The following is a 121,746-nucleotide window of genomic DNA, read 5'->3' as shown; positions in this document are numbered from 1 at the left end:
CCAGTTCATTCTAAGAACTCATCTCCTACACATGAACACTGTCTGATATTTAATCTCCAGATCTGAGAAATCTGTTAGTACAGCAGGCATAACCTTAGAAGAAAGCTCAAAAAACTTCCTTGAAGAAAAAAAAAAGTTCTATGAAGTTAGAGATATTCTCTAAAGTTACATTAATGAAATATAAAATGAAACTAAGTGATTTGATGAGCCCCCTAACAAGATTTCTTTTTTTTTTTTTTTCAGGGCCACACCTGCTACCTGTGGCATATGGAAGTTCCCAGGCTAGGGGTCAAATCAAAGCTGCAGCTACTGGCCTAGGCTGCAGCCACAGCAATACCAGATCCGAGCAGATGCAACCTATGCCAACAGCTTGCAGCAACAGTGGATCCTTAACTTACTGAGCAAGGCCAGGGATTGAACCCATATCCTCATGGACACTAGTCAGGTTCTTAACCTGCTGAGCCACAAAGGGAACTCCTGTCTCTGTTATTTCTTGAATGATGGTTAAATAATAAATTTCAGACATAACAATTTATAAAATATAATTAGGAGTACAAATCATATATCATGTTACACATCTGTGCCATAAATTTGTGTCAACATGTTAGGTGATGTTTAATTTTTATTTAGTGGTTGCACAGAAAAATTGAAAAACATAATAAAATGCATTTTTTAATTTAAAGCATTCATTCAGGCAGTAGTTATTACAATTTAAGCAATTTAAGTTACATGTGGAAAGTTCCCCCATGTTACTCTCATTCATACAATGTGCCTTCCTAATACATGTGTTTGAGATCCAAATTAGATTGTAACCATATTTTTCTTTTTCTTTTTTTTTTCAGGTATTAATGTTTCATTTTTTTATAATGATTTTTATTTTTTCCATTTTAGCTGGGTAACCATGTTTTTCTATTTGATTCCTGGCACCCAGATCAATTCCTCGCATAGCAAGCAATCAATAAACGTTAATGATTGTTGTTTAAAACAAGGGGAGAAGTATGGTGGAAAAGGTCTTGTGTAAATTAGACACTGAGACCTAACCCATTGCCTCCCTCTGCGTGTAGAAGTAAGTTTTCCAAGAATTTCTGAGTCTATAGGTCTTTCACATGATTTCTAGCCTAGCATCAGAGTTACCTGTGCATATTGCTTGCATGCTAACTCTCTGGTGTCACTGATTCTGCCTAAAGTGTTTGCCTTCTTCATGTCTTAGATGGACTCCCTAAACTAAACACTTATAGGACTTGGACATAAATTGAGATCACTCTGGATCCAATGGTCATTCATTGTAAAGACAGACATCACTGAAGAAACAATTGAGATGATCCTGTCCTAATGGTAAGATCTCATCACTGTCCTACCTATGTTCCTTTCATTCTTATTAGATAAACATGACAGAATATAACTATAGATTTAGGTTGGATCAGTTCCAGCAATAAAAGCTGATTCTAAGGTATGTGTGTAAAGTATATAATACCTTCCTAAGTTATATTAAATAGTAAAATCTTGTTAACTTCGTGTTGAGCTACCTCCTAGACTAAGAGAAGTTACTTTTCCTCAGAAGGGTGACCATTAGCACACTGAACTCTGCTAATTTTCACAACATAACCAGACCATTACCAAAGATAATGAAGAACTACTGGATGAGGAAATATCCGGAGTGGAAGGGTGATTCTTGACCTCCTGAAATCCAGCTGCTACATTAAGGGAGGGTAACCGTTTGGCTTGCTTAACCTGCAGCCACAGGCACTCTAAAGCTTTACCCTGCCTCCTCCATAATAGGATTGAAATTTACATAGGACATTCCATTTATCCTTCATGGTAGTCTGATGGCTCTGGATTTACACAAGGAACCACACACCATCTTAAAATGCTACTTTAAACAGGACTCTTGGCTGCAGTCAAATTAGTTTCAGTAACATGGAGAGGAATGTATTGACTTGTGTGATGGGAGAGCAGAGGGACAGAGAACATGATATTCAGCATAGGTCATAAGGGGTCATGCCACTGCCTCCCCCACCTCTCAATACTGTTTTTCTTTCTGTGTTAGCTCCATTGCCTCTTAAAGCACTATAGGCATCCTTTACAAAGCAGTGGAGAAGAGCCTCACATTCCAGCATTGTAACAGGAGGCTCAGGGCAGGGCCAGCTGCCTGTTTAACTTTAATGTAATGATTGCCTTGGTTGGAATCACTCTCACATTATTCAAATAATCATTATTGTCTTAAAACACACAATGTAGGGCCAAGTGCCTCTTCCTGTGATCAGAAGAGTAGAATTCTGTTCATTGATACCCCCAGTAGAACCACACAGAGTAGATGTGGATGGTTCCTCTCTATGCAAGGGATGCCAACCAACTAAATACAACATATTATACGTTCACTTCAAATATCTATATCAAAGCCAAAACTTGATAGAAATAGCTAGAGTCACTGCCCACATCCATCTTTTTTTTACTTCATCCTGGCCACGTTAGCTTCCTTGCTGTTCCTTAAACTAGCCACACACACTCCTGCTTCTGAGCCTTTTTGCTTCCACCAAAATACTTCCCCCAGATAATCACATGCTTATTCCCTCACTTCCTTCACATTCATGTTCAAATGTCACCTTCTCAGTGGAGATCACACTAAAACACAAACACACAGAGACACCACTCACTTCCCTATCTAGCTTTAGCTTTTTCCTAAGCATTTATCATTATCTAATAGACCCTGTGTTTTAGTTATTGCACTGCCTCAAGACCATAACATGAGAACATAAACATTTTTCTGTTTCATTTATTCACTCTTCTATCTCCAGTTCTTAGTACATGCCTAGCATGAATATTTGATGAATGAACAAATGATGGACTTGAGCAGGGGTGCCTCACTCCTCTCAGTGTGAGATAATGTACACTACAGTATTGTATGGGAAGGAGTACACAACAGAACAGTACATAAACACAGGCTTCATTTTTCGACCTCCCTGGGTTACCAGTTTAGTACGTCCTCATGTCAGTGCTGTGGAACTAGACCAAGGATGGGTTTTCCACAGTTTTCTGGGAGGAGTGCTAAGATGCCCTTAGATCAATTCAAGCCCCATCTCACATCGTTGTTATATCTGTGCAATCTGCATAACTAAGTTGCTGCTTTGTTTCCTAATGCAAATTCTCTTTCCCCATTAGGACTTAAATACTATTCTGAATCACATCCCTGACACCCTGCCTAGTCAAAAGGCTTGATCCTGACTCCCGTTCCAAAGCCATTGGCTAGGGTATACTACTCCACCCAGACAGACCACCTGGAACATAGATGCTGCCCACAATCAGAGTAAGGATATTGCCAAAAAAACAGAGTACCACTGCAACCAGACTGGACCCCCTTTTATACTGATTGGGCCTCATTTATTTTCCTAAACTTTGACAATTCCCTGAGTATCCTATGATTCCCATTGCAGTTCCACAGCTGCATTTCCCCTAAGCCAATTACTCCCATTTCTAGCTTTTCCCCTCTGACTTGTAGGCCTCATGTGGGACTAAAAAATGAGTACTGTGATGCCTATTAAGCCCTGAACACCTCCAAAACACCTGTAAGAATTGGCAAAGGTCCTTTACACTCAGGTTTATTTCCACACCTGGGACCAAAAGGTTTAGAAATGAAATGGCACATATGAAATGCTCTTTCAAAGTTCAGAGTTGTCTACAAACATACCCACATACACTTTCAGTGAAGAAAAGATGAATTATTTCATAAATATTGTTGAGGCAACTGGCTAATTATTTGGAAACAAATATAGGGGAATTCCTGGCAGATTCTTTTCATTAAAACAAATTCCAATTGTATTAAATATTTAATGTTATTGTAAAAAATTAAATTACTAGAAGAAAAAATTGGTTAATTTGTTTATAATCTTAGAAAAATTTTCTAAACAAAACAAAGCTTAGAACACATAAAAGACTTCAGTTTGGCCACCAACAAATTAAAAATCGATACAATCAAAAGTACTATTAAAGTCAAAAGTTAACAAGTTGGGATAAATATTTTAAAAACATGACAGATAAGAGGTCAATGTTCTAAATAACTGGTTACTACAGGTCAATTTTCAAAAGTGATTATAACCTAATAAAAAACATGATGCTTACAAAAAATAAATACAAATGGCCAAATAAAATGTCAAAATGTTTATCCACTTTAATAATCTGGAGAGTATGAATTAAAACAAAATAATTAAAAAATTTTTTTCATCTATGATGGCAAGATTATACTTAATACTCTACTTTTATAATGCCTGTTTTAGTGCTGTAATACTTCATTAATAGGAGTAATTTGTTGTATTTTCTTTAATGATAATTTTTCTACAGAAATATGAAAAATAGAAGCACACATACCTTATGTACCTGTCAAGTCCTCTCCTTGGAATTTATCAGACTTCCACAAGTGTGCAAAGATATCTATTCATAAGTGCTCATTGTAGCACTGTTTGTAATAACAAAACCTAATTAGTGATCAATAAGACACTGGAGGAATATATGAAATAATATGCCTCCATTAAAAACAATCATGTAGGTCGGTATGTACAGATGTATAAATATTTACAAGAATATTGTTAAAATTTTTTTTCTTTTTTTTTTTTTTTTGTCTTTCTGCTATTTCTTGGGCCACTCCCACGGCATATGGAGGTTCCCAGGCTAGGGGTCGAATCAGAGCTGTAGCCCCCTGCCTACGCCAGAGCCACAGCAACGAAGGATCCGAGCCGCGTCTGCAACCTACACCACAGCCCACGGCAACGCCGAATCGTTAACCCACTGAGCAAGGGCAGGGAGCGAACCCGCAACCTCATGGTTCCTAGTTGGATTCGTTAACCACTGCGCCACGACGGGAACTCCTGTTAAAAATTTTTTAAAGGCTATATAGAACAGTCCTTTGAACTAAATGCATTCATAGTTATACATATCCAAAATGTCTGGACATTTACAACAAAGTGTTCTCTTAAGGAAGAATGAGATTAGGGGTTGGAGGAAAGCCTCAAAGCCTAATGCAAAGATCAGTTTTAAAAATTAGCCAGCAAGCAGTAGGTCAGGCTACTCTCAAAGTCCTTGAGTTCTGTTCACTAACTTTTGTGTGACATTACTTCAAGAATTTCCCTGAAGAGTCACTGAAAAACCTGGGGAATCGCTCAAGAGACCCTGAGTTCATAATGCTATGCTGTTTGCTACTAAGGTTGTAGAAAACCCATTGTCTTTAAGCAAGAATATCTTTCAGATATTTATTTTATCATGATCCCTGTATTCCCCACTCTGGCACTGATCAATTTGAATTGTTTTGGGAAGAAACTTTTGAAATAAGATGCCATTACGTAATTTCAATGAAAGAACTCTGGAACACCTGTGCAAACTGTTTTTGCTTTTATTCTGTAAGAAATCTCTAAAACTTAATGACATTTCCTGCAGCTACAGAGATGGTTGAAATGAAATATAACAAGATGCTTTTTCAACTACATTTCTCACCATCTCTTTTCTCATTTTTACGAAACTGTTTTCTTGTGATTTGTACATCAACGTCAACGATCTGTGAGACAACCAGAAACTGAAGAGTAAACCCGCCTAAAATCCACCAGAACTTCACACGTTTTCTTCTTCACTTGAGCCTCAAGGGTCACACAGCCAAATAAGCTTTTTCACCTCTAAAAACCGTTGAACAGCCTTCCCACAGCGGCATACAGGGCAAAGGCACAGCTGTCAGCGTTAGAGTGTGAAAGGAAGCCACCGAGTTTCCCTCTGCTGGGCAACTTCTGCCTCCCACTCCCAGTACTCGAAGAGCGGAGACTACAATTCCCAGAAAGCGTAGCGGGAGCCGAGTTACGCATGCGCATCCTACATTCTGCGAAAGAGGCAGGGGCGGGGCTTCTGAGAAAGGAAAATGGCAACACGCCGGTTGTGGCCTGGGGTGGGCCGGCTGTTTACTATAGGGACTATGCTGGGGCGAGGAAGACGAGCTTACAGCGCGTCCCTGGCCTTTGCAGAGGTTCTACGGCTGCCAAGCAATCAACGCACGAAGCTCGTGTTCCCGCTGCAAGAACTCCAACGGTTTCTCGTCCCGGGCTCGAACCCAGACCTTCACCTGAAGATCTTCGACCCAACTCTGGACGACATCGCGAGGGCTGAGAGCATCTTCACGGCATCCGCCCGGAACCGCATCGATTACGTCAGCTCCGCTGTGCGTCTCGACCACGCCCCGGACCTCCGCTGCCCTGAGGTGAGCGGGGGGAGCCCCCGCAGGTCCTGGAGTTTCGGCAGAAATTTTGCTGTCACTCCCTGTCTTGTCACCAAATAAGAGATTCTCTAGCTTTGTTTAGATGCATATCATTATTATAACTAAATAAGCAAATATAGTTTTAATTACTTTGACAGGGAATATAGAAGACTTTAAAAGGCATTCAGGAGTTCCCATCATGGCTCAATGGTTAACGAATCCCACTAGGAACCCTGAGGTCATGGGTTCGATCCCTGACCTCGCTCAGTGGGTTAAGGATCTGGCGTTGCTATGATCTGTGGTGTAGGTCGCAGAGGTGGCTCGCATCCCCCATTGCTGTGGCTCTGGCGTAGGCCAGCGGCTTTAGCTCTGATTAGACTCCTAGCCTGGGAACATACATATGCCGCGAGTGCGGCCCTGGAAAAGGTCAAAAAATAAATAAAAGGCATTCAAAAAATTGCCTGACCATGTCTTTTTTTCTGTTTAATTGAAGTAGAGAAAACATGCTGAGACAGACAAAATGTTTCACAAACGAAGTGATCCTTATCAATAGGTAGTTTTCTCCCAATCTGAATTTCCTATGTACAAAAAATGTTATATATAGATAGTAGTAATCTAAGATTTTTTTAAAACAACTTTATTAAAATTCAGTGATTGTGCATTTTATGAATGTCCTGCAGCTTAATATTTTATTCTCTCTGTTAAAAGAAGGCTCAGACCACCTTTCATATTTGTGCTGTTTAACATCACGCTGAAACTTTCCTGCTAATATATTTAGAACTGCTGTAATAATTTAGGAATATGGTAATCACTTAGTGATTTTTAGATGGCATCGTTTTCAATTTAAGCTTCTAAATTACTGGACTTTTTGTGTAATTTGGTTTTTTAAGTTGTTTTATTATCTGTATATTATCATTGGATTTAATCTGGGAGAGCATTTGAAATTTATGCAGGAACCAAATGAATTCATTTTGAAGGGACTGACCTCGGTATGCAAAATATATACCATCGCTGTCTCCTGCATGCTAAATGCTGCCCAAACCTGTTGATAACAAAAATGCCCTTAGAATTTCTTAAACAACCCCCCAGGGGGCGGTACCGTTCTCATTTAAAAGCACTGATTGGAATTGGTAAGTACCCTCTTCAATACTGTATTAAAAATCAGAGCCATGTGCATTAATGGTTAGTATTAAGAATATTTTGTTACTTCTTACACTCTTAAGGACAAAGGAGAAAAGCGTAATTAGAACAAGAAAGGTCAAAAAAAAAAAAAAAAAGGAATAATTACAATGGTGTTTTGGTAAACTCTGAAAGTTTGGATGGAAATGGGGTTCCAAACAAGGGTATACCATAGAACCGGTTTTGTTGAAATGCATCAGGGTTTTAACTTCAAAAAGCTTTGTAAATATGGAATGTTTAGTAAATATTGCAGATATTCTTGAGTAGCATAGTGTAATTAAAAGCACAGGTTCTGGATATAGATATCCTGAGTTCAGATTCCAGCTTCTTCATTTTCTGGGTGTATAATTTTGGGCCAGTTATTTAACCTCTTTCTCCCTCTAGTTTTATCACGGTAAAATGAAGATAATAATATTCTCTACCTCATAGAGATATTTTAAAAATTAGATAAGCAATATATGTTAAGTGCTTAACATAGTGCTTGCCACATTTTATTTGATAGTAGCTGTATGTTAGAATTTGGGTTTTACTAACCATAGCCATTTTTTATGGGTTAGCAAGACTGAATAGTATTAACAGATTTTTGCTGCTAATGCAACATACATATAACATATATGTATAATATATATAAAATAAACTAATAGTTATCTTCTTTTTTTATATAAGGTGTGTTTTATAGGTAGAAGCAATGTTGGAAAATCGTCTCTAATAAAGGCTTTATTTTCATTTGCTCCAGAGGTTGAGGTTAGAGTCTCCAAAAAACCGGTATGTTAAAATTTAAAATATATCTGAACTATCTCTGAATTGACTAATTTGAATAATAAATGTTGGAGGGTGTACAAGACAACATAATTGTTAAATTCCTAGAAAAATTATTTCTTTCAAATACATACTAATATATGACATTATTTCTTTCAAATACATACTAATATATGTATTTTTCTGAAGAAAATGGAATGTGTCTAGATGTGTTTTAGTGGTCTTGCCTGTATCTTGAGGAAATCTTTCTTGGTCCAAAAAGTTGTTCTATAGTTATTGTATATTTGCTTCTATGAAAATGATCATCTCGTTCATTGATTTTAGAGGAAACAGCTTTAAAGAGTTATTTTTTCCTCCTATAATCTTTTTTTTATAGTGATTTCTATTTTTTCCATTATAGCTGATTTACAGTGTTCTGTCAATTTTCTGCTGCATGACAAGGTGACCCAATCACACATACATGTATACATTCTTTTTTTTCACATTATCATGCTCCATCACAAGTGACCAGACATAGTTCCCAGTGCTATACAGCAGGACTCATTGCTTATCCATCCCAAAGGCTATAGTTTGTATCTATTAACTCCAAATTCCCAGTCCCTCCTACTCCCTCCCCTCTTGGCAACCATAAGTCTGTTCTCCATGTCTATGATTTTCTTTTCTGTGGAAAGGTTCATTTGTGCCCTATATTAGATTCCAGATATAAGTGACATCATATGGTATTTGTCTTTCTCTTTCTGACTTACTTCACTCAGTATGAAAGTCTCTAGTTGCATCCATGTTGCTGCAAATGGCATTATTTCGTTCTTTTTTATGGCTGAGTAGTATTCTGTTGTGTACACACACACAACACACACCACTTCTTAATCCAGTCATCTGTCAGTGGACATTTGGGTTGTTTCCATGTCTTGGCTATTGTGAATAGAACTGCAGTGAACATGCAGGTGCATGTGTCTTTTTCAAGGAAAGTTTTGTCCAGGTATATGGCCAAGAGTGGGATTGCTGGGTCATATGGTAGTTTTATGGATAGTCTTCTAAGGTACCTCCATACTATTTTCCATAGGGATTGTACCAATTTACATTCCCACCAAGAGTGCAGGAGGGTTCCCTTTTCTCCACACCCCTTACAGCATTTGTTATTTGTGGACTTATTAATGATGGCCATTTTGACTGGTGTGAGGTGGTACCTCATAATAGTTTTGATTTGCATTTTTCTAATAATCAGTGATGTCGAGCATTTTTTCATGTGCTTGTTGACCATCTGCATATCTTCTTTGGAGAAATGTCTCTTAAGGTCTTTTGCCTATTTTTCCGTTGGGTTTTTGGCTTTTTTGCTGTTGAGTTATATAAGTTGCTTGTATATCCCAGAGATTAAGCCCTTGTCATTTGAAACTATTTTCTCACATTCTGTAACTTGTCTTTTTGGTTTCTTTTTGGTTTCCTTTGCTATGCAAAGGCTCGTCAGTTTGATTAGGTCCCATTGGTTTATTTTTGCTTTTATTTCTGATGCTTTGGGAGACTGACCTGAGAAAACATTTGTAAGATTGATGTCAGAGAATGTTTTGTCTATGTTCTCTTCCAGGAGTTTGATGGTGCCTTGTCTTACATTTAAGTCTTTAAGCCATTTTGAGTTTGTTTTTGTGCGTGGTGTGAGGCTGTGTTCCAGTTTCATTGATTTACATGTGGCTGTCCAGGTTTCCCAGCAATTCTTGCTGAAAAGACTGTCTTTTTCCCATTTTATATTCTTGCCTCCTTTGTCAAAGATTAATTGACCAAAGGTATCTGGGTTTATTTCTGGGTTCTCCATTCTGTTCCATTGGTCTGTCTGTCTGTTTTGGTACCAGTACCACACCACTGTCTTGATGACTGTGGCTTTGTAATATTGCCTGATGTCTGGGAGAGTGAAGCATCCTGCTTGGTTTTTGTTCCTCAGAATTGCTTTGGCAATTCTGGGTGTTTTGTGTTTCCATATAAATTTTTGGATTGTTTGTCCTAGTTCTGTGAAAAATGTCATGGGTAACTTGATAGGGATTGCATTGAATCTGTAGATTGTTTTGGGTAGTATGGCCATGTTTACAATATTAATTTTTCCAACCCAGGAGCCTGAAATATCTTTCCATTTCTTTGCATCCTCTTTAATTTCCTTGATTAATGTGTTATAGTTCTCAGCATATGTCTTTTGTCTCCTTTGTCAGGTATAATCTTTTATACCTTGTTGACTCATATATGTTCACCAGTCAAGCACTTCCCAATTTACCCAGGGCTGAATTATGTGCCTATTATCCCAGTCAATCTGCTGTAGTAGCTTTCTTTCATTTCTTTATTTCCTCTACTTCCTTCTCTACAGTGCATACTCTAATATTTAAGATATTGTCTCCTCAACACTCACCCCAGTTCACCTCACCTTATTATCTGTCCTTAGCAAAACACTCCCACCAACAGTGTTTGCTGCCCCCATTTCCTTGGGTTGGAACCCTTCCCTGAGACTTCACTGGACTTATCTTGTTCCCCACTTATCTTATGATTCCCTGGTAACATCCCTGATGATCGTAGTCATTTGTTAACCCTCCTTTGCTTACTCCCTCCTGCCCTGCCTCACCAATAACCCAGCTAAACTCTGACTTCTGGGTAGAGTTGTTCCCTTTCTGCTCTGAGAGGACAATGGAAGAAATGTATTTTATTTATTTATTTATTTTTTGCATTTTAGGGCCGCACCCATGGCCTACAGAGGTTCCCAGGCTAGGGGCTGAATCAGAGCTACAGCTGCCAGCCTACACCAGAGCCATAACAACGCAGGATCCGAGCTGCATCTGTGAGCTACACTGCAGCTCACAGCAACACCAGATCCTTAACCCACTGAGCGAGGCCATGGATCAAACCCTCAACCTCATGGTTCCTAGTTGGATTCATTTCCGCTGTGCCATGACAGGAACTTCAAGAAATGTATTCCTGACATCCCTGATCTGTAATTCTAAAATTATTTTCCTATAGGTAGACTCATAAGCTGACTGGGCACCTAAACATCATTTTTAAAATCTTTCCTCTGAAAATATTTGTTCTAAGTTCTGAAAAATTGACTTCTAAAAGTATTTGTCTTAATCTTTCCCTTTCTGATTAATAAATGTCCATGGACACAAAACCACAGGAATAAACCACTTTTTATCATCTTTGCGTCAGTTTTATTGCATAAATATTTTGCAGTTGTATATGCTTTAAAAGATGGCTTAATGAAAGCAGTAAACTCATCTAATAAAACATGCATGAGTTCCCTTGTGACTCAGAGCATTAAGGAACTGGTGTTGTCACTGCTGTGGCTCACATTGCTGCCACTGGCACAGATTTGATCCCTGACCTGTAAACTTCCCCATGCCTTGGGTGAGGCCAGAAAAAAAAAAGAAACAAAAAGAAAATAAAAACAGAAAAGAACCATGCAAAACATCTTGATTTTGGGGAAGCAAAAGTCTAGGCATAATAAACTATCAGGCTTTGCATCTAGGTTTTATGAAAATTTATATGACCAACAGTAACCATTTAATTTAACCTATCTGTGCCATAATTTATTTCTCTTTAAAATGGAGATATATTTTCACAGAGAATGTTAACTAATACAGTCATACTATTTTGTTGTTGTTGTTGTTAGGGTTACACCGCGGCAGATGGAAGTTCCCAGGCTAGGAGTCCAGTCAGAGCTGCAGCTGCTGGCCTACACCACAGCCACAGCAACACTAGATTCGAGCTGCATCTTTGACCTACACCATAGCTTATGGCAATGCTGGATCCTTGATCCACTGAGTGAGGCCAGGGATCAAACCCGCGTCCTGGTCAGATTCATTACTACTGAGCCACGACAGGAACTCCAACAATTATGCTATTTAGAATAGAATTTTCACTGAGAGGTTACTAACGAAATAAGAAAAACTCAAAAATATTTTGTCTACATATTTATAATAGGGAATGTAAAGTCATTAAGTCATATAGATTCTCTTTAAAAAATGAATTGGAGGAAGTGGTGTCATCTAAGCTTATCTCCAGTCACTTCCCTTCTATCTTCTTTTCCTGTATCCTCATCAGTGTAGGTAGGATGATACACAGAATAATTTTATGCTTTTAATAAAATTTTAATTTAATTTTTAAATTATTGATTAAATAGAAAATATTTTGAGTCATGAAGTATATAAAGCACATCTCTTAAGAAAGCTTTTATTTTTCCATTTACTTTATCAGGGGCACACCAAGAAGATGAATTTTTTCAAAGTTGGAAGATATTTTACACTGGTGGATATGCCAGGTTATGGCTATAGAGCACCTGAAGATTTTGTCGACATGGTAGAAGACTATCTAAAAGAACGGAGGAAGTAAGAAAAGCTTTTCCTTATAGTTATATTTAACCCCCAAACATGTTTTCATGAAGAGGACATTCAACATATGAACACTTCAGTTTTATCAAATAAATTTTATTTTCCACTTTATTTTCATAATGTTCTGCAGTACAGTATTTGAGAGCAAAATATATGCTGCTTGCTTAGTTTTCTCCTATAAATTAGCTTAAACTTAAATTCAAATGTTTCCCTAAATTGAGACTATAATGGTACCTCATCACAGTTTATTAATTTTTTTTTAATGTATATTTTTAGGGCCGCACCCAAGGCATATGGAGGTTCCCAGGCTAGGGTTCCAATCGGAGCTGTAGCCACCGGCCTACACCACAGTCACAGCAATGCCAGATCCGAGCTGTGTCTGTGACCTACACCTCAGCTCATGGCAACGGATCCTTAACCCACTGAGCAAAGCCACGGATCTAACCCACATCCTCATGGATGCCAGTCAGGTTCGCTGACTGCTGAGCCATGACGGGAACTCCAGTTAATTTTTTTATACTAAATTCTTAGCTGGCTATTTTTGAAAATGAAAATTGTTGGTTAATATGGTATTTACCAGATTTAAATAAACTTCATTAAATTCTGATCATTCTTGAAGTTCCCACTGTAGCTCAGTGGAAACAAATCTGACTAGTAACCATGAGGTTGTGGATTCAACCCCTGGCCTCATTCAGTTGGCCAGGGATCTGGCATTGCCATGAGCTGTGGTGTAGGTTGCAAATGCAGCTCAGAACCTGAATTGCTATGGCTGTGGCATAGGCCATCAGCTGTAGCTCCGATTCAACCCCTAGCCTGTGAGCCTCCATATGATGCAGGTGTGGTCCTAAAAAGCCAAATAAATAAATAAATAAATTCTGATCATTCTTAAAATAATTCTGACATTACAGTCTCTGTAAATGTGACCTTTTTTGACTCCATAGGTAGTCAAGTAGCAGTTCTGTGTTTGAAGCATTGCACAATATATAGAACAATTAATGTTAAACTTTTGAAGTGTAAAAGTGTTTACTAGTATTTGCTTGTTGTAGCTTTACATAGAAACTAATATAAAATATTTACACAGGAAAATACAAAACAAATGTGTCTGGTTTCCATTAGCTGTTAGTCTTAAAGTAACATTTGAAAACTTAGGCATTTTTATGGTAACTTACAGTTAATTGGGTTCCTTTTTCTTTCTCCCACTAGAGTTCACGCTCTTAAAGGAGGAGGCTTATTCATCTTTGCATCCAGTTCTAGGCAGAATGTCTTATGTTCAATACATGTTATTGAAATAAGTTTATATTCAGCGATTTAGTTATTGAACATACACAGTATTGAGACCTATTAGACTGTAAGATGGACTTCCTAGTAAATTAAGAATTCCTTTTGTACAAAAAATCTTTAATTTTGAATTGATAATTATTCAAAGGAAAGTTTCTTAGTGTAGTGAGGGTTGGAGGAAGAAATGAATAGTGTATTTTATATTCTGTTAATCTTCATTTCTGCTTTCTTGTAGTTTGATGAGAACATTTTTGTTAGTGGATAGTGTTGTTGGAATTCAAAAAACAGACAATATTGCCATAGAGATGTGTGAAGAATTTGCATTACCTTATGTGGTAAGTATTTCTTTTGAATCATGGTCGCAATTAGAAATACCAGTTCCCTGTGTGTGCATGTGTATGCGTGCTCGCATGCATCTTTTTAATGAATGAGTAGGTCTTGGCTCCTCAAGAGATAAAGGAACACCAGAGTTCCCTTTGTGGCTCAGCAGTAACGAACCCGACTAGTATCCATGAGGATGCATCTTGGATCCCTGGCCCCACTCAATGGGTTAAGGATCTGGTGTAGCTTCCGTGTAGTTCACAGATGGAGCTCGGATCTCACATGGCTGTGGCTGTGGTGTACACCGCTGGCAGCAGCAGCTCCAATTTGACCCCTAGCCTGTGAACTTGCATATGCCAAGAGTGCAACCCTAAAAAGGGAAAAAAAAGAAAGATAATGTATTACCTTTTGAATAATCCTTTTAGTTATCATCCATTAAAGTTAGAACAGGCTCTGTGGTACTTTTATTCTCTTTTCCTTTTACTAGGCTTAAGTTTTCAAAATTATAGTTAGAGTTTTTCTAGACTGTTCATTTAGTTTAGAAAACTAAGTGTTTTCTTTGTTTTGGGGGATTTTTTTTTTTTTTTTTTTTTTTTGCTTTTTAGGGCCACACCTGCACTATATGGAGGTTCCTAGGCTCGAGCTCGAATTGGAGCTACAACTGCCGGCTTGTACCACAGCCACAGCAACACAGGATCTGAGACACGTCTGCGACCTACACCACAGCTCACAACAACACCAGATCCTCAACCCATTGTGTGAGGCCAGGGATCAAACCTGCAACCTCATGGTTCCTAGTTGGATTTGTTTCCCCTGAGCTGGGATGGGAACTCCTGGGATTTTTTTTTTAATTATAGTTGATTTACAATGTTCTGTCAATTTCTGCTGTACAGCAAAGTGACCAAGTGATACATACATATATATGTGTGTGTGTGTATACATACATACATACACACACACACACACACACATTCTTTTTCTCACAATACCCTCCATTATGTTCCATCACAAGTGACTAGATTTAGTTCCCTGTGCTATACAGCAGGATCTCATTATATATGGAATTTTTTAATAGCATTAGAAATGTTTGCTAAAACATGTTAATAGCTCTTTAACAGCAGCTTGACAGATAGTACTTATCAGAATGTAAATAAAACTGCAAAAGAAAATTTTCCCAAACTGATTTGGAATTTAAGGACATCTCTTCCAACACACATAATAAGTAGGATGTTTATATTCTTAAAGAAATAAAGTTTCTTATGAGAATATCTTATTAGTGTTCTATTGTTTGCCCTAGAATAAAAAAGAAATTAGTAGGTTGGTATCCACATTTATTTTGCTTTGTCAGTTTTCCAGATAAAATGGTAGTCTTAAAGTTCCTCTGTAAGGCAAAGACCCACTGACCATAATTTGGTTTCAAAAGAAAACCACTAAAATGTAACAGTGGAGTTTAATGCAAATCTAACCATGTTACCAATCAGAAATTTTTTTGTTATCTTGAGGTTATGGACTTCTTGGGATTTGCAAAAGCCCTGTGAAACATTAGAGATAACTTATGGTCACAAGGAGCCAAAGAATTGTTAAACATAGTCTACATGTTAAAAAATATACCAAAATATTGCTGAACTGGTTTTATTAAGTATTCCTAATTTGGGATCATAGATAATGCTTTGTGAAATCATGTATTTTCCTCAGTTTTAACTTAAAGGAAATACTACTTTTTGTCTTTGGCAAAGAGGTTGTTATAGAGGATTTGTGTTTCCTTTTATTTTTTTATTTTTTATTTTTTTGGCCTTGCCTATAGCATGCAGAAGTTCCCAGGCCAGGGTTCAAAATCACCCCTCACCCCAAAAAAATGGAGTTCCCATCATGGCTTAGCGAACACGAATCTGACTTGCATCCATGAGGATGCAAGTTCAATTTCTGGCCTCAGTGGGTTAAGGATCCAGCATTGCTGTGAGCTGTGGTGTAGGTCAAAGACGCAGCTCAGATCTGGCGTTGCTGTTGCTGTGGCTGTGGCCAGCAGCTACAGCTCCAATTCTACACCTACCTTGGGAACCTCCATGTGCCACGAGTGTGGACCTAAAAAAGACAGAAAAAAAAAAAGGACACAGCAGTGACAACACCAGATCCTTAACCCACTGAGCCACCAGAGAACTCCATGTCTCCTTTTAAATATCAGCATATTTGCCTTTATGAAGAAAGACTTCCACTTTCTGCTTCTCACTCCTTCTGCCATTAATGTTTTTATATTGAGGTATAGTTGATTGAAATTTAATTGTATAGAAATTTCCTAGGAAAACCTGTGATAGATACATCAAGGTTTTACTTTTCAATTGATTTTATAATCACCCATGCCTTGACCATCCTCTAATATGTTATTGTCTTTGAGTAAGTTATTCAAAGTGGTTATTTACTTTAAAAATTCTAGCTTACTTGGAATATAAATATATGTAACTTATAACTATAGTGTATATAGGTAGTGGGTACAGCCAACAAATAGCCTGATTTCTAATTTCTCCAGAACCATTTTGTAGGTCAAAAACAGTTGGCAGTTTTATATGGATCAACTTAATGTACTCATATATAGCGATCATATGAAACATTTGGCATATAGCAATTGGCTCCAAGTTCCTTTTCATTGGTCTTGAATCCAAGATATTATGGCCCTGTGTAGTTAAAGCTCCGGAAACAGCAAACACATAGTATGTGCTTTATATTTGCATGTATTAACTCTTTTAATTGTTGTACTAAGTCCTTAAGAAGTATTGCTTTTATTTTATGGATGAGGAAACGAGTACAGAGAGATTAAGAAACTTGCATGAGGAGTTCCCATTGTGGCTCAGCAGGTTAAGAACCCGACATAGTGTCCATGAGGATGCGGGTTTGATCCCTGGCCTTGCTCAGTGGGTTAAAGGGATCCCATGTTGCTGCAAGCTTTGGTGTAGGTTACAGATGCAGCTCGAATCAGACGTTGCTGTGCCTAAGATGTAGGCTGGCATCTGCAGCCCTGATTTGACCCCTAGCCCAGGAACTTCCATATGCCAAAAGTGGGGCCCCAAGAAGAAAAAAAAAAAGAAAGGGAGAGAGAAACTTGCGTGAGTCACCTAGTGTTATTGAATATTTGTAACTAAAATGTATAAAACTGTATATTAAGAAATAACAGTTGACCTTTGAACAATGTGGGGGTTAGGGGCACCAACCCTCATTGCAGTCACAAATCCAAGTATAACTTAGAGTCAGTCTTCACTATTTGGGGTTCCTCCATGTTGGCGGTTCCTCCATACTGGCAGTTTCACATCCACGGGTTTAATCAACCACAGATGATGTAATATTGTAGTATTTACTATTTAAAAAATCCACATAAAGGTGAACCTTTGCAGTTCAAACCATGTTGTTCAAGGGTCAATTATACTTTATTTTTAATCCTTAAATACTTGATTCTTACAGATGGTATTAACAAAAATTGATAAATCTTCCAAGGGACGTCTTTTAAAACAAGTGCTTCAGATCCAGAAATTTGTTGACACTGAAACACAAGGGTGTTTTCCTCAGTTGTTTCCTGTAAGGTAAGAGTTAAATTGCCTTTATAACTTTATATGCTAAGAGCCCTTAGTGTTAAACCGGTGTTTGTGAAATTGAGGTATCATTTAAAATTAGAGGAATTTGGAAGGCTGTGCACTTAGTCACGATTTATTGGTATATCCCATCCACATTTTTATTTTTTTTTCCCCTCTATTCTTTCTTCCTTCTGCAGATTCTTGCTGAATCTTCCCTGCAGTATCTTCATTATCTTTCTGTTTCAGCCTTTTTCAACCCTAGAACACAGTAGGAATGAAATCTTTTTACTTTTAAAATCAGCTAAACAACAGCCACAATAAAGATACTACCATCCCTTCAATCCAAAGAAGAATAATTCATCTTTATGGTGGAAAGCTCATTCAGGCTGTGAGGGATAAGAATTTTCCTTTTAAAGGACCATAGGTAAAGAGGAAAGGCTTCACATAAGTTAGAACTAAGCTTTGGTAGCAGACAGAATGGTTATTTCCTGAGCCAGCAAGTTTTGAGGTATTAGATGTGGTTTAGCAATGGAATATGTGTTTGTACTTTCACGGTATACTTTGGGTACAGTAGGTAACCTATACCATAGCAGAAATACAGTGCCACTTCCTTGTGATTTTCTTACTCTTCGTTGTGGAAGGCACTATGGTAGTTTCTATTAGAAAATAATGAAAACAAGTAACTCTTAGTTGTATATGAAACTGTCCTCTAAGGAGTCATTCTAGGCCCTACTAATCCGAATCACAGTTAAATTATTTATAATTAATGAGCATGCCTGTCAAAATCAGTCTTTAATCATTCCTATGAAATGCTTTTCTCCCTTGACTTATGTTCAAGTATTCATTCTTTTCATTGTCTGTGTCCCATACATATATTGGAAACTCCTAGGAGCAGGAATGAAATCCTAATTCTTCTTAGAGCCCTGAGCATTGTCATAGAAAAATAACTTTTTTTTTTCAAATGTTTAATAAGAAGGAAGTGAGACTTCAGCTAAAAAGGCAAAATAAAGATAGGGCAAATCATGGCCTAACAGCAGAATTTATTGGGAAAAAAAATGTTTTAGTTGACTCTAAGCTGAGTTTAATAGTAGAGTGGGGCTAGAGAAAAACTGACAAGGTTTTATTGAGCATATTAATAGAATTATAGTGTTAGCAAAACAAGAGAATAATCAAACAGTAGTCCCACACTGCTATAAGCTGTGTGCTACCAAACCAGTCAAGCTAGATTATGGTTTGACATTTAAAAACAACTAGAGGAGTTTCCATTGTGGTTCAGTGGAAATGAATCTGACTAGTATCCATGAGGACACAGGTTTAATCCCTGGCCTCACTCAGTGGGTTAAGGATCCGGTGTTGCTGTGAGCTATGGTGTACGTGGCAGACATGGCTCAGATCTAGTGTTGCTGTGGCTATGACCATGGCCAGCAACTGCAGCTCCAATTCAACTCCTAGCCTAGGAACCTCCATATGCCGCGAGTGTGGCCCTAAAAAAAGGCACACACACACAAAAAAGAGAGAAAGAACAGCTAGAGCTATCTGAAAACAGACTTGGGAGAGGTTATATCACTTCATTATTCAAAACACTTAATTGAGCCACAAGGCAAACATCCCTGTTTCACAGGGATGATTATAAGTAGGAGAAATGAAAGATATTTGCTGAAATAGAAAGAGTATGGACTTCAAGGTCAGACAGCTATGGTTTTGCATGGTTTCTCTACTTCTTGTTAATAGATTTTAAAGCAACTTATTTCATTTTCTGAGTAAAAATGTGATAGGTTAGAAGGATTAAATAAAATACATTGTGACTGATGTACACACATTAGCCACAAAATAAATTTTAGTTTCTTTCTTTCCCAGAGGTCAGTCAGGCAATGAATGGCAGGGTCAGGCCAACAGTCAAAGCTATCAGATTCTCAGTACTGTTTAGAGGCATTCCCTTCTTTAGATATGCCAGCCTTTTCTGCTGCATGACCTTGGAATCACTATGCCACCATACTCACTAAGTGACTAAGGCACTGCACAAGCCACACAGCATTCAAAGTCTTAAGAACTGAGACATAGCAGGCTGCTGGCTTTCAGGAACTTAACGTTCACCATACTACAGTGACCACATACAGGAAGTTGTCAGATGGTACTCTGTAGATCTCAAAACCTAGTTCAGAAAGCAGAGCTATTTATACACCTTGCTTTTTATTTGCTTGACTAAGTCCCAGTGCATCCCTCCAAAAGAGTTTGTCCTCCTCACAGAATAATTATTACAAAATAAGTCAGGTTTTATTCTCTCCTCTTCCTGTATGGTGTTGGTAGGAGAAAAGTAGAAGCGTGGGTAGACACGTAGTCCAGCAGGGTTTGGCCTTTAAACATGCTGGCAAAAGTTAAGTGCTAACCTTCATGTCTGAACTCTTCCCTAGTTGAGTAGAGAAGTAAAATTGATGCTAGGATCAGTCTGTTTTTATAAATGGTATGGAAGAGATGTATAAGTAATACTATATAATTGTTTCTCTAGTTTTCTATGTAGTAACATTTTAAGCAAATGAGAACTAACTCTGAGGACAAAGAAAATCATCAGTTGACAGAAATATCTCAGATGAGTTCATGGTGCCATAGTTAGTGTGTGGACTTTCAAAACTTGTATCTCTCCTTTAAACCATATGTGGGTAACTTCAGTTATAACTGGGAATCATTATGGGCTGCTCTCAAATAGGCAGCTTTGGTCAAAAAGTCAAAAATGCTGTACTTTTATCAAGGGTATTTAGGAGTACAGCAGAAAATATCTTACATGTTTCATATGTAGATATGCACTGTACCTGTACCCATAAAAGTCATAGTGTCTCCATAAAAGTCTATGTATCCTAGGAAACCATGTGTTCATTTCCATGCCAAAAAATGAATGAATGGATATGGATGGATACAGTGTGACAGATCAATAATAGATACAATAATGGCGATGATCATTTTAAAAATCATGAAAAAAGGTCTAAGTCATCAAGATGATTGGAACTTTGTCACAAAAAGAACAAATTAGAGAGATCAGAATTTTAGTTTGGGAAATAAAAAGCAAAATAGAAGACATTCCAGTGGCATTTTTCACAGAAATAGGACAATCCTAAAACCTGTGTGGAACCACATAAGACCCTGAATAGCCAAAGCAATCTTGAGAAAGAACAAAGCTGGAGGCATCACACTTCCTGATTTCCAACTATGTTACAAAGTTATAATAAAGAAAACAGTATGATGTTGGCATAAAAGAAAAAACCCACAGAGGTCAGTGGAACAGAATAGAGAGCCCAGAAATAAACACATGGCTATATGAGCAATTAATTTACAGAGGATCCAAGAATATACGATGGGGAAAGGACAGTCTCTTCAATAAATGGTGCTGGGAAAATTGGACAGCCACAAGCAAAAGAATGAAATGAGGCTACTGTCTTATACTATATACAACATTTAACTCAAAATGAAATAAAACTTGAATCTAAGACATGAAATCATAAAATTCCTAGAAGGAAATTGGTGAAGTCACTTGACATCAGTCTTGGTGAAATCCAAAAGCAAAGAAAGATAAGTATCCCTCAATGGATGAATGGATAAAGATGTATTATTATACAATAGATCCTTGAACAACTTGAGGGGGCTCTGACCCTTGGCCCAGTCGAAAATCCAATTATAACTTATAGTTGGCCTGACATACCAGTATAATCCTGTAGTATTTACCATTGAAAAGATGCCATCCACCCATTTCAAACCCATGTTTTTGAAGGGTCACTGTGTATACACAAATGGAATACTACTAAGCCATTAAAATTAAGGAAATCTTGCCATTTGCAACATTAATGGACCTTGAGAACATTATGCTAAGTGAGATAAGTCTGAGAAAGACAGATATTGTGTGATCTCATTTATATGTGGAATTTAAAAAACAACAACAAAACAAATAGATAAAGAGAAGAGATTGGTGATTGCCAGAGGTAGAGCTTTGGGGTGAGAGAAATGAGTTAAGGAGGTCAAAAGGTACAAACTTCCAGTTATAAAGTAAGTCATAGGGACTCACTGGACAACACGGTGACTATAGTTAGTAATACTATATTATATATTTGAAAGCTGCTAAGAAAGAGTTTAAAAGTCTTCATCACAAGAAAAAAAAGTTTTTAACTACATGTGGTGGCAAATGTAACCAGACTTATTGTGGTGATCATTTCACAGTATATACAAGTATTGATCATATTGTGCTACTAAAACAAATATAATGTTATATGTCAGTTATATACCACAATAAAAAAATTTTTATCTGGAAGATAAAAAGTATATAGATATGGTGAAATTTTTGGAATCCTGAAGGAAATAGATGAGATAATGTGGATCACCAGATATAGAATACTGTAAGAGCCTGAGGGAAAGAGAGGAAAGGTAGAACAAACTAAGACATTCTGTTTTACACATGGAACTCACAACAATTTGCGAACAGATTTTAAGTTAGATGAATTCAGACCTGTTCCCACCTCTGAAGTAAGGAAGAAAATGATTTTTCTTTTCTTTTCACAGTGCTGTTACCTTTTCTGGAATCCATCTATTGAGATGCTTTATAGCAGATATAACAGGAAATCTTAAGACTAGTGGCTTCCAGTTTAGCTGAAGATTCAAAATTCTCTATTTCAACTGAAGTTAAATACCTAGAATTTCAACATTGTTTTAAATGTTGTGTTTCTGTAACTTACAGAAGGATCACTTCAGCTTTAAAACCTGCATCTTCCCAAAGCAAGAATGAATTTGTGCCTGGTGGGGGAAAGGTTTAAAAATGATTGAATTATACCGTCCATTAGAATAGATACAAGATTTTTCTGTTTTAACAAACTGACAAGAACATATAGAAGAAGTCCATAAAATGAAAACCTGTTTGTTTCCTACTGTGTAGACAACGGTTTGCTATATTATTTATTGGGTTTTTGTCTTTTAAAGAAAATATCTATTACTTATATTTTTTAAAATATTACAATGGACTAGGTTAAAAAAAAGGGGCTACTTTTCTATTGAGCACTGGTAGTTTGAAGATAAATTCTCATATATGTATGGCTATAATTTATCTTTTTTCAGCGTCCTTATTTGAATGTAAAAGAAACTATTCTTGGGATAAAATTTCAGTGGAAGCACCAGTCATTTGAGGCTGGGATCAGTTACCTTAAGGTGACCACAGGGTTTGGAATCAGAAGATGAAGGTTCAAGTTCCAGTTGTAATATTTATTATATGTTGGACGTTGGACAAATTGAATTCTCTGAACTTCTTTTGTTACCTCTTACTTCAGAGGCTATGAAGATTAAAATGTGAAAAGGACATTTGCATATTCTGCATATTTGTAAAGTGAAACCAACCCAAATACCTAGCGAAATTCACAGGTAGATTTATCACAGAAAACATTCTGTCATGGAGGAAGTAACATTTTATCTAATGAAAGGCCAGAAAAGAAGAAAAATAGCTTTAGGTGAGAAAACTGATTTGCAAAAAACAATACCATCGGATAAAAAATTAAGGCTGTTAAACAACTTTGCGGCTTTTTTAGAAAATTCAATTCTGAATATATTTTCAGTTTTATAGTTGATAGTGCTAGTCTCTTCTAACCAGCAGTGTTTTAAGCTTAAAAAAAAAAAATCTTTTTTATATAGGCATTTGCAAGATAAAATACATAGTAGCAACAAAATTATCTTAAAAGTCATCTTTCTACCCGCCAGTGTTACTTTACTGCTTTTCTTAGCCTTGGTTCTGATTCCCCAAAAGCAGGACCCGAGACAAAAGCTTATGTGTAGTAGTTTATTGAGGATGTGATCTCAGGGAACAGGAGTGATGGAGAAATGAAACATGTGGGAGGAAAGACAATCAAAGATGCATTGAGTTGGACACCATGTAGGCACTAGGGCTTGAATTTGAGGGACATGAGGGAGCCTTATGAAGTGTGCCTCTGAATTGTCTTTGAAGGGGGGGTTAGAGGGTGGGCCCACACCTCTTCTACACTATACATGCCCAAATACCAAGCAGTTCATATAGCTTCTCAGAAGCCAGGAGGCAGGGAGAAGCCTTCAGAACAGAGGCAAGGTGGATTGCCCAGTCCAACTTGAAACTGGTTGCCATAGTAATGGCTGAAGTACGAAGACCAAAGAGGATCTGAAGTGATACATGGGAGGTCTCTCACACTGCACTTATAAATGACCTTACTGTTCTAATGCCACCAGAAGTCATTAAATCGGTGTTCACTATGACGATGCTAACAGTAGTTTCTAGTCTAATTTACTGGCTAAGTTACGGGTTTGTATATATAAGATTTCACTTTTAAAACACTTGAATTTGTTTGGAAAAAATAACATAGAATACTATATTCCTTACCTATAAATTGTCACTTCATTAGCATATGAAGCTCTTTACTATTTTTTCCCAGAATTGTAAGGAGCAGGAGGTGAGAAAATGAAGAAATATTCTCAAAAGAACAACTGATGAAGCAGAAAAATATGCTAGGCTTATAGTCCAATCCAGTTTTACCTCCTTAGACAATTCACTGAGCTACTGTTTTTTCCATGAGGGATAATCTCTAGTCTATTCCCGCTGTAAAAGTTTATGATTATTGGACAGTAATGCTACTTCAGATGAAGGAACCTAAGCCAGGGAAACTTGCTGGCTTAGTGGAGTTATGTGCAAATAAAAGCAGAAGCAAGACTGGACCTTAAATCTTTAAAGTTAATGACTGTTTCTAGACTTATGAATGAAATTTCCTTGGTTATTTTCCATGTTTTAAGGCACTAAGTAGTTCTACCACTTGGTAGGAAAGCAGGAGAAATATAAACAACAAAAAGTGACTAGAGATTAAGAACTCAATTAAATCAGGATATTTAGCAAGGATTCAGGGCAGAAGAAAGCTAAACCAGAGCTTATCTAACTCTGCATTTTGGGGTACTTTGTATGAAAATCACCTGGACCCCTTATTAAAAATGCAGACTTCTGTCCCTGTACCCTAGCCATGTTTATCAGTCTCTTTGGAAAGGACTCAATCTGCATTTTTAAACAACCCAAGTGATTCTCAAAATAGCATACAATTTGAGAACCACTGGTACAATAGGTAAGTGAGAAAACCTACAGAAAGCAGACAAGGAAATGGCCAGATAAAGAAAAGGAAACTTTAAAATGATGGGTCCTTGCTATTCCCAACCCCCACTCCCCATTTACTGAAGGCACAGAGTAGGTTTTTTAAACCTAATTCTTCACGTCTTAAGTCAAAATTTGACTATTTAATAGTCAAATATTAAATAACACAAAGCTATGATAAATGTTTATTGAACTGAAATGAACTGCTGTACAATGTTGCACCAACACAGCTCCTCTGAGTCCAAATGGTACTTTCCAGATCTTTCCAGACCTCAGCTATTCTACTTACAACAGCAGAACACTGGATCAGCTGGTTAATCACTTAAGAGTCATATAAAAGCATCTAAACACCCATTAAAGCAAAAATATCATCAATGTCATCTGTCTGAATGGTTCCTAATGTATTATGTTTATTTGTTTGCATCATTGTCCTTTCATTTTCATTGCTTCCTCTAAGATTTTCATGAGTTTGTTCCTCCTTGGTTTGTATGAAAGGATTTGAAACTCCTGTACTCAGGAGTTGCTGCTTGTTAGGGTAGAGATCAGTTCTATGAACTGCAGGGTGTGAGAGTCTTCCTTTAAAGATGTCTGTAGCACTCTGGGTCCCTTTAGGGGACTGCTGGATTTCCTTTGAAAGAATTGACTGTAACTTTCTCTGTGGTTTCCTTTGTCTCAGTGAAAATTTATTCTGTGATCTTCTTTGTCTCAGACGATGCTTTGAAGTTTTGATACCTGAGCCATGAAGAAGGCAGTTGCAAATAGAGGTTTTTATGCACTCTAGTTTCTTTGGCAAACTTTAAAGGATAAAGAGAGGAAAAAAAATGGAGATTGTTAAGATACAGGAAAACATTCTCAAAACTTGTTTTCTTTTTATCAACTTCCAACTGAAAAAAGACAATTTATAAGTCCTACGCCTGTGTACAACTCCAGAATCATAAGGAAAAATAAGGAAATTAGAGCTTCCATCCAAACCTGTTTTCAGAATACAACATCCCCCTGATTTGGACTGTAGGCAAATGTGTCCCCATTATGTTTCCAAAGTAGCTGTTACAACTAGCAAGGGGGCTGAATGGTGAAATATCTCTGTGTGTATTTTAATGCCAAAGCTTTCCCTCAATAATTGCTCATCTGTTCATAATATAATAGGAGGTGAACCGGGGAAACGATGTATCACAGGCAGAAAATTTGCCAGGATGCATCAACCTCATTTCTTGATTAACACCGCTGTGTATTATGGCAGGAAATGAACAAGGAAAAAAGGAGTAAAAGTGAAGAGGGAGTTTTCCATAAATTTTTTAAGAAAATTTAATAAGTTTTAGACTGTGACTCATCCATTGAAACCATTATAAAGTCCTGAACAGATAAATGTGTACAGCTAAGAAATTATGGTGGATGCACAGAATATTTCTTAAAGGATACATAAACACTGGTCAGAGTGATTGCCTCTGTGAAGGGGGAATAAGAATCTTTATGTCTGAAAGTGTTACCATGGGCATCTATTTTTTCCAATAAAAACATAAAACTCTGGTATCTAACTTCATGTACTGTTTTAAGCAGTACTGGCTCACAGTCAAAGATAACCATCTTTAAGCAGTTCTTTGAATGTAAGAGTCACAGGAAAAGGAAGAAATCATTACATGGAGAGTTGAGCTCCTATAAATGGAAATTTTCTGGCCCCAGAGTCTTCTGTGTGCTTTTGTAGGAAGCACCTTCTGCTCTCCCACCCTCATTGCACTGAAGCTGTAGGCAGACTAGCTTTCTCTCCCACTACAGATAGTTCTATCCAACATAAGCAGCAAACAAAATTGCAATTTGAGTCTATTCCAATTTTAGCCCCCAGGCTACTGGACATCCCGTTTTAAAGAAGGCTAACTTGAATACGTACATATATACTTTTGCCCCAAATGAAAACAGAAAAAGTAAAGGAATATACTTTTGTAATATACCTACCTGTAGCCTTGAGCTTCCAAATGTTTAAGCCGGTTACTTTTAAGAAGTTTATTACCCAGAAAGGCAGTCTGGGCCTTGAGTTTTTTGCTCCTACACCACAGAATTGCCGTTTGGATTTCTTCAGAAAGTTGTCTGAAAGTGTCAGCCTCTCGGAATCTTTGCACAAAACTTTTTATGCAAGTTCCTATTGCTTTCTGAGAAGAATGTTTGGTTGCCATTAGTTTGGCTTGAGAACATTTAAATGCAACACTGGTCTCCTAAAATATGGAAAGATGAGAAAAATATATTGATTTGTTACTGACTCAGAAATACATGGCAGCTGAGAAAGTTGACTCACAGACTATTAAAATTTGAAAATGTCTTTTTAAAAGAAGAAAATTTTGAGACACAGCTTTACCTTAAATTTACTTGGTTTCAGAGTCAAGTAACTGGAACCAGCTCTCCTAGGAACAGGTGGATGGACTGCAGAAGTTTCAAAGGTCACAGAGAGCCACAGTTCCTAAGAGAGCTGACAAAACTATTTTGGGGACTGGTATATTGATAAAGGACAAAGACTATGTAACTAAACTGCCTGAGTTCAAATCCCAACTCTGCTGCATATTTGCTGTGTGGCCTGAAGAAATTTCTTATCTTTTTTGTGCCTCAATTTTCTCATCTGAAATATGAAAACAATAATAATAGCACTTTCCTTACAGGGCTCTTGCAAGGATTATATGAGTTGACAAATATAAAGTGCTTTGAACAATTCCTGGCAAAGAGTAAATGCAATATAAGTATAATGATGAGAATGATGTCATCTCCCTCTGGAACTCGTGAATGGACAAAACATAAATGCAAGCTGGAATCCTTGTAAACCTTTAAGAAAGTACTCTGACCCATTAGAAATGATTAAAAATTCGGGGTTCCCTTCGTGGCTCAGTGGTTAACAAACCCAACTAGGATCCATGAGGATGTGAGTTCGATCCCTGGCCTGGCTCAGTGGGTTAAGGATCTGGCATTGCTGTGAGCTGTGGTATAGGTCACAGAAAAGAGGGTGACACTGATGTACTTATCTGTGTTAAATCCAGAACAAGCAGAATTACAGACAGTGGCCAAGGAGAGGAATTGTGTTAATGCTCAAAATGCTGACATGTAGAAAGAAATAGAAGCCTCATGAAAAGGATGAGGATGATGAAAGTAGCTTATAGCATCTAACACCAGTTAAGTGCTGACCACAATCCAGACTCTGTGCTGAACACTTTATGCGCACTAAACCAGGCACAGCCCTATGGGGTACATACCCTTAATAGAAAGTAGATGTATGGACAAGTCAAGAAACTCATGTAAGGTCCCACAGCTAGGACAAACCAAAGCCAAGACTCAAACCATTTCTGTCTGACTACAAAGCCCTTAGTCTTAAGCTGAAATACAATCCACTCCTATGATGGATCCTAGGATCATTTTAAAATTCTAGCAAACCCTTAATGTTTCTGAAGCTATTCTATTAACTGAATTAATTATATGCACTTGAATCCCTTGGGAGTGCCCCTATTCATTCAGAAGCACAGACTGAGACCTAAAATGGTACTATGCTTAGGCTGGGGATAACAACAGAGGTAAGATTCGGTCTCTGCCTTTGGTAAGTGGTCTACTCTACAAATTATCAGAAATCATAAGCTATATTAAAATGAGCCAGACAAACCTGCATAGCTTTGTGTTTCAGCTGTTTGCAGAAAGCCCTCACATCAAATTCTGATGACTTTTCTGTGGAAGGAGCAGACGCAAAAACTTAGGCATGCTATTTTCAAATAGTACAGATACTATTTTCAAATCAACAAATTCCTAAGTGCATGACAACATTCCTTGTCAAATTACTACAAAAAAAAAACAAAGGGAATTAAGCAAGCAAAGAACTATGAAGAAACAACAGAAGCAAATAACTTTAAATGCTCAAACTTAGAAAACACAGGTATCACCGTACCTCTCTAAAAATAATGAATATGACTTACAAAGAGAGATGCCGAATTTTTTCCTACACAATGCATGACTATATCATAATGTCAATAGCTTTCTGTTTATTCGTTTGCTTTTTAGAGTGTGTGCGATATCAAAGCAAATTACCTTTTAAGATTTTCTTATTCTTTACTGGCTGTCCAAGATCCACATTATTCTGTATGTCGATCTTCATTTGTTTAGCTTTTTTGGAAATTTTAAGTAAAGTTTCTTCACTGGACCTCTGTGATTGCTCTTTTGTTAAAAACAGTTTATTGAGCAATTTGGTTACTCCTTTAGCTGCAAAAACTGTAGGCATTTTTTTCTTAAAGACTTCAAAATAGGGCTGTCCTAAAAATTCGGCAATATCAGAAGGAAAGGTAAAACCTTTGAAGTAAGGCAATGGTTGAATCTTGGAGACCTCCTGAAGTAATCCAAACAATGGCTCATATAAAGAAATCAGTCTTTTTAAAACATCTTTATAAAGAACCCTAGAGAAAGAAATAGGAGCAAATGAATTAGCCAGTAATTATAACTTGCAGATTATATAATAACTGTAACAGATTCACAGATGAAAATAATGCCTATCAATCTGCCTCTATGGATTAAAAAAATGATATATCTCGTACTTGCAAAGAGCCAGATTAGTCCAGCCCAAACAGAAAAATCCAAGTAAAAGATGTACATAAAACCAAATAAAGTGCTATATACAGACATACCTCAAAGACTGTGCATCAAAATCCTAAGTGTGGTTTTATCTACAATCTTAAGTGAGACGTTAGGCAAATTTCAGGTTCTTCACCCTTTTGTCTATTTTTTAAAAATGTTTCTTAAGCATGTATTATTACTATAATGAGCAAAAAGTAAAGCTATTTTCTTTTTTTGTCTTTTTGCCTTTTCTAGGGCTGCTCCCTCAGCACATGGAGGTTCCCAGGCTAGGGGTCTAATCGGAGCTGTAGCTGCTGGCCTACGCCAGAGCCACAGCAACTCAGGATTCGAGCCATGTCCGCGACCTACACCACAGCTCATGGCAACGCCAGATCCCCAACCCACTGAGCAAGGCCAGGGATCGAACCCACAACCCCATGGTTCCTAGTCGGATTCATTAACCACTGCACCACAATGGGAACTCCAAAGCTATTTTCATTATGAAAAAGAATAATGTAGATACAACATTTTAAAATAATATGATTAGTAATTCTAACACTGTTAGCTCTAAGACTAAGCAGAATGCAAAACAAGATGATTAGAAATAGTACTTGAGATATCCAGGTTAAGATATCAAGGGTTCCCATTGTGGCTCAGTGGGTCAAAAGCCTGATGTAGTATCTGTGAGGAGGGAGGTTCACTCCTTGGCTTCACTCAGTGGGTTAAGGATCTGGCATCGCCATAAGCTGCGACAAACACAGGTAACAGATGTGGCTCAGATCTGGCATTGCTGTGGTTGTGGTGTATGCTGGCAGCTTCAGCTCCAATTCACCTGCTGGCCCGGGAACTTCCATATGCTGCAGGAACTTTTCTTCCATAAAAAGAAAGAAAAAAGTTATCAAAGCAAGGGTTAGAGAGAATTATTTCTCTCTCTCTCTCTCTCTTTTTTTTTGGTTTCATTCAAATTAGAGCTAATCACCCCTCTTGTTTAAAATGGCTGAAAATAGATCTCCTTATAAACATGGGCAGGTTTTGACTCCAATAAATAGGTTTTATAATACATATTATGAGTTGGACTAGTATTTGGTTTGGAACTAGTATTACCAGTTTTCCTTACATCAACTAACTATGCCTCAAAAAGTAGTGGTGTTTCAGGTGGAATAAAGGAATCTAGAACACTTAAGACCACTGCCATTAAAAATTAGAAACCTAGTGACAAAATCAAATGATACAGACTGCACAGGAACCCCTTCATTTTAAATGTCTCAGCTTCTCAGGTGCTGAATGATTACAGCAACTTTTTTTTTTTTTTTTTTAAATGCCAGCTAATCCTAGGAATTCATTTGCTTAATTGTTTAGTGTTGAGGTGATCTCATGGCTTCAGATTCAAAGCCTAGTCTTTTTGGACATAACCATCAACACTCAGCTTCTCAATCCACCCCAAATAAATTCTAATCAAATGAAAAAATGAAATTCCCTCATCTTCAGCATCCCATATGGGAGAGCAAATATGAAAACTATTAATAAGAAACCTAGGTTGAGTTAAAGAGATGAAAAAGAAATGAAGGGTTTCACAAGTACCTACTACATACCATAATCTGCTCACCAGCCCAACCATCACAAGGTTTAAAATAACGAATTCTTGCAAACCTAGGTGTTTCACAGTCAAGCTGGAGTATCAAGTTAAAGTTGGAAGACAAAAATCAAAGGAATTTAGGTTTTAAGTTACATTTATGAAAGAAACAGACTGGAAGTAGAAAGAACTTTCTTGAAGGAATTAAAGCCTTAAAACATGTTCTATATAAGTCATGGAAACTTATACACTCTGCTAGAGGTCTCATTAATAAATTTAGTTTCTAAGATTAAGAATTTCTGTCAGAGTTCCCCTTGTGGCTCAGTGGTAGTGAATCTGACCAGTATCCATGAGGACACAGGTTTGATCCCTGGCCTCACTCAGCAGGTTAAGGATCCAGTGTTGTCATGAGCTGTGGTATAGGTCACAGACATGGCTCAGATCCTGCATTGCTGTGGCTGTGGTGTAAGGCTGGCAGCTGTAGCTCCGATTAGACCTCTAGCCTGGGAACTTTCATATGCTGCAGGTTCGGCCATAAAAAAGCAAAACAAAAACCATACACACACATACACAAAACAAATTTCTGTCAGTGCCCTTAGGATAACACATACCAGGCAGAGACAGAAGTCTCTGGCAATGGCTATATCAGGCAGTTCCCAGGAAAAGAGGCCAAAAAGCAAACTTTTAATAATTCTCTTAAGTAATAACTCCTATAAACTCCCTAGCTTTCAAACAGCTATACTGCTAAATATAGCCAAACAATCCCAAGTCAGAAGAAGGTATTTCATTGACTGAAGGATACAGAAATGTCCTGCAGCAGCAGTCCAACAAGCGCAGTAGCAACTTGCAGCCTCCCAAAATCTTCATCAACACCATTTCTACCACTGGTTGGCTGGGGATGACGCAAGCTTTGGAATTTACAGGCTGATTTTCACTTGACAGAAATAAAAAAGTACATTACTTTCCTTCTTAAATGTAAACCACTTACATAGCAATTTTCAAGTGCAGACTTACTTTAAGTTCAATTTGAGGTAGTTATGCTTAATAATGACCCACTGAAGTTGACTGACACTTAATATTTCAGTATAATCCATCATGACCCAGATTTCAGTGTCACACCATTCCCTCCCAAAGGCCAACAGAGGGAGATTACCACAAACACCAGGGACCCTTTATTAGAACAAAATTTGTACATCTGAGATAAAATTATTTATATTCTAACAACAAGTGGAAAAAAGTAAGCAAAGTCACAGCAAGACACTGAATTCCCAGCCCATCACAAAGCCTACTGCAAAGAGACTGGACCACTTACTTAGAAGAAAACAACTCAGAGAGATCTTGAATTGAACCTTCCAAATCCATGTTTTTCAGGCGTTTTAAACACTGTTCAACCTGAAAGGGGAAGAGCGGTTCAAATTCATATGTATATAATATACAGACAAAGCCACCAATGTGACCAGGAAAACAAAGAAATGCAAAATTTCAAAGTATGGAAATATACTGAATACCACACAATATCTTTTTTTAAGGGGGAAAAAAACCTGTAGCCCAAAGCAATTGCGTCTGCTTAAAAATTTGAAATTTATCCAGGTAAATACATTTATCAAATCAATTATCTCAGGTTATAACTAAGAATTTACTATATGCCAGGATGTGCTTGATGCTATAAAGGGAACCAAAGAAGATATAAGATTATATTCAAGATATAATTTTTCTGAAGCAACATAATTTCTAACAGTGAAACTATCAAAACGAGATAGTAAATTATTAAGTACTAAATTTCAGCAGTCTGTCAGAGCCACAGACATGAAGAAAATGTTGGAAGGATTGGGCGTTCTAAACAGACAGGACCAGGTGAGCAAAGGGAACAGAAGAGGGGACACATGGGGTGAGTAGGACTCACAAAGAGTTCAGATTGCCTGGAATATAAAATCTATGAAGATGAAGACCAGAGAGAAGCCTGAGCTAAGGAAAACTGAAAAGGCCAGATCATGGAGGATTTTGTAAGTTAAGCTAAGAGGTTTAGTTTTTATTCAGGAGACAATGGAGAACCATGAAAAATTAAAGATGTGTTTTAAGATGATTAAATAGAGGAAAGACCAGTCAGGATTGCAAGACAACTAAAAATTGACAAAGTCTGAAAAAAGAGATGGCAGCCAGAACTAAAAGGGACTAGATGCAGAGAAAGTTTTGACTGATCAGTGTGAGCAGGTGGGAGAATTACATAAAAGGAAGAAGAGAAACAGAACACCAAATTTTTCTGACTGGATAATTATTCACAACTTGGAAGCCAGGAGGAGAAATATGTACGTTTAATCTAACAAGTTTGGTTTCGGTGTTAAATTCTCAGAAGGAGATAAAAACTTCCATGAGAAAAGAAAACTTTGGGAAAGACTATGATCCCAAATCTTTCTTTGATGAAGAAATCTTGGAGTTCCCGTCATGGCTCAGTGGAAACGAATCTGACTAGCACCCATGAGGACACAGGTTCAATCTCTGGCCTCGATCAGTGGGTTAAGAATCCAGCTGTGAGCTGTGGTATAGGTTGCAGATGAGGCTCAGATCCCACGTTGCTATGGCTGTGGTGTAGGCCAGTGGCTACAGTTCTGATTCAACCCCTAGCCTGGGAACCTCCATATGCCCTGGGTGTAGCCCTAAAAAGACAAAAAAAAAAAAAAGAAATCGTCATCTTTTTTGCCTTAAGTAATGGAGTGAAAACCAAAGAGCATGAACCTGTAAGGTTCAATACAATGCCTGTATTTTTTGGCCCGTACACCCAGCATGAAGCACAGTGCCCAGCACATAGGAAGGCACAGTAATTTAAGATTGTATGTAATGAAGAAAATTTTTCCTAAAATTACCTATCTACTAGAAAAAAGACTGGGAAAGAATCAAACATAATTCCTTTCTAAATAAACTTTTTAAAAATGCTTTCAGAAAAAAAAGAGAACGCCCACATGCAACTGTGGGCTGAAGACCTATAAATCACAAGTAATTTACTGTGATTTCCATAAACAACAAAATATTAAGTGGCAGAGTGATGTCCATCTTCATCAAGTAAACATGTTGAGTCTTAAATACAGGACTTCCCCCTTACCTGTTTGAGGGCCAAATGGGGTTTGTGGCGGCCCATTCTGTTGTGATTGCTGTAAAGGAATGCGCATAACACATCCGTTTCTGCATCTAAGGTTTGGCTCTTCAGTGACAGTATAACAAGAGAGCATTCTTTAATTACAGCTGCAATGCAAAGGTCTAAAGCAGAGATGTTTAGTTAGACTTAATATGCATTTCTACATTTTAAGTATAGCATATAAAATGTACATTGAAAGAAGCATCTTCCCTTATTTAATAAATCAAGAACAAATTAATGTCATCATTACTGTCATCATTAATTTGTTCCTGTAGGAACAAAATGATTTCAAGTATGTGAGAAGTCACATAGGAAGGAAGGAAAATGGTGCCAGATGATATCAAGTCCAAGAAGTCACTGAGAGAACATGTGTTAAACTAGTATACTTAACACCTTAAGTACCCTGAGGTGGGAAACATGTTGTGTACTTCTCTAAACGGATAAATTAATTCTCTTAAAAATCAAAGGCACTGTATTTGGGTACTGCTTTACAAATATATTCAGAAAAGAGAAACCACTGTTAACAACTGGAAATTATGTAATTTATGTGACTGAACACATGGTACTTAGTAGAATGAGATGATAGCTTTTTGGTCCGAAAAGCTTTGAAGTAGAAGATGGAGTTAATGTGTTGTCTGTGGCTCTCAGGGTAGTACTAGCCTCCTAAGTGGAAGTAACACAGAGGCAGATTTCTATAGAACATAGAGAAGTTTCTTAACCGTCCCAGCTATTTGAGGCCAGAAAGGGGTGCCTTTGGGATAAAGAGAGAGCTGGTGAATTTCCAGGCCTAATAGGAATCATGTTAAGGAATTTTTGAATAGAGGATGGGGGAAGGTTTCTTGTAAACTGAGCAGGATGGATGGATAGGGCTGGGGATGTGATGATTAGGTAAGTTACAGGTATTAAATATTATTAATAACAGCTATCATTTGAGTATTTATTCACTGTATCAGGCACTGTTCCAAATACTTTACTCTTCCATCAAAACAGTTCTATAGGAATTCCCATTGTGGCGCAGCTGAAAGGAATCCGACTAGTATACATGAGGATGCGGTTCAATTCCTGGCCTGGCTTAGTGGCTCAGGGATCCGGCATTGGCATGCGCTGTGGTGTAGGTCTCAGATGTGGATCGGATCCCCCATTGCTGTGGCTGTGGTGTAGGCTGGTAGCTGTAACTCTGATTCCACCCCTGGCCTGGGAACTTACATATGCTGGGTGTGGCCTTAAAAAGCAAAAAACAAACAAAACCCCCAAAAAACCAAACAGCTCTGTAAGGCAAATACTGTTTTACCCTCATTTGGAAATGAGCTGAGACCCAGAAATGTGAAATAAGGACACTCCCATCCCTCACCCTAGCTCCAGCAGAGGAAGAGCCAGGTTTTAAACCCAGACCAAGCTCCTGCTGCTTGATAACGGCAATGCCACCATACACTGATATTTCACTTCAGAGCATACTCACCTAAATGACATCATTATATCCTCCCAACAACCCAGTGATGGGCAGGGAAGACTAACCCTATTTTACAGAAAAGAAAGGGGGATCTAGGAAGAGTGCGATTTAAGTGCAGAGTGCTTGAGTGACCCGCCGCTCCTCGGTGGAAGAGGTCGGGAAAGACTGTGGAGTAACCACGGCTCTTGGTGGCCTGCGTCAACAGAGGGTTCCCAGGCAGCACTTTTCCCTGATGCTAGCTGCGTTCGCCCCTCTCTGCCTTTTCGGCGCCCCATGGAAGCCCTGCGGTCGGCACGGTGGGTCCAGAGAACAGCAAAGCCAGAGGTCCCCACAAACGCCCGACCCCAGATGCCGCACACCGCCGTCATACCCAGCGTCCCGCGGAGTCCGGAAGTCCCGCCCCTCGCGCACGTGCGCCGGCAGCGGCCAGACGCCTCCTGCGGAAAAGCCTGCGCCCCTTATGGGGCGCCTCACTCACCCAGCGGTGTGTCAGGGTTCTGCACGATTACTGTACTGCGGCTGCCGGCTTTGGGGATCCTCACGCGGTTCCACAGTTCCGGGCTCGGCGGCAGCGCAGCCATCTTGAGAGACAGAGGAGGACCTGGAAAAGGCGGAGCTGGGCGAGACAAAATGAAACGACGAAGCAGGAGACGTCCGGGGCAGGCGGGGGAGGGGAGGTTGAGGAAGAGGGAGAGGGGGCGGGGCCTGGGGGCGGGGCGGGGCCTGGGGGCGGGGCGGGGGAGGGTCCTTTACGGAATCAAATGCGGTGTACCTGAACGACCCAGAAGTCATTCAGGCGCTGGTCAGGTACCAGAATATTTGGGAGATTTGCAGATGAGGGGGTGAGGCGGAGCCCCATCCATGTACTACTCAATCAAAATCTCTGAATAAGGCGAGGAATCTGCATTGTGTGTATGCTTCTCCAAGGGATTCTGAGGCGCAATCAATTTTGGAACTATTTCAAAGCATTTCACAAATGTGCAGAGTGAAGCTCACAGTTTAGTTGGTGCATACACCTCTATCTCCACCCCAGACATTAGGGGGAAAGGAAGAAGGGAAATAAGGAGGCAGAGTTTACATTTGTAACATAAGTGATTTACTTTGAGTTAGTCAAGGACAGCTCTACCTTGAGCGGCAACAAAACCACGATCACATCACAGAAATTGGAGGCCTCTGACTCTATCAACCCCATCTTCTGTCAGCGTCCAGAACAAGTTGATATCCCAAGCAGTGCTGACCCCCACCTCTCTAGTATCTAATAGTTCATTTATTTTCAGCCACCCTGATGCTACTTTACTAAAGGCCCCCACTGCAGTGCTAAATTACTAGCTCCTCCAAACCTTAGTATCCGTATAGATAAAATGATGATGATAATACAGAATGATAAAGTACTCAGAGCTGAAAAGTGTTTTGGAATGGTGCCTGGCATACAAACAGTACTCTTAGCAGAATTAATATTGTTAATATTTTTTTACTGTTTAATGCAAATAGACTTGTCATAACACTTTCCATGCTCTCTGTTTATACCTTTATACATATTAATTTCTCTACCTGGACCATTTCCCTTAAACACAATCTCCCCCAGCTCTGAGTAATTCTTCCTGAACATCCCTTTCCCACTCTACAACTTGATGTAGAGACCCCTTTATGTACTACCTTAATGCCCTGTGTTGGCTTCTGTATTAGCTTCCTGTTGCTGCCATATAGTCACTTACAGTTATATTACATTTCTGGAACTTAGAAGTCCAAAACTGATCTCACTGGTTCAAGGTTGGAAGCGCTAGTGGAAAATTCATTTTCTTGCTTTTTGCAGCTTTTAGAGGCCACATGTTCATGTTCCTTGGTTCATGTCTCCATCCTCCATTTTCAACGTCAGTAGCAGAGCATTTTCCAGTCTCTTTGCACCTTCTTTTTCTCTCTCATCCTCCTGCCTGCCTCCATCTTAAAAGGACCCTGGTGATTATTTTGAGCCCACCAAAATAACCCAGGATGATTTCCTCATTTCAGAATCTTTAACTTAATCACATCTACAAAATTTGTTTTGTAATGTAAAGTAGCATATTCATAGATTTGGAGGATTAGGATTTGGACATCTTAGAAGGGGGCATTATTCAGCCTACCACAAACTCTCACAGAATTTACCTCACTGTACTATATTAATTTGTATATTTGTATGCCTCTTTCTTCAGTGGTATGTGGGCTTAATGTAAATATTGTAAATAATGTAGGTTATTGATCTCTATATAACAATGCTCAGCTCAGAGCCTGACATGTAGTAGGACCTCAATTAATTTTTGACAGCTTTATTGAGGTAAAATTGGTATGCCAAGAACTGCACATACTTAGTGTGTACAATTTCACTAGTTTGTCAGTATTTAATGGCTTAAGTAAGAGACTAGGTATTCTTGAATAATGCTTTTGATGAACAAGTAGGAATTTCCCAAGCAGATAAGAGAAGAAGACATTCCTGACAGAAAGATGGTAAACAACGTGGGTTGAAGAATCAGTCATCCTGGATGCATCAGTATTGCTGGAGCATGATGTGTTTTGAGGGATAAAGCTGGGAGTAATGGTGTCAGGGACAGAATGTGGATTTACCTTGAAGGCTGGTGGCTCTCAATCCTGGCTGATCATAATAACCTGGCTAGTCTTTTAAAAGAGAAAAACTTCAGGCTTCACTTTAGAAATTCTTATTCATTAGGTCTGAGTAGAGTTCTAATCTGTGTTTTTAAATGCTCCTTGTGATAGTGGCCTATATTAGGAATCCCTTATTGCAGGTGACAGAGAAGTCATTGAGTCTTAGGCTGGGCATTTGTGGTCACCTTGCATCAGAGGACAAGCACTCTGGAGAACAGATTTGAAGGAGATAAGCCTGGAGAAAGGGAGGTAAGGGGATCTATTAAAAGCTGAGGCAAGAGGGAATGAAGGCCTGAATTCAAACCCTGGCACTGAAGATGGACACTGACTTATTTAGATGTCTAGTATTTAGGTATATAAATGTCTAGTATGACTTTCAGACTTTTGCCTTGAGTTTGAGATGTCACATCCAAAAGAAGAACAAATTTAAGTAGTTGGCAGGAATAGAGAGAGAACTTTGACATTCTGAGTTTGAGATTGCCTGTGGGCCATGTTGATACATAAAACTGACCATGATAGAAAATGATTTGATCACCAGAATAGGCCAAGGGAAATGGGGCCAAAAGAGTGAGTGAAGCTGGACCTACTAAAGAGATGAAGGGAAGAGAATTGATGAAAGAAGATGCATTATTCATTCAGCAAAGTTTTGGAGCATCAGCTGTTTGCCAGACACTATACTAGGTCCTAAAGGAAACAAGCAGTGGTGGAATGAAGTGCTTAGGTAGAGGGTTTGTCTTAAAGATCAGAAAGCTTTTATTTTCTGAGCCAGGGAGAAAACTAAAGATAGCTTTATACATGAGTATGTTTGAGGTGGGGGAACAGAAAGATGAAGGAGCTTCAGTGGAGTAGGATTTGCAACCATTACCCAGAGCAGAGGGCAGGGAGATGGGTTCCAGGTGAATGGTGGAAAATTAAAACCAGAGCCTGCTTGAACTGGGGGATATGGAAGAGGCATGGGCTCTGTATTTTACAAAGAAAGTAAGGTTTTAGGGTCATGCTTTAAAAAGTTTGAATTTGTGAAGAAAGACTGCCACAGACACACATCGCTGTGAAGTAGATGAAACCCTGTCCATCTCATTAGTAATCCAAGAAATACAGACTAAAATAATTTTGGAGTATTATCAAGTAGACCATAAGTAAAAAGCATCATGTCCCATGTTGGGCTTTGGACAAAAATTTATATATGAAGTTATCCTTTGTCACAATCATAAAAATGGAAAATGATATATCACACAATGAATCAGTGGTTTTCAAGTATTTTGGCAGTGGAATTCTTTTTCCTCACAAAAATCTTAACATGGAAATCAGATATGTAAAACAAATGAAAGCAGAATTGCAGTGGTTAAGGGTGCAAGGTAGAATGCAGGGTCCTTGCATTAAGGCCTCTTCCTAGGAAAGAGACACTTCCTAGGAACAGTTTGGAATCCAGTGTTGTAAATAAATGAATTTTTATTAATGAGAGTACTTTTAAATGATACATTAAAAGCAGCTTAGAAAACTATGTACAATGTGATTCCATGAAAAAAGTTGTCGTCCACACATTGAGAAAGGTCTGAACGGATCTAAATGAAGGTGTTAATGATGATTATCTTTTCAGCAGTAGGATGGGTCTTTTTTTCTTCTGTGATCTTTTTTGTATTTTCTAGTTAAAGGAGAGAAATATGTGTTGCATTGTAATGAGAAAAAATTATTTTTAATGCTAAATAGCATGTATCAAACTCTTAGGATATGTGTGTGCATCTGTGTATGTGTGTGTTTGTGTGCATACGCCGTATATTCAGAGACATACACTTTATGGGCCATTTAGCTTCTACCTCTCAGGGCCAGTCCGAGGCTTCTGTACTTGGCCCTGTGATGCTGGGCTGGGATTCTGCCAAACCCCATGGTCTTTGCCAGCTAGTAGTTCTCCTCATATGGACCACTAGAGGGAGATTGGAAGGCAGGAGGAGCTAAGGGACTTGTTTCTTCCTGTTTTCTTATTCGTGACAGTGTTACCTGGCAACAACTTTTCATCCCATGTAATGGCCTTTGCTTCTAGTTCCTGATTCATTTTTACATATTGGCAGAGCTAATTGACCCCTCAGAGGTACTCGTAGTACTTGGATGCTAGTATGCTGGCTGCTTTTCTCGTCGAAAAATCTGGGTCCACAAATCCGTTCTCTAAAAGTCTAAATTCTGGTAACTCTAAACTCTCCCTCTTGTCTCCCCAGCTCCAGGGGTTGTAACTGTTTCTCAACATTTATCTCAGAGTTATATCAGTGTTGCCTGTGTGCTTTTCAGTTCTTAAAATCGTTTTAGCCAATTCATTATATTATATTCTCTCTGGTTTAGTGTGATTCTGTTTTACTAAGAATGATTCATGAATAAGAAGTAGTTGGTCCATACCCTTAGCTTTGGACACAGTAGTGATCTCTTTACCAAGGGGAAATGGGATTTGAGTATCCATGATATGCTGTGACATTATGCTTAATCATGTGTATTTGATTGTGATGAAATGCCTTATACAGCCCTAAGGGGACCAGATGACTGTTAAGCTTCTACAAGAAATGACAGGCTCAGATCATTAACTCTTAGCTTGAGTCACAGAGAATCAGAGAGCTTCTCTGGTGGTTCTAAAAGACTCATCTATTGCTTAAAGCTTCAGGGCTGACCTTGTCCCAAAATTTAAATTTGTGGGTTGCAGAATTTCAACCTAAATTGAATTTATAGATTCAAAAATCTTTTACGAGTAAGTTAGGACATTGATTAATAAGAAGGACTCTGAGACTTGAAATAGGAACCATCTAGACTTGGGAAAAGCAAAGAATTGTGGAGCAGTTTGCCTTCTTGTGTCTGAGGGGACTTGCATAAAGACCCTATAATAACCTCAAGACCCACTCCAGCTGCTTTTCTTCATCTCTAGAGCTAACTCAAGTCAGATCTCAGTTTGCTCCAAGGGGACAAGTACAAAGTCTGACATGGAATGAGATGGTTTATTCCAAAATAATTGCAAAATGTTACTAATTTTTATTGGTGGAGACTGAAGTAATAGTGGATTTTAAGGTTATTAGACTAGAGAATAGAATACAAAACACTGGATTAGGCCAAAGGTATTAATGTGGGTCACATATCAGTTATTAAAGATTTTTACAGTTAGAAGTTTATCTAATTTTCTCAGTTGCTTGAAACTTGAACACACCTATAGCCTATACTCAGTGAAGGTAAAATGCTAGATTTTTCCTGGCATTATATAGAAGGAGGAATCCAAAGTCTCAGGGAGATTGGAATGATGGAGTAGGTATATAATCTGTGACCTTCAGACCCCCCTTTCTGAACTTTGTCCTTTGAGAGGTCACTCCCTCCACTGAGGCATTGAGAAAGACATGAATGAGAGGCTACCACTGTCCTCACAAAGTTCAGTGATGGGTGTCTTCATAGGTTGTGGTGGTAAAAGATACTGCCATTGAAATCAGCTCCCTGATTTCAGTGAAAATGATGGGATCCCAGAATGACAAAGGCCAAGTGACAATGATTAACTGTAAGAGACAAGGTTAGGGCATTTATTATAATGAGCAATAGAAACAAAATGTAACCAAATTGTTGTGAGTAGCAGGAATTTTTAGTAGTAACTAATTGATTATGGTATATGTAGAAATTGAATAGATGGCAGCCTGTTAAAGTTATTAAAATATTATTTCATTTTATACTATTTGTTTTTATAGTGTATCAGGGGCCCCAAACCTGGTTTGAGCACCAAAATGGAAAGACAGGACTTCTTATTCATTTTCCAAACTTAAACAATTTCAATAATATAGAATCCTTTGATGAACAAGGAAGCTGGTACAAAGATGCTCATCACTACTATTTATAGTAACAAAACTTTAGGAACATGTAAATATCCCTTATCAGTTATCTATTGCTGGTTGGCAGTCAACATATTAGTGACTTAATCACTTCATTGCTTACATTTCTGTGGATCAGGAGTTTGGGCAGGGCTCTGAAGGACTAGCTTGTCTTTCCTCCACATGATGTTGGCTAGGGGGGCTCTACTGGTTCTAGAAGACCCACAATGGCCTCCCTCACAAGCCTGGCGTTCCCTTTGGGATGACTCAAATGGCTGAGGGTGAGCTGGGATGGCTGGGTCTCTCTTTTTCCAGGGCATTAGCTGGGCTGACACATGCATCTGGGGCCTCAGTTCTCCTCCATGTGGTTTCTCTCTCCTTGTGGCAAACATAGACTCCCCGCAAACATAGACTCCGTCTCCAGTAGGATGTCCTAGACTTCTTTACATGCAGCTGTTTTTCCCCTGAGCAAAAGCAGGTGCTACAAGGCATCTTAGAATCTGAGTTCAGAAATCTTGAAATGCCATTTGCATCACATTTTATTGATCAAAACAAGTCATAAGGGGGCAGCATAGATCCAAGGAATGGGGGAACAGACACCAGCTCTTGTTAGGAAAAGCAGTAAACATGTTTTGCAAAGAGATGTGGACACAGGGAGACCTGATCCAGTTCTTGGGGCCATTTTCAGCAACTTACTTCAGTCTAATAAGAAACATTTCTTTTAAAAAATTAGAGTATATCCACACAAGAAAAATAGACAAAATTGCTAAAACAAGAAGACCCCAGAGTATGTAATGGTTCAAACACCGTACATGTTTGTTCTCACCCATGTTGTGTTCAATACATGATTGTTCAAAAATTTAGGTCCCTTCCACTGCTTGACTTTGAATCGCCCTAGGGCCTTGTCATTGTCTTCATCTAGCTGTAAGAAGAAAGGACATAAAAGAGACATAACTGCCTCTTAAAGGTGTTGGCTCACGAATAGCACACCACGTTCATTCATATTCTTTTGGCTATACCTAACTGCAAGGCCTGGAAATGTAGCCTAGCTGCATGCCCAACGAGAAGGAAATAGATTTTGATGAACAACTAAAAGACCTTGCTTGCCACAGTGATTTGGTAAAGATAGGTAATAGCACAGGGAAATGCTCACAGTTTATTAAATGAATGAAAGAGGTTATAAAACTTTATATACAGTGTGACTTCAAGTTGGGGAAGGGGCAGAGAGAGGTGTGTATCTGGAATGAAAATTATGCTAAGATATTAATGAGTTTTGTTTTTCTGGTTGGTGAGAGTACAGAAGTTTTATTTCCTATTCTTTTCATTGTCAGCGAACACAAATTACCTCCATAAGATGAGAATATTTTTAAATGTTAAAATTTCTAAATTATAAACTCAAAGCACTCTTTGGGCATCATTGCTGACAGTCAGTCTCAATCCCTAGAAGCTCATGGAAATGTAAAGAAAAAGTGTCCATTGATAGGTAGCATTATTTTTGCCACTCTATTTTCTCAAGTATTTAGGGGCTGGCTTACAATTTTAATACAGACAGTTCCTAACTTAGAAAGGCCATTTCTAAATGCATTGTTTGAAACTGAATTTTTTCTCTCATAAAATGAAGTAAAGGATGATCATTAAGATCCAGAGCCAGCCACCAAAGCCACTTTCCTCCAAGCATTCATCATGTCCCAGCCATTGATTCTACAGAGGACAACTATGGATTCCAGGATTGTTGCAGAAAAGCACTTTTTACCATTAAGATTAAGGTAGCAGGAGCACATCTCTCAACTTGTATCACCTTCACACCCAACAAGCCCTGGCAGCCAGAATGGGGGGTTCACACACTGCCACATCCCAGAAACAGTTTCTCCACCAGGGAGAAAGTGGAAGCTGGAGTGTCTCAGCAGTGAGCCCCTGGCATGGGGGGAACAGAAGGTAGAAGGGAAAACAAGGTTCTAGGCCTGGGCAGGGGTTCCCATATCGCATGATCATAGGAGATCTGGGATTCTGAGGGAGATATGGTGGTGGGATGTCAGGTTAGGATGACGGGGGAAATGCTAGGGACTCCTAGGATGGAGAAGAGCTGTTTTTCCCATTCACTTCCCTGTCATTGATGTACTGATCTTGAATGCTTTAGTTCCTCTCCATCCCAATCCTCTGTCATCCCAGCTTCTTACTGGTCCTCATCTCCAGTTAGGGTCGCAGCCACTTCACTTCAGCCATGTGCTCTCAAGTCATGTCCCAAATCTTGTCACCATCCAGAATTATTCCATCTCTGATATCATAAATTCAGACATTTTTTTTTCTGATGATAGTGTCCTATCTTTTCAACTTTCTTACTCAAGTTACTTCTTATAAATCTGATCTTAAACCTCACTGGATCACCTTTCTGTAACCTCTTACTCTTCCCATCAGTATCTTCCACTTCACCCTGATTTGTATACAGCTTAGAATCTCCCAGTCCCTTGCTTGCCAATGTTATCCATCCCCACTCTCCCTTATACTGCCATCATATTTGCCCAGCAAATATCCAACCCTTTATTAATTCTACTCTCTGAATTTTCTGTAATTAGGAAAAAAAAGAAATCCTCAGACAAGAATTCAACTTCCTAATACCAAACCTATGAATTTACTTGTCCCTCCGCCCATACTGCCTTCCATTCCTCCAGTTAGAGTGGATAAGGTGATCCTCCCTTCACCTTAACTGAAGTGAATCACTTAATTAGTTGTCTCCACCAGGGAAAGCTTTTTCCAAAAAAAGGTCATGTGTGCCTGTACCTAGCAGAGCATCTGGCGTAGAACCAGTGCATGACATTTATGAAGTGAATAGTAAGTTAAGGAAGAGATAGGGACCGAAAAGAGGAATAAAATGGTTACTTGTCCTCCTTTGTTTTACTGTTTATAGTCAAGAGACAGAAGAGCATTTTGAGGAGGAAGGCAGAAATCTTCTTATATGTAGAGGACAGAGGTTGAACAAGACAGTCATTGAGCTGTTAGTAAGTCTTAGATTTCAAAAGTCACTTGAATGAAAGAATGAAAGTCATTTCCATGGCACTTATTTTCCTAAGAAAAATTCTTCCTTTAAAATATTCATGCACAATTTTTTTTTTTTGGCCACACTCACAGCATTTGGAAGTTCCTGGATCAGGGATCAAACCCATGCTGCAGTTGTGATCTGTGCCACAGCTGCAGCAGTGCCAGATCCTTAATCCACTGTGCCACATGGAAACGTCCTCTTCCTTTAGAATAAATTTCCAAATAAATTCCTTCATTTCTGCCATGTAGAATAATTTTATGTCTGAATCCTATTCATCCTTTAATTCCCAGTTCAGATGCCTCTCGTTTCACCTGCCCCCAAAGCTGGAACTGATCTCTTCTGTCTCCCATCTCCCTTTTTCTCTACCTCCCTACGAGAGTGACTGACAACAGTTTGCCTTGTTCCTGAGACATCTGTGCTGGGTCCTCTAAGCACCTTCAAGCAAGGGATGTATGTCCTCCCTCCTGCTGGCACATGGGTGCTCAGTAAATACCTGTTGAATAAGTACTGAATGAATTAACTAATGAATAAAAAGGCCTTTCAATAAGAACCAAGTACTAGCATAGCATTAAAAATTTCTTAATTGAAGAAATACAACAGCTCTGTAAGTCGCTGGACCACATTTGAAAGGCCAGTCATACATATGCATAATGGGTTAATAACCCATATGCTAGTGTCCAAAATGTTTCCTTGATTCTAAAAAGCATCTTCTGCCTGACTAGACTTTTAATATATTTTCCCATTTTTAGGGCTGTAATAAAACATATTTTCTTTCAAAATGTAATTTACATGTAAAAGTCTTAAGGGGACAGCCTCTCATTTGCATTCAGGAACTTTCAGAAGATATAAGACTCACATATTTCATTTGAATTCCTGAATTGAATTTTCGTTTGAATTTTGATCTGAATGTATAGATATAAATCCAAGTTTAAGATCTAGAGTGTATAAGAATTATAATTTTCATGGGTCAAATGCTGATTTTCACTTTTTGGAAATGTGTGAAGATGACCCCTTGCAAGAATCTTATAATTATCTAGAGATACATGAAATGATGAAGAAAAGAGCTGAGAAGACAGTAACAAATGAGTTCCCAGCAAACAGAAATAAAAGAGGTATAGAGGGTTCCCTTTTCTCCACACCCTCTCCAGAATTTGTTATTTGTTGACTTGTTAATGATGGCCATTCTGTGTGAGGTAGCACCTCATTCTTGTTCTCTAATAACTAGTGATGTTGAGCATTTTTTCATGTGCCTCTTGGCTAACCATATGCCTTCATTGAAGAAATGTCTATTTGAGTCTTCTGCCCATTTTTCGATTAGGTTGTTTGTTTTTTTGTTGTTATTGTTGTTGAGTTGTGTGAGTTGTTTGTATATTTTGGAGATTAAGTTTTTGTCTGTTCCATTGTTTGCAAAGATTTTCTCTCATTGTGTGGGTTGTCTTTTTGTTGTTGTTGTTGTTTTAATGGTTTCCTTTGCTTTACAAAAACTTTTGAGTTTAATTAGGTCTCATTGGTTTATTTTTGTTTTTATCGACCTTATTCTAAGAGGTGGATCAAACAGATGTTTCTGTGATTTATGTCAAAGAGTGTTCTGCCTATGTTTTCCTCTAGGAGTTTCATAGTATCTGGCCCTATGTTTAGGTCTTTAATCCATTTTTGAGTTTATTTTTGTGTATGGTGTTCAGTGTTGATGGGAATGTAAATTGGTACAACCACTATGGCAAACAGTATGGGGGGGTACCTCAGAAAACTAAATATAGAACTACCGTATTATTCAGCAATCCCACTCCTGGGCATTGATCCAGACAAAACATTCATTCAAAAAGGTACACATATCCCTATGTTCATCGCAGCGCTATTCATGATAGCCAAGACATGGCAACAACCTAAATGTCCCTCAAGAGATGAATGGATTAAAATGTGGTACATATATGCAATAGAATATTATTCAGCCATAAAAAGGACAAAATAATTTGCAGCAATATGGATGCAACTAGAGATTCTCATACTAGATGAGGTAAGTCAGAAAGAGAAAGACAAATCATATGATAGCACTTAATATATGGAATCTAAAATATAGCACAAAATGATCCTATCTACTAAACAGAAACAGATTGCAGACATGTAAAGCAGACTTGCGGTTGCTGGGTTGTGGGGCGAGAGTGGGATGAATGGGGAGTTTAGGTTAGTAGTGCACACTGTTGCATTTGGAATGGGTAAGCAATGGGGTCCTACTGTACAGCACAGGCAACTTATGTCCAATCTCTTGGCTTAGAACATGATGGAAGATAGTATTAAAAAATGTACATGTATGCATGCTCGTGATACTTGTTATACAATAGAAACATTGATGAAACATTGAAAGAACATTGTAAATCAAATACAATTTAAAAAATAAAATTTAATAAAAAACAAAAAAAATTAAAAAGGGATAGAATAAAAGCCCCCATTACTGGGAAATCAGACTCCTATAGAGCAACCTTTCAAACTCTATTCAATACATATTTTTATTATAACATTTAGCTTTACAGTAGCATATAACTTAATAGCTTTAAGTGGAATTACTCCCCATGGACCTTTGTATGGACACCTGAAACAGCTCAGAAAATCAGTCCTCAGTTATGGCTTGTGCAATACCCACGTCTCCACCAGAGGGCAGCAAGAGGCTGTACCCAGATTACTCTTTGCTGGCTTCTAGCTTCAGTTAGAAGCCAAGCAGAACAACCTAATCTACATACCAACTCGCCAGTGGAATCTCAGCTTCACAACCTCAGACAGAATGGAGACAAATGGACTTATTCCTGGCAGAGGAGATTTAAAATATCAAAGAAACGTCTTATAGGCAAAGTAGATGCGCATGATTTCAAGGCTTTGCCCCTGACTTGGAAGCAAGTCATGTGATCTGAAGACCTCCTTTGGCCAGAAGTGGCATAACTTAGTTTATTGTCAAGGAACAGAGTCACCTGACCCTAGCATTGTCAAGACTTAGAGAAAAAGTTGATAATCAGATAATTGGATGTGGGTTTTTTTGTTTTTTGTTTTTTGTTTTTTGGTTTTTTTTTCTGCATTAAAGGCTCAATGCCCAAGAACTGGCCTTGGAGAAAATGAAATCATTATTCCTATTCTTTGACAGCCTTGAGGCAGAATTTCCAAGGCAAATTTATAAGGTGTATAAGGATTTAGTTTCTTGTTTTGCTTTCTTCTCTCTTGCCAGTTACCTCCTGAGAGCTGGGCATGGATCAGTAAAATCCCTCTGCTGTGGCTGCCAGCAAGTCTGTGCCTGATTTGGTGCATTTCTGAAAAGGTACCAGGGCCTCTAGTGGAATATAACACCCTAATACTAGGCCAAGGGTTGGATCCAAGCCACATTTCAATGTCTGCTGCTGAACCAAGCTCTAAGCAGGGACCATCTTTTCTGCCCAAGAAGTTGTTACTGGAATCTTTCAAGTGTTTGCTTTTGCAACTAAACTGGTCAAGAAAATGTTTTTAAAAATTAGGAGTCACTCAGAAAGGAGATAGCCTCTTTTCACCCAACATTTCCAAGAGACACATCATCTGTGTACCCAGATACCCTCAGAAAAATACACATGTGTACATGCACACTTGCCAAGACACAGAAAGTTCTCAGGAGACTCATGTTCCTAAAAGCTTTCTGTCTTTTACACCAGTGTTTATTGCTGTCTAGTCTCATACGACCTACTATGGGAGATACTGGCATAGCAAGAATTTTGCATCAGGAATATATAAGAAAACATGATCAAGGCAGAAAGCAGGTGTATTCAAATAGTGTCAAGGTATTCAAGTGTGATAGAGCCAGTAGGTAGAGTAACATCTAACTCAGGTCGATTCCAGGATAAAAAGATATTAAAATTCGCATTGAAAATCTCCCTCCAGGAGCATATAGGCATCATGAGAACAGGGATGTTTAGTTCCTTGTTCTAACAAGAAGCTATTTCATCCCTCATTCTGTCCTAAGTGCCTAGAACAGTTCAAATACTCAATTTTTGTCAAATGAAGAAAATACTTAAGAAAGTTACCACATCAGAGACCGATATCTCTCAGTGAGTCTGTTTCAGACAATCCTTTCCCCCTCCAACATTAAGGCAGATCATGATTTATTCACTTGAACACTAGCTGATGTAGTTGGCCTGGCTCAAGGGGCTGTGTTGTATGCATCTTTAATAATAGCCGCATCCAGAGAGGCAAGTTGCTCACCTCAGAGAAGCCCATGGGCACAGATGCTGGCTGAATAAAGGAAGATTCCCTTCTCCTACTCTCTTGTGGCCAGATTTAGCAAATAAAAATAGAGCGTGCTCTGTTAAATTTGAATTTCAGATAAATGAATTTAGCATAGTACAAACTTGTACTAAAAAAAAATTCATTATCTAAAATTCAAAAGTAAATGTGTCCTGTATTTTTGGCAGCCCTAATCTACAGCATATACTTGCTGAGCAGAAGGAGGGAAGAATTGTCTGACATTTAAATTTTGACCTTCCTAGGGTCACACAGGTTGTATTTTTTAACTTCAGTGTATGAATGCCACTGTAGTGTGACCATGACAGTAGACCCCATTTAATTCCTTTAGGTGTGCCATTGAAAATTCTAATATTTGGAAACGTTCCGTGAACTCAAAGTTTTGAAAACCTAGTATAGGGTCTTTGGTAATCGGTCTCCTTTGATCTGAATGAAGGGTCTTCCCTGTAACCTTCTCCATCCCCTAGACTTTAATTCTAGGCAGATTTTAATTGTAAACAGACTTTGATTTCTGGGCAGATAGCTTTGTTCAGAAGGTTGAAACTAGGCATAGGAGGTCTTGTGTTTCCTAAGTGATTTCCAGCCTATTATCAACCTCCTGATCATGAAGCGGCTATCACAGCCAATTTTGGGAGTGGGGCAGGAATTCATACTGCAAGAGTCGGGGAAAGTACTGAATTAAGTAATGATAACATGAACTCACTTTTTCCAACATGAATATGGTTTAGAAAAAGTGATCCCCAGACTTCTGTTCACAAACATCATTTATTAGTCCTGGGCCAGAGCCAGTCTTTCCTGAGAACCCATACCTGGCTGTAAGCTAAACAAGTGTTCCGTTCCTGGCTGTGGTCTCAGAGGGACCACCTTTACCCAGAGCTTAGCCCTCATACATGATGGCTTAGCTCAGCCAAAAGGCTCTGTGGATAACCCTGGGCACCTTGGGTGGGGGTGGGGGTGGAGGAGTGGCAGGGGGCAGAGGAATTTAGGTGGTAATCAGAAAAGGAGAACTCTTTTCATTGAAAATCTTTGTTCAGATAACCTCAAAGTTTATTGACAGAATTTTGTAAAGAAAATGTTCTTTTGTCACTTGTAAGCATTATTGCTTTTTATTGAACTATACTATACATAAATAGGAGACCAAATAAATGAATAAAAATAAAACTCTTACCTTCCTAGAAACCTCCATTATATTACATGGCATTTAAGATCTTTCACAAATTAACACCAGTCTATCTTTCCAACCCCATTTCCTGCCACTTCTTTCTAGGACTGTCATACTCTACCCTGGGGTTTCTGAACCTCAGCACTATTGGCATTTTGAATAGATAATTCTTTGTCATAAGGGACTGTCCTGTGCATTGTAGGATATTTAGCAATATCTCTGGCTTCTACCCACTAGATGCCAGGAGCCTTCCCCAACTCCCACCTTGCTATCACCCTCATGATAGCCAAAAACTATCTGGAGACATTGTCAAATGTCCCCTAGGGAACAAAATCACCCCATTAAGAACCACCAGGGGATAACTCCTCCAACCCCCACTGAAACCACATTTCTGTGAACACATTTTTACACCCCCCCTAAAAAAAAACCTCTCTTCCTGTTCCATTTACCTACTTCCCCCTTTCCATTGACTAACTACTTACTCTTGGAAGCCTAAATCAAATGCTACATATCTGTATAGTTTCCCTTATAATCCATGCCCACTGAATTTCCTTTCCCTCTTCTTTTTTTTTTTTTTTTTGTCTTTTTGCTATTTCTTCAGCCGCTCCCGCGGCATATGGAGGTTCCCAGGCTAGGGGTCTAATTGGAGCTGTAGCTACTGGCCTACGCCAGAGCCACAGCAACGTGGGATCCAAGCCGCGTCTGCAACCTACACCACAGCTCACGGCAACGCCGGATCATTAACCCACTGAGCAAGGGCAGGGACCGAACCCGCAACCTCATGGTTCCTAGTCGGATTCGTCAACCACTGCGCCACGACGGGAACTCCTCCTTTCCCTCTTCTGGCTGCCAAAGGCACCACACACATCTTTACTGCTGCTGCTAATGGTGTTTACCACACAAAGGTGCAATTATCCCTTCCTCTCAGGAGATTGAGTTTCTCAAGAGCAAAATTCTCATATCCACACTACCGTGTGGGGGGGGGGGGCAACAAATATATATAGCACTCAGGTAGATGTTTTTGTTGAAACATAAGCCAAAGTCCTCAGTTATACTGTTTTTTTCTGTATTTCCTAAAATAAATGAATTTTCATACTTATCAAGTTTATCTACTAGACTGCGCTTCAGCAAATCTGGATTACTCAACATTTCTCAAACACGCATGGTAATTTCCTATCTTTAGACCATGGATGAAATTGTTTTCTTCACCTGGAAGGTTCTATTCTCATTTCTCCCTATTAAAATTCTCCACAAACACCATCTCTACTTCTCACAACTGTAGACATGCACACACACTATGATTTCTTCCTTCTGAAGCCATCATTGCTTTTTTTCTCTTCCTTTCTAGCTCTTCTCATTCTCTTATTCTCAGTGGTTTTCTCTTAAAGTTGGAGTCTACACTTTGAAGGCAAAATCTCTATCTTCCCCTTTTTGCAGCTCCTCCCCAACGGATTTGTATACATGAGGCACTGATCAAACATTTGTTGAATTGAATAGAAAAATCAGAGGTTGTTTAAAAAACACTATGCAGAGATAAATATAAGTATATACAGAAAGCAAGGGGACTGTGACCCATCAGAGGGAGGCTTTAGAAAGATCAGTTCACCTAGGTCAGGAGAGAATGGAGGTGCGTTATCAGACAACCGCAGTGTTCCAAGGGTAAGGTAAATTCATTGCTTTGATAATAACAAAGACGTCAAGAACAATGACAGGGTTTGTTACCTAACTGGAAATGAGACAAGAGAGAGAGGAAGAGGAATAAATAATATTCAGATCCTGATTCTGAGTGCTAGGATGATGATAGCATCACTCACCAAAATATAAAGGTTCAAGGGCAGGGGTCATGAGTGCAACCGTTGAGTGTCACTGAGTCACCCCAATAAAAATATAACAGACACAGTTGGAAAGATGAGCAGGAGGCTTAGAGAAGAGGGGGGACCTCAAGGAAGAGCTTGGGAGTCAGAAAGCTGAGGCCAAGGGGCAATATGGTGTGTCTGAGGGGTGAGGTCAAGAGAAGAGAAGAGGGGCTGGTGGGGGAGGCGAGCGAGCAGAAGAAGGTGGAGCACAGCGCTGTGGAATGACGTTTCAAGGGTTTCACCACCACAAAAGTGGATGGGAACGAGGGCTGAAGATGGGCCAGGACGGTCATTGATCTGGAGGTCTGATGAGATTCCATGGCACAGAGGGGCTGAAAGCCAGACCGCTAGAAGGTAAGGAGAGAATGAGGGAAAGAGCAGTGAGAATGTAATGGCTGAGATAGAAGAAACCAGTTTCCTCAACAAGCGTGTCAGAGGGAGGCTGTGGGTACCTCAGTAGCTTGAGGGCAGAGCAGGGTTCAGGAAGCTTGTGTTTGTTTTTCCATTGTGTGAAATTGGAACCTGTTTGTAGACAGGGGGAAGGGGGCTAGAAAGTAGGAGATATTGAAGCTGTGAGAGAAATGTATCAAACCAAGTCTTAGAGGAGGTGGGATAGGATGGGAGTCTCAGAGGAAGGGCTGGCTTTGGAAGGAGAAAGGACCACTTCCTCTGAGAGAGAGGGAAAGAGAGGGACAGCAAGGAATCATGATGAAGCCAAAGAGCAGGGAGGAAGGGCCCCACCCAGAAGGCCCAGGTTGTGAAGCCGAGGACCATCCCGAGACCACTATGTCAGGGAGATGACAAGAGTTGAGTGAAAGGGTGACTGAGCAGCAGTGAGGTCCCAGGATTCCTTTCAGATGGACATGTCTTTTCCTGGAAAACTCTTCCTTACCCTTTAAGACCCAAATCAAATCTTTCCTTCTCTGGCTTCCCCAGGTGGAAGCTGAACTCCTGGGAGTCAACTTCCCCCCACCACCCTCAGCCCTGCAATCCTCATAAAGGTATTACCTTGTTGTATTTCAAGTTTCACTTATCTGTCCTGCCCATGGTTCTTAAGCTTCTCCAAGATCATAGTTCATCTCTGTATACCCTGAGTCTGGCAACATGGCCAACACACACAGTAAATGTTCAAAAAACAATGAGTAAGTGAATGAGTGAAGGGACGAATATGTGAATGAGTGCTACTTCTTCCCCTGGGGGAAGCTGACTGCTGCTTATGGTATATTAATAGAGCAAAGAGGGATCTCAGGAGAGAGATGGGGGGGAAACTGCATGTGTGGAGACATGTGAAGTAAAAGCAAATGAGAACAAGAATAGTCATGAAACAAATGTGAAACTCCAATGGTTTTCTCAAAAGCCATATGCAGTCCTGAATAGCAGGGGAAATGAGTGGGAGGATAGGGAGCTGAGTAAAAAAAGTAACAGGCCCAAGAGATAATTTCCAGTTGGGAATGGAATGACTTCCTAAATCGTAGAGTGTGTGGTCCAGGGAGCAGAGCACCACAGATGCTGTTAAAAACAAAACAAAAAAACAACAAAAAAAAACACTCGTGACTTTTTTTTGGCGAAAAAGAAAGTCTGTTTTGAATCTGACAGTCTCTCTAGCAGTACATAACCTTGCCTTAAAAAGCAACAGTTTCATGAAACTCTTTTTCAGGTGGAATTCAGTTTAGCATGAATAACGGTACCTTTTGACACTGGCGATGCTGTTTACTGAATCCCAGCAAGCCCAGGTGCTCACAGCCTTTCTGCTTGGTGGGAGTGATTTGTCCCTTTTACACATGAGGAAACTGAGGCAAAGAGCAAGTGAGGAAAGCCAAGGTCACACATACACAGAGGGCCAAAATTAAAGATCAAGTCTTTCTTTCTTTCTTGGTCTTTTTAGGGCCTCACTCTTGGCATAGGGAGGTTCCCAGGCTAGGGGTTGAATCAGAGCTACAGCTGCTGGCCTACTCCACAGCCACGGCAACTTGGGATCTGAGCCACATCTGGGACCTACACCACAGCTCTTGGCAACGCCAGATCCTTAACCACTGGGCGGGGCCGGGGATTGAACCTGCATTCTCATGCATACTAGATAGATTCGTTTCTGCTGAGCCACAACGGAAACACCTCTTTTTTTTTTTTAATTGAAATATAGTTGGCTTGCAGTAAAGACTAAGTCTTTCTAACTGCAAAGCCCATAATCTTCACACTCTATTAAGCAAAGGCTTCAACAAATGTGATCAGAAAAGGGTAGCGAGGGGACACCCATAGAGTCAAGCCCAGCTTCCTGGGCATGCTATCTGGTCAGGCACGCAGGGCTCTGTGAGTAGAAGGGCCCTGCTTTTGGCTTCATGTTCTGCTCTTGCTGTGTTGAAATTCTTAATAATTTTTCTAGCAAGAGGCTCTGCATTTTTATTTTGCACTGGGTCCTGCAAACTATGTAGATAGTCCTGCCTAGAATCAAAGTGTGTGAGCTAGAAGGGCTTTAAGAGGTCATCACTTCCACCCCACCCACTTTTTTTTTTTTTTTTTTTTGCTCTTTTTGTCTTTTCTAAGGCCACACCTGGGGCATATGGAGATTCCCAGGCTAGGGGTCTAATCGGAGCTGTAGCTGCTGGGCTACACCACAGCCACAGCAATGCAGGATATGAGCCGCATCTGTGACTTACACTGCAGCTCACAGCAATGCCGGATCCTTAACTCACTAAGCGAGGCCAGGGATCAAACCCGCAACCTTGTGGTTCCCAATCAGATTCTTTAACCACTGAGCCATGACAGGAACTCCCCCATCCACTTTAGAGATGAGGAAGCTGAAGCGCAGAGAGGCAAACTGTCCTGCCTTCGGTCACACGGCTCATTGGTGGCAGAGCAACAGCAGGACCCAGGTGTCCAGGGTTCTTCCTCTACCACACCAAACCCTCGAGAGTCTTTAAAGTTAGAGAAGGGAGGTTTCCCCCTTCCCTATAGGAGCTTATCTCTAGCCAAAATACCACTTGTGGCTGAGCTGGGTCAACTCATTTCACTCTTGGGTGAATAGCCCTGGGTTTTTCATAAAACCAAATGCACATAAACCTGGATGTGATTCCAACAAAACCACAATGTCTACACTGTGGTAAAGAAACCTCTATCTGAGTCTTTCACCCAACACCCCCTCCCCCACCCCATCCTCTCTGAGGAGCATTTCTTAGGCAGAGAGAGGCTGGCTCAGCCAGGGTCAGGCTGGGGTCAAGGCCAAGGTAGACAGGGGAGACCAGACTCAAGGACAAGGCCAAGCTCCTACAAAAGCTGACCCAGAGAAGAAGCACTTTGGCACTGCCCATCTCTGTCTGTGCCCGAGGCATAGATGTGCTGCTCTCCTAAATTGGTAGCACATTAAACCCTGATGGCAGAACCTGTCAGCCACCCTCAGATCAAGACTGAAGTGACCAAGCATTGGTAAAGGTTTGTGCTCTTCTTTTCCATACCCGTATTTGGAAGTTTCAGCAAGGACGACATAGTGTTCTGATTTTCAGCCCACAAAAACGTGTTTACCGCAGAAGCACCAGGGCATGAGGCTCTGCTCAGGGAAGAGCTGGTGCTGAGAAGCACTGGACTGTTTTGAAGGTCACGTCCATTCCCCCAGTGTGAAGGAGAAGAAATGCTGCCCATGTAGGTCACCAAGGAAACTTGGTTATGTTATGAAAAAACTCTTTGAGGTTTCCTGGTGTTGTGCAAAGGCTTTACCTGTGGGCACCGTGTGAGCAGTTTCCTTTTCAGTCAGAAAGAACACAGTCGGTTTCAACACTATAGTAACAGGAGGACAACTGAGTGAACTGGCCCCAACCAGACGACCATCATCTTTATGTCACATACATCACCACCTAACAAAGAGGATGGGGAGGGGGTTCTTACCTTTTGTTCACCAATGTGTCAAAGTACCTGAACAGGACCTGGCACGTGATAAGTGCACACTGAATACTTGATGTGCAATTGAATGCAACTTGTGGCTTTGAGTGATCATTGAGGTATTGGCATAAATGAATGACAAGTGTAGGGTCATAGATTCTCATTCTAGCATGACAACCAAAGAGGGCTATTTCAGGGACTCTGAGAAGGTAGAATGGGTCCATGAGGCCTTGTGTGTATTTGGTCCAAATGATGACAAGATGGGAAAAGCGTTAGAACCTACTGTTCCATTTCTTGATTATTTCCCTGAGGGCTCTATGTATTTAGGCTAATTTTAGTAACTCTAGCATACGTACATATCTATGTATATATTTGTGTATATTTATAAATAATTTATATATATATATATATCCATGTGCATATGTGTGTGTGTGTACATGTGTATTTATATATATAAACACCTGTGACTCCTAAATATTCCATATCTACTTTCACAAAACAAGAACACTCTTCTTTCCAATATGGAAAACCAGTATCAATACAGTACCAGCCTCCAATCTGCTGACCCCATTCAGTTTTCTCCAATTATCCCAACATCTCTTTTCCCTTGTTCCTCTCCAGGAACACCCATTGTCCCGTTGTTCTCCTTCAGTTTGGGACATTTCTCCTTCCTTCCTTGGTTCCATGTTCTTGACAGTCTTAAAGAGCATAGACTTTCCATTCACTAGGATGACCCTCCACTTGGATCAGTCAGATGTTTCCTCAGACTCAAGCTTTGCATTCTTGGCAGGAAACTTGGAGAAAAGATGCTGTACCACGTTAGGAGGCTGCATGATAGCAATCTGTACCACTTCTGAGGATGTTAACCTTGATCATCTTGGCCAAATCTGTATCTGCCAGGTTCTCCACTGTGAAAGTCACTGTTTTTTCTTTGTATTTGATTAGTATTTTGTGGGGAGATAGTCCAATATTACACCAATTACTATTTATGAAACCTTCACATTTTATAGTTGGAATTCTACTGTATGGAAGAACTTCTCCTTCATGTGTTTATTTATACATTCATTTATTTATATCAGGTGAACTTATGGATTTTTATTTTATTCATTGAGTTTCAATTAAATATCTTCATTATTTATTTTGATGTTGTCATTGTCCCAACCAGTGGGAAGTCCTTCAAGCTGACTTGTAGTCCCTATCATTCTTTGGGCATTTCTTTACTTTCTCCCACAACAAGTTAATTCAGACTCATCATGTTCTTTTCTTGTCCAAGCCTTTCAATCACTCATTCCTCTAAGGAGCTCTGGCTCCTTAGTGCAGAAGATATTTAAAAGCCAGCATCTGGAATGTGGTGTGCTCATTGTTACATATATCTATAAGTTTTCTGTATCTATGTGTATGTATTTAAAACTTCATGAGTTTATACCAATAGTTCTAACCTCATTCCATTACCTCAGGATCTTCCTAGTTTTCCCAATTTCTATGTTTGAAAATCTTGTCTCATCTGGTAAGAAATGTGGATCTGATTATCTTCAGTATTCTTGACCACTTGTCACCTCTGAATCTTCCCTTCCAAAAAATTGAAGTATAGTTGACTCACAATATTGTATTAGTTTTAGTTTTAGTTTTAGGTGTTTAGTTTTAGTTTTAGGTGTTCAGCCTAATGATTTGTGGGGTTTTTTAACAGATTATATTCCATTATAGGTTATTATAAGGTATTGAATATAGTTCCCTGAGCTGTATAATAAATCTCTGTTGCTTATCTAGTTTATGTATAGTAGTTTGTATCTGTTAATCCCATACTCCTAATTTGTCCCTCTCTTCCTCCTTTGATAACCATAAGTTTCCTATGTCTGAGAGGCTGTTTCCATTTTATATATAGATTCATTTGTATTATTTTTTAGATTCCACATATAAGTCATGTCATATGGCATTTGTCTTTTTCTGTCTGACTTATATCACTCTAGGTCCATCCCCATTGCTGCAAATGGCAATATTTCATTCTGTTTTTTGAATGAGTAATATTCCTTTGTATATACATGCCACATTTTCTTAAGCCAGTCATCTATTGATGGACACTTGGGTTGCTTCCATGTCTAGGCTGTTGTAAATAGTGCTGCCACGAACATTGGGGCGCATGTATTCTTTTGAATTAGAGTTTTTGTTTTTTTCAAATATATACCCAGGAGTAGAATTCTGGGTCATATGATAGTTCTGTTTTTAGTTTTCTAAGGAACCTCCGTAGAGTTCTCCATAGTAGCTGTGCCAGTTTACATTCCTACCAACAGTGTAGGAAGGTTCCCTTTTCTCAACATCCTCTCCAGCATTTCTTATTTGTAGACTTTTTGATGATAGCCACTCTGACCAGAGTGAGATGATACCTCATTGTGGTTTTCATTTGCATTTTTCTAATAATTAGCAACATTGAGCATCATTTCATATACCTGCTATGTCTTCTTTGGAAAAAAGTCTATTTAGGTCTTCTGTCCATTTTTTTTTTTTGATATCGAGTTGTGTATACTGTTTATATCTCAGATATTAGCCCCTTGTTGGTCACGTCATTTGCAAATATTTCACCATTCTGTATGGTTTTTTTTTTTTTTTTCATTTTGTTGATGGTTTCCTTTGCCGTGCAAAAGTTTTTAAGTTTGACTAGGCTCTATTTGTTTATTTTTGCTTTAATTTCTCTTGCCTTGGGAGACTAATCTAAGAAAATATTGCTATGATTTATGTCATGGAATGTTGTGCCTATGTTCTCCTCCAAGAATTTTATGGTATCATGCCTTACATTTAGGTCATTAAGCCGTTTTGATTTTATTTTTGGATATTGTGTGAGGGAATGTTCTAATTTCATTGATTTAGCTGTCCAGCTTTCCCAACACCACTTGCTGAGGAGATAATCTTTTCTCCATTGTATATTCTTTTCTGCCTTTGTCTAGATTAATTGACCATAGGTGTGTGGGTTTATTTCTGGGCTCTCTGTTCTGTTCCATTGATCCATCTGTCTGTTTTTGTGCCAAAACCATATTGTTTCGATTAATGTACCTTTGTAGTATTGTCTGAAGTCTGGGAGGTTATGCCTCTGGCTTTGTTCTTTTTTTTCAGGATTATTTTAGCAATTCTGGTTTTTTTGCAGTTCCATATAAATTTTAGGGTTATTTTTCCTAGTTCTGTGAAAAATGTCATAGGTATTTTGAGAGGGGTTGCATTTAATCTGTAGATCGCTTTGGGTAGTATGGCCATTTTAATAGTATTAATTCTTCCAATCCAGGAGCATGGGATTTCTTTCCATTTATTTGAATCATTTTCAGTTACCTTAATTCATTTTTTGTACTTTTTAGCATGTGGGTCTTTTACCTCCTTAGTTAAGTTTATTCCTAGGTATTTTTAAAAGGCAATTTTAAGTGGAATTGTTTTATACTTTCTTTTTCTGATATTTCATTATTAATGTATAGAAACCCAACAGATTACTGTACATTAATCTTGTATCCTGCTACCTTGCTGAGTTCATTTTTTTTAGTTCTAATAGTTTTTGCATGGAGACAGTAGGATTCTCAATAGAGAGTGTCATGCCATTTGCAAATAGTGACAGTTTTGCCTCTTCCCTTTCAATCTGGATACCTTTTATTTCTTTTCTTTTCTTTTTTTATTTTTTTCTGCCTGATTTCTGTGGCTAGGACTTCTAATAGTACATTGAATAGAAGAGCAAGCATTCTTGTCTTCTTCCATATTTCAACAGGAGGCTTTCAGTTTTCACTGTTGAGTCTTATGTTGCCTGTGGGTTTGTCATAAACAGTTTTTATTTTGTTGAGATTAAACTCTACTTTAATGAGAGGTTTTATCATGAATGAATGTTTTATTCTTTTTTTTTTTTTTTTTTTTTTTTTTTTTTTTGTCCACACCTGCAGCATGTGGAAGTTCCCAGGTCAGGGATCAAACCTGTGCTTCATCAGTGACCCAAGCTGCTGCAGTGACAATGCTAGACACTGTGCCACAAGGGAAATCCATGAATGGATGTTGAATTATGTCAAATGCTTTCACTGCATCTATTGCGATGATATTGTGGTTTTGTCTTTGTTTCTATTAATGTGGTTATCACATTGATTGATTTGAATTATGTTGAACCATCCTTGTGACCCTGAAATAAATACAACTTGATCATAGTGTGTGATCCTTTTTATACATATTGGATTCAGTTTGCTAATTTTTCATTGAGGATTTTTGTATGCATCAAAGATATTGGCCTCCTTTTTGGACAGTGTCTTTGTCTGGTTTTGGTATCAGGGTGATGTTGACCTCATAGAATGAACTTGAGAGTATTCCCTCCTCTTCAGTTTTTTTTGGAATTGTTTGAGAAGGATAGATATAAGTTCTTCTGTGTATGTTTGGTAGAATTTCCCAGTGAAGCTTTCTGGTTTTAAACTTTTGTTTGCTGGGAATTTATTATTGTTGTTATTATATATTTAATTTTCTTAGTAATCAGTCTGTTCAATCTGTCTGGTTTTAAACTTTTGTTTGCTGGGAATTTATTATTGTTGTTATATATTTAATTTTCTTAGTAATCAGTCTGTTCAATCTGTCTGTTTCGTCTTGACTCAGTTGTGGAAGGCCATATATTTCTAGAACTTTCTATTTAGAGAAGACCCTTCAACATTTCTTTAAGGTTAGGCTTGGTAATACTGAATTTTTTTAGTTTTTGCTTGTGTGAGAAACTCTTTCTCTCTCCTTCTATTCTAAATGATAATCTTGATGGGTAGAGTATCCTAAGATGCAGGGTTTTCCCTTTCAGGTCTGTGAATATACCATGCCACTCCCTTCTGACCTACAAATTTTCTTCACAGAAATCAGTAAAAGCCTTATGGAGGTTCCCTTGTAAATGACTCTTTTTCTTTTGTTGCCTTTAGAATACTCTAACTTTCACTATTTTAATTATAATATATCTTGGCGTGAGTCTATTTGAGTTCATCTTGTTTGGGACCCTTCATGGTTCCTATAACTACATATCTGTTTCCTTCTAGGTGGGGGTATTTTTTTAATTCAAGGAATTTTATTATATTTATAGTTGTACAACCATCATCACAACCTAATTTTACAACATTTCTATCCCAAACCTTCAGACCATCCCTCCCCCCACCAGCTTGTCTCCTTTGGTAACTATAAGTTTTTCAATATCTGTGAATCTGTTTCTGTTCTGTTCTGTTCTTCCTGATCTTTCATTGTTAATATATAGAAATGCAGTCAATTTCTGTGTATTAATTTTGTATCCTGCAACTTTGACAGATTCATTGATGAGCTCTAACAGTTTTCTGGCAGCATCTTTAGGATTTTCTAGGTATAGTATCATGTCATCTGCGAACAGTGATAGTTTTACTTCTTCCTTTCCAGTATGGATCCTTTTATTTCTTTTTCTTCTCTGATTGCCAAGGCTAGGATTTCCAAAACTATGTTGAATAATAGTGGTGAGAGCGAAAATCCTTGCTTGTTCCTAATCTTAGTGGGAATTCTTTCAGCTTTTCACCATTGCGAATGATATTAGCTGTGGATTTGTCATATGGCCTTTATTATGTTGAGATAGGTCCCCTCTATGCCCACTTTCTAGAGGGTTTTTATCAGAAATGGGTGTTGGATTTTGTCAAAAGCTTTTTCTACATCTATTGAAAGAATCATATGGTTTTTATTTTTCATTTTGTTAATGTAGTATATCACACTGACTGATTTGCAGATATTGAAAAATCCTCACATCCCTGCTATAAATCCCACTTGATCATGGTGTATGACACTTTTAATGTATTGCTGGATTGGCTTTGCTAGTATTCTGTTGAGGATTTTTGCATCTATGTACATCAGTGATATTGGCCTGTAATTTTCTTTTTCGTGTGGTATCTTTGTCTGGTTTTGGTATCAGTGTGATGGTGGCCTCATAGAATGAGTTTGGGAGTGTTTTCTTCCACAACTTTTTGGAAGAGTTTCAGAAGAATAGGTGTTAACTCTTCTCTAAATTTTTGATAGAATTCACCTGCGAAGCCATTTGGTCCTGGACTTTTGTTTGTTGGAAGTTTTTTAATCACAGTTTCAATTTCAGCACATGTTATTGGTCTGTTCGTGTTTTCAATTTTGTCTGGTTTAGTCTCAGAAGATCATACTTTTCTAAGAATTTGTCCATTTCTTGTAGGTTGTCCATTTTATTGGCATATAGTTGCTTATGGCAGTCTCTTATGATGCTTCATATTTCTGTGATGTCCATTGTAACTTCATCTTTTTCATTTCTAATTTTATTGATTTGAGTCCTCTCTCTTTTTTTTTTTCTTGATGAGACTGGCTAAGGGCTTATCAATTTTGTTTATTTTTCCAAAGAACAAGCTTTTAGTTTCATTGATCTTTTCTATGGTTTTCTTCATTTCTATTTCATTTATTTCTGCTCTGATCTTTATGATTTCTTTCCTTCTGCTAACTTTGGGTTTTGTCTTTTTTCTCTCTCTAGTTGCTTTAGGTGTAGAGTTAGTTGTTTATTTGAGCTTTTTCTTTTTTCCTGAGGTAGGCTTGTGTTGCTATAAACTTCCCTCTTAGAACTGCTTTTGCTGCATCCCTGTCTTTGTTGTTATTTGCTTCTAGGTATTTTTTAATTTCCTCTTTGATTTCTTCAGTGATCCATTGGTTGTGTAGTAGCATGTTGTTTAGTCTCCATGTGTTTGTGTTTTTTGCAGTTTTTTTCTTCTTGTTGATTTCCAGTCATATAGTGTTATGGTCAGAAAAGATGCTTAATATGATTTCAATTTTCTTAAAGTTACCAAAGCTTGATTTGTGGCCCAGGATGTGAACAATCTTAGAGAATGTTCCATGTGCACTTGAGAAGAATTCTGTTGCTTTTAGATGGAATGTGCTATAAGTATCTATTAAGTCCATCTGGTCTAGTGCTTCATTCAGGGCCTCTGTTTCCTTATTGATTTTCTGTCTGGATGATCTGTCCACTGCTCTAAGTGTGGTGTTGAAAATCCCCTGCTATTATTGTGTTATTGTCCATTTGTCCTTTTAAGGTTATTAGCAGTTGCCTTATATATTGAGGTGATCCTATGTTGGGTGCATATATATTTAGAATTATTGTATCTTCTTCTTGAAGTGATCCTTTGATCATTATGTAATGTCCTTCTTTTTCTCTTATAATATCCTTTATTTTAAGGTCTATTTTGTCTGATGTGAGTACTGCTACTCCAGCTTTCTTTTGATTTCCATTTGTGTGGAATATTTTCTTCCATCCTCTAACTTTCAATATGTATATGTCCCTAGAACTGAAGTGGGTCTATTGAAAACAGCATATATATATGGGTCTTGTTTTTATATCCATTCAGCCACTCTGTGTCTTTTGGTTTGAGCATTTGTTCCATTTACATTTAAGGTAATTATTGATATGTATGTTCTTATTGACATTTTATTAATTGTTTTGGTTTTTTTTTTGGCCTCCCCCCCCCATTCTTTTGGTCTCTTCTCTTGTGATCTGATGACTATCTTTAGTGTTGTGTTTGGATTGCTTATATATATACAAGTCTACATATATACAAGATTGTTTTAAGTTGTTGGTCTCTTAATTACAAATGCATCTCCAAAATCCTGAATTTGTGCCCTCCTCTTCTCATGATTTCTGGTTTTGGTAGCATGTTTGTGTGTGGATGATTTCCTATCTTTACTATATGTATGCCTTTACCAATAAGCCTTGTCATTTGTAATATTTTTATTTTAGGTTATGGCCCTTTCCTTTCCACCTAGAGAAGTTCCTTTAGTATTTATTGTAAAGCTGGCTTCATGGAGCTGAATTCCCTTAGCTTTTGCTTGTCTGCAAAACTTATGAGTTCTCCTTTAAATCTGAATTAGAGCCTTGCTAGGTAGAGTAATCTTTGCTGGAGGTTTTTTTCCTTTTATCACTTTAAGTATATTGTGCAACTCCCTTCTGCCCCACAGGGTTTCTGCTGAAAAAAATCAGCTGATAACCTTCTTGGGATTCCCTTGTATGATATTTGTTTCTTTTCCCTACTGCTGTCAATATTTTCTCTTTGTCTTTAATTTTGGTCAGTTCGATTAATATGTGTCTTGGGGTATTCCTCCTTGGGTTTATTTTATATGGTACTCATTGTGTTTCCTGGATTTGAGTGAGTGATTCCTTTCCCATGTTAGGGAAGTCTTCAGTTAGTATATCTTCAAATATTTTCTCTGGCCCTTTCTCTTCTTTCCTTTTGGCATGCCTATAATATGATGTTGGTGCATTTAAAGTTGTCCAAGAGTTCTGTTAGACTGTCTTCATTTGTTTTCAATCTTTTTTCTCTTTTCTGTTCCATGTCAGTGATTTCCACCAATCTGTTTTCCACCTTGCTTATTCAGTCTGCCTCCTGTATTCTGCTCTTGGTTCCTTCTAGTGATTTTTTTTATTGCAGTTATTGTATTTTGCATCTCTGCTTGCTTAACCTTTAAATTTTCTATTTCTTTGTTCATTGTTTCTTGTAAGTTATCAATTTTTGTCTCCAGTTTATTTCCAAGATCTTGAATCATCTTTACTATAATCAATATAACGTCTTTTTTCATGGAGGTTGGTAATATCCAGATCCCTTAGCTGTTTTCCTGGGGTTTTTTCTTGTTCTTTTATCTGAGTTATAATTCTCTGCTTTTTCATTTTTGTATAGATTTTTGGTGTGGTCTTTTTTTTTCAGACAATAGTGTAGCCTTTCTTGCTTTTTTTTTTTTTTTTTTTTTTGCCATTTCTTGGGCCGCTCCTGTGGCATATGGAGGTTCCTGGGCTAGGGGTCGAATCGGAGCTATAGCTGCCAGCCTACACCAGAGCCACAGCAACGCAGGATCCGAGCCACGTCTGCGACCTACCCCACAGCTCACGGCAACGCCGGAACCTTGACCCACTGAGCAAGGGCAGGGACTGAACCCACAACCTCATGGTTCCTAGTCGGATTCGTTAACTACTGTGCCACGATGGGAACTCCCTCTCTTGCTTCTGATGTCTGCCCCTCTGGTAGCTGAAGTTGCTTCAGGCTTCCTGATTGGAGGGACTGGTGCCTGCCCACGGCAGGTGGAGCTGATTCTTATTCCTTTGATGGATGGGGCTCTGTCTCTTGGCATGATTAAAGGCAGTTGTGTGCCTTGAGGGGTCTTTTGGCAGCCTGTTTATTGATGGGTGGAGCTGTGTTCCTACAGGTGGTTTGTTGTTTGGCCTGGAGCTTCTCAGCCCTGAAGGGTGGGGCCATATTTTTTCCAAAATGGCCCCCTCTAGAGGAACTCACACTGATGATTATTCCAGAGACCTTTGCCTCCAATGTCCTTCCCCCTCAGCAAGCCACAGTCACTCCCTGTTTTCCCAGGAGATCCTCCAAGAACCACAGGCAGGTCTGACTCAGATTCCTGCGGAATCTTTGCTTTGCCCCAGGATTCAGTGCACATGAAATCTTGCGTTCATCTTTCAAGAGTGGAGTTTCTGTTTCCCCCAATCCTGTGAAGCTCCTGCATACAAGGCCCCCTGGCCCTCAATGCTAAATGCTCTGGGGCTCCTCCTCCCAATGCCAGATCCTTAGGCTTGGGAACCTGATGTGGGTCTCAGAACTCTCACTCCCATGAGTGATCCTCTGTGATATAGTTACTTTCCAGTCTGTGGAAATTACTTTCCAGTCTGTGGGCTGCTCACCCAGCAGTGATGGCGTTGCTCATATCATGTAATCATCCCTCCTACGATCTCAATGTGACCTCCTCTTTGTCTTTTGGAGTAGGATATCTTTTTTAATAGTTTCCAGTCTATTTTGTTGAATATTGTTCAGCAGTTGATTGTAGTTTTGTTGTTTTCATGAGAGAAGGTGAGCTCCAGTCCTCCTGCTCTGCCGTCTTAATCCCATCTCCAGCCATAATTCTTCAAATACATTTTCTATTCCCTTCTCTTTCACTTTTCCTTCTGGAACTCTTATTATGCATAAATTGGCCCATTTTATGTGATCCTTTAAATCTAGTAGGTTGTTTTCTTTTTTTATTTGTCTTTCTGTCTGCTGCTCTTTTTTTTTTTTTTTTTTTTTTTGTCTTTTTGGCATTTCTTGGGCCGCTCCCACAGCATATGGAGGTTCCCAGGCTAGGGGTCTAATCGGAGCTGTAGCCACCAGCCTATGCCAGAGCCACAGCAACTCAGGATCCGAGCCACGTCTGCAACCTACACCACAGCTCACGGCAATGCCGGATCGTTAACCCACTGAGCAAGGGCAGGGATCGAACCCGCAACCTCATGGTTCCTAGTCGGATTCGTTAACCACTGTGCCACGACGGGAACTCCTCTGTCTGCTGTTCTGATTGTGTGTATTCCATTATTTTATCTTCCACACCACTTATTTGTTCTTCTGTGTCATTTAGTCAGCTATTCATTGCTTCTAGATGGCTTTTTTTTTTTCAGCTCTCCCTGTAGCATATGGAAGTTCCTGGGCTGGGGTCAAATCAGATCTGCACCTGCAGGCCTATGCCACAGACACAGCAATTCCAGATCCAAAGATGTACTTTGCAACTTGTGGCAATGCCAGATCCTTAACCCACTGAATGAGGCCAGGGATGAAATCTGCATCCTCACAGAGGAAATGTCAGGTCCTTAACCCTCTGAGCCACAATGGGAACTCTTAGATTACTTTTTATATCAGTAATTGAATTATCTACTTTTGATTTGTTCATCTTTATAATTTCCAGTTCCTTGTTATATTCTTGATAATATACATTTATATTGATAATCTTTTTTAGTTCAGTTAGCATTTTCGTTACTACCTTTGTGAACTTGAGGTCTGGTAGACTGGTGATCTCTGCTACATTATTTATTCTTTCAGGGGCTTTCTCTTGCTCTTTTAATTGGGACTAGTTCCTCTGCTCTTTATTTTACTTAACTTTATCTGCCTTTTATGAATTTAGGAGAAACAGTATCCATTGTGTTCTTGAAGAGGTATTTTGTTTTTTTTTCTTTTTAGCACAGCTTCCTGTGGCATATGGAATTTCCCAGGCTAGGGGTCCAATTGGAGCTGTAGCCACTAGCCTACACCACAGCCACAGCAATGCCAGATCCAAGCCAAGTCTGTGAACTACACTACAGCTCATGGCAATACCAGATACTTAATCCACTGGGCAAGGCCTGGAATCAAACCTGCTTTCTCATGGATGCTTGTCAGATTCATTTCTACTGAGCCCTGATGGGAACTCCTTGAAGAGTATTTCTATGTGAGAGCACCCCTTTGTGGACTATGTATGTTCATTGTCTTTGGTGAAAGGTCTGGTTTTGATATGGATGCCAGCCATGCCTTTCTTCAGGGGTGCTGGCTGTTATTACCTTGTTAGGGGTTGTGCTTAATGTGGGTATCAGGTAGAACTTCCTCTCCACCCATGGCTGCCATCAGACTGTCAGGGATGGGATCTGTTCCCTATTCCCTAGTTGTTGGAAGCCCTGAGGGTTAAACTTAATCAGGCTCTTTTCCCTTTGAGTTCATGCCCTGTCCCTTAGTAGGATGATTGCTGAAATAAGTGAAACCCATGTGCTCACAGAGGATTAATGCACTGCCTGTGTAGGTATCCACTGCTGTGTTCATATACAGCCAAGCCTTCCCCTGTCATGGTCATCTCAGATCTAGTGCAAGGCTGTGACATGGGGTAAACTGGGCTGGAGCATTTGCTAGCCTGGGGCTAGAGGTTGGGGCATTGAGGCTGCAGGAATTGAGGTGGCAGCACTGCTGCCAGAGATATGGGCTGCCTCTGTGGCAGTCTTCTCCCAGGACCTGTGTACCCCAGATCCAGTGCTAAGCTGCAGAGTGGAGTGGGCAGGGCCAGAGCTCTCATTTGGCTGCAGCATGCTCCTGAGCCCATGCTGACAACAGCCACTGCCATCCTTCCTGGATCACACTCCAGGCCCCCCAGCCTGTCTCTGCATAGCTAAACCAAGTCTTTTCCCATGGCCTGGTTGGCCCTGATCTCACACCAGGCTATAGCATCAAGTGGACAGGGCCACGGTGTTTACCATGTTCCAATTGGAGAATGCAGCATGGTGGCAGCCACCAGTTCAAGGCTCCCTGCACCCTGACTATAGTAAGCCAGCCTGTGTGCACTCCTCATAAGTAGAGTCTAGGCTTCTCCAGCCCTTCTATCTGTCCAAGTGGTTATCTCAGCAGCCAAGGGGGATTTTTCTTTTCCCTCTGTGCAGGACCCCAGGACTAGGACAACCAGTCTGTGGCTCAATTCAGTAGTTCCACAGGGTGAGGATCTGCCCGTGAAGACCTTTTCTAGGTCCCTCTTCTGTCCTACCTGGTTACATGGAAATCTTTCTTGCAGCAGTTTCCAGGTGGTTTTCTGTGAGACTTGTTCCACATGTAGATGTATTTTTGATGTGTTTGTGGAGGAGGTGAGCTCCAAGCCCTCCTACCCCACCATCTTGATCCCTCCTCCTTTGCATCTTCCCCACTTTATTCCTCAACCATCAGGCTGCCTCCCACCACCACATCATCATAGTACCCCCTCCCCCTCACTTCCCTGCTTCCTTGGAGGAAGATGGTAAGGGAAAAGAATGGATTGGTATTTTGAAAGGCTTCCCAAGCAACTCTAGGTCTGCTTGCAGGTTTGTACATCACTGGACTAGAGAGCAGTCAGGAGGGCAATGTTTACATCTAAACCTGAGTTCCAAACTCTCAAACTCACCATATACATTCTACTGAAGTATCCCCTTTTTAGCAAGAATTCAGTGTCTCACTGAATGAGTGGGTTAGGGAGGCATTTGTAAATGGTGAGAAGCCATGAGATTTAGAAGCAAGATAAGATAGTGGAATAACAAAAGTAGGGGATGCCAAGAGAAATCGCAAAATTTTGCTTAAGGTTGGTCTTGACTGTACCCTCTCAAAATTATCTTATATGTCTGTCTGGAATGTGCATATGTGTCACTGCTTCTTAATCTAGATTGCAAGTGGCCTCCTAATGCTTTGATTCCTGAAGACTGTGAAGAACTTGACTGCTTTTCATTTGTTGAAGGCTTCACTCTATTTTTTAATAGCATTTTTTAATTACTCAGTTACGTTTAAGTTGTACAACAGACATCACAACCAATTTTATAGCATTTCCATCCCAAACCCCCAGCACATCCTCCCATCCCCTAACCTGTCTCCTTTGGAAACCGTAAGTTTTTCAAAGTATGTGAGTCAATATCTGTTCTGCAAAGAAGTTCATTGAGTCCTTTTTTTAATATTCCACATGTAAATGATAGCATTTGGTGTTGGTGTCTCAGTGTCTGACTGACTTCACTTAGCATGATCATTTCTAGTTCCATCTATGTTGCTGCAATGCCTTATTTCTTTCCTTTTAATGACTGAGTAATATTCCATTGTCTGTATGTACCACATCTTCTTTATCCACTCTTCTGTTGATGGACATTTAGGTTGTTTCCATATCTTGGCTATTGTATAGAGTGCTTCAATGAACATTGGAGTAACATGTATCTTTTTGAGTCGTGGTTTTCTCTGTATAGATGCCCAGGAGTGGGATTGCTGGATCAAATGGTAATTCTATTTTTAGTTTTCTGAGGACTCTCCATACTATTTTCCACAGTGGTTGCACCAATTTAAATTCTGAACAGTGAGTGTATGAGGGCTCCCTTTTCTCCACACCTTTTCCAGCGTTTATTGTTTGTAGACTTTTTGATGATGGCCATTCTGGCTGGTATAAGGTGGTACCTCTTAGTGGTTTTGATTTGCATTTCTCTAATAATGAGTGATGTTAAGCATCCTTTCATGTGTATTTTGGCCATCTGTATGGGCTTCACTCTATTTTGAGTGCCCTCTATTTTTCCCCTTCAGAAAATGGGTTGCACTCCTGGGAGTGAGAATTGCCAGCAGATGCACAGTTTGGTCTTTGGCACATCTCTGCTGGTACATCTCTGCCATCACATCTCTGCCATCATATCTCAGCTTAGACCTGTGGTGTCTGCTCTCGGCTGATCCAATCCTGACACCCTCATTCAGAAACCTCATCTTCTTCTTTATTTAGTTTTTGCCATACAGCCTGGTAGGAGTCATAAACCTCACACTGCACTCCATAAGCCAGAACTGCCAGGCTAGAGCAGTATTAGCCCACCTGAGCCAAGGTTATTGCACTTTCTCCAGCTCTGCACTAATGAAGAAATGTGTCAAATATTTATTCTGGAAGAGAAATTGAAATCAGGTTAATAAGGAAGGAAAACGAATGACTGAATTCTGATATTGCCTTTCCTGGCTTTCAACGTTGTTAGAGAAAGCCATAAAAACCTTATTTGTACTGTTCATTTTCATAGTTTCATGCTTACATTATGGCTAAAAGAAAAGTCAAGTCTGGCTCCAGATGAAACATCTCTGCCTGGAAAAGGAACACTTTGTCCCAGAGCCGCAGCTGGCATGGCCCTGCAAAGCAAGTTTGCACAACAAAGTTAGGGCAAAAGTTAAACAAGAGAAGAACTAAAAAGAGAAAGAACCCCAAGAGGAGGTTCTTTAATTTATTAAAGCTTTGTGAAGTCCGTATCTGATTTGCTAATAATAGGTCTCTAAAATCTTTCTCTGACCTGATGGTCGATTCCCAGAGATCACCATGGATGGCACTTGGGGAAGGAATCCTTGAATAACTCACAGACTGACATGGGCTACAAGGAAACTCCAGTATGAGATGGAATTTACTGCTTAAAATTTAGCTCTAAATGTACCTTTTCTTTGTTAAAATAAGAACAGGGAAGGTTAAAGTTGATTTTGTTTGTGTAATGTTGATTTGGGGCACCTTCTAAATCAAGGCACCAGCAGACTTGGTGTCTGATGAGGGTCCCTTCCTGGTTCCTAGATGCCTGGCCCTCCTCTCACTGTGTCCTCACGTGACAGAAAGGGATGAGAGGGCTTTCTGGGGTCTCTTTTATAAGGCACTAATCCCATTCATGAGGGCTCCATCCTTATGACCTGTTACCTCCTGAAGACTCCACCTCCAGATACTTTCATATTGGGGCTTAGGTTTCAACAAGTGAATTTTGAGAAGTAAATCTTCACACTATAGCAGAAGGTAAGGAAGATTGTATAAATTAAGTCATGTTGAGGTTTAGTCAATCAAAGACTTCACTTGTGTTCCTGTTTTATGGACTGCATTGTGTTGACACCATGAACTGGTGAAAGAAGTAGAAGGTCTGGTTCCTATTTACAATCTATGTCGGGCCAGTGCTGTGTTGGAATCAGCTCACACTGCCTTCAGAGAATAGAGTGTTAAATATTCAGGAAGTTCTTGAGCAGATTGTTAAACCATTGTTAGCTTGAAATAGGCCACAAAAGTAATATTTATACCATGAAGGTAGATAAATGCTGTAAATCAGCACTTTACTTTCAAAGAGCCAGTTTGCTGGTGCACCAGGAGCAGTGCCCATACAGAGACACTCCCTAAGGTTGGAGGTGATAGAGTTAGAAGGAAGGTGAAGATTGACATGAGAAGGGACAAGGTGGCTCCTGTGATGCCAGCCTCCAGAAGATGGCAAAGCCATCTGATGTCTAGGGGAGGCTCCTGTTGAAAATAGGACTTAAATAAAGGGGAAGAAAGAAGCATCTGTATTTTGTCCTCACCAGTCTTAATCACTATCCCCAGCTTATCCCTAACTAGAACCATCCGTCAGCTTACTCATTTTCTAGGGAGAGGTGGAGAGGAGCACAAACCAAGACAAGAAGGAGCGAGAAGAGAAGGTGCTGAGGCATACATCTCATTGGCTTTTAGAGATGGAAAGGGCCTTGAATATAACTCACCCCAACCTCTCACTTAGAATTATGGAAATAGAGCCAAAGAGGTAAAATGACAGTAAGGTCATATAGTTAGCAAATGGCACAGTCAGGGCTGGAACCCACATCTCATCCACTGCTCCTACTATGATGTCAGGTACCATGATGGTTCCCAGTCCTCCCTTTTTCTACTGCTGTCTCCAGTGTAATTTACAAGTAGAGGGTAGCAGAGTGGGATTAAAGGAAGAACTGAGACGCATGAATCTGTTCCCAGCACATTGAACATGAAATATTTCAAAAATTAATTGGGTTTATTAATTCTGACCACACATGGCCTCCTAAATTAAAAGAGGGATGTGTCCTTGAAGGGCTGGTAATGAGAGTGCTTTATATGTACCATGTGGTGTAATTAGGAAAAAGGCATCTTTTGTTCGAAATTGAGTTCCAAGTCATGGTTTCTTAAATCACAAGAAACTACCAAAAATGAGCAGGTGATTTCAGTTCTTTCCAGATGGAAAAAGGTTGACATCATCCTGAGCCTTGCCTCTATACGTGTCATTTATTCTGCCCAGTGTAATGGGGCAGCTGAGGTAGAGGCATCAGATTTGGAATGAGTCCCTGAAACCAAACAGCCCCTCTAGAGCTAATTGCTACCTGTTAGGATTGCACCTCTCAGACTTGGGGAGAGACACTTGTGCTATGGCTATGCCAGCCGAACCTTCTTGAGGCACAGAAAATTTGGTTTTCTGTTTGCCAGCCAGCCCTTGTCATCAGCATTGAACTCACATTATATTTTAAGAAGACAGATTCTTATTAAGCTACTCTAAATAAAGCTCTTCTGAGAGAACAGTTCCTTGCTGGTCTCCAGAGCGGTGAAGTCTCATGCATTCTCATTACTTCTGAACCTGCAGATTGAAGTCCCAGTAGGCCCGAAGAGTACTGACCAGAGTTGATGATCCATGAGAAGGCACAACATACACAAAAAGAATTGCATGATTTTGCCCATTTTTTACTGATAGGACCTGAGGTAATATATGGGAATGGATCCTAGGCATGATGGATCAGAGTAGAAGGAATATAATGTCGGCCTATTTCATTGAGGTGGGGACACTAAACAGAGATTCTAGATTCAGAGTACTATCTCAAGCAGCCAAGAGCATCTGGGAATAGCTCCAACCTGGGTTGTGTGAATTCTGGATGCAAAGTAGCAAAGTTGGCCTATCCCAAATAAAGGGCCAAAGCTTCCTTGATACACTCTAGATCAGTGGTTTTTTTTAATGTAGTCCACTGAAACCTGGGGATCCCCATCAGCTTTTCACAGAGTCCATAGATCAAAAGTATTTTTGTAATAATACTGTGATGCTATTTGCCATTTTCACTACGTTGATAGTTCCACTGATGGTGAAAAGGCAATAATGGGTGTATCTGCTAGTGTGTTAGCAAGATCAAGCAGGGTCACCAAACTATACTAGTCATCAGTATAGTCTTCACTGCCATATACAATAAAAAGGCACATGTGAGTTGCATGTAAGAATATCCTTGACAAAGTAGTAGAAAGATTAGTTGTATTAAATGTCAACCCTTGAATGCACAGCTTTTTAATATTCTGTGTGATGAAATGGGAAGTTCACACAAAGCACCTCTGCTGCATACTGAAGTAGGACAGTTCTAGAAAGAGCCCTTGTATGACTGAGTTATAAGTGAACTAGCCAGTTTTTTTTTTTCTTTTATGGAATACCAGATTTTACTTGACAACCTGACTGACAAACTATTGACATTTTCTTAGCATTTTCATGTCACTTCAATGAAAACAGCTGGCAAAATTTGTCAATAAAAATGTGAACATTCCAGTGAAACTATATGCCACTATATGCTTGATAGCTTTTCAATTTCTGATATTAACAAATGTAATTTTTAATAATGTGAAATAAAATGTGTCAACATTTAGAAGATGCAAACTCAGTGAACCAATATTTTCTTTTTTTTTTTTTTTTTTTTTTTTTGGTCTTTTTTTTTTGCTATTTCTTTGGGCCGCTCCCACGGCATGTGGAGGTTCCCAGGCTAGGGGTCGAATCGGAGCTGTAGCCACTGGCCTACGCCAGAGCCACAGCAACGCAGGATCCGAGCCGCGTCTGTAACCTACACCACAGCTCACGGCAACGCTGGATCGTTAACCCACTGAGCAAGGGCAGGGACCGAACCCGCAACCTCATGGTTCCTAGTCGGATTCGTTAACCACTGCGCCACGACGGGAACTCCAACCAATATTTTCTAAATGACATAGTAGCATAAAAAAAAAATTCAAAGTTCAAGATAGATCAGTGGATTTTAAGAGTAAAAAATATTTCATACTTACTTAATACTTACCAAGTTTTGGTATAGTATCAAAAGAATATTTTTTAATTTCTCAGTTTTAATTTTTAATATGATGCTCAATGATAGACATATCCCAAGTGAACAAAAACTCTTTGGAGTTCCCAATAATTTCTAAGAATGCTGAGGAGTCTGAGACCAAAGGACTAGGCTGCCACAGAGAAAGATATCTAAAGTCCTAATGAGATCTGAATGCTAGAGTAGACCTACCTTATAAGACCTGCCACTTCCCACTGTGTTTCCCAAGAGAGTCCAGAGGACACTCCTTTTATCTGGTCTATAAGAAATCATGAAGGGAGCTTCAGCACCCTCCATTTCCTCTGTGTTGCCATCTAACTGGTCCCCCTGAATTCACTGGGGATGATGGGATCCATGGATGGCAGGGGCAAAGTGGCAGACAGTCACCAGAAACAATGTGGATATGGTTACCGTAATGGGCAACAGAGTGAAAACAATAAACAGAATGATTTGAATTTCAGAAGTCCAAGGCATTGGCTAGTTAATCTTGGTGTCCCTAGAACTGAATAGATGGACAGTCTACTGAAGATGTATTTAATTTGTAAAATCAGAAAATCTCTAGATTTGTTCAAGAGAACTCTGACTTGAATTACCACAGTGGCCCTTCATTCAACCCCTAGGCTTGAGCCAGTTCACAAATCCAGAGCCCCTTAAATGAAGAGGCAGCTGAGCCCTTTTGAACAAATCATCTTTATACAGCCAAAAACGTATATTGTAAATCATCTTCCTAGACATCTCTTCCTAACAACAAGCCTATTTGCCAACTCTCCAGGGGCTTGGAACTGTCCTAATTAGTTATTTTTTTCCATGTAAGTCATTCCAGTGCAGAAAATCATTGCTTGGTGCTGTAAGATCCCACTCAGGTCAAGAAAGGGAACACAGATCTCTACAAACACTGGGCCCCATAGCATCCACAAGATCCGTGCTGGACCAGTATTACTTCTACAAGCATACTTCGCTTTGTCTCTGCCTCCTCTCTCCAACATCTCTCCACTTTATCTTCTCAGTGTACACTTTCATTTCTGCCTTCTCTCTGGCCTCGAGGTCTTTTTCTGTTAGCCTAGTTAGTGGTAGGTCTGTCACAGATGAGAAGGGGAGTCTTCTGTATTTGAAATTGAAAAGATACAGGCAAGGTATCTAGACCATCATTGTCATGTCTTTAGCAAACTCAACTTCACCTTCCATCCCAAAGTAAAGCTGTGACTTAAGACCCTTCCCTGCTGTAGTCCTCTTAAAGGGCTAACACCACATCCTACTCATGACAGAGCTGGTTCATAGGAGCTTAAGAAATGTGTCCTGAATGAATAGATGGATGTTCACACTCAATCTTGTTGGATGTGTGTGTTGAGATCAGGTACATCTTAGCAGTTGGGAGAGCAAGCCAGAAAGGCATATGCCTAGGTATATAGCTAAGGTATATAATGACAATAAACTGAAATTTCATCTCCAACACACTAGGGCCCTCAGTACAAGTCCTCTGTAATATGAGTTTTCTATATAGCTGAGGATGTATCCCTTTAAGTAGCAAATATTTTAATTGAATGATTTTGAAATTATAGATATAGATACACAGATTTGCATATATGTTTCACATATATTTTCATTTGATATATATTAAAATATTTATATGTGCAAATGTAAATATATGTATATATCAAAAATGAAAATAGATATGGGTGTATGTGTGTGTATATATATATATATACCCCTACTTAACCAGAGTCTATTGCACATACTTTTTCATGTTCTGAATATCAAATTATGACTATCATACTTAGTTTAATTATAGTAAATCTATTCCTGTAGCAGTTGGATATATTCACAAATTAGTCAAGAGTTAGGTTCTCTCTCAAACAATAGTTTGATAGCTAGGCACTGGAATGGGATAAGTATCCCCTTAATTCTTTACATTCAGGTCACAAATAAAGACAAGGTCTATCCTATGGCTACTTCCTGTCAGGCACTGTACCAGGGGTTGGATACAGAGGAGTAATAAGACCTGGAGAGAGTGCTCAGTCCAAATGGAAGTTACTTTAGGAGACAGAGGATGGGAAGGGAGCCCTGAGAGCCTTGCCCTCCACAGTCAGTTTGTCCCCTACCTTGTCCAAATGGAATTGCGAATAAGTGTCTTTTCCAAGGTTTTTTTTTTCATTGCTCTGTTTTCCTTGGAGAAAAAGTTTTCATGTCAGCAGCAGCAGTGACTCTTTCGATGTGTTGAGTGCTTTGCTAATCAGTAATCTGGCACCAGTTTACTGATTCTTTCGCTTGATTATTTATTATTTATAGAGTGTGGTAAGTGCAGATGGCATTTTGCAAAGCACAGAACTCTGAGAATGAAACCCCAGCCTCAAGGCGTTGACTGTCTGATTTAGACATAAACAAAACACTGTATAAACAGACATCTAGTTGAGTTCATGTGGCTGGAAAGGAGGAAAGAACTGGGAGACCAAGAAAAAGAAGTAAGGTTTATGGAGGGATTCGAAGGAAGAAAAGGAAGCATCAAAATGTGAGCCATTTCAAGAAGCATATGAGCAAGATTACCAAACCAAGGTGTTAAAAAGGAGACAAAGGGAGCATGGAGGACGGACTCCCAGGAGAAAGAATTCAATGAGATTCCTGCTTGTATCTTTTGGTGGGAGAGATGAGAGGCAGGGATGTCAGGTGAAGAAAACTCTAATGATCATGGACAATGGTGACAAGATCAGAGACAAGAGTTTAATTTCTGGAGAGGAAGAGAAAAAGATGGCAGTCAGAACTATGAGAAGACTTGGAGGAAATCTGAATGAGAAGAGAGAGGCAAGGAAATGGAGAGTTCAGAAGATAAGCTTTGCTTCCAGCATGGGTCAAGGGAGTTGACCACATCAGTTAACCAGGCCATCTGCACCGATTCTAACTTTTTAGATTCAGAAATTTCTCTTATTGATTTACCTAGAGATGATCCTACTTTTAATATCTTACTTAAATTAATGAAATTTACAAAGGGCTCTTAGGTAAACAGGAATTTAGATGTATGGATTATGCATGGATGATATAGGTTGAAACTAACTGAGTAGAAAAAATAAACCACACGAGGAGTAAGCAGAAGATAGGTGGAACGGTTATATTAATATCAAATAAAATAGATTTTAAGACAGAGTATTTCCAGAGAGAGAGACATTTTGTAATGATGAAGGGGTCTATCCTATAGGAAGACATAAAATAATAAATGATAATATAAAAAGTGAAAATAGACAGAATCAAAGGGGCAAATAGACAAGTCCACCATAACAGCTGGAAATATTTTAATACAATTAATAGAACTAATTTCTATTTCCTTTTTCAGCAACCGATATAACTAGACACAAAATTAGTAAAGACAGAGATGATTTAGACAACACTATTGACCACCAGCACTACTGACCTAATTAATATTTTGGACGCTTCACTCAAAATCTAGAGAACACATTCATTCTTTTTAAAAATGGGTTATAGTTCTTACCTCAAATCTGGTACAGGTTACCTGGATAAATTATGCCCACAACATGGCAGAATGTTTCAAAGTCATCCAAATATTACATTCCTACATCCAAAGAGATTACAGTTTACCTTACATTCGTTGCTGTCTTTCTGATTTTCCAGTAGTATTCCTAGGTTCCTCAGTAAGACCTGAGAAATACTTTTGTCTATCACACCTGCAAATGTTCTTTGAGGTTGAATTATTTTTGGAGATGGTATTGCTAATGTTAATATCTTCAGTAAAAACAGAGAAAATTCATTCTCCAGAACAGCATAAAACATTCTGTGCCTGACTCCTAAAAAACTTGGATTCTTGTTGCTCCCCACCACCTCCCAGACGTACACACAACTTCCTAGCTGTGTGACTTGGGCCCATGAGATGACCTCTTTAAGCCTGACTCAGTTTCCTCATCTGTAAAACTCTTGGGGCTGTAGTGCAGTTCAACTGAAAAGCTATCTGAAGCCTTTTTGTAAACTATGAAGCACTATCCAAGTATCATGGAGTAATTTTTTTTTTCTGCTAATACCAGTTGGGGTACCTATTCTCAAATGAAAGGGAAATTGGGGCAGATGTCCTGCTTCTGCCTTCAATTACAAATGAGTCAAGCCTAGTATGGAGAGAAGTTGTATGAAGAGAGAATAAAGTGAAGGCTGACAGCGTTATTCAGAAGTAAAACCTGTAAGAATATTAGATTTCATGTCACAGAAAAGATTATAAAAGATGTAATGGGCAGCTTTTTAAGTTTGCACAAGGAGACAAGGGGAAAGCCTGGGCCTAAAAATAAGAATAAGCCATTGGAAATTTTGTTGAAGGACATCGTGGATGACGTTGAGCCTAAGAATGATGAATTCTAGACCTCATTCTACCATGGAGCTTCTGAGTAACCTTGCGCTGGAGATTTACTTTCTCCAAGCTCATTTCTCTGTCTGAGAGCTGAGGGTACTAATAGAGGCCACCTACGACTGTCCTTAGGCTTGATGAGTGTTTGTGAATGTTCAGAGCAGTTTGGAAGGATAAAGGTTTTAAGAATACAACATGTTATTTAGAAAAAGTGAAAACATGATCAGAGAAGACTTGGAGCATCTTCCTCTACATAGCCTTTTCATGAGATTCCTCTTTTTGTCTTATAAGGGAGAAAATCAGGTCAGGAGATGACTAATCCCACAGGCTAATCCCTTCCTTTAATGTTCTCTGGACACACGCTCTTCTCCAAAAGGAGCACATTGGAATGTTGTCTTCAGATTTCCTCCTCAATGTAAATGTGTTCTTTCCTAGGAATACGAGAGTGGAGTTTTGGTAGTTTTTTGCTGGCTGTGGGCCTGGGGCAGTCAGATGTTCTTGATCCCTCACTTTACCTTGGGCTTTGTGCAGATCACAGTCCTGTTCAGCTTCCTTTCCTCATATGTACAAGTGGAATAAAAACACCACTGTCTGAGAGGTCAAGTGAAAATTAATTAGCTGTGTTTTCTTTAAGTTCCTCTCCATTGATATTTCAGCGCTCTCTGTATCATTAATTGGAACAACACGTTCAAACATTACTTCTATCCCATGACCACAAAGTTCTCAATGGAAATGGGTATGAAGGGATCTGGGAAATTTGCTCATCACTAAAGTGTTGAGATTCTGGTGACATTTCCTGAGCTTTACACTTTAAAAAGGCTCAGGGGACCTTTGCTGCATCTGGTAGCCACCTTTCAATTGAGTGTTAGTTTAAAAATGCCCAAAATATTTTTATTTCTTTGCTTTCTCTTCCTTTCTTTCTTTGTTGATATTTCTCTCTGAATCTCTCTGGGTTTCACTCTTTCTCACTCTCTCTGTTTCTCTCTCTCATTTCCCTAAACTTGAGGGAAGTGGTGAAAATAAAAGTTTAAGCTGAGTGTGTTTTAACAAAGTTGGCCAGCTCGCAGCCTTGCTGGGAAATAAAGAGCTTTTTAAATACAAGTGTCATCAAACTCATTAGCGTCCTCCTCCCCTTACCTCTTCCACATTGGGTCACTAACAAGTTACACTGTTTTTCTCTTTCCTCTCCAGTCGCCCTTGTTCTGGGGTTTTGTTCTCTTCTTCCTCATTTCTGCCTTGCTTGCTCATCTTAGAAGCTTGGGTTGCCCCTGCTGCCACCACTGTCATCACTCCCCAGCAGACAGAAAGGCTAAAATGTCAAAAGATGCCTCGGTTGCCTCTGACAAAAGTGCAGATCAGCTCTGAAAGGGAATAAATATGATAGGGGGCACAATAATAACAGTGTGCACTTGTTAACTACAAAAATCCAGCGGGACCTGGGGGCAGGAGGGAGGGAACCATGGAGAATAGAAGCTGCCTGGGCAGGAGCCCCCCCGAGGGGAGAGAGTGGAGGGGGTCCTCCAGCAGCAACCATCAATTCTATGGGCTGGTTTTGTTTTGTTTTGTGAGGTCTGAACTGAGGCTCAGCTGATGGGGCAGGGGGTGGCGAGGGGGTGAATAAGGGATTTTACCCAAACCAGTGACTCTGAATGGAGGTCTTGGGCTCTGTTGAGGGGGCCTCGGCAATGGGAGCTTGAAAAGAGGGTCTTTGGGTTGTTTGGGGGGGTTGGGGGGTGGGCGGGGGCTGAGGGAACATTTTGAGGTGGGAGGGGTAGAGGGAAGGAGGAAAATAGCACAATAATGGGAAAAAGGAGGCCAGCTTCTGAGCTCTCATTTCTGACAATGAGTCCCATGTGGTTCTCTTTATCTCAGCCATTCAGGAGTCAATAGAGAGAGCTTTTTTATTTTCAACTCTGAGTGTACAGCCACCCCCATTTCACACACACACACACTCACACACACACACTCACCTAAAAGTGCAAGACAGAGCAAGACATTGGAAATATCTAAAAAGCTATTTCTTCAGCACTGATCTGCTGAATTGTAGGTCCTTTTGCCAGCACTACACATACGGGACATTCAATTCACAGGCATCTCTGCCACTGGTCTGCCTCTGTTCCCCCAGCATCCCCACTCTCAGCCTCTAATCCCTTTTTCCTCTGTTACATACCCCTCCTCTTCCCTTTCCATGGATTCCTTGGTCCTCAACTCTTTAGAAAGACATGAGTCATGTGATGACAGGTGAAGCAGAGATCCATGATGGAGAGATGGTTATCTTTCACTAAAATAAGCAAAAAAAGATGGGAGAAAAACCAGCCTGAACTCTAGCCTGATTGTTTCAGTGTGTAGAAAACAGCAGACAACAAACAACAACATTGTTTTTGATGGTAGATTTCTGTGAAATAGTAAGTCCCCAGTTGGGAAGATCCCTTTCCATTTGTTCCTACACTATCACTGTGGCAACCACAGCCTCTGAAGTTAGCCCAATAGAAAATAATCCATCTATTTTTGTTTAATGAATATCGTTATGGATTCTCATGGAATGAGTCTGATCAGGTACAGTATTCTTAATCAGGGGTGGAAGCTTTAAAAAATATGTAGATTCCAGGCCTCATCTCTGTAAGATTCAGATTCAGTAGCTCTGAATGGGGCTTGGGATTTGTGAGTTGTGTGTGTGTGTGTGTGTGTTGGATCAGAGAGGCATTAGTCAAATAATGGTCACTAGGTATGAGTCCAATGCCAGACAAATGGCTGATTACTTGATTCAGATCCATCTGACCATGGGAAGACTCTCTGCTATGAAGCAGTGTGGTCAAATGAAAGAAATGGGAAGGAGGAAATGATCATTTTCACTACCAAAGAAGATAAGGGGAAGAAGTCACTGAAAATGACAATAACATAAAGCAATTGTTTTATGCCACACAGTTCCTCCAAGAATTGGAAAGGGAGATGAGACCCACTCATCTCAAGTGACTTGCCCAAGATCACACAGCTGCTAAGTGACTGAGCCAGAATGCCTCCCCAGACCTGAATAATATGAACAGCATGCTCTGAAGTGGGGGGAGACCCCAGGAGTGGGGTGGGATTAAGGGAACACTGGAAAGCAGGCTTTGCACAGCCCATGGGAATGCTCATAAGGATTGGTCATGCACACAATGGCTGTGAGCTATGGAGTGGCTCCTGGCCACTGCCTTCTCATCAAGGTCTCCATGTTGACTGCTCTGGGTATTTGAAGTTACTAAGAGAATTGATCTTATAAGTTCTCATCATGAAGGAAGAAATTATAACTACATGAAGTGATGGGGGTTAACTCATCTTGTGGTGATCCTTTTGCAATATACCTATACATATGTCAATCATTATGTCATCACTTTAAACTTATACTATGTTCTGTATCAATTATATCTCCATATATCTGGGGGAGAATATGTAATTTTTTAAAGAACTCCAGGCTTCTCTTCACCTCTCACAAATCTCATTTCCTCCTTGTAATACAACTTGGTTTGCTGGGCAAAGTACCCTGCACCAAGCACAGAAGGAAGATGAGTATTGCTTTCAAATCTCTCTGAGCAGAGAAATGAGTGTAGCTTTCAGGTCTCTCTCATATGAAAAGGAACTCACAGTTGCTCTTTCCTTGGTTCCATTTACAGTGTCTTGAGGGTTCAAGCTCTGTGGCTTGGCTGTGAATATTGGGGAGGATGTGAAGAAGGTAGGTGACGGGTTGACTCCCATTCTGCCATACTGTTCTCTTCTTAACCAGTTCTCATCCTGCCAATTCTTCACAATATTTGAGTCCTAACTCTACTGCACAGTGTGGATGCAGTCACAGGGTTCAGATGTGCTGATCCCCTCCCTCCAACTACAATAAATGTCCTCAAGGGCAGGAACACTGCCTGGTATTTCTTCTGTATCCCCAACATGCCCAAGGCAGGAACACTGCCTGGTATTTCTTCTGTATCCCCAACATGCCCAAGCCGGCACTCAGTTGGTTACTGGCCTTTGCTGGATTCCCAACAAGTACATTTTAAATTGGAATGCTCAGAGTCGACATGGTCTCCAGTTGTTTTTGCACACTATTCTTAAGCATCTTCCTGTTGTTGGCATGATCGAGTTCCTGGACCATCCCAATTGAGGTGTTTTAATTCTGTGTGGACTCCAGTGACGTTGGTGCTGCCTTTAGCTCCTTGCATTCAAATGCCCACTTCACTTTTCCCAGCCTGTCGTGTTAGTTCCACATCCTGGAGTCAAGCCCACTGTCTTTAGGTGTGTGTCTGTGCTTACTTAGTGTATTCACACTCATCTCAACTGTTGCTTAGCAATGCTTCTTGTTCACCTGTTGCCAATTTCCTAATACAAGGGCCACTCCAAACCTTTTCCGTTCTTCCACTTTACCTCCAGGCCCAGAGTTTGAAAATAACCTACATGCTACTTTATTGAGGTGGTGAGGCCCCAAGAAGCCTGAATATTCCATCTTGGCACCCCTCTTCTTCCAGATATGTGGAGGCAAATTTGTTTGGGGTTGCTTTTTGTTCGAGGGGGTCCACCATTTATAGGGCTCACCCCTTTACCAGAGGACCTTTCTCCTTCAGGACTTTATCTCCTCAGATTCCTGTTCCTCTGCAGTTTTAGATACCATCAAACAATTTTCTCTCATTTTTTCCCTTCTCCTTAATCAAAAAAGAAATCTATGTCACCACTATCATAAATTAAAAGACAACAAGAGCCCTTGCTTTTACATTCTCCTTCAGTTTCCATACTACTTTTCCTTTCATCTAAAAGATACATTCTAACTTTGTTATGACTTGGTCACTCCTTAATCTTGCATCATCTGTGTTTCACTGTGTTGCTCTGTCATCTGTATTGCTCCCTTTTGCTCTGTGTTGTCTGTACTGGAAAAGGCAACAGTAACCTTGAAGAGTCTTCCCTTGATCTCATTGTGCGTGGTTCTCTGCTGTGTTTGATGCTGTGGCCACTCTCTTCTCCTTGCACTTCTTTAATACTGTGTGCCTCTGTTTCTTTGGCTATTTCTCCATCAAGGCTGCACATATGGACATCTTTCCTAAGATTCAGTCTCTGTGTATTTTTTCTTGGAGTTGTCTTTCACTTACAAGGCTATGACCACATCTCAGCAGGGTCACACTATCACACTTCCAGTTGTCTATTGGATTTTTTTACTTTTCCTTCTTGCTATTACTTAAATCTTAAAATATCTCAAATTGAATTTATGCCTCCTCCAAAACTGTTCATTTTCTATTTTACTAACTTCAAACTTCAAGATCAAAAAATAAAATAAAGAGGTCCCTGTCGTGGCTCAGTGGTTAACAAACCCCACTAGCATCCATGAGGATGTGGGTTCAATCCCTGGCCTTGTTCCATGGGTTAACAAACCCTACTAGCATCCATGAGGATGTGGGTTCAATCCCTGGCCTTGTTCCATGGGTTAAGGATCTGGAGTTGCCATGAGCTGTGGCATAGGTTGCAGACAGGAGGTCCTGTGTTGCTGTAGCTCTGGTGTAGGCCGGTGGTTACAGCTCCAGCTGGACCCCTAGTCTGGGAACCTCTATATGCCATGGGTGTGGCACTAGAAAGACAAAAAAAATAAAAACAAACCTCAAGGTCAATACCTTTCCATTAAGTATACTATCCTATCAGTCATTAAAGTCTGCAACTCCTTTAGATCAACCCTTAATCCCATCTATTGAGTTCCCATCACCTCCATCCTAATTTTGTCACTTGGACTATTGAAATTAATCTATTAAACTGCTTGTGTTAAAATGTACTTTTCTACTCAAAACATCCAGTGTTTCCATATAATTTGCAGAATCAAGTCCAATCTTAGCCTAACATTCAAGACCTTGGAGTTCCTGTTGTGGCTCAGTGGTTAACAAATCTGACTAGCATCCATGAGGACACAGATTTGATCCTTGGCCTCACTCAGTGGGTTAAGTATCCTGTGTTGCTCTGACCTGTGGTGTAGGTTGCAGATGCAGCTTGAATCTGGCGTTGCTGTGGCTGTGGTATAGCAACTATAGCTCTGATTTGATCCTTAGCCTGGGAACCTCCAAATGTTGTGGGTGCAGCCCTAAAGAGCAAAAAAAAAAAAAAAAAAAAAGGCTAACATTCAAGACCTTTCTGTGTTCCCATTGTTTTTCCCTCTGCCATATTTCCCTTAAACAAAAACATCACTCTAGCAAGCTATTCTGCTCATAAGCTCCCAACTACTTTATGTTATCCTGCATAGTTGCTTGGCCTTCCCCAGGCACTTGTCCCTCCTAGTGCCCTCTCTCCTGGCCTAACCTTCCTTCAAACTCCAAGTCAAATCCTACTTTTCAGAAAACCTTTCTTGACCATCTCAAGCTAAAGTAAACTCTTCTTTCCCTAAACTCCTTTTAACTCCCATAAGCCCCTAGCAGTTTATGAAATTATGTGTAATTACATTCTAGGCTTGAAATTTTGCTTCACCATTTGTTATCTTCCTAACTAGATTGTCTGCTCCCATTTGGATCTGGACCCCAAATTGACACCAAGCTCAGACTTAGGAAATACTAGCTGTCCTCTGCTGATTCTCCATGGATTTATAAATACAAGCTGCCTGTGTAAATTAAGTCCCAAGCCTGTGTGTTTATGAGAGCAAATACCTTGGGTAGGATTAACCATGTGCAGGTGTGGATATTTGTTGTACTTCTTTTCAAACAAAATCTTATTGATTGGCTACCAATGGAACCATAGGCACCTTTCATCCTTTCTTTTTGGCTTTTCTTGAGCAGCTGGGAAAGAAGCAAGGTGGATAGATAGTCATATTCTCTTTCAAGTAACCTCACTTATCATTACCATGGCTAATTTCTTTCTTTATAATAAAGTAATTCCACTGTTTACAGCAAAAAGATAAAAAAGAAAAATTTTGTGATAGAATCTGATTCAAGTATGTTAAAAGAGGAAACTTATATTGGACAAAGAGCTTTAGTTCATCTAGATCATGAGTTAATTTATTATTTCCAAGCACCACCTGCACTCATTTACCAAAAAGGAAAGTTATGAAAATATAGATCTAAATATATAGTTTTATAAGTAAGGAATCAAAATCTCTATTAATGAGACTTTACTTCTTTAATTCAGGTCAGAGTCAATCCATCTTCATAAAGCTCTCTCCATTTCTTGCCAAGTTGGTGAAGTAACATCTTGCCACTGGCGCAAATGTGTCGTGGACCAGCAACAAAAGTCATCACATGGGAGCTTGTGAGAAATGCAGACTCTCGGGACACCCCTCAGAATCAGCATCTTCACAAGATTGCCAATTGATTCACATTAAAGTTTGCAAAGCACTAAAGTAAAGCAGATTTGATGATCAGAAAGCATTGGAAATTCATCTCAGGTGGCATGAATGTGAAGCTTGACAATTCTGTAGGAATCTTAAAGCAAATATATGGGTGTTGATGAATTGACAATATAAGATACCCTCATCTTGCAGAACAGAGTGTTGCCCATGCAAGAGCCCTGAAAGAAATATTGCCCACACCCTTCCTCTTGGGCTCTGAAAATCCCTCCAAGATTTACAGTCCACCCTCTGGCCCTCACTTGTTTCTGTCACTTTGCCCTCCTGGACCTTCCCCCTGTCTTTCTACAGATGTCTGGTTTAGACAGGCTGGCGTGAATTCCTGCTGCCACCCGTGGATGCCTATCAGTACCCTTCATGAGGCTAGGCTTCAGGAGAGAAAGGTCTTGAAACTCTGTATAACACAGGTGTGAGTTGTTCCAAAGAGTGTTTTCCTCTAAAATGCCATCTGCTGCTGTCTTTACTCTGTCATCTTCCCCAAACCCATATGGAAAAATGTAATCATTTTAAGCATTGTATTTATTTCCTGCTATTTTCCTGGTTGGCTTTTCCTAAATGTATCTTCATTTTAAATCTTTTTTTTTTTTTTAACTGATACTCATATAAAAGAGCAAAGACTGGAGTTCCTTCTGTGGCACAGTGGGTTAAGCATCTGACTGCAGCAGTTTGGATGGCTGAAGAGCTGTGGGTTCGATTCCTGGCCCAGTCTGGTGGGTTAAAAGGATCTAGTGCATCGTTACTGAGGCTCGGATTTAATCCCTTGCCCAGGAACTTTGCAGGTGCAACCATAAAATTAAAAAAAAAAAACAAACAACAAAAAACAAAGACAGCAGACCAGGAACAGGCAAACCATGTTGGTGTGAGGCTGGGTTCTCCTTAACCCTGAGAACCACCAGTGGTATTGCCTCCAATGAGTTTTTGCTCATGTATTTCTTTTCTTTTCTTTTTGTCTTTTTGCTATTTCTTGGGCCGCTTGCGTGGCATATGGAGGTTCCCAGGCTAGGGGTCGAATCAGAGCTGTAGCCACTGGCCTACGCTAGAGCCACAGCAACTCGGGATCCAAGCCGCGTCTGCAACCTACACCATAGCTCACGGCAACGCCGGATCGTTAACCCACTGAGCAGGGGCAGGGAGCGAACCCACAACCTCATGGTTCCTAGTTGGATTCGTTAACCACTGCGCCACGACGGGAACTCCTCATGTATTTATTTTCATCAAATGTGATTGGCCCTCCTTGTGCCAGGTGCTATCCTATGGAGTGCAGGTATTTTGGTGAATAAAACCTAGTCTCTTTGTCTTTCCATGGTAAATATTTTTGGGGTGGGTGAGGAAGGGGAGAGAGAGAACAAGAGCAAAATCCCTGGCCTCAAGCCTCCAGAGTGAGCAGAATGATCGAGGCACAGAGAGGAGGCAAAAAGGGGACTGTGGGAAAATAGAGGAGAGGAAGGCAAGACGAAGAGACAGAAGTCAGAAAGCCTTGGGAGTGGTAGGGGGTGCCAATCACAGCCACTGCCCAACCCATGGCCACCACAGGGCAGCAGGCTCCCACCCAGGGTCTGCAGCCAAAGGATGTGTTTCTTCTTCAGAGGCAGGAGAGTTGCAGAAGGAAAATCTGCTAATAAGCCAGAGGCGAAAGACGCACTTAGTAACAAGAAACCTTCTGAAGAAAGGAAGTTAGGAATCAGATCATAGCAAAGATAGAAGTTGGAATTTTAAAGCTCTGTCATTTGGGGAGGTTATAAGGCCATGTCAGAGCATCCTGCTCTGAGAGTTCTCACAGTCCTGCGCAATCATCGCACAAACACCTCAGGGTGTGACTATAGGATCCTATGTGTATACGTGTGTTGGGATCGTGGGGGTGCGAAACGCTTGGGCAGAGGGAAAGAAAGAAGGGAAGGCCATTAAAAGCCTTGCTGAGAAAGGTATTTCTTGTGCACAAAAAAGAATCAGGCCCCTCGCTCCCTACTGAGCCCATTTCTCCTGCCTTTACCCGAGCTGTCAGGCATGAATCCCTGTAGCATTCCGTAACTAATTGACAGTAATGGGGGCCATTGGGAGTCTAAGAATACATGGCATTGCCCGGCATGCACTGGAAAGAAGGGGGGCTGCCTGGGGGCAGCTGTGGGGAAAATAAAGGCTGTCTTGTAAACTTTTTTAACTTGAAGGTAGGAGGTAGAAAGGAGGGAGGAGCAGATTTAGGCAAACTTCGACTTTGGCCTAGAAATGAAAAATTGTAAATACCCTGTCTCATCCCGGGCTGACATCCAGGATACTCAGTTTGCCACAGAGAAGAAACAGATGGAATTTCAGTTAACCCCAGGGCACCCTGTGAAATCTATATTGTACCCTCTGGATTTACAACATATTGTAATATATGACTGCAGGCTCTCGAGATTCCATCGCAAATCAACGCTCTTTATTCCAGGGGTTCAAGAAACAGCTACAAAGGCCCACTTCAGAATCACAAGTGGCCAACTTTTTACAACTTCTTCCTCAGAGTTGAAATCAGATTTTTAATTTTACAGCAGATCTTGTTATTTGAGCTTTCTCACGTTTTTTTAAAGAGGGGACACTTTTTCCCCCCTTCTATTTATGATGATGTTTATGTGCTAAAACTGGTTAACCCAGAGAGAAAATTGGAAAAGATACGCCATTATCACACCCTGAGGAACGATTCACCACAGACCCAGGGTAAATTATATCCCAAGGATTTTTGCATTTGAAAAATGCATACCTTTCTAGAGTGTAGTTTTTAATAGTAAAGATATTCAACATAAAAACAAAAGCATTACCTCTGCTATGGATAATACACTGAAGTTGTAAATGTTGAAATAACTTTTAAGATTTCCAAGTTGTTTTTCAAAACCAGAATTGTTTATCTGGTACCTACAGACTTAGAGCTTTGACTTTTATTTCTTTGCTCTTCTGGTATTACTGGCCTCACCTATCTGCATGTGTTCTTCATTTCGGAAATAATATTTGTATAAGCACTCGGCTTTTCACAAACACAAACTTTCTGAATTAATTTTGATATTGATACATTTGATCAAGGGATCAAATATTGATATTGATATTAGGGATACATTTTCAGCGTATTTTTCTCAGCAGACTACTTTTCTCTCAAATTGCCCTTCACCTCAAATCTTTCATGACCTTCTGCAGAGACAAGTTACCGCTGTGCAGTAGCTCAGACTCTTTACTCTTCAGGTCGCTGCTCCATGGCCCAGCATTGTTTTATGGAAGATTTGCCCCCAGATTCATGGGAAATATCTCTAGGAATCCAGATAAACATAGTCTTGTACTTTGAGAAAGAGTCATTTTGGAGAAATGAAATGTGTCTTTTAAAAAGAGGTCAAGGGGAGGTTCCTATTGTGGCACAGCAGAAACGAATCTAACCATTAACCATGAGATTGCAGGTTCAATCCCTGGCCTCTCTCGGTGGGTTAAGAATCCAGCATTTCTGTGAGCTATGGTGTAGGTCACAGACACAGCTCGGATCCTGGTGTTGCTGTGGCTGTGGTGTAAGCCAGCAGGTGTAACTCTGATTCGACCCCTAGCCTGGGAACCTCCATGTGCCATGGGTGTGCCCTAAAAAGCAAAATAAATAAATAAAAATTAAAAGAGGTCTGGGGTTGAAATAGGATGTCAAGTGTCTTCCTCTCCAGGGGAACCACGAGGAACTGAGGCCCAGAGGGCTGTCCTTAAAAACACATCTTATTAGATTCAGATGCTGAGAGCTGGAAGGACTGGGAAAAAATGCCATTCAGGCAGCAAAGAAATTGTGTGTCCCCACTCTTCTGCTTCACGGAAACAAATAGGCAGAATTCAGTGAGGTCATAGCAGGGAGGTTCTTCCCCAGATTGTCAGGAGGGTAGCGTTCTCTAGCCAGCTGCTCTTTTCCTCCACCAAATGCACGGTCTTGGAGGAACACATCAGGGAACCCTTTCTCTGTGCACCTACCAGCTTATGGCTAGACCAGCAGGGGCCATTACTTGGTGGGGATGTCCGACCCAGTGAGGCAGAGAGCCTTGGGGTGGCACAGGGACTCTGGTGGGGGCCACAGGGGAAACTTAAGGGACTGGCAACCTGCTCTTCCACAAGGTTTGGAGCATTGGCCCCACGGTTGGAAGAAGGTCCTTCTAATGGAACAAGCCCATTTTTCTAGTGACGTTGGTTTATCCCCATAAACCCACTCTTTAATCAGGAAACAATTGTGTGCAGTGTTTCTAAATAGGCTGAACACATGCCTGTTTTGGACATCTTAATATCAGGCCATCAAAAGTCATTTTAATGTAGTCGGATGTTAATTCCTCAGCTGAGCGAAAACATGGATTTGTTATTAAATCCAGACCAACATTCAGTTAACCTGCCTCATTTCTATTCTAGACATCATTTATTTTGAAAAGAACAAATATGTGGTTACTTAAAAATAACATACCAACCAAATTTTAGGAGTGATTGAGTTTTTGTTTGCTTTTTTACCTTGAGCATGTATTTATCACATGTGAATATTAAGTTGATACTTTAGTACTTGCCATGTGCCAGGCACTGTTCAAAATTTTTTATATTTATCAATTATCTAATGAACACAGTTCTCTAGGAGAGATTATTGTCCTCCTTTCCAAAGAGAGAACATTAATGACATAATAACAGTATTCTGAGTACAGAGATGTCTCTCAGCCTTTAGACTTTATGGCCAGGCATCATGTTTTCTGACAGCTTGTTCATTTGCAGAGTTGAAAGTGATTATCGTTTAAAACATAACCAGCAGGATCCTTCTTCATCCTTCCTCCCTTACTCTGCTCTGAACTCTACACTATTTACAACTTGTTTGAGATGCCCGCAGTTGTGTTTGGCAACTTTGCTTTTGGTACTTTTGTTTGTATTTTTATCCTATTAATTTCCTATTCCAACACCACCAGAAATTAAATCGAGGTAAAAGAAGGAAAGGATAATATGGGAGGTGTTCTGAAATCACCTGGTTTAAACTTCATGATCAGATAAGGTGAAAAAATATATGGGTGGTGAATTTTTTTGCTATTACTTTACTTTTTCCTTGTATGTGTGTTTTCTGGGTTGGTTTTATGATTTGATCATATCTTTTCTTGAAGACTCAAACCATGATTGTTTTTAATCTCTTTGCTGAGCCAAGGAAAGTAAGGACATTAGGCCGAACAAGCTCTCTGTTGGCTCTCATACACTAGTTTCTTCCAAAAGTCTTCACTGACAAGTCTTTCCCAAAGGTATCTCTTCCTTTCTTTGAATTCTCTTGGCATTTACATACATAGGCAGTACCTCAACACCAAGCCTGTGTTTTTTAATTTGCTTTGGGATTCTTCTCTATGTTTAACTGGCACACATCTTAGCTTCAGAATCAAGTTCCAAGAAAAAGGGCTATTCTTTTCCTTTGAAGATTCTTCAGAGCCTGATTTTATAGGTCAGACCATTTGTTGAGCTGACTTAGAGAGAGGACTATCTATAAATGACATATTTCCCTGAAGTATGATTGCTGAGCACTGAACTGATTGGGAAACTAGGCCAAGTAGACAAAGTATCACAGTGAGAATAGGAGGAGCATTGGTCTGGGCTGTGCCAGATTCTGGCAGATAGAAAGATAATCTTAGGTGAAATAAGGGGCCCAGACAGCAGTGGAGACAGAGCTGGAGTCCAGCTTGGGCCCCTCTGTAGTGGCGGGACCAAAGAAACGAAACTGTCCAGAATGTTGGAAGATGCTGAAGATAGAGACCAGAAGTAAGATTGGGTTTTCTCTAAACAAAAGAAGAGACGTTCTCTGTAACATCTGTAGAGAAGAGTCCAGGGGAAACATTTGCACTGAAGTTGGAAAGCTAACCCATGGGACAGCAGAGATGAAGATGTTCAAGGAAAAGCATTGATGTGGCTGAGTGACTTGCCAGGAATCTTTGACTGGCTGTTACGACACTACTGATTCCAGGATCTCATTTTTGTGGTTTCAACAACTCTTCCTCCATTCTCTGCAGATTCCACTCTTTACCATAAGTATGAGTTTTGACCTTTTGTTCTCTTTATCTTTGAAAGCTCCAGGAATTCATCGTCTAAGGAGGATCAGATTCTGCTTGTGAGAGCAGAGTCGTGCCATGTGCACTGTCCTAAGCCTGCCACCGGCACCATAGCAAGGACAGCCACTCAGGCCCAACAGCATTACTATTTCTGGCTGTATCTTCTTCTGTATATCAGCAAGCTGTTTCTGTGTCCTCAGAAATCATTCCTGCCTGCCATTAACACTGACAAAATAAATTGTCATTCATGTAAGATCTTTCCAACAAGCAGCTAAAATTCAGTAATGGCAAAACAATGTCTCTCTTTTTCTCTCTAATTGGTTTTATTTTTCTAGTAGTCTTTAGGTTTAAAGAAACATTGAGTGGAAAATAAAGGGAGTTCCCAAATATTCTCTCCCTCCCCATTCCTTTACCTCCTTTCACTACAGATTCTCCTATTATTAACATCTTGAATCAGGGTGGTATATTTCTTATAACCTATGAGCCAATATTGATACATATTTGTTAACTAAAGTCCATAGTATATATTAGGGTGTTATACATCCTATGGGTTTTGACGAATGTATAGTGAAAATCATCCACAATTACAGTATCAAACAGAATAGTTTTATTGCCCTAAACTCCCTATGCTGTATCTAACCACCCCTCCCTCCCTATCCTCCCCTCTAACCCCTGGCCATCACTAATAGCTTTTACTGTCTCCACAGTTTTTGCCTTGGCCAGAAGGCCATGTAGTTGGAATTACATAGTATATAGTATTTTCAGATTGGCTTCTTTCACTGAAACAGTATTCATTTAAGGTTCCTTCATGTCTTTTCTTGACTTGATAGCTTGTTTCTTTTTATTATCAGATAATATCCCACTATCTGGATATACCGCAGTTTGTTTATCCATTCACCTTCCAAGATGAAGGACATCTTGGTTGCTTCTAAGTTTTGGCAGTTCTGAACAAAGCTGCTCTAAACATCCATGTGCAGGTTTTTCTCATTTTGAAGTAGAGCTACAGAAGTAAGCCTCCCAGAATTCTGTGTCTCTGCACTTCCCCATCTGGCTTATTAACTGGCTGGCTCCAAGGCTCTGGGAACCAATTGCTCACAATTATTCTTGGTCCTCTTCCAAGCTTAACATGGCAGTAGTTAAGGTCATAGTTATGTCCAAATGGCCTGATGGTGGATCCCAGACCAGGGAAAAATGGGCATTAAGGTATCACCATTGTGAAGGAGAGGCAGTCAGCTGACCCAGAAGAACCTATCCCACTTCACCTGTGGCCCATGGAACCTGGACTTCTGTCTGAGAAGTCACTTAGAGATGCCATTTCCAGTCACATGCTGCAGACAGACCACTTTCATCCTCTAAAGCCAATGCCCAGGTTGCTCAATGCTGTATTTACACTCCACCCTTAACCTTTTAAAAACCTGCTTCAGCCTCAGGAACATAGTCCTCAAATTCTTTGTTCCATTTTGGGAAGAGGTTCTTAGGTTCCCAAACCCACTCTGCAGAACAAAACCAGTCTACTGACACTGGTTTTTGTGAAGGAAAACCAGCATTTACTATAGGCCAGAAACCAAGAGAAGAGGCAGCTCATGCTCAAAAGACAAGAACTCCCTGATGTTTTTCAGAGAAGGGCTTATAAAGGTAACATTTGGGGTAAGGATTGCAGGGGGCATGATTTTCTTCTGATTGGTTAGTGGTGCAGTAACAGAGTGGTGGTTTAGGTATCTTAACTATCAACCTTCGGGTTGTAACCAGTCTGGGTCTGTGTGCTTGTGGTCAGCATGTAGTCGCCAGCCTCCACCTGGGTGGGGATCTTGGTTGCTGCAGAACAAGGCAAAGATATGGTCAGATTGTTATGTATATCCCTCGAGGAGGAACTAAAACTGTGTTATTACTGACCTATTTTTTCCTGACTGCTTTTCCTTTGTTTCTGCATTCCCTCAGTCTCCTGGTGAGTAACTATTTGAGCCTGCTCTTTGGAGCTCAGGGAAGGGCTAAGAGATTAAAGCTTTTTTTTTTTTTTCAAATAAGAAACAAGGGTTCCAGAGGGGCTTTTGTACCATATAGGGTCCTGCTCAGTTTTCACCTCTCCATTTTCTTTGATACTTCTCAATCCTGTTGGGTAATAGGCATGAGACAGGAAAGGGAATAAAGTTTTGGATAGAAAGATTCATCTTAAGGGAACTTGGTTTTAGGGGGACTTGGTTTCAATCAGAACCATCCACTTTAGATTTCTTCAACTGGTTCCTTCCCTCTGTTAATGTGTTAGCCTCTTGACTTCCACATACACTTAAAATGCATTTGGGGTTTTTTCTTTCCCATGAATGTGTGAGCTTCCACAGCAAAGTTGCAAAGGTGGTCTCTCTCCTCAGGCTTCTCCTTCCCACCCACCCTCTGATGCCTCTGTGCTCCCCACAGCCCCACCCTCGGCACCCACAAGAGCCCTCCCAACCTGCTCCCAGACTCTGTAGTTACGTCAATCATCCCAAACAGTAAAGGGCCAAAAACAGCTTAAGCATTTTTCCTCCCTTATTGCATTTCAAAAAAGGACTGCTAGGATCAGCCGGGAGTAGAGGAGACACATGAAGCTTTGGGATACCCAGCCCCACCTCAAGGCAGAGGCACTCTGCCTCGCCTGATAAGATGAGAACACGGTGAACTCCTTAATAGCTTCCTCTCTAGGTTACCTCCTCACTTAGAGCTGCCTGAACATCTGCTGGAAACTTTCTTATCATGTAGCGCACCTCTTGAACATTCCCTGAAGAGGGTCCACCTTTCAGTTTTCTTAGGGCGATTTTTTGGAGTTCACGTCCTTGCCCTCGTTCGTTCGTTCAGAGGTCTGCTCTGAGCTGAGCTCCTGGTGGAGGAATGTGTGCATTGCTCTGGGTGTCAACAGAGTGGGCTTCTGCTGGCCAGGCCTAGGCAACCTCTCCCTATTTTGTATAACTCTCTGTGAAGTGTGGCTGACAGCACTTAATATGAGGTTACCTGTAAACCTGCCCATTAGCATTTTAGAGGAGAGGAGCGGATACTATACCTGTCAAAGTCAGTGAAACAAGGCAGCAGGAGCAGAAGTAGCAGGAACTGGACATCAAATCTTGGTGGTTCTGAGGTAGAACCAGGAAGACCAAAGGTGAAGAAGCAGTGAGGGTGAGTTGAGTGAGATGGTGTAATTAATGACAGTGTATTTTGTGTGCCAGGATCTCTGTGGTTACAGAAATAAAGACGGCAGTCGGCTCTCAGGGTCTAGGTTTGGCAATGAAAAACAGTTCTCTCTCATCCAAATAGCAACACCGAGTTGGAATTGGGAGAAAGCTGTTGATTTTCCTACTATCAGAAAACTTTTGAGTCAGCGCTGCCTGTTTCCTAAGCAGAGCAAGCAAGGCAGTAGGCTCTAATGTTTGCACAGGATCTGCCATATTTGCTGAGCCACACTTCAAGGGGATTTACATGTATTACCTCAGTTTAGGGAGGTACCTCTGTCTTAAATAGAAGTCAATGAAGGCAAGGAAGGTTAAGTGACTTGCACAGGGACACACGACTAATAATTATCAGAGTCTTGGTCCAGCTGTTTCCAAAGCCTGTTCTCATGCTCTGTAGAGGATTAGAATTCAGTCCCCCTACGTTCCTACCCAAGACCTCCTCTAAGAAAACACTTGTCCCTTAGGTAGAAGGAGGAGCTTGAAATCTTACAATTAGACATTTATCCTTTACCTAATCGCTTTGTTCCTTGGTACATTTCTGCTGAGAGGAATGAGCCATTGAAAAGTTTAGCATAAATGTCTTGCTTAACTGAGACTATATTTATGAAAGAATTTCCTGCAAGGAAAATTTGATTGTGTGCATATGAAAAAGGGACAAGAAGAGAGACTAATACCAAAGGGGAAGCAGAGATGGAAGACAACTTTGCCTACTCCTCAAATTGTTGTGGGTGCAATGCTACCTGGAAGAAGCCCTACTTCTCTGGGCTTCTCTTCCTGTCCAGAGAACATGAGGGTAACTGGCTCGTTCACCGCAAAGGATCAGTGAGTGGGCAGAGGCCAGAGAGGAAAATGCAGGCAAAAGCAGAGATGGGGGTGGGAGCAGTGGTGTGGAGACAAAGGGGGAAGTAACTTTTTAAATAAAAAATGATAAGTGATGAATAGAATGGCTAATCCTGGGGAGCCCTGAGAATCCTGGACCGCCAAGCAAGGGCCTCCCTTTTTTTCACTTTCCTTTTTCTTTTCTTTTTAATTTTCTTTTATTTAATTTCGCTGCAGCACGTATAATCAATTACAGCCTGAATCGGGATAAAGGGAGGGGAAGCACTTTAATTCATAAATCAATTTTATACGGTCATCAGTCAGGTTGTGAATGCAAATACCTCTGTCGGTTTAGGTTATTCAGAATTAATTGACTCCCGCCGGGCTGGGCTGCAGATGGAGAGGGGCTTTCTCACAGAGTCTCCTTGGGCCCAGCATGGGGGCCGACGGCTTCCTCCCTTCCCCCTCAGGCCCTCGGCCACCCCTCCTCCCTTGCTCCTTTACCCTCTGGGCCCCAAACTTGGAGATGATGGGATTGGGCGTCCAGCAAAGAAGCTGGGTGGATAAGAGCCCAGGAAGATTATTTGAAGAAGGAAGGGGATACACAGTAAGATGAAAGCCCCCAAACAAACCCTCTTCAGCCCAGGCCCTACAGAGACACCTTTATGTGATTAGAAATGCTTAGCTTTCAAGGGTCTGCTTTTAAGTTCTCTTGAGCTTCTTAAATAAAAGAGAAAAAAGAAAACAAACAGAAAAGCCAGAGCCCCTGGGCTGAAGCTGAAGGGATATCGTTCAGAAACTACCAGGTGGCAGGGGTTTGTGTGCGGCTGCCAGATTTTAGCAGCCGGAAAGCAGCCTGGGACAGAGGGCCATACACCCGCCAGGCCCAGCAGAAGTGAGGTCAAGGTCCTGCCCCAAGCACCTGAGGCTGATGGTGACAGAGACAGTCCTGGGCTGTGGCCCCGTACTGCGGATGCAGAGGACGAGTGAATCAGGTATAGGAAGAACTGAGGTGGCCTCTCCGGGCATTTTCCTAAGGCAAGGTCTTCTATCACTGGAGTTCATTCCAGTTTGGAAAAGACACACACCTGTCCACCATTCAGCATTCCCTGTCCTCTGCTTTGCAGCTGAACATACCCCTAGGTGTCTTGCTCCAAATCAGACTGTTTTCGTGGTGTTCACCAGTGGCCCCCATGTTAGAATCACCCAGTGAGCTTTTTGTTTTGTGTGTTTGGCTGCTGATTTATTAATGCTGATATGCAGGTCCACTCTTAAAAAGTTTGCTTTAATCAGGTCTTGAGCAGAGCCCAAGAAATTGGGCTTTGTTAATAAAGGTGCAGGTCTATGTACAGGTAAGGATGGAGTATCTGAGAACCTCACCCCACCCCCAGGCCCTCTCCACAACCTGGCAGTGGTTCTCAAAGTGTGGTGCATTAGAATTGTGTGGGCAGAGGGAAAAAATGCTAAGAGAAAAAACAAAACAAAACAAAATAAAATCTGAGATTGCATATGTTATAGATTCTGTGCAGATCCCCTGCAGACACAGTGAATCTCTGAAAAATTCTGAAACCTAGACAAACTCCCAGTAAGTGTGGGAATCTCTGCGGGGGCAAAGCACCAAGATGTCAGCACTGTCCTTATTGAAAAGCAAATGCTAGCCTGCTCCATTGGTAAGCATCACATTTGCCTTCACAAACAATTCTTATTTGTGAATTCTGCCAGGAAGTGCTCCTGAGAGACCCAGATGACCTGAATCCAGATGCAAAAGGAAAACAATCCATTGGATGGGATGATCTTAAAGATTCCCAAGCGTGGGTTCTCCATCCATATTGAGCCTCTAAAAAATCAGCTGAAAATTCTTACGTATTTTTAACCAGAACTCAAATAACCACCCCCTGATCTGTAGCATAGTTGTTTGTATACAAATGAGCCATGTTTATTTATCATAAAAGGCAAAAGAAATTCTTGGAAAAATGTTCCAGTTAGTCATTCATTTGTATTACCATATGTTATTGGAGGCAATAAAACTGCCTTTCTCTAAAAATCTCAATACTTCAGGCTTTATTCCCAAGTCAGACTAGACTTCCTCTCCCAAAAGTCTGAAGGACTTAATGGAGATTAAATGTGTGTTTTCTCCTGCTCTACTTAGCCAGCAGCAAAGAGAAATTGGGGGCGTGTGCAGTTTCAGAATGAAAGGGCACCTTGTTTGCAAAGCTCCATGTTTATAAGGTAGAAGACGAAGACATCCATGTCGGTGAAAAAAATCCTTAGACCATTAAAGCAATATGGCCAGGTGATTAAACACACAAGCTTCAGAGTCAATACTGACCAGCTTTGAAACAGCTTCAGCACTTAGCCTGGACAAAATGTAAAACCTGTGTGCCTCAGTTTCATCCTTTTTAAAGTGGGAATATTAACAGGAACTATGAGGATTAAATGAGATTAAAACATCTAAAAAGCTAAGCAGAGAGCAAGCTCAGAAAATGGCAGTCCTTATTTTGAGAGAAAGTGTGGATGTGAAGTTTCTAAGGAGTGGATCAGTGGACCTGTGGATCTGATGTGGTCCCCCCATTCGTATCAGCATCCTGGGGAAATGCGTTAGAAATGTGAAATCCCCAGGCCCATCCCAGAACTACTGAACAGAAGCCCTGGGGTTGGGGATCAATACCCAGTGTTTTAACAAGCCCTCCAGGAGATTCTGAGCCACACTAAAGTTGGAGAACTACAGGCTAAGTTGAGGGCTGGAGGCTCAGCAAGCAACAAGAACATTCTTAGAGCCAAGCATTTGTGATAAAGAAAGAGGTTGGACTTGGCTCTCTGTAGAGGAAATAGATGAAGACGGTTCACACTATGGTGTTTGCAGCTGGAGTGTCCAACAAAAGGGTGAGATCTCACCGGGAACCATAACCCCTTGTACAGCAGCACTGTTTGCGAAGCCCTGCCCCAGGCAGCATCTCAGACTTACAACCTCAGACACCTTCCCCCTCCACACCCTGGACCCTCCCCAGATTCTGAGGCCCAGGGGTGCCTCTGACCCATTGAGCCCTGGGACCTCAGCAGGCTGCACTGCCCACTCTGTTGCTGGATGGGAGCAGCAGAGAAGTCTGAGGCTCCTGCCCCAGACTGGTGCAAAGAGGACAGCTCTGCCAAGAAAAGGGTCCTGGAAGAGCAGTCTCAGCCATGCTGCTTTGAGATGCCAGTGGAGTCCCTTCACCCTGGCACTTTTCTTCTCCCACAGCAGGATTCCCAAGAGCCAGATGGTAGAGATGGGGGGCAAGGCAGTCTGGGAGGGTGGGAACAAAGAAATTTGGAGGTCATGCGTATAGAGGTTTTTTAAAAGGTATCAAAAAAAAAAAAAAAAAAGAAAAGAAAGAAAAAGAAAAGAGAGTGAAGGAATGAGAGAGAAGTCTGGGGTTTTGGAGATAAATCAGGTTACAGATCCACAAGAGGCTAAAGTAGGAGAGGCAGGCACAAGGAGGAGCTGATGGGATGGCTAAAGTGTCCCGTTAAAGGTTTCTACTTCCTTTCCACAAACAATTGAGCACCTACTGGGCACCAGGGGCTCTACTAGGCTCTGAGAGACAAAAATGCCTAAGACACAATTCCTGCCGTCCAGGAGCCTTTGAAGAAAGGCAGAAGCAAATAGAAAAATTGTGCACATTCCTCCCAAAATGACATCTGAAGAAAGGAAGCAAACAAAGCAACTCCCAAAGTTTTTTAAAACATTTCCCTTAAGTTTGAGATTTGAAGTTCAGTGAACAGGTGAAATGTTAACGATCCACTCCTGATCCCTCTCCTTTCCACGCACATACATACTTGGGTTGCCTACAAACACACCCATGCACGCCACAAACACACTTCAGTGGCCAGTGTGTCTTTGTGGAGCTGGCCTGTGAAGGATCGGCCCGGCTGCTTCCGGCCCTGCCACTGGACTCCAGTCTTGATCAGAAAAGCATGAGAAGTTCATGAAAGAAACAAATCCTAGGAGTTTCTGGTACATAAGCCACCACCAGTCTACCCTCCTGTCAGTGAGGTAAGGGTAAAGGAATCTGACAAACACAGATTTAATTTCCTGTGAAATGCACAGGGGGCTAGAAACTAAGAGGGGAGCAGGATTTGGACCAAGACTTTTGGGGTTTTAGCACACAGGCACATAAAATCCTTTTGGTGTGTTTACCAGGCCCAAGCCCCTTGGTTTCAGCATCCTTGGCGGGCACTGCCTCCTCCACCTGAGCCCTTAAGCTCTCCTCCCTTAGGGCCGTCTCTGCATGGGGACGAAAATGAGGGCGTCTTTGTTGGGGTGGTGGCTGGGACTTAGGTCACACGCTTCCCAAGATACCTGTCCCAGTGTCACTTTCCTAGGTCACTGTCCTCCCTTCACACTTTCTCCAAAATTAGGCTGGGGCAAAAAGGAAACTTGAAAAAGGGCCCCTTTGTTACTATGCACGCATCAGCCCCCAGGTATTCCTGGGGTCTGTTCTCTTGCTCCCTGAAGGAAGAAGAAATGAGTTTTCATTCCCGCTCAGGCCTCTGCTGATGTTTATTTCCCTAGGTCAGTTCCAAACAGCCAAATGAATTTTTCAGAAAGCCCACAGCTGGAGTGTCAGGGTCCAGGTAACAATATTAAAGTAATCAAGGGAGGAAATATTTCAGAATCCCTTGGGTGTCGTTTTCACAAAGTTTTCTTCTGGGCATCCTTATACCTCTGGGTTATTCTTTGTCTCCCTCCTTTTGTCCTCCTTGGTCGTTTTCCTCGGCCACTTTTTTCTCTATATCGCTCCCCAAAGCATACGCTATGTGCCTGTGATCCTTAACAAAGTTGATTCCTATTTTTTTTTTTTTTTTTAAAGAATGTTCCTTAGACAAAACACAACCCTGGCTGCAGCTGGAGGCTGCTGGGATTTCTGTGCCTTGTTTTAATGCATGGCCCCTTTCATGAAACCCAGGAGAATTGGGGGTAGGGAGGTGGAGGAAAAAGAGAAGGAGGGGGAAGAGAGGCGTGAACCTTTACACCCAAAGTGGGAGTTTAGAAGAATTTACAACCGTCTTTTCTGGAGACCATTAAGGTTTTATTGCCCTAGTACCAGCAGTTACAATGCTCTGTGGAACTCAGGGCTGAGCCCCTGCCAAGGATCCTCCTGCTCACTACAGCTGGCAAGAGGCCAACTCTAAAGCACGTTCACTTCAGGAAGAGAGGGGGAGCCAGCTCAAGTGGGAGGTGGGTGAGAGGAAAGAGAGAGAAACCCAGAAAGTAAATAAGGCATTCTAAAGTCAGAGCTTTAGCTCCACAGTCAAATAGAGCTAACTCTCTGTGACTTTCCACCATTTACTAGCTTCTGATATTAAACAAGTGGTTTGACCACTCCAAGGCTGGGGTTTCCCATCTGTAAACCAGAGCTCATGAGAGCACCCACTTTCTTGGATTATCGGGAGGATTAAATAAGACAAATTCTGTAAAGAGTTTAGTACAGTGTCCGGTTTACAGTAAGAGGTGAATATGTATTCTTTTATATTGATATGTTTGTAAGTATCCTTCCCTTGGAAGAAGGGAAAGACCACTGAGTTCACACTTTCTCTAAAGATGAGAGTGTATAGAGACGAGACCGAATGACTTTCTTACCTCTAAACATTCCCTTTTGAGGCAGCTCTCCCAGCCAAGCCTGTTGGGTACCTCGGATGTGGGAGAAAAAGACCAGTAAAAAAAGAAGAAAAGTGAGAGGAAAAAAGAAGAGATGATGAAAGCAAAGGAGATTTATAGGGATAAATAATTGGGAAAAGACAGGCAAAAAAAAAAAAAAACTGAGGGAAAGAAAATAAAATGGAAACGGTCAAAGATGGAAAGAAGTCTTGCAGCTGGACATAGACTAAGCAGGAAATGTGGACGAGAGGCAGAGTAGCCTAAAAACCTGCAGGGTTCGGTTTGCTGGCCACTGTGCCCTCAGGGAGGGTAATAACTCCTAAAAGCTACGAGCCTGTGGGTATTTAAAAGGAACCTAAGCAGCAGAGCAAAACTTCCTGCAGAGCATATAACCCCTGTGTATACTTTCTGTCAATCACAATTCTCCCTTCTCAGCTTTCCTGCGCTGTGGATAAATGACCCACCTCTAGCTCCCAGTCTCACACCTACAGACTCTCCTGTAAATCCTGAAAGAGACTCTCAGCTCTCTAAGGTAATGGCTAAGTTCACCGTGCTGTGGGTGCCCCTGCTGCAAGGTGCAGGGTTAAATTATCTCATGCCTGGAGCTTACCAAGTGCTCCATGTGTGTCTGTTGAATGACTTGAATGAATGAGTGAGTCATTTGATGCAGGCCTACATGACTGCTAAAGGTTACAGGGTTTCTTCTTTTACAGGGAGGGGCGAAATGTTTTAGAATTAGGTAGTGGTGGTGTTTGTGCAACCTTGTGAGGGTACTAAAACTGCTGAATTGTACACTTTAAATCAGTGAATGTTATGATATGTGAATAATATCTCGACGAGACAAATACAAATGCGCTAAGTTAAGCCTTAGAGAAATAGTCACGACTAACACTATAGTCTTCCAGTTTGCTCTTGACATTGGGTCCTCTTCCTATCCCTTTGCTCCTTCTCAGAACATAAGGACTAAATAATTACCTTCAAAAGTCTTTTTCAACTTTTCCTTGGGTTTTCCCAAGTGAGGCCTTACCCAAGTGAAGCCAAGGATGATTAGAGCTCATAGAAATGAGGTGACTAAATAGGTGGGGCTCAGCCTCCTCTTGAACATTTCTCTGAGCTGTGTAAACGTTTCCTGCTGGAACACCCTGAAGACAAAGATTCCCCCTCTTAGTGAATCATCCCAGCCACCAAGGCTTAATTCACGTTGTCTTAGTTCATATCAGCCCAGCCACCAAGACTCAGCTGCTAAGAAATTCTAGGAAATCAATGGCAGTGTTAACTCATCTTAAGGTATGTTAGCCTTAAGTGCTTTTCTGAAACACCTTATCTTCTTTGACAGTCAGGAGCAGTGATGTGAGCAGCAGTGATTTTCCAGACGGGATGAAGAACAAAGTCTAGCAATAGATTCGCATGCTCTTTCAACCTCCCCGCACAGAGGACCTATATATACACAGACAGTTTCCTAGCATTGGAAGCTACTCTTTTCTATAAACACTTCAGTTGTGTGAGATTGTGTGGTTAACTTAGATACAGTGCACTTCTCAAAGCATGAAGCTTATTTCAGTTACTTGTTTAGTCCCAGCAAAGGAAACTCCCAAATCTTAAGCACCATTTAATACATCAATAAGCAGATTGCTTAGACAAACAGGATTTCAGTTTTGGAGGCTAATGTCTGCTCTAGTCCTATAAAGTAAAGAGGGAATGAGTCCATACATGTCTGCATCTCATTCTAAGCTTTGGGCCATGTACCAGGTCTCCAAGAAAAATTGAGAAAAGCAGGCTATCTTCTCTTTCAAATTCCTTCTCCAGCATCCAATCATGGACAGAATAAAAATGTAAAAAAGTGAAATGCTACTTATTCAATCTTGAACTAAATAAACAAACATTAACATCTTCTTTCATTCAAGAATTTATGTGAACTGAGGGGCCTTAGGAGCTTCCAAAAAGCCCACCCAGTCATTCTACATAACCCATCAACTCACTAAGAATCTCAGTTACCAGTCCTACAAAGTGAGATTTGATCTTGATCTTGATTCCCAGTGTCGTCACTACAAAGGCCCCATTCCTGTATTTTTCCCATGGTGTCATCAGCCCACCAGAGCCTCAAATCCCCACGAGCTCCCAATGCTAAAAACCAAATTAATTACCTGGCGTCATCATCAGTCAGGAGTTTGTTGAAAGTTAAATGTATATGATTCCTTTTAAACTTTAAAGTTATTGAAGAAAAGCTTTTAGAGCCCCCCCCTTTTTTTTTGTCTTTGAGGATCCCCGCCTGTTCAAGGACCCCAGATTGGAGTTTCTGACCAGATAATCTGTGAGGCCTTTCCTAGCTTCAGGATTCTCCAGGTCTAGAAATCTGAAGGTGAATGAATGCATCACAAGTTTCCTGGATTTGCCTCTCCTTTCAGCTTACCCTGCAGATTTTCCCTGAAAATCAGAGCCACCCCCTGGCTGGACTGCCCACTCAGAACCAGCTCTTACTATCCCCAGAGTTAGGGGAAAACAATGCAAAGCCAAGGAAATGGACATTATTTGGATTTAAATCCTGGTTGTTAATTTCTTCCCAATGCCCTTGGTCTAGAAATTTAAGGGAAATGGCTCCCTCTTTGTCTTTTCCACAAGGCTTTGCAAATATATGAGATGAAGAGAAAAATTCTTATCACTGTTCCTCAGGTAGTAAGCCATAAAACTCGTGACCCAGTGCGATCTGAGAGAATCCTTGCACAGAGGGAAACAGCCATTCTGCTAAAATTTAAGAGAAAGGCAAAGGAAGAGAAAGGAAGGCACCCAGGTCCCCAGAGATGCTATAGCTTCTTTCCCCAGTGCCTGTCCACTTGTAAGGGGGCAGAGACCTCGATCCCAAGCTCATCCTTTATACCTCTTATTAGTGTAGTTTTGTAGACCCTGTGGATGGCATCCATTCGTATCAAACTTCCATCATTGCAGAAAATCCAGAGTGGTTTCTTTTGCTATAGCAAAGATCACTGATGCCAGCAGCCCTTCTCACAGTGGCCAGCATGGTCACTTTCGCTGTCTCCAGTGTCAGCAAGCTTGCAGTGTTCCTTGGCTTGTCCACTTTTATTAGAATGCCTACGTTGCCACTGCCTAATTTTTAAAGATCAAGATAAAAAATACTTTCCCTCAAACTTAGAAACTTCTGTTCACGTTGGGAGAGGACAGTTCTTCAACTTATTCGTTAATGATCTAATTGATTTATGAAGAGTACTTTATATCCCTCTTTGGAGTCTCAAAAGAAGACATTTCTGAGAGCCATATTTGTATACAATAGTTCCCACTTGTCCACAGGGGCTATGTCCCAAGATATACCTAGTGGATGCCTGAAACCGTGGATAGTTCTGAACCCTGAATAATTTTTTTTCCTATGCATATATACCTATGATAAAGTTTAATTTATAAATTAGGCACAGTAAGAGATTAGTGACAATAACTAACAATGAAATAGGACCATTATAACTATATACTGTTATGAAAGTTATGTGATTGTGATCTCTCTTTCTCTCTCTCAAAGTACCTTACTGTATTATACTTGCCCTTCTTTTGGTGATGTGAGGTTTTAAAATGCCTGCATGAGGAGATGAAGTGAGGTGATGATGCAGGCATTGTGACATAGTGTTAGGCTACTGTTGGCCTTCTGGTGATAGTTCAGAAGGACTGTCTGCTTTGGGTGATGCTGCAGCTTCACACTGTGATGATGTTGATGGTCGGGATCCCAAAGGGGGAGCACAAGATTTCGTCATGCTTCCCAGAATGGCATGCAATTTAAAACTTATGAATTGTTTACTTCCAGAATTTTCCATCTAATATTCTCGGCCCACAGTTGATCACAGATAACTGAAACTGTAGAAAGTGAAACCACAGGTAGTAGGGGACCAGTGTATTTTCATTGCAACACACTGGTCCTTGCTCTATCCTTTCCAGAGCACCTTAAGCATTGTTGTTCCCTTTCCCTGATGCTCTTTCAAGAAAATGCTTCATGTTTTCAGGTTGAATGTGTTATTAATTCAGGCTGTATGAGCCTCTTCCTAGGAAGTTAACCTGTTTCCTGGTGGCCCCCAGCAAAGTCTTTGTGTGTTATTCATATATTAGGTTGATTTTGAATTATTCCTCCAGAGAAATTGGAAAATCATCCAAAAACACTTCAGGAAATTAAGCATTCCTGGTTTTTATTCATCATCACTGTCATCATCATCTCTCAGCACCATGCTTTTAAATCTTTCTATAAGCAAATAATTGAATTGAATGGGCTTCTGAGGTCAGAAAAACTTAAGATTGCTTACTGTTTTCCACATTTATGGAAAGTGTGTTGGAACCTGAATATGAAGCACACTCAAGTTTACTGGTATTTTTAACAGATTTTATTTGAGCATAATTGACCTATGAAGCTGTGTTAGTTTCAGGTGTACAGAAAAGTGTTATCAGTTATACATACATCCATTCCTTTTCTGATTTTTTTCCCACGTGGGTTATTACACAGTATTGAGTAAATAACCCTGTGCCATACATAGGTCCTTGTTACCTATTTATTTTATATATACTAATGTGTATATGTCAGTCCCAACCCCTTAATTTATTCCCCTCCCCTACATTTCACCTTTGGTAACCATAAATTTGGTTTTAAAATCTTTGAGTCTGTTTCTTTTTTGAAAGTTCTTTTGTATCATTTTTTATTAGATTCCACATATTGGTGAAATCATGTATTTGTCTTTAACTTTCTTCGCTTAGCATAATAATTTCTAGGTTCATCCATTTTGCTGCAAGTGGCATTATTTCATTATTTTTTATGACTGAGTAATATTCCATTGTGTATATGCACCACATCTTCTTTATCCAGTCCTCTGTGATGGACATTTAGGTTGCTTCCATGTCTTGGTTATTGTGAATGGCACTTCAGTGAACATTGGGGTGAATATATCTTTTTGAATTATGGTTTTCACCAGATATGGGTGCAGGAGTGGGATTGGTGGATCATATAGTAGTTCTATATTTAGTTTTTTGAGGACCCTCCATACTGTTCTCCACAATGGTTGCACTGGCTTATATTCCCAGCAACAGTGTAGAAGGGTTCCTTTTTACTCATACTTTAAGAATTAAATTCCACTCAGGACACTGACACTTTCCCTTCCATTCCTGTCCTGGGTGGCATCTTCATAGCCATAAATGAAGGGGGAGTAGAAACAGTTTGTGAACCCTACTGCATACTATGTCTGGTTATTTCAGTAACTCTCACCACAGACACTTGAAGCTGGTGTTACTATATATCTTCTCACTTTTTAAAAATTGAATTATAGTTCATTTACAATGTTGTTGTCACTGTACAACAAAGCGATTCAATTATACATATATACACCCTCTTTTTTAAAAATATTTTTTTCCATTATGGTTTATCAAGACATTGAATATAGTTCTCTGAGCTATACAGTAGGACGTTGTTGTTTATCTCCTCCATATATAATAGCTCACAACTGTTAACCCCAACTTCCCACCTCATTCCTTTCTCAACACCTCCCCACTTGGCAACCTCAAATCTGTTCTTGTCTGTGAGTTTGTTTCTGTTTTGTAGATAGGCTCATTTTTGTCATGTTTGAAATTCCACATATAAGTGATATCTTATGGTATATGTCTTTCTGTTTCTGACTTATTTCACTTAAAATGAGAATCTCTAGGTCCATCCATTTTGCTGCAAATGGCATTATTTCATTCTTTTTTTATAGCTGAGTAATATTCCATCATATATAGGTACCACATCTCTTAATCCATTCATCTGTCGATGGACATTTAGGTGTTTTCCTTGCCTTGGCTATTGTAAACAGTGCTGCAATGAAAATAGGAGTCCATGTATCTTTTTTGAATTATAGTTTTGTCTGGATGTATGCCCAGGAGTGGGAATGATGGATCATGTGGTAACTCTATGCTTAGTTTTCTGAGGACCCTCCATACTGTTTTCCATAATGGTTGCACCAACTTACATTCCCACCAACAGTATAGGAGGGTTCCCTTTTCTCCACACCCTCTCCAGCATTTGTTATTTGTAGACTTTTTAATAATGATCATTCTGACCAGTGTGAGGTGGTACCTTCTTATAGTTTTGATGTGCATTTCTCTAATAATTAGCAGTGTTGAGCATTTTTCATGTGCTTATTGGCCATTTGTATTTCTTCTTTGAAGAAATGTCTATTTAGGTCTTTGGCCCGTTTTTCAATTGGGTTGTTTGTTTTTCTGTTGTTGAGCTTTATGGGCTATTTGTATATTTTGGAAATTAAGCCCTTGTCATACACCTTCTCACTATTTAACAGCAGTTGCTCAGAGTTAGTCACTTTGTCATCTTTGGTTTGTGCAAAGCTCTTACGTTGGCTTATTTCTCCCTCTATACCCATAGCTGCTCCCGTTTCACTACCATACCCCATAGGCAACATGCTTAATACAACTTTAAAGGCACTCCTGCACTAGATATTACCCTCTGTGTGTGTATTTTTATTTACATAAATAGATTCCAAAACATCTTTTGTCTGTCACTGGCGATTGCCTCTGATGGCATCCAAGTGCCTCTGTGGGCTTCAAGATATTGGAAATGACAGCTGTTCTTTGTACACTTTCATCTAAGTGACAAAAGAACCTAAGGAATAACCAAGCATCCACACTTAAAGCTATCCCCTTTCGTACAAACCTCCTTTCCCAGTCTCCCTGTACCCTCTACCGAGACAATATCCAGAACTAAAAGACAAGGTACACAGTGTACTTTTGCTAAATCTGAAAGTCTGTTAGATTAGGCTTTGTTCCAGTCTGAAAAGTATTATTTCCCCTGTTCTGATGAGGGGTGGGTCACATTATTTGTAAGGCAGAGTCCAAATATGGAAATGACATCACCCAAACCAGGAGAAGCCAGAGGTGTCTCCTCAGCCATTTCATGAACAAGGATGGAGAACTGAAGAGATGTTGGGCACTTTTATGGCTCATGCCTCACTTATTTTTCTCTATACTGGGTGAGGTTCTGCATATGATCCTGGTTTCTAGCCACTGCCTGAATGGACTTTTAGGGCCTATCCATGTGGACCAGTCTCACCAGAATCTGCTTTTGATGGCTCCCTAAGGAAGACCAGCCCTTCTTAGACCTCACAGATGACCGTTAGACAGTTTCTACCAGCCGTCTCCACATCGAAACCCATCAGCTCCTTCCCATGTCACATTCCTGTAAGGTTTCAAAATGTCAGAGACCTGGAGAGGCTATATTTTGGGCTGAGTTTCAGCTCCCTCTTCTTAGGAAGAAAGAAATGAAGTGCACCATTGGCCACAAAGGGAGATTCCAAGGTCAGAGGTCTTAGGTCCTAGGCTCTTGCCCTTTGAACTTCTATCTCTACTGTGTCCTCTCTCTCCTGAGCCCATACAGTTCCGTTCTGAACACCCAGGACACCCCTGACCATCCCAGGGTTATAGAGGGCCAGGTAGAATTGCTCCTGAGGGATCCTCAGCTAGACATTCATGTGTATGCTGTCTTGTGTAATTCAAGCATGTTGTTATCCTAAACAGAGGACACAGACTGTTTTGCTCTTGTCCCAATGGGCCCCTTGGTCAGCAGCAGGATTCAATCTTCTCCCTTCGATAGTCAAGTAGGAAGATTTATTTTACTTTGCTATGGCCCAAGATCTGCTTATTGGGAAGGATGCTTAGCCAGTTTGCAGCAGCCTTGCTGGGACCTGGATGGGAAATTCAGTGGAATATCTTTCTGGCTTAGCTGCAGGATTAAAGTTCAGAGTTCTAGCATGCTTGCCTTCACTCACCCTGCAGGGTCACTGCTGGGACACATGGGGCCCTACACTGCTCTGGGACTTCACACTTTTTTTTTTCTTCTTTTTTTTCTTTTTATGGCCTCATCCACAGCATATGGATATTCCTGGGCCAGGGATTGAATCCAAGCCACAGCTGTGACCTGAACTGCAGTTGCAGCGACACCAGATAATTTAACCCACTGTGCCGGGCCAGGGATTGAACATGCAGCTCCACAGCGACCCAAGCTGCTGCATTCAGATTCTTAACAAACTGTGCCATGGTGGAAATGCCATTGCTTTTTTGTTTGTTTGTTTTTAACTTTAAGATCATGTTATAGCAGAAAAAGCAGTGCCCAGGAAAATCCAAACTTTATTGACCATGCTAAGTGAGATAAGTGAACATTATTACCAGCCTCATTGGTTCACATCAATTTTTTGACCAAAAGAGTTTTGAGAAAAAAAACATTTTGTGATTTTTAGAGCTCTTTTTCAGATGCGGAAATTGTAGATAAAGGATTATGGAGCTAATTAATTGAAAAAAAAAAAGCATGTACTAAACTTTCAGCACCAGAAGGATACATATTCAAATCCTTTTAGACCAACTTGAGCAAAGTCATTTAACTGCTCTGAAATCAGTTTCCTCATCTGTAAAAATAAAGGTTCTCATAGTTACCTGGTAGTAGTGTGTGGAAGATTAAATGAGACATGGCAGGTGCAGTACCTGGCTGGCATAGAATAAGGGGAAAAAAGAGAGAGAGAGGAATATTAATTTTAGGCTATGTGGAGGGATGCAGGGATGAACTGGAACAATGAAACATTGGAAGAAACTTAGATCTGGGAGGGCAGTGAGCCAATGGAAAACCTTAATCTGAGTTTGGAAAGGAACAAGGGAAAGAAGAGGCTGAAGAATGGGAACTCACCAGTGGGCTAGGTGGGTTCCAAGAAGGCTGGAGCCTCTAAAGTATGTGTCTTGGGCCATCTATAACAAGAACATGGCACAATGGAGCTAAGGGATGGGCATAACATTCAGGGGTAAAAGTTGAGACCCCAAATGGGGACTTTCCTGTTGGATCTTTAAGGAACCAGTTGATGTGTCTCTCAGCATCAAGTGAGTTTTTCCACTAGGATTACCTGGCTCTTACTCACCTGGATGCATGCCTCCCATATGATCTTACTGCACTCAAGGCCAGGTGACTAAATTCATATTGCACAAAAGCCCCCAAACAGAAATGAGAAGTAGCTGCTAAAGGCTATAATGTAGTGCATGCTTAGGAAAGGGCCAGACACTGGGCAAAGGCATTTTATATCCATCACCTCCTTAAATTCTCACAACACCAGGAGGAATGTATTATTTTCCACCTACTATAGATAAGGAGACTGAGGCTCAGGAAAGTTAAATGATGGCCCAAGGTCACAGAGCAGGTAAGTGGCAAAACTGGAATTTATCTCTGATTAATGGCACGAACCACTGCACTGTACTTACTTACTGCTGGTTAGCAACATATGTCATAGATTTTATATGAGAAGTCCCTAAGCTCTCAGATATTGCAGATGGAAGGCTACGGTGGTGGAGCTTTTGTGGGTAGGACCTTGGCCCCCTTCAAAGTCCTTCTTCTCAGCCATGTCCCAGCTCCAGGCTGACACCCACTGGGTGCAGCAAACATAGGGAACCCACAATCCTTTAAGAAGCCATCCTTTTAAGGAGACATAAAAACATTTTAATTTGTCATAAAATCAGAAGAGAAAAATGTATCAAATTTATTATGTTCAAAGGAGTTATAAAGGATACCTTTTAATACTTTTTTATAATGATTTTTATTTTTTCCATTATAGCTGGTTTACAGTGTTCTGTCAATTTTCTACTATACAGCAAGGTGACACAGTCACACATACATATATATACATTCTTTTTCTCACATTATCATGCTGTATCATTAGTTACTAGATAGAGTTCCCAGTGCTATACAGCAGGATCTCATTGCTTATCTATTTCAAAGGCAGTAGTTTGCATCTATTAAGCCCAAATTCACAATCCATCCTTTTAATACTTTTATATGGAAGAAGGGGCATACAAAGGCCAAAGTACCTAGGGCCCATGAACACCTTTAACACGGCCCTGCTTGCTTGCTTGCTTGCTTGCTTGCTTGCTTTCTTTCTTTCTTTCTTTTTTCATCCTTTCTTTACCATTTTAATTTTTTCTTTTCTTTCTTTCAGTTGCACCCACAGCATATGGAATTTCCTGAGCCAGGGATCAAAAACAAGCCACAGCTGCAACTTAAACATCAGATCCTTAACCCACTACACCGGGCATCTAATTTGCGCCCCCTGAGCCACCAGAGACAACACTGGATCCTTACTGCATTGCACCATGGTGGGAACTCCCCCTGCATGCTTTCTTAAATCATCTGGAAAATGTATAGTGTGTAATTGCAGTCCTTGCATAGCATTGCCTCCTCTTTCATTCATTTGAGGAGACATCATTCTGGAAATCCTTAAGTAGGAAACATATGCTTTTCTTGGCAGGCTGTACTTTTTGGCTAACATAAGAGTTGATACAAATACATCCAAGTACTAGGATATACAAATGTGAACAGATACTTAAAGCTTAATATTCACAAGCTATACCCAAGGATTGTGTACCCCAACTTGTCCATGGATATAAATTCATAAGCACCAAGGGGCAACCATAGGACCTTCACTGTAAATATAATAACCTACACACACACACACACTTTTCCAACAACAAAACAAATAGACAAGGAGCCAAGTAGATCAAATTACTATACCACCAACAGTTGAAAAGAGAAAAATCCCAGATTTGGAGTCCAATCTGTGGTAGGTAAATATAGAAGCAAGAGAGGGTAGGAAAAAGGATACTGCTTTGCAAATTGAGCCAATGCATTTAGTATTATTATTTTTTAAGATCCAGGACCAGAGCACTCTCTGAGTTTCCCCAAGTAGGCATCCCCTGTTCTCTGAGGACTTCCAGATCTGCACCAGCCAGCAATAATATCAGATTTGAGGACTGAGTTGGGGGTCAAGACCAGGGAAGAAGGGGAGGGGTAAAAGCTTTGTGAGGGGGTCCATGGTTAAAAACAAGCTCAGAAACAGCTGAAAAGCCAGAGAAGAAGCTATCTCATTAATTGGACCTCTTTCACCTCTTTCCTTTCCCATTTTGCCTGCAATTCTCCTCCCTTCACAGAATGTGCCCAGGCAAGACAGTAGAAAGGGATTATCTGTCCTGTTCTACAAAGCCAAGTTATTTTTGGTTAATTGGGGGTGAAAATGTGAGGCAACCTCTCAGAAAAGATACCCTCAAGTCCTACCTATTTGGAATCAACAGATCCCAAACCCATACCCATGAGATGTGTACTCATAATGGGGGCCTCAGGCTTCAATGTGATTCCTGTAATATTCATTGATCTAGAAAGCTGGGAGATTTAGGTATTTGGGTTCACTAATTCATTCCACGAAGATATAATGCCACCTATTGAAATAATAATGTGTAGTAATAATAATAAAGGGATAACTATGTGCCTGGCACTAAGTACTTTATTTGCAATGATCTCATCTAATCCTCACACCTTCATGAATGAATGAGTCACTGCTACTGCAGAGAAGAAATTTTACAGACAAGGAAGCCGCAGCTTGGAGACATTAAATAATCTACCCAAGTTCTCACAGCTAGTGGGTTGATCAGATGCACTATAACTCAGATCTCTTGTATAGTTTACCTTGCATTATTTTTTCATTACTATTCATCATTTAGTGTTCTTTCCAAATTTTAACTGCTAGAAATACTATGGTAATATAATTTTTATACATAGAGCTTTTCTCTTATTCTTGATTATTCCTTAGGATGAATTCACAGGAGTAATATGTCTGGATCAAGTGGTTTAAATATTGGTTGGCTCTCACTATGTATTGCCAAATTACATTTTGAAAGGTTTTGCTCATTTACACTGGGAACATCATGCTACAAATGACCTATTTTTCACAAATCCTTTTCAACGCTATTTGCTGTTAAGATTTGGCTGCTCTCTGGCTACCATTTCACAATCACTGGCAAAGGTTCTCAGGAATTCAGTAGCATCCCAGGGCTGTGAATCTGCTGGTTTATAATTGGCTCCATGAAGGCCTATCACCTCTTACTCCATCTCCCATCTGTTGGCCAATATCTGTAATTCTACTATTAAGGACTCATTCTTTTGGCTGAAGGTTTAGAGTTTTTCTAAAATGTCCCCTGGAAAGTGTTACTTTTAAATGGCTATCAGTTATTTACATTCTGTTATGAAGGTAAAGAACCAGATAATTTTGAGAAGGAAAGGAAGCCAGGGGACAGTGATTGGAGTGATACATCTATGGACAAAACAAAGTTCTTGTCCTAAAGAGGCTTACATTTTAAGTGACTGGAGGCAGTCAAACAAATAAACATATAATGTGTCAGGAAGTCATCAATGCTGTAAAGTGTTGTCTCTAAAAAGGAAAGTTGTCAGAAGCCAGGATCTCTGGCAGGGACTCTGGGGGTCAGATAACCTGCAGAGTCATGGGCTTGGGGCAAGTATGTGAGACTGAGGCATATGGCAGGAAAATAAAAATTACAGAGAAATCACTAGGAAATGAGGAAGCTTTCTGACTCTTACCAGGCAATACTCTAGACCCCCTTCATATCTTCCAACAAAGATCCATGATTTTAGTTACCAGATCCCTCACTTGGCTATAAGCATGTGAAAGACTGTGTATAGACAGGTATTATTGTTCTATGTCCGGACCCCGCTTTCAGGCCTCCCTGAGAAGTGCCTGTGGTGGGAAGCATGGAAAGCCTTGGAAGTCAAGGTTCTCCCTCACCCTTTGCTGCAGGACTTGGGCCAGGCCCCTAACTGCTCTGTCCTGGGCCTCGGTTAAAAAAAATGAGGAGTTTAGATTCTAGAAAGATGGTATCCATGGTCCCTTCCAACTCCAGTCCTCTTCTACCTCAGCTTGCATTTCTGCCAATGAGCCTTCCAAGTAAACGGCAGGATTAATCCATCAGCTCCACTGGGCTGGGAGAGGAAGGGAGCAGGCGGAGGAAGCATCAATGGTATTGCACTCCAGTGAGCACTGAAGAGGCTCCATTCATGGACCAACAAAACCTGGGAGAAGCCTCAGACTTAATCAGCCAGGGAGACTCCAGCAGTAGGAACAAAGGAAATCACAGCCTTATTTGGGAATCCAGACATAGCTTCTGTGTTTTCCCTCGGACCTGAGTCTACAAGCTCCTCCAGTGCACGCGCGCATGCAGACAGACAGACAGACAGACAGACAGACACACACACACACACACACACACACACACACAGTGGGATTACAGGTTTCAGAAGGAAAGGGGAAGACAAAGAGGTAAAGACAGAGCAGCTGAGGATTTAAGTAACAGCTGATATGAGAGCCTCATTTTAACACTATCTTTTAGACCAGCCTCTAGGAACAATTATAGTTTGGTTAGTTTTATAAAATTAAGATCCCTTTCACACTTACTAACTGATGAGCCCTTTGATGAAGTTCAGAATGGAACTCTTGCATGGATTTCTGCATGAAACCTTTAGGGTTCTAGAGTAATTTACAGGCATTTTTTTTTTAAACTATTCTGACATCATTCTAGCGAAGTAGGTTGGGATTATGCACAGTCCCATTTTGTAAGTAGAAAAACCAAGGTTGTGTTTCATGGCTGCTTCTTATGCCTACAGTATGCTGCTACAATCACCTGAGCTAGCTCATCATCAGGCATGATCCTTGACCCTGAATGGATGGTGGTGAGAATGAGCAGACTGCCATCACCCTTCCATAGGTAAGTGCCAGGAGGATGAGCAAGCAGGATGCCACACAACCAGTAACCTTCCTAGAAATAGAGGCATGATGCTATCCCTCTCCATGCTCATCTAAATGCCATGCTCTGTCTTTGTCAGAGGCCAAAAGCATCTGGAAAGATTATATTAGGATGACTCACAAAATTAAATAATTACTTGTTTTGGTTTGTCTTGTATTCATGCTTTTCTTCATGTGACCTTCTGCTGCCCTACACTATCATAAATTGCATCTTTCTGAAGGCATCTAAGTTTGCAAACATGAGTATGTATTAGTAGCATTTCAACTAGTAGGCATTATCTTTTAAAAGGAGCTGGAGCCGTCTCCTATGAGGTCTTCAACTAAGGTATTTGCTGAATAGCTTTAGGGCAAGTTTCTTTGGCTGAAAAGTCTAGTATGAAAATGAAAATAATTCTGCAAGCAAAGAATGAAGCTAAGCATGTTCATTTATTTTTCTACCAGGAATGAGTAAGAGATGTGAGATTAAAAATTATTGTTGAGTTGCCATGACCAGTGGATGATGGACATGGTTTCTCTGTTTAAAATATACCTTGGCGGAGTTCCCATCGTGGCGCAGTGGTTAACGAATCTGACTAGGAACCATGAGGTTGCGGGTTCGGTCCCTGCCCTTGCTCAGTGGGTTAACGATCCGGCGTTGCCATGAGCTGTGGTGTAGGTTGCAGACACGGCTCGGATCCTGCGTTGCTGTGCCTCTGGCGTAGGCCAGTGGCTACAGCTCCGATTCAACCCCTAGCCTGGGAACCTCCATATGCCGCGGGAGCGGCCCAAGAAATAGCAACAACAACAACAACAACAAAAGACAAAAAGACAAAAGACAAAAAAAAAAAAAATACCTTGGCCACAACTAATGTAGGAAAAACCTTGGAGATGTTTCTTGTGGGTTCAGCTATCTCCCTTTTCTCTGTTCCTCTTCCTACTAGGGATTTGTTTTTACCAGTGAATTAGGTGGGCCTTGTCATTCCATCAAGAGGTTCTTAATCTTTGCCCTATGTTTTGATGTTTTCCCTGGGTAACATCTCTTACTTGAGACTAATCCCCCCCATTTCATTAATACTTTCCAGTCCAGTTATGGCTTCCTGATAATTGGACAATTTCAGGCATATCCCCAGAACCCGGGGATCCAGAGAGCCTTCAAAGCAGCATTCCTCCACAACTCCCCATGGAAGATCTGTCATGGGTTCAGGCTAGTTCTTCAGACCTCTCTTCTTCACCATCTCAGAGGAAGCCAGAACTCTTGACCAGGTTTGTGAGCAAAACAAGGGAAGCTGTTGTAGTTGTGAAACTATTTGGAAGGTTTTGGCCCTTCTGGTGGCCCTGATGCTTCTTGAGAGTTCTCTTCCCACTCTCGGTGGTGTGAGTGTAAATTATCCAGAAGCCTCCAGGCCCCTTCATCATCACAGGTCTCACCTTCCCACTCAACTCTCTTTCCAAGTGTGAAAACATAGCTTCTGTAGACCTGCCAGCTCCCTAGAGTTGGCCCCCGGCCCCGCATATACAAAGTTCCTTCCTACTTTGGTGGCATCTGTCATTAGAAGGGATTAGAGGTGTTTTGCACAGCTGGCACACAGTGGACACAGTGTATATGTTGGCAGAATTGAACAGGCTGCCAAGAAAGGGACGTACCCTTCTGCCATAAAACTGCAGTAGAATTTGGCTTGCGTTTGGGACAGTGATTCTCAAAGGGTGGTCTAAGACTCACAGCAGGCAAAAGGGTCTGCTTTGTGAGCCTTAAAAAAGTTAAAGTATGTCCCTTGGACTGGGGGTGGATGGGGTAAGTGAACCATGTATTGTTTTTTTTTTTTTTTTTTTTTTTTTTTTTGCATTAGTCAAGAAAATTTGAGAGTACTGGATAAATGTATGGTTTTGCCAGGAAGCAAAGAGATGGTGACTATCTTTGAAGAGTATCTTCTGTTGCACCTGAAAATGGGCAGCTCAGCCTGTGACACACAGGGATGCACTGAAGGTCCACTGATGGCCTTGACCTCAGAGACTCATCACTGTCCTTTTAAGTTCTGATAGCTGACTCTCCTGACCTTATTAGAATAGCACTCCCCACCCCCAAGAGCTGAAACCCCAAGCCTGTGTGCATCCAGATATCACACACATACTTGCACATACATGCGTGCATGATGAAAGTTTGTTAATTAACTTTGATAACTGATAAGGGTATAGGTCATCCCTCGGGCCTGATCAGTGCATTCCTTCAGAATGGAGGATGCAAGTTGCGTTTCAGAAAAATCTTTCCTTAAGGAAACTTTAAGCTCTCTCACAGGATCAGGGCCAGGAAAACCTCTGTTCAGGACAATGCTTCTGCAAACCTCCTTTTTCTTGATTCTTATAACTAATCATTTTCCCTTACCGACTCTGCTTCCCAGAGAGATGCATTCTCTTCAGAGGGATTCTTTATCAATATGTATTCATTTAGTTGTGTTCTGAGTATTGTTCTACCACCTGCTTCCCTGGATTTTCTCCTAGTTTGGTATCTTTGGAATTCCCAAGTTTTTGATTCAAGGATTTGGGATGATTTCCAGGTTTCCTTCCACAGGTGACTAATCCATTGTGTATGGATTTTAGTAATATAGCTCTTATAGCGAACTCCATTTCCAAAGTCTTAGAAGACATCTTATTGTGGCCTCTAGATCGTACACTATGTTCTAATCCTCTGATGTGCTGGTAGGAGCAAACTCTCCCCAGAGCACAGTTCCTGGTTGCAGAGATAGACACTGAATCGGTGTCTTCCATCTACCATCTCTCCTCTGAATTAGGCACGTACTTTCCACTCTTCAGGGAAACTGACTCTAGACATTCTTCTCACACTGCATATAAAGACTTGGAATGAAAGTTGGTGAGTCCCAGAACAGCAACTTTTGAAATAGCAGAGGATTCAAGTAAGAAATGAGAAAGCAGCTGCAAATGAGTACATGTGAAATGAAAAGTTAGCAACTTTGGCCCTCAAATGGGGCAGGGAGCAGAAGTTGAATTCTATCTCTCTAGGTCAGTTTATCAGTTGTAGTTTCAGGTGTCCCAGCTTCTCACGTCTCACTTGCTTAGCAAACATCTACTAGTCACCTTTAACATGCACAGTGCGGAGGGCGGGCAGAGGATGAATAAAAGTTGAACAAGACATTGTACGTGCACTCCAGGAGCCCACGGCCTAGTGAAGGCCAGGACACTAGCTTACTGGCAAATGGTTCCCAGAATAAGTTTCGGGTAGTGACTGGCAAGAAGGAGAAGGAACATTTGGAATTACCTGGAGAGGCAGTCAACCTTGGAGTCCTTCCTGCAAGCACAAGGCTATTTCTCTGCGCTGGGAGCCTGGGTCTCCTTCTCCCTGCCCTCCCATTCTTTCCTTCTGGCCTATGGAGTCTGGCTCTTCTCCCCACCTGAGGCAGTGGCGCTGCTTTACAGCATGAGTCATCTCCACCCTAACACGCAGAGAGGCACCCCCTCCCTGAAAGGAACAAGAACTTTCAGATTAAGCTCAAGTTGAGGCCAATATATTTACTTAAAAGGTGAGGTTGAAGAGTAGAAACCCTTATTTGGCTGAGAATGGGCTTTGACACCTTTTTTATTTGATTTTTTATTTTTATTTTTTGTCTTATTAGAGCTTCACCTGCAGCATATGGAGGCTCCCAGACTAGGGGTCCAGTTGGAGCCGCAGTCACTGGCCAACACCATAGCCACAGCAACTCAGGATCTGAGCTGCATCTGCAACCTACACCACAGCTCATGGCAACCCAGATCCTCAACCCACTGAGTGAGCCAGGGATTGAACCCACATCCTCATGGATCCTAGTCAGGTTTGCTAATGGCTGAGCCATAACAGGAACCCCAACACCCTTTTTTTAAGCATAAGGATTTGTACATTTTAAAAAATGCATCTACCCTGGTATCCTGAGACCTCAGGACTAAATACTTTGAACTAGTGAATGAGAAAAGGTGAGGAAGTAAATGAGCCTCATGTAAAATTAACTAGAAGAGTTGTATTCATTTTAGCTAAAGTAAATCTAAAACCAAGTGAAATGTTCCAAGAGCAGATATTCCGACAGATTTATTGTTCATAAAATGATGATCCAGGGTGTTATGAATTTGACAAATATTTAGTATATTTAGTGTCAGTCACCTTAGTGAGCACTAGAAATACTGAGTGGGAAGTCTCAGCCCTCATGGTTCCTTGATGTTGCTTCAAAGTAAAAGGCATAGCTTCCTAAAAGTTGTGCCATACTACAAGCCTTCTCTCTCTCTCTCTCTCTCTCTCTCCCCACACCCACCACACCAACCTTTCTTTCTCTTCCTCCCCCTCACTTTCTGTCCTCTCCCTCTCCCACCCTCTCTCCCTACACTGATGAGAATCACAGTGTCTGCTGGCAGCTACCACACTGACATCCAGGCACTGCTTTATGTCACCCATACTTTGCTACATGGTTGTATCAGTCAGGCTAGACTAAGTTATGCTATAATAACAAACAACTCTAAAATCTTAATGGCTTAAAACAACCAAGGTTTAGTTTTCACTTAAGCCACATATTAATCACAAGTCAGCAGGGATCTTTGTTTTTTGTAGTCACTTAGAGACCCAAGCTGGTGGAGCTGCTGCCATCTTGAGTGCTGCTGGTGATGGTGATAACTGGAATGAGAAGGCTCTGGAAAGTCTCAAAAATAGGTTCCCAGCCTAGAAGTGTCACATGTCACTTCCACACAGAATTCACAAAGCCCCCTTCAACCATAAAGAAGCCAAGAAGTTTAATCTTACTTTGTGCCAGAACTGAGGAAAACGGAATATTTGGCAAATAGTACCAGTGACTATGACAGATGTGTGTAGTGGATTTGACAGTGTTTTTCCAAACCCTAAGATGCTAGGACACTGGGCAAGTTCAGCCTCACTATAGTGAATTCAGGCTCCTCAGCCTCAGAGGAAAATAGGAAAAGGATGATTCCTTCTAGTTCCCTGGAATAGACTGATCCCAGGATGACCTTTCATGCCATTCTCCAACCATAGAGATAAATACACATACCCACCAACACACACACACACGCGCACGCGCACAATGAAGATAAGGGAGGTGGGGACCCAGAGTAATGAAATGATGAAATGCAGAGATTTTAAAATCAGCCAGAGTTGGATTTGCATCCTGCTTTCACTATTTACTGCCCATGTGAAGTTGGGCACTTATCTTAACTCATCTGTGTCTCAGTTTCCTCATCCAAAAAAAAAAAAAACCAGGACTAATAAACTCATAAGTTTATTGTTGGACACATGGACAGAAAGCATTCTAATCCCTTAGCCCAGGGCCTGGTAACTGACAAGTCCTCAATAAGTGGTAATAATTATTGTTAGTGTTAGGATTAGAGGAATAAGTAAATATCAATGTAATGTCTGAAAGAACTCACAAGTAGAAAATATGAAATTTTTTTTTTTTGCTTTTTAGGGCTGCACCTGTAGCATATGGAGGTTCCCAGGCTAGGGGTCAAATCTGAACTGCAGCTGTCAGCCACAGAAATGCGGGATCCAAGCCACGTCTGTGACCTACACAACAGCTCATGGCAATGCCGGATCCTTAACCCGCTGAGTGAGGCCAAACCCACATCCTTATGGATACTAGTCAGGTTTGTTACCACTGAGCCACAGTGGGAACTCCAAAATCTGAAAGATGTTTTTGAATGTTTGCCATTTCCTCAAGAAAAGTTCTAAGTGTCAAGAAAAGGTGTGTGGGAGACATGTGCACAAATAACAAGTAATGCACATGAGCATTCCCATCGTGGTGCAGCAGAAACGAATCTGACTAGCATCCATGAGGACGCAGGTTCGATCCCTGGCCTCAATCATTGGGTTAAAGGATCCAGCATTGCTGTGAGCTGTGGTATAGGTTGCAGACTTGGCTTGGATCTGGCGTGGCTGTGGCTGTGGCGTAGGCCAGCAGCTGTAGCTCTGATTTGACCCCTGGCCTGGGAACCTCCATATGCCTTGGGTGCAGCCCTAAAAAGACCAAAAAAAAAAAAAAAGAAAGAAAAAGTAATGCACATGGAGAAGCCAGCAGTGTGATACGGTGGGTATGCGTTCCCCATGTACATCCTTGGGGATCCTACATGTGTGGCACTCCTAAATATCTTCTAAGGTGAGGGTGCCTACTCTAATCTTAGATACTTATTAGATATTTGTTGAAAGCCTGCTATGCATGGGACCTGACAAGTACTCTTCCATTTAATATTTGTGATATGCCCATCAGCTCAGATTTGGATCCCCATTTTATGAATCCAAATGCTACCAATAACCAGCTGTGTGTCCTCAGGCTACTTACCATACTGCTTGCTCATCTGTAAATTGGAAATAATAATTACCCATCACCAGGATGCTGTGTTAATTAGATGAGATGATGTTTGTAAATACTGAGCCCAGTATGGGCTTGGCATGGCTTGGCATGGCTCGATGGAT

General features: G+C 40.5%; 2 protein-coding genes across 12 annotated transcripts; one reads left to right on the top strand and one right to left on the bottom strand.

Annotated features, from left to right (window-relative positions):
* GTPBP8 (GTP binding protein 8 (putative)) lies at window positions 5,362–115,445 on the top strand. Of its 5 annotated transcripts, none has more exons than XM_013982454.2 (6): window positions 5,362–6,229; window positions 8,072–8,170; window positions 12,389–12,519; window positions 14,036–14,135; window positions 17,572–17,690; window positions 115,175–115,445. In XM_013982454.2, exons 1-6 carry the CDS (start codon window positions 5,894–5,896, stop codon window positions 115,215–115,217), a joined length of 828 nt encoding a protein of 275 aa, XP_013837908.2. In that variant the 5' UTR covers window positions 5,362–5,893; the 3' UTR covers window positions 115,218–115,445. The 5 variants fall into 5 exon arrangements, with proteins under 5 accessions (XP_013837908.2, XP_013837907.1, XP_013837909.1 ...); XM_013982453.2 differs by lacking the exon at window positions 115,175–115,445 and adding an exon at window positions 48,236–50,227; XM_013982455.2 differs by lacking the exon at window positions 115,175–115,445 and adding an exon at window positions 27,453–28,969.
* Window positions 23,471–36,216, bottom strand: NEPRO (nucleolus and neural progenitor protein). 7 transcript variants are annotated; one of them, XM_021070377.1, is made up of 10 exons: window positions 36,008–36,214; window positions 34,047–34,201; window positions 32,262–32,341; window positions 31,752–31,883; window positions 30,969–31,046; window positions 28,858–29,219; window positions 28,439–28,500; window positions 27,155–27,256; window positions 26,758–27,014; window positions 23,471–25,601 (listed from the first exon to the last, which is right to left on the bottom strand). In XM_021070377.1, the coding sequence occupies exons 1-10, from the start codon at window positions 36,108–36,110 to the stop codon at window positions 25,151–25,153; spliced, it is 1,782 nt and encodes a 593-aa protein (XP_020926036.1). In that variant the 5' UTR covers window positions 36,111–36,214; the 3' UTR covers window positions 23,471–25,150. The 7 variants fall into 7 exon arrangements, with proteins under 7 accessions (XP_020926036.1, XP_020926038.1, XP_020926037.1 ...); XM_021070379.1 differs by having other exon boundaries at window positions 34,047–34,095; window positions 36,008–36,126; XM_021070378.1 differs by lacking the exon at window positions 36,008–36,214 and adding an exon at window positions 35,539–36,001.

The sequence above is a fragment of the Sus scrofa genome, chromosome 13, assembly GCF_000003025.6.
Source record: "Sus scrofa isolate TJ Tabasco breed Duroc chromosome 13, Sscrofa11.1, whole genome shotgun sequence".
Taxonomy (NCBI): domain Eukaryota; kingdom Metazoa; phylum Chordata; class Mammalia; order Artiodactyla; family Suidae; genus Sus; species Sus scrofa.
Note: the sequence above shows the minus strand (reverse complement) of the source record. Positions and strands in the feature narration are given on the sequence as shown.

Coding starts and splice junctions, on each gene's coding strand:
- NEPRO (XM_021070377.1), bottom strand. CDS start 36,110: ATGGCTGCGCTGCCGCCGAGCCCGGAACTGTGGAACCGCGTGAGGATC. Junction 32,342..34,046: donor CCCATTTGGCCCTCAAACAG/GTAAGGGGGAAG, acceptor TTCCCCTTTCAG/GTTGAACAGTGTTTAAAACG. Junction 25,602..26,757: donor TTGGAAGCTCAAGGCTACAG/GTAGGTATATTA, acceptor TATCCTTTAAAG/TTTGCCAAAGAAACTAGAGT.
- GTPBP8 (XM_005670222.3), top strand. CDS start 5,894: ATGGCAACACGCCGGTTGTGGCCTGGGGTGGGCCGGCTGTTTACTATA. Junction 6,230..8,071: donor CGGACCTCCGCTGCCCTGAG/GTGAGCGGGGGG, acceptor TTTTTATATAAG/GTGTGTTTTATAGGTAGAAG. Junction 8,171..12,388: donor TTAGAGTCTCCAAAAAACCG/GTATGTTAAAAT, acceptor TTACTTTATCAG/GGGCACACCAAGAAGATGAA.